The sequence below is a fragment of the Pelodiscus sinensis genome, chromosome 30, assembly GCF_052426305.1.
Source record: "Pelodiscus sinensis isolate ZL-2025 chromosome 30, ASM5242630v1, whole genome shotgun sequence".
NCBI classification, from domain to species: domain Eukaryota; kingdom Metazoa; phylum Chordata; order Testudines; family Trionychidae; genus Pelodiscus; species Pelodiscus sinensis.
The window spans coordinates 1,307,850-1,442,782 of record NC_143081.1 but is presented as its reverse complement, the minus strand read 5'-3'; the positions used below and the strand labels follow the sequence as shown (position 1 = coordinate 1,442,782).

The 134,933-nt window shown below is 63.7% G+C and overlaps 6 protein-coding genes across 10 annotated transcripts in view; 4 read left to right on the top strand and 2 right to left on the bottom strand.

Annotated features, from left to right (window-relative positions):
- The window catches only part of JPH4 (junctophilin 4), a 22,396-nt gene extending 13,181 nt beyond the window's left edge, over nucleotides 1–9,215 (top strand). The window contains exon 6 of one of the 4 annotated variants that reach the window (XM_075915980.2): nucleotides 7,808–9,215. In XM_075915980.2, the coding sequence (XP_075772095.2) occupies nucleotides 7,808–7,888 (81 nt within the window). In that variant the 3' untranslated portion in view covers nucleotides 7,889–9,215. The remainder of the gene's footprint in view (nucleotides 1–7,807) is intronic. The other 3 variants (XM_075915982.2, XM_075915979.2, XM_075915981.2) reach the window with 3 other exon arrangements.
- Nucleotides 9,216–27,993: 18,778 nt separating this feature from the next.
- On the bottom strand, nucleotides 27,994–48,613 carry ZFHX2 (zinc finger homeobox 2). The gene is given in 11 exon segments (XM_089774535.1): nucleotides 27,994–29,853; nucleotides 30,142–33,159; nucleotides 33,162–33,314; nucleotides 33,765–33,891; nucleotides 34,571–34,774; nucleotides 35,494–35,549; nucleotides 35,726–35,788; nucleotides 36,958–37,186; nucleotides 38,107–38,609; nucleotides 40,676–42,972; nucleotides 48,223–48,613. Coding segments are annotated over 10 exon segments (7,377 nt in total). The 5' UTR covers nucleotides 42,918–42,972; nucleotides 48,223–48,613; the 3' UTR covers nucleotides 27,994–29,071.
- Nucleotides 41,021–54,774, top strand: THTPA (thiamine triphosphatase). 2 transcript variants are annotated; one of them, XM_089774538.1, is made up of 4 exons: nucleotides 41,021–41,153; nucleotides 52,577–53,304; nucleotides 53,377–53,525; nucleotides 54,637–54,774. In XM_089774538.1, exons 2-4 carry the CDS (start codon nucleotides 52,584–52,586, stop codon nucleotides 54,673–54,675), a joined length of 909 nt encoding a protein of 302 aa, XP_089630664.1. In that variant the 5' UTR covers nucleotides 41,021–41,153; nucleotides 52,577–52,583; the 3' UTR covers nucleotides 54,676–54,774. The 2 variants fall into 2 exon arrangements, with proteins under 2 accessions (XP_089630664.1, XP_089630663.1); XM_089774537.1 differs by lacking the exon at nucleotides 41,021–41,153 and adding an exon at nucleotides 50,108–50,209.
- NGDN (neuroguidin) lies at nucleotides 53,530–61,017 on the bottom strand. Its single transcript, XM_089774536.1, has 11 exons — nucleotides 60,921–61,017; nucleotides 60,548–60,607; nucleotides 60,358–60,429; nucleotides 58,512–58,649; nucleotides 58,033–58,117; nucleotides 57,845–57,897; nucleotides 57,529–57,640; nucleotides 55,961–56,129; nucleotides 54,726–54,882; nucleotides 54,588–54,648; nucleotides 53,530–54,354 (listed from the first exon to the last, which is right to left on the bottom strand). The coding sequence occupies exons 1-11, from the start codon at nucleotides 60,933–60,935 to the stop codon at nucleotides 54,335–54,337; spliced, it is 942 nt and encodes a 313-aa protein (XP_089630662.1). The 5' UTR covers nucleotides 60,936–61,017; the 3' UTR covers nucleotides 53,530–54,334.
- Nucleotides 61,018–71,407: 10,390 nt separating this feature from the next.
- LOC149520962 (myosin-7) lies at nucleotides 71,408–98,046 on the top strand. The gene is made up of 39 exons (XM_089774491.1): nucleotides 71,408–71,570; nucleotides 72,987–73,195; nucleotides 73,658–73,801; nucleotides 74,239–74,395; nucleotides 74,860–74,887; nucleotides 75,277–75,388; nucleotides 76,186–76,278; nucleotides 76,738–76,801; nucleotides 76,919–77,017; nucleotides 80,845–80,948; nucleotides 81,087–81,225; nucleotides 81,324–81,442; nucleotides 81,731–81,880; nucleotides 82,185–82,355; nucleotides 83,085–83,394; nucleotides 83,514–83,587; nucleotides 84,652–84,739; nucleotides 85,896–86,013; nucleotides 86,102–86,225; nucleotides 87,091–87,227; nucleotides 87,319–87,574; nucleotides 87,754–87,996; nucleotides 88,594–88,770; nucleotides 88,879–89,024; nucleotides 89,145–89,235; nucleotides 90,038–90,427; nucleotides 90,828–90,954; nucleotides 91,311–91,429; nucleotides 91,602–91,798; nucleotides 92,588–92,771; nucleotides 93,670–93,835; nucleotides 93,921–94,045; nucleotides 94,195–94,503; nucleotides 94,595–94,798; nucleotides 95,688–95,813; nucleotides 95,918–96,193; nucleotides 97,198–97,293; nucleotides 97,654–97,788; nucleotides 97,904–98,046. Exons 2-39 carry the CDS (start codon nucleotides 72,995–72,997, stop codon nucleotides 97,922–97,924), a joined length of 5,820 nt encoding a protein of 1,939 aa, XP_089630617.1. The 5' UTR covers nucleotides 71,408–71,570; nucleotides 72,987–72,994; the 3' UTR covers nucleotides 97,925–98,046.
- An 11,933-nt stretch (nucleotides 98,047–109,979) lies between these two features.
- LOC149520961 (myosin-6) overlaps nucleotides 109,980–134,933 on the top strand; it is a 31,085-nt gene continuing 6,131 nt past the window's right edge. The window contains exons 1-34 of the mRNA XM_089774492.1: nucleotides 109,980–110,070; nucleotides 110,163–110,194; nucleotides 110,809–111,010; nucleotides 111,164–111,307; nucleotides 111,561–111,717; nucleotides 112,581–112,608; nucleotides 112,709–112,817; nucleotides 112,917–113,009; nucleotides 113,353–113,416; nucleotides 114,234–114,332; nucleotides 114,468–114,571; nucleotides 116,876–117,014; nucleotides 117,415–117,533; nucleotides 117,638–117,787; nucleotides 118,066–118,236; nucleotides 119,352–119,661; nucleotides 120,192–120,265; nucleotides 120,537–120,624; nucleotides 121,031–121,148; nucleotides 121,274–121,397; nucleotides 122,049–122,185; nucleotides 122,360–122,486; nucleotides 123,477–123,605; nucleotides 124,398–124,640; nucleotides 124,905–125,081; nucleotides 125,610–125,755; nucleotides 125,833–125,923; nucleotides 126,569–126,958; nucleotides 127,623–127,749; nucleotides 128,727–128,845; nucleotides 129,077–129,273; nucleotides 130,781–130,964; nucleotides 131,632–131,797; nucleotides 131,871–131,995. Of these exons, the coding sequence (XP_089630618.1) occupies nucleotides 110,810–111,010; nucleotides 111,164–111,307; nucleotides 111,561–111,717; nucleotides 112,581–112,608; nucleotides 112,709–112,817; nucleotides 112,917–113,009; nucleotides 113,353–113,416; nucleotides 114,234–114,332; nucleotides 114,468–114,571; nucleotides 116,876–117,014; nucleotides 117,415–117,533; nucleotides 117,638–117,787; nucleotides 118,066–118,236; nucleotides 119,352–119,661; nucleotides 120,192–120,265; nucleotides 120,537–120,624; nucleotides 121,031–121,148; nucleotides 121,274–121,397; nucleotides 122,049–122,185; nucleotides 122,360–122,486; nucleotides 123,477–123,605; nucleotides 124,398–124,640; nucleotides 124,905–125,081; nucleotides 125,610–125,755; nucleotides 125,833–125,923; nucleotides 126,569–126,958; nucleotides 127,623–127,749; nucleotides 128,727–128,845; nucleotides 129,077–129,273; nucleotides 130,781–130,964; nucleotides 131,632–131,797; nucleotides 131,871–131,995 (4,650 nt within the window). The 5' untranslated portion in view covers nucleotides 109,980–110,070; nucleotides 110,163–110,194; nucleotide 110,809. The remainder of the gene's footprint in view (nucleotides 110,071–110,162; nucleotides 110,195–110,808; nucleotides 111,011–111,163; nucleotides 111,308–111,560; nucleotides 111,718–112,580; nucleotides 112,609–112,708; nucleotides 112,818–112,916; nucleotides 113,010–113,352; nucleotides 113,417–114,233; nucleotides 114,333–114,467; nucleotides 114,572–116,875; nucleotides 117,015–117,414; nucleotides 117,534–117,637; nucleotides 117,788–118,065; nucleotides 118,237–119,351; nucleotides 119,662–120,191; nucleotides 120,266–120,536; nucleotides 120,625–121,030; nucleotides 121,149–121,273; nucleotides 121,398–122,048; nucleotides 122,186–122,359; nucleotides 122,487–123,476; nucleotides 123,606–124,397; nucleotides 124,641–124,904; nucleotides 125,082–125,609; nucleotides 125,756–125,832; nucleotides 125,924–126,568; nucleotides 126,959–127,622; nucleotides 127,750–128,726; nucleotides 128,846–129,076; nucleotides 129,274–130,780; nucleotides 130,965–131,631; nucleotides 131,798–131,870; nucleotides 131,996–134,933) is intronic.

The window sequence follows — 134,933 nt, the reverse complement described above, 5'->3', positions numbered from 1 at the left end:
CTCGCTCTGTGAGGGCAGCAGGGCTAGTGGTTAGAGCGGGGAGGGGGGGGCTAGGTTCTCTCACTCACTCTGTGAGGGCAGCAGGGCTAGTGGTTAGAGCGGGGAGGGGGGGGCTAGGTTCTCTCACTCGCTCTGTGAGGGCAGCGGGGCTAGTGGTTAGAGCGGGGAGGGAGGGGCTGGGTTCTCTCACTCGCTCTGTGAGGGCAGCAGGGCTAGTGGTTAGAGCGGGGAGGGAGGGGCTAGGTTCTCTCACTCGCTCTGTGAGGGCAGCAGGGCTAGTGGTTAGAGCGGGGAGGGGGGCTAGGTTCTCTCACTCGCTCTGTGAGGGCAGCAGGGCTAGTGGTTAGAGCGGGGAGGGGGGCTAGGTTCTCTCACTCGCTCTGTGAGGGCAGCGGGGCTAGTGGTTAGAGCGGGGAGGGGGGCTAGGTTCTCTCACTCGCTCTGTGAGGGCAGCAGGGCTAGTGGTTAGAGCGGGGAGGGGGGCTAGGTTCTCTCACTCGCTCTGTGAGGGCAGCAGGGCTAGTGGTTAGAGCGGGGAGGGGGGGCTAGGTTCTCTCACTCGCTCTGTGAGGGCAGCAGGGCTAGTGGTTAGAGCGGGGAGGGGGGCTAGGTTCTCTCACTCGCTCTGTGAGGGCAGCAGGGCTAGTGGTTAGAGCGGGGAGGGGGGCTAGGTTCTCTCACTCGCTCTGTGAGGGCAGCAGGGCTAGTGGTTAGAGCGGGGAGGGGGGGCTAGGTTCTCTCACTCGCTCTGTGAGGGCAGCAGGGCTAGTGGTTAGAGCGGGGAGGGGGGGCTAGGTTCTCTCACTCGCTCTGTGAGGGCAGCGGGGCTAGTGGTTAGAGCGGGGAGGGGGGCTAGGTTCTCTCACTCGCTCTGTGAGGGCAGCAGGGCTAGTGGTTAGAGCGGGGAGGGGGGCTAGGTTCTCTCACTCGCTCTGTGAGGGCAGCGGGGCTAGTGGTTAGAGCGGGGAGGGAGGGGCTAGGTTCTCTCACTCGCTCTGTGAGGGCAGCAGGGCTAGTGGTTAGAGCGGGGAGGGAGGGGCTAGGTTCTCTCACTCGCTCTGTGAGGGCAGCAGGGCTAGTGGTTAGAGCGGGGAGGGGGGGGCTAGGTTCTCTCACTCGCTCTGTGAGGGCAGCGGGGCTAGTGGTTAGAGCGGGGAGGGAGGGGCTGGGTTCTCTCACTCGCTCTGTGAGGGCAGCAGGGCTAGTGGTTAGAGCGGGGAGGGAGGGGCTAGGTTCTCTCACTCGCTCTGTGAGGGCAGCAGGGTTAGTGGTTAGAGCGGGGAGGGAGGGGCTAGGTTCTCTCACTCGCTCTGTGAGGGCAGCGGGGCTAGTGGTTAGAGCGGGGAGGGAGGGGCTAGGTTCTCTCACTCGCTCTGTGAGGGCAGCAGGGCTAGTGGTTAGAGCGGGGAGGGGGGGCTGGGTTCTCTCACTCACTCTGTGAGGGCAGCAGGGCTAGTGGTTAGAGCGGGGAGGGGGGGGCTAGGTTCTCTCACTCGCTCTGTGAGGGCAGCAGGGCTAGTGGTTAGAGCGGGGGGGGGCTAGGTTCTCTCACTCGCTCTGTGAGGGCAGCAGGGCTAGTGGTTAGAGCGGGGAGGGGGGGGCTAGGTTCTCTCACTCGCTCTGTGAGGGCAGCGGGGCTAGTGGTTAGAGCGGGGAGGGGGGGGCTAGGTTCTCTCACTCGCTCTGTGAGGGCAGCAGGGCTAGTGGTTAGAGCGGGGAGGGAGGGGCTAGGTTCTCTCACTCGCTCTGTGAGGGCAGCAGGGCTACTGGTTAGAGCGGGGAGGGGGGGCTAGGTTCTCTCACTCGCTCTGTGAGGGCAGCAGGGCTAGTGGTTAGAGCGGGGAGGGGGGGCTAGGTTCTCTCACTCGCTCTGTGAGGGCAGCAGGGCTAGTGGTTAGAGCGGGGAGGGGGGGGCTAGGTTCTCTCACTCGCTCTGTGAGGGCAGCGGGGCTAGTGGTTAGAGCGGGGAGGGAGGGGCTAGGTTCTCTCACTCGCTCTGTGAGGGCAGCAGGGCTAGTGGTTAGAGCGGGGAGGGAGGGGCTAGGTTCTCTCACTCGCTCTGTGAGGGCAGCAGGGCTAGTGGTTAGAGCGGGGGGGGGCTAGGTTCTCTCACTCGCTCTGTGAGGGCAGCAGGGCTAGTGGTTAGAGCGGGGAGGGGGGCTAGGTTCTCTCACTCGCTCTGTGAGGGCAGCAGGGCTAGTGGTTAGAGCGGGGAGGGGGGCTAGGTTCTCTCACTCGCTCTGTGAGGGCAGCAGGGCTAGTGGTTAGAGCGGGGAGGGGGGCTAGGTTCTCTCACTCGCTCTGTGAGGGCAGCAGGGCTAGTGGTTAGAGCGGGGAGGGGGGGCTAGGTTCTCTCACTCGCTCTGTGAGGGCAGCAGGGCTAGTGGTTAGAGCGGGGAGGGGGGCTAGGTTCTCTCACTCGCTCTGTGAGGGCAGCAGGGCTAGTGGTTAGAGCGGGGAGGGGGGCTAGGTTCTCTCACTCGCTCTGTGAGGGCAGCAGGGCTAGTGGTTAGAGCGGGGAGGGGGGGCTAGGTTCTCTCACTCGCTCTGTGAGGGCAGCAGGGCTAGTGGTTAGAGCGGGGAGGGGGGGCTAGGTTCTCTCACTCGCTCTGTGAGGGCAGCGGGGCTAGTGGTTAGAGCGGGGAGGGGGGCTAGGTTCTCTCACTCGCTCTGTGAGGGCAGCAGGGCTAGTGGTTAGAGCGGGGAGGGGGGCTAGGTTCTCTCACTCGCTCTGTGAGGGCAGCGGGGCTAGTGGTTAGAGCGGGGAGGAGGGCTAGGTTCTCTCACTCGCTCTGTGAGGGCAGCGGGGCTAGTGGTTAGAGCGGGGAGGGGGGCTAGGTTCTCTCACTCGCTCTGTGAGGGCAGCGGGGCTAGTGGTTAGAGCGGGGAGGGGGGCTAGGTTCTCTCACTCGCTCTGTGAGGGCAGCGGGGCTAGTGGTTAGAGCGGGGAGGGGGGCTAGGTTCTCTCACTCGCTCTGTGAGGGCAGCGGGGCTAGTGGTTAGAGCGGGGAGGGAGGGGCTGGGTTCTCTCACTCGCTCTGTGAGGGCAGCAGGGCTAGTGGTTAGAGCGGGGAGGGAGGGGCTAGGTTCTCTCACTCGCTCTGTGAGGGCAGCAGGGCTAGTGGTTAGAGCGGGGAGGGGGGGCTAGGTTCTCTCACTCGCTCTGTGAGGGCAGCAGGGCTAGTGGTTAGAGCGGGGAGGGGGGGCTAGGTTCTCTCACTCGCTCTGTGAGGGCAGCAGGGCTAGTGGTTAGAGCGGGGAGGGGGGGCTAGGTTCTCTCACTCGCTCTGTGAGGGCAGCAGGGCTAGTGGTTAGAGCGGGGGGGGGCTAGGTTCTCTCACTCGCTCTGTGAGGGCAGCTGGGCTAGTGGTTAGAGCGGGGAGGGGGGGCTAGGTTCTCTCACTCGCTCTGTGAGGGCAGCAGGGCTAGTGGTTAGAGCGGGGAGGGGGGCTAGGTTCTCTCACTCGCTCTGTGAGGGCAGCAGGGCTAGTGGTTAGAGCGGGGAGGGGGGGCTAGGTTCTCTCACTCGCTCTGTGAGGGCAGCGGGGCTAGTGGTTAGAGCGGGGAGGGGAGGGGCTGGGTTCTCTCACTCACTCTGTGAGGGCAGCTGGGCTAGTGGTTAGAGCGGGGAGGGGGGGCTAGGTTCTCTCACTCGCTCTGTGAGGGCAGCGGGGCTAGTGGTTAGAGCGGGGAGGGGGGCTAGGTTCTCTCACTCGCTCTGTGAGGGCAGCGGGGCTAGTGGTTAGAGCGGGGAGGGGGGGCTAGGTTCTCTCACTCGCTCTGTGAGGGCAGCGGGGCTAGTGGTTAGAGCGGGGAGGGGGGGCTAGGTTCTCTCACTCGCTCTGTGAGGGCAGCGGGGCTAGTGGTTAGAGCGGGGAGGGGGGCTAGGTTCTCTCACTCGCTCTGTGAGGGCAGCGGGGCTAGTGGTTAGAGCGGGGAGGGGGGCTAGGTTCTCTCACTCACTCTGTGAGGGCAGCGGGGCTAGTGGTTAGAGCGGGGAGGGGGGGGCTAGGTTCTCTCACTCGCTCTGTGAGGGCAGCAGGGCTAGTGGTTAGAGCGGGGAGGGGGGGCTAGGTTCTCTCACTCGCTCTGTGAGGGCAGCAGGGCTAGTGGTTAGAGCGGGGAGGGGGGGGCTAGGTTCTCTCACTCGCTCTGTGAGGGCAGCGGGGCTAGTGGTTAGAGCGGGGAGGAGGGCTAGGTTCTCTCACTCGCTCTGTGAGGGCAGCAGGGCTAGTGGTTAGAGCGGGGAGGGGGGGCTAGGTTCTCTCACTCGCTCTGTGAGGGCAGCAGGGCTAGTGGTTAGAGCGGGGAGGGGGGCTAGGTTCTCTCACTCGCTCTGTGAGGGCAGCAGGGCTAGTGGTTAGAGCGGGGAGGGAGGGGCTGGGTTCTCTCACTCGCTCTGTGAGGGCAGCAGGGCTAGTGGTTAGAGCGGGGAGGGGGGCTAGGTTCTCTCACTCACTCTGTGAGGGCAGCAGGGCTAGTGGTTAGAGCGGGGAGGGGGGCTAGGTTCTCTCACTCGCTCTGTGAGGGCAGCAGGGCTAGTGGTTAGAGCGGGGAGGGGGGGGCTAGGTTCTCTCACTCACTCTGTGAGGGCAGCAGGGCTAGTGGTTAGAGCGGGGAGGGGGGCTAGGTTCTCTCACTCGCTCTGTGAGGGCAGCAGGGCTAGTGGTTAGAGCGGGGAGGGAGGGGCTGGGTTCTCTCACTCACTCTGTGAGGGCAGCAGGGCTAGTGGTTAGAGCGGGGAGGGGGGGGCTAGGTTCTCTCACTCGCTCTGTGAGGGCAGCGGGGCTAGTGGTTAGAGCGGGGAGGGGGGCTAGGTTCTCTCACTCGCTCTGTGAGGGCAGCAGGGCTAGTGGTTAGAGCGGGGAGGGGGGGCTAGGTTCTCTCACTCGCTCTGTGAGGGCAGCAGGGCTAGTGGTTAGAGCGGGGAGGGGGGGGCTAGGTTCTCTCACTCGCTCTGTGAGGGCAGCAGGGCTAGTGGTTAGAGCGGGGAGGGGGGGGCTAGGTTCTCTCACTCGCTCTGTGAGGGCAGCAGGGCTAGTGGTTAGAGCGGGGAGGGGGGGGCTAGGTTCTCTCACTCACTCTGTGAGGGCAGCAGGGTTAGTGGTTAGAGCGGGGAGGGGGGGGCTGGGTTCTCTCACTCGCTCTGTGAGGGCAGCGGGGCTAGTGGTTAGAGCGGGGAGGGGGGCTAGGTTCTCTCACTCGCTCTGTGAGGGCAGCGGGGCTAGTGGTTAGAGCGGGGAGGGGGGGCTAGGTTCTCTCACTCGCTCTGTGAGGGCAGCGGGGCTAGTGGTTAGAGCGGGGAGGGAGGGGCTGGGTTCTCTCACTCGCTCTGTGAGGGCAGCAGGGCTAGTGGTTAGAGCGGGGAGGGAGGGGCTGGGTTCTCTCACTCGCTCTGTGAGGGCAGCAGGGCTAGTGGTTAGAGCGGGGAGGGGGGGCTAGGTTCTCTCACTCGCTCTGTGAGGGCAGCAGGGCTAGTGGTTAGAGCGGGGAGGGGGGGCTAGGTTCTCTCACTCGCTCTGTGAGGGCAGCAGGGCTAGTGGTTAGAGCGGGGAGGGGGGGCTAGGTTCTCTCACTCGCTCTGTGAGGGCAGCTGGGCTAGTGGTTAGAGCGGGGAGGGGGGGGGCTAGGTTCTCTCACTCGCTCTGTGAGGGCAGCTGGGCTAGTGGTTAGAGCGGGGAGGGGGGGCTAGGTTCTCTCACTCGCTCTGTGAGGGCAGCAGGGCTAGTGGTTAGAGCGGGGAGGGGGGCTAGGTTCTCTCACTCGCTCTGTGAGGGCAGCAGGGCTAGTGGTTAGAGCGGGGAGGGGGGCTAGGTTCTCTCACTCGCTCTGTGAGGGCAGCGGGGCTAGTGGTTAGAGCGGGGAGGGGAGGGGCTGGGTTCTCTCACTCACTCTGTGAGGGCAGCTGGGCTAGTGGTTAGAGCGGGGAGGGGGGGCTAGGTTCTCTCACTCGCTCTGTGAGGGCAGCGGGGCTAGTGGTTAGAGCGGGGAGGGGGGCTAGGTTCTCTCACTCGCTCTGTGAGGGCAGCGGGGCTAGTGGTTAGAGCGGGGAGGGGGGGCTAGGTTCTCTCACTCGCTCTGTGAGGGCAGCGGGGCTAGTGGTTAGAGCGGGGAGGGGGGGCTAGGTTCTCTCACTCGCTCTGTGAGGGCAGCGGGGCTAGTGGTTAGAGCGGGGAGGGGGGCTAGGTTCTCTCACTCGCTCTGTGAGGGCAGCGGGGCTAGTGGTTAGAGCGGGGAGGGGGGCTAGGTTCTCTCACTCACTCTGTGAGGGCAGCGGGGCTAGTGGTTAGAGCGGGGAGGGGGGCTAGGTTCTCTCACTCGCTCTGTGAGGGCAGCGGGGCTAGTGGTTAGAGCGGGGAGGGAGGGGCTGGGTTCTCTCACTCGCTCTGTGAGGGCAGCAGGGCTAGTGGTTAGAGCGGGGAGGGGGGGCTAGGTTCTCTCACTCGCTCTGTGAGGGCAGCGGGGCTAGTGGTTAGAGCGGGGAGGGGGGCTAGGTTCTCTCACTCGCTCTGTGAGGGCAGCAGGGCTAGTGGTTAGAGCGGGGAGGGGGGGCTAGGTTCTCTCACTCGCTCTGTGAGGGCAGCAGGGCTAGTGGTTAGAGCGGGGAGGGGGGGGCTAGGTTCTCTCACTCGCTCTGTGAGGGCAGCGGGGCTAGTGGTTAGAGCGGGGAGGAGGGCTAGGTTCTCTCACTCGCTCTGTGAGGGCAGCAGGGCTAGTGGTTAGAGCGGGGAGGGGGGGCTAGGTTCTCTCACTCGCTCTGTGAGGGCAGCAGGGCTAGTGGTTAGAGCGGGGAGGGGGGCTAGGTTCTCTCACTCGCTCTGTGAGGGCAGCAGGGCTAGTGGTTAGAGCGGGGAGGGAGGGGCTGGGTTCTCTCACTCGCTCTGTGAGGGCAGCAGGGCTAGTGGTTAGAGCGGGGAGGGGGGCTAGGTTCTCTCACTCACTCTGTGAGGGCAGCAGGGCTAGTGGTTAGAGCGGGGAGGGGGGCTAGGTTCTCTCACTCGCTCTGTGAGGGCAGCAGGGCTAGTGGTTAGAGCGGGGAGGGGGGGGCTAGGTTCTCTCACTCACTCTGTGAGGGCAGCAGGGCTAGTGGTTAGAGCGGGGAGGGGGGCTAGGTTCTCTCACTCGCTCTGTGAGGGCAGCAGGGCTAGTGGTTAGAGCGGGGAGGGAGGGGCTGGGTTCTCTCACTCACTCTGTGAGGGCAGCAGGGCTAGTGGTTAGAGCGGGGAGGGGGGGGCTAGGTTCTCTCACTCGCTCTGTGAGGGCAGCGGGGCTAGTGGTTAGAGCGGGGAGGGGGGCTAGGTTCTCTCACTCGCTCTGTGAGGGCAGCAGGGCTAGTGGTTAGAGCGGGGAGGGGGGGCTAGGTTCTCTCACTCGCTCTGTGAGGGCAGCAGGGCTAGTGGTTAGAGCGGGGAGGGGGGGGCTAGGTTCTCTCACTCGCTCTGTGAGGGCAGCAGGGCTAGTGGTTAGAGCGGGGAGGGGGGGGCTAGGTTCTCTCACTCGCTCTGTGAGGGCAGCAGGGCTAGTGGTTAGAGCGGGGAGGGGGGGCTAGGTTCTCTCACTCACTCTGTGAGGGCAGCAGGGTTAGTGGTTAGAGCGGGGAGGGGGGGGCTGGGTTCTCTCACTCGCTCTGTGAGGGCAGCGGGGCTAGTGGTTAGAGCCGGGGGCCTGGGAGTCAGGCAGAGGGTGGGGAGGTGGAGTGGGAATTTGTGCATTTGGGGCAGGGGGAGGAAATGGGTGGGGTGTGGGCTGGGCTATGGGGCAGGGAGGTGTGGCGAGGCATGTCTCACCCCCCCTTTTTGCCTTGCAGGGGGCTCACCCATTGGTGGTTCTGGCTGTCGTGTTGATTGACATCTGCCTGGCTCACCTGTTCTCTCTGCTTCTCACCTGAGGGGGGGGCGGGGGGCTGCCCTCTCCCCTCCCCCTGCCCCACCTGTCCCTGGTCTCCTCCCTCCTCTCTGGTTCGTGCCGGCCTGGCCTCCGGGCGGCTCTGCCGCCTCCCTCTCTCGATTGTTTACATACGAAGGGCTCTTTCTAGCTGATTTCTCTGTCTGAGACCACGACCCCCCCTTTGAAGTTTCTTTCCTCTGAATGCACTCCTCCTTTTGGGGCGGGGGCCCCCAGGGCTGGGAATGTGGGGGGAATCCCAGCAGGGGGCGCGCTCTCCCCGCCCCTCCCAAAAGAAACGGGGAACTTTTATTTCCGCTTTTTTTAACAATTTGTTTTCTTGCTGCGTCTGAATGAAATAACTAGTTAAAATTAACAAGGGGGCGAAGGGGATGATCCTGCCACGGGGGGGAGTTCGGTCTGGGTGCAGGGCTGTGAAGGGCAGCTGCTACCCCTAGTGGGGCAAAAGAGGAAGTCCCGCCTTTCGGAGAATGGTTCTAAAGAGGTCAGACAGGAAGTCCTGCCTTCTAGAGGGTTTAGCAGAGACCTGGTGGTGCAGAACACCATCTTCTAGAGGGTGGAGATATTCCTCCTTCGGGAGACCCACCCCGCAGGAAATCCCGCCTTCTGCAGGGATGTGAGAGTGCAATAAAGGAAGTGGGGGTAGGGACCCCTTCCCCAAGGGGTGAAACAGGAAGTCCTGCCTTTTGTGGGGACGTGATGTGCAATACAGGAAGTTCCGCCCTCTGCAGGGGAGAGGATGCTCAGCCAGAGGGGTAGGACAGGAAGTCCAACCTTTTTAAAGGGACGTGATGTGCAATACAGGAAGTCTTGCCTTACTGAGGGTGGAAAAAAGCAGGAAGTCCCGCCTTCTGGAAGGCGGGGCGATACAATTTAGGCCAATGAGTGGAGCTAGAGGGTCCTGCCTGACCGCAGGAGGGGAAAGCAATGATACCCCCAGATACGTATTGACTTAGAGGGGGGCTCTACAGTTGTGGGGGATACATTCCTTCCAACCAGCCCGGGCAGGGTCAGGAAGTTGGGGGGCACCCCCTGGCAGGAATTTCCCCCTCGGTCCCCCGGAAAATGCATGAGGATGCTCAGTGTATTGGGAATGTGTATACTCAAATCCAATCCCCACCGTTTTCTACCTCCCTCCCCGCTGGCTTTCTCCTCCCTCGCCCGGGCCTTGCTCCAGCGTCCCCCTCCCCGACTGCCTTTTCCACTGGATATTTCTATAGCGTGTCTTTGGGATTGCAGATTTCAAACGAGACATTTAATAAAAATATATTAATAAAAAAGGGGGAGACAGACAGGAGCGGTCTTCTCTCACGGCGCGAGCCCAGGCGGCCTGGCTCTGACCACTAGTCCCTACGGCTAGACCCCAGGCGGCCTGGCTCTGACCACTAGTCCCTACGGCTGGACCCCAGGCGGCCTGGCTCTGACCACTAGCCCTGACTCCTGGACCCCAGGCAGCCTGGCTCTGACCACTAGTCCCTACGGCTGGACCCCAGGCGGCCTGGCTCTGACCACTAGTCCCTACGGCTGGACCCCAGGCGGCCTGGCTCTGACCACTAGTCCCTACGGCTGGACCCCAGGCGGCCTGGCTCTGACCACTAGTCCCTACGGCTAGACCCCAGGCGGCCTGGCTCTGACCACTAGCCCTGACTCCTGGACCCCAGGCGGCCTGGCTCTGACCACTAGCCCTGACTCCTGGACCCCAGGCGGCCTGGCTCTGACCACTAGTCCCTACGGCTAGACCCCAGGCGACCTGGCTCTGACCACTAGTCCTGACTCCTGGACCCCAGGCGACCTGGCTCTGACCACTAGCCCTGACTCCTGGACCCCAGGCGGCCTGGCTCTGACCACTAGCCCTGACTCCTGGACCCCAGGCGACCTGGCTCTGACCACTAGTCCTGACTCCTGGACCCCAGGCGGCCTGGCTCTGACCACTAGCCCTGACTCCTGGACCCCAGGCGGCCTGGCTCTGACCACTAGTCCCTACGGCTGGACCCCAGGCGGCCTGGCTCTGACCACTAGCCCTGACTCCTGGACCCCAGGCAGCCTGGCTCTGACCACTAGTCCCTACGGCTAGACCCCAGGCGACCTGGCTCTGACCACTAGCCCTGACTCCTGGACCCCAGGCAACCTGGCTCTGACCACTAGTCCCTACGGCTGGACCCCAGGCGACCTGGCTCTGACCACTAGCCCTGACTCCTGGACCCCAGGCGGCCTGGCTCTGACCACTAGCCCTGACTCCTGGACCCCAGGCAGCCTGGCTCTGACCACTAGCCCTGACTCCTGGACCCCAGGCGGCCTGGCTCTGACCACTAGCCCTGACTCCTGGACCCCAGGCAGCCTGGCTCTGACCACTAGCCCTGACTCCTGGACCCCAGGCAGCCTGGCTCTGACCACTAGTCCCTACGGCTGGACCCCAGGCGACCTGGCTCTGACCACTAGTCCCTACGGCTGGACCCCAGGCGGCCTGGCTCTGACCACTAGTCCCTACGGCTGGACCCCAGGCGACCTGGCTCTGACCACTAGCCCTGACTCCTGGACCCCAGGCGACCTGGCTCTGACCACTAGCCCTGACTCCTGGACCCCAGGCGGCCTGGCTCTGACCACTAGTCCTGACTCCTGGACCCCAGGCGGCCTGGCTCTGACCACTAGTCCTGACTCCTGGACCCCAGGCGGCCTGGCTCTGACCACTAGTCCCTACGGCTGGACCCCAGGCGGCCTGGCTCTGACCACTAGCCCTGACTCCTGGACCCCAGGCGGCCTGGCTCTGACCACTAGCCCTGACTCCTGGACCCCAGGCGGCCTGGCTCTGACCACTAGCCCTGACTCCTGGACCCCAGGCGGCCTGACTCCCCCCAGCTGGATCCCCATTCCCATTTGGGGGCACGGTACGGCTGGGCGCAAGGGGGCTGTTTCGGGGCTGGACTTCCCAATGGAGGCTACATCCTGTGTCCGACCGGCTGCCCCACATGTCTGCGTCCCATCTCCAGCTCTTGGGGTGGGGGGACGACTAGCCCAGCCCCCTTTGATGGGGGGGGGCCTGTGCAGGGCATGGGGCACTAGCAGGCCCCCCTGGCCCGACACACAAACCCTGAAAATATCCCCCATGCAGTGAAGCCCTAGGCTGGGTCCCCGCCCAGCGTTGGCCCCCCCAGAGCAAGACCCTGCAAACGTCCCGGCCACACACACGAGGAGCCCGGCAGGCAAGGCCCCCCCGCCCCAACGGGCGTCCCAAGGGCAGGGCGGGCTGGAGGCAAGAAGCACCGGGGGGGGGGGACTTATGGGGGAGCAGTAGAGGAAGAACCACTGGGAATTCATGGGTTTCCTCCCTTCTCTGCCCCCAAGCCAGCCCCCCCATCTGCCCTCATGCCCCCTTCCCCTGCACCCCCCAGGCCGCCCCCTGCCCTCTCCCCCCAGCAACGCCCCTTCATCTTCCCTCCCCCACTGTCCCCACCTGCCCCGCCCTTCCCCCTCCCCAACCAGCCCCCCTCCTCTCCCTCCCCCGCTACCCCCACCTGCCCCTGCCCTTCCCCCCAACCAGCCCCCCTCCTCTCCCTCCCCCACTACCCCCACCTGCCCCTGCCCTTCCCCCCAACCAGCCCCCCTCCTCTCCCTCCCCCACTACCCCCACCTGCCCCGCCCTTCCCCCTCCCCAACCAGCCCCCCTGCTCTCCCTCCCCCGCTACCCACACCTGCCCCGCCCTTCCCCCTCCCCAACCAGCCCCCTCCTCTCCCTCCCCCGCTACCCCCACCTGCCCCTGCCCTTCCCCCTCCCCAACCAGCCCCCCTCCTCTCCCTCCCCCACTACCCCCACCTGCCCCGCCCTTCCCCCCTCCCCAACCAGCCCCCCCTCTGCCCCGCCCCTTCCCCAGCCTGTCCCCTCCAGCCAGCCCCTCCTCCTCCTCTGGTACCCCCAGACCATAGAGACCCAGCCTAGAGCGTCCTCCCCCATCGGCCCTGCCATGATGCTCTATGGCCCGCTCTAGCCCCGCCCCCAGCTCTATGGCCCCGGAGGACTCTTCTCCCCTCCCCTCCCCGCTCTCACCATAGAGACGGCGCTTCCCAGGCTGGAGCGCAGGGAAGTGAGAAGGACTCTCTAGGGGGAGCCACCTGCGTGACTCTATGGTCTTAAAGACACACAGACACACACACACACACACAGCCAGATACACACTCTCTCTCTCACACACACACACACACAGCCAGATACACACAGCCAGATACAGACACTCACACACACACACACACACACACACACAGCCAGATACACTCTCTCACACACACACACACACACACACACACACAGCCAGATACACTCTCTCACACACACACACACACACACACACACACACACACACACACAGATACAGACACACACACACACACACACAGCCAGATACACACAGCCAGAGACACAGACAAACACACACACACACACACACACACAGCCAGATACACACACACACACACACATACAGCCAGATACACTCTCACACACAGACACACACAGACACACACACACACACAGCCAGATACACACACACACAGCCAGATACACACAGCCAGACACAGACACACACACACACACAGCCAGATACACACACACACACACACATACAGCCAGATACACTCTCACACACAGACACACACAGACACACACACACACACAGCCAGATACACACACACACACACACAGCCAGATACACACAGCCAGACACAGACACACACACACACACACACATACAGCCAGATACACTCTCACACACAGACACACACAGACACACACACACACACAGCCAGATACACACACACACACACACAGCCAGATACACACAGCCAGACAGAGACACACACACACACACACACAGCCAGATACACTCTCTCTCACACACACACACACACACACACACACACACACACACACACACACAGATACAGACACACACACAGACAGATACACACACAGACAGATACTCACATACACACACACACACACACAGCCAGATACACACAGCCAGAGACACACACACACACACACAGACACACACACACACACACACACACACACACACAGCCAGATACACACACAGCCAGATACTCACATACACACACACACACACAGCCAGAGACACAGACAAACACACAGACACACACACACCCTCTCTAACCACCAGCCACCACTCCCCTCCCAGAGGTGGCAACCGAGCCCCCAACTGGCAGCCTGTGTTTCTCTGAGTGGTGCCCACGCACACAGGCCTCGGCGCACCAAACAAACTTTATTCCACACCCGGGTGGGAAGGAACCGGCGGGGGCCTTGGCAGGCTGCGGGGCTGCTAGCCAGGGGGCAGGGTCCGTCCAGCGGGCGTCTCCCCCAGCCCGTATCCGGTGAGCGAGCTGGAGAGGTGCCCAGAGCCACCCGGCCTCGGGCGCTGCCCTGCCTTGCCAGACAAAGCCGGGCCCGGCGCTCGCTCCTTCCCCGTTCTCAAGGGCTCGTATTCCCAGCGTGGCTCCAGGGCCCCGACTCGCCTCCAGCTGCCCGGGGGTGGGGGCAGCCCCCTCTTGGGGTCTCCAAGCTGCCCTGGCTGTCCCCATGCTGAGGATGCAGGGGGGCGGGTCTGGGGTCTCCAGGCCCACGGGAAGCTGGACAGGGTCCCCACGCCGTCTCCCTACGGGTACCCTGTTATGGTCTGCCGTCCCCAGCCCTGGAGGACTGTGGGGCAGGGTCCCTCGGTGCCCCCACCAGCACCCCCAGGTGCAGACAACCCCCCGCCCGGCCTGGGGCCCCCCCATCTCCAGGGGACACCCCTCTGGCTGATGCACTGGGGGTTCCCCCATCTCAGCTCCTCGTGGGGGCTCCCCTCTGTGGCACCCACTGACAGACAGCAGGGGGTGAGGAGGGAGACCCTGTGGGCGGGGGTGTTCAGGGCTCTGGCTTAGCCATTGTGGGGGGTCACCCCCAGGCCTGGGGGGCTAAGTAAGGACCGAGTTGGGGACTTGTGTCTGCAGTGGGGGTCTCAGCGGGTCAGATACTGGGGGGGGGGAGAGCGTAACGACCACATAGCCCAGGAACCTCGACGCTGCTCTAACCACTAGACGCCACTGCCCGCCCAGTAGATAGACCCCCCCAGCCCTCCTGGCTCCCCCCTCTAACCATTAGACCTCACTGCCCCTCCCAGTGGATAGCCTCCAGGCCCCCTGGCTCCCAAGCACCCCTGCTCTAACCACTAGACCTCACTGCCTCTCCCACTGGATAGCCCCCAGCCCCCCCTGCTCTAACCACTAGACCTCACTGCCTCTCCCACTGGATAGCCCCCAGCCCCTCCTGCTCTAACCACTAGACCTCACTGCCTCTCCCACTGGATAGCCCCCAGCTCCCCCTGCTCTAACCACTAGACCTCACTGCCTCTCCCACTGGATAGCCCCCAGCCCCCCCCTGCTCTAACCACTAGACCTCACTGCCTCTCCCGCTGGATAGCCCCCAGCCCCCCCTGCTCTAACCACTAGACCTCACTGCCTCTCCCACTGGATAGCCCCCAGCTCCCCCTGCTCTAACCACTAGACCTCACTGCCTCTCCCACTGGATAGCCTCCAGGCCCCTTGGCTCCCAGTCCCTGTGTCCCTAATTCTAGCGTCTGCGCTTCCCCTCCCCATGTCCCCTACAAACCCCCCAGCCCCGGCTTCCCCAGATCCCCGGTGCGGTTCCGGGCGCGCCCAGCAGGGGGCGCCCGGGCGCCAGGTGAGTCCCGCGCAGGTGAGGTTTGCAGCGGAAGTTGGGGGGGCGGGGTGGATTGAGGGAGGCAGCCAGGTGAGGGCCCAGGTGTGGGGGGGAGGGGCGGGTATGTGGGGACACAGAGGGAGGGGCCCAGGTGCATGTGGTGGGGGAGGGGGCCTGAGGCCCCGGGGGGGGCCTACGGGGCTGGCCCAGGCGTGTGGGGGTCAGGGAGGGGAATGGGGGGAAGGGCCGAGGCCTGGGGGAGGGGTTTGGGGACCAGGGTTTGTGGGGTTCACTTAGGGCCCCCCAGGGAGGGCCTTGCGGAGCGCCAGCATGCGGAGGGGACCCCCCAAACGCCCATCCCCCCAGTGACCCCACCAGGCCGCCATGAACCTCTGTGAAATGCCCCGGCTCCCCCGTCCTATGTGGCTTTCCTGCCTCGGTGCCAGCTGGGCTGGTCCACCCTGGCGGCTCCTGGATCGAGGGGGGCCCTCCGGGTGCGCTTGTCTGACCCCAGCCCCGATCCCCGACCCGCCATAGGCCTGGCCAGGCCCTGGGGCCTGCCTCCTGCGCTCCCTCCGAGAAAGTCACCCCTCAAATTCCCATCCCCCCCGCTCGGGGTTGGCACAGTGCCCAGGGAAACTGAGGCCCGCCCACAGGGTCACTGCAGGACAGCAGAACTCCCGTGCCGTGCCATGGAAGGAGGCAAGTAAAGCCCCCCCAATTTCTCACAGACTCAAACACCCGTCCTCACCCCCCACCAGAATCCCTGTGCACCTCCAGGATCCCTGTGCATGCTCCCTGCGCCCCTCGAATCCCTGTGTACCCCAGAATCCCTGTGCATGCTCCCTGCACCCCTCGAATCCCTCTGCGCCCCAGAAACCCTGTGCATGCTCCCTGCACCCCTCGAATCCCTCTGTGCCCCAGAAACCCTGTGCATGCTCCCTGCACCCCAGAATCCCTGTGTACCCCAGAATCCCTGTGCATGCTCCCTGCACCCCTCGAATCCCTCTGCGCCCCAGAATCCCTGTGCATGCTCCCTGCGCCCCTCGAATCCCTGTGTACCCCAGAATCCCTGTGCATGCTCCCTGCACCCCTCGAATCCCTCTGCGCCCCAGAATCCCTGTGCATGCTCCCTGCACCCCTCGAATCCCTCTGTGCCCCAGAAACCCTGTGCATGCTCCCTGCACCCCAGAATCCCTGTGCATGCTCCCTGCACCCCTCGAATCCCTCTGCACCCCAGAATCCCTGTGCATGCTCCCTGCACCCCAGAATCCCGGTGTACCCCAGAATCCCTGTGCATGCTCCCTGCACCCCAATCACCTCTGCACCCCTAGAATCGCTCTACACGCTCAACCCTGCCCCCAGAACCTCACATCACACACACATCATACCCGGTGGATGCTTTCTGCACCTCTAAATTCCCCCCCACCCCCAAATCACTGTGCACGCTCCCTGCACCTCGGTACCCCCCTGCGCACCCCTAAATCCCCTGTGCACTCCGCATCTCCCTGCCCCATGTCCCCCCGTGATTCCAACCCCCCCTGCTCCCCCGAATCCCGTGTGCACCCTGAACCCCCCCCAGCCTCCCTACGCCCCTGCCCCCCGCCACTCCGCACTGCTGGAAGGTGACCCCCATTTCTCTCCCCCGCGGAGATCCAGCAGAGGGAGGGAGAGGACGGCGCCGGAGGAGAGCGGGGGCTAGTGGTTAGAGCTGGGGGATTGCTCCGTGCTGGGGGCAGCAGAGGGAAGCTGGGGGCGTATTTGGGGGGGTTCCCCAGCCCTGCACCCCCGCCGACCTTCCCCCCCAGGCTCTGCAGGTGGGAGGCCCCCGCGGGACGTCGGGCGCCTGCAGGGGGCGCGATCCACCCGCCCAGAGATGAACCCCCCGCCCCAGCGTGTCCAGGGTGTGGGGCAGGGCGCATGGGGCAGAAGGGGGGGGAAGGGAAGCTGATGGGGGGGCTCAGCTTTGTCCTTTCTGTCCCCCCCACCCCCCAGCTGTCCGGGGGGGGCATGTGGAGGGCGGGGGAGCAGGAAGAAGTTGGGGGGCCGGCAGAGGGAGGGGCGGTCCCAGGGTGGGGGGGCTCCCGGCTCTGCGGGAGGGAAGGGGGGATCCCCCCGCGATCGATGACATCGATTCGGCCTCCCCGGCGCTCGGCTCTGATCGATCGGCAGCAGCTGGCGACCAGGGACATGGGGGCGGGGGTCTGCAGAGCGGGGTCCCCCCGCCAGGTGGCGCCGCCGCCCCTCCCCCATCCCGGCTTCATTCCTATTCCAGCCACGCGGCCCCCCCCCCGCCCCCAATTAATTTGCTGCCTCACTGCAGCCCCCCCCCCCCGCAGCCTCCATCGCGCTGGGCAGGGGGAGGGGAAGCGTCAGAGCAAAGAAAACGTAATTTATAGGGGCCTGTGAGCGCCCCCCAGCCCCGCCAGTGCCCCTCCCCCCCAGTCCTGCCCCTAGCCCCGCCAGTGCCCCTCGCCCCCCCAGTCCTGCCCCTGCCCCCAGCCCCCCCAGTGCCCCTCGCCCCCCCAGTCCTGCCCCCGCCCCCATCCCTCCCCCAGCCCCGCCAGTGCCCCTCCCCCCCATTCCTGCCCCCACCCCCATCCCTGCCCCCAGCCCCGCCAGTGCCCCTCGCCCCCCCAGTCCTGCCCCCACCCCCATCCCTGCCCCCAGCCCCGCCAGTGCCCCTCGCCCCCCCAGTCCTGCCCCCGCCCCCCCAGTCCTGCCCCCAGCCCCGCCAGTGCCCCTCGCCCCCCCAGTCCTGCCCCCGCCCCCCAGTCCTGCCCCCAGCCCCGCCAGTGCCCCTCGCCCCCCCAGTCCTGCCCCCACCCCCATCCCTGCCCCCAGCCCAGCTAGTGCCCCTCCCCCTGCCCTGCCCCCAGCTCCGCCAGTGCCCCTCGCCCCCCCAGTCCTGCCCCCGCCCCCATCCCTGCCCCCAGCCCAGCCAGTGCCCCTCCCCCTGCCCTGCCCCCAGCCCCACCAGTGCCCCTCACCCCCCCAGCCCTGCCCCCCCATCCCCAGCCCAGCCAGTGCCCCTCACCCCCCCATCCCTGCCCCCCCCGTCCCCAGCCCAGCCAGTGCCCCTCACCCCCCCATCCCTGGCCCCCCCGTCCCCAGCCCAGCCAGTGCCCCTCACCGCCCCACCCTGCCCCTGGCTGTTGGGATTTTCTGTGGCGTTTCCCTTTGGCTCTGCCGGCGGGGCCGGGGGCAGGCGGAGGGCCCAAGCCAGTCTGCTGTGGGCTGGCCAGAACTCGGCCTGGTGCCTGAGGGGAGGGCGGGGGTATCGGGGGCCCAGGCCCTGGGCAAGGGGGCTCCAGGTTGCACAAGGAGGCAGCCGAGAAGGGACAAGCGCTGGGGAAGCAAGAATGAAGATCTAGGGCTTTTACCCCCACAAGAGGGGGCTGGCGCCCAGCCCCCTGCTCTGACCACTAGTCCCCGCTGCCCTCCCCGAGCTGAGGAATGGAGCCCCGGTGTCTGGTGCCCGGTGCCTGCCCGGGCGATGTGTGTCGCCTCTTTCCTTCCTTCTCCTCTTTCTCTCTTCCTGCCGCGTCCCCTCCCTCGCCGCCACCCCTTGTTCCGGAAGAATTTTAATTAGTGTCTCGGGTTTTAATTAATTCAGATGCTAATTAACGAGGCGGAGGGGATGGGGGGCCTAGATTTGGAGTGGGGGGAGGCGAAGGGGCCCAGCTGGCTTGGCACGGTGCCACCTCTGTCTGGGGGAAAAGGACCGGGTCGTGGGGGAGGGGGTGGGCAGTGGGGGGAGGAGGGATGGGGTGGCATCTCCCCCCGGCCCCCCCCCCGTGCTCCAGAGATGGGCACCAGCCCCTCCCCCATCCGGCTGGGAAGGCGAGTGCGAGAGGGGGGTGAGAAGGGACGGAAGGTGGCACAGGGAGGGGAGGAGGGGAGGGAGAGCGCAGGCAGGGGGAGGACTGAGGCAGGCGGAGGAGGGGCTCCGACATCTGCCACCCCCGATGCCCAGAGCGAGACGCCGCGCGGGGGGGAGGGCCACCAGCTGCCAGGGAGATGCCCCCTCCCCCGCCCCCGCGCTGCGGCATGGTGCGGTGCCACCCGGTGCGCGGGGAGGGCGGCCGCCCCCGGCTGGCACCCCTGACGGGGAGGCGGTGCCAGCCTCATGCCCAGGGGAAGCCTCCCCCGCCCCCCCCCCCGCCTCCGCATGCCAGCCAGCTGGCACGGAGTCAAAGGTGCCGTCTGGTGGGTGCGTGCGGGGTGCCGGGCGGGGGGGAGCGGCTGGCACACAGCCCCCCCAGACACGCAGCGCGGCTGGCACGGCGCACTGGCATTGTCAGGACGAGAGAGAGAGATGGGCGTGTGCGGGATGGAGAATTCACAGCCACGGGCATGGATGGATCAATGGAGAGAGAGAGAGAGAGAGAGAAAGGGAGCGTACGGAGATAGCACAACGAGGGATAGACAGAACGGGCGGACGGACGGACGGGGCAAGAGCAGGGAGGGGACCGAGACGGGGCGAGACCGAGGGGCACGTGGGGGGGGAGCTTGCATGGGCAGATGGATGGACGGGGAAGGTGGGATGGGTGGGACCGCCGGGGCACGGACGAAGCCCTGGCGGAAGGTACGGTCACCCACCCTGCTCCAGGCCGGTCAGGAGGGGACAGTGCGGCACCGTCGCAGGGACTTTCAGCAACAGGGACATGTGCTCGTTCCTCAGTACGCACCCCTCTCCAGCGGGGGCCCGGCTCCCAACGCCGCCGCAGAGGTGGAGGAGAGAGGGAAGGGGCCAGCCGGCCCAGCCAGGCCCACCCAGCTGCAAGAGCACTGAGGGGAATGCCGTGGGGCGCCGTGCACCACAACCTGCATGGCTGAGGACCATGGCTGGAGTAGAGAGATGCGGACAACTCAGAGAGAAGAAAAAAATCTAATCCAATCGATCTAACCCCACCCACCCCATCATCTATCTATCGATCTAACCCCACCTACCCCATCATCTATCTATCGATCTAACCCCATCCACCCCATCATCTATCTATCTATCTATCTATCTATCTATCTATCTATCTATCTATCTATCTATCTATCTATCCCCACACACCCCCTCTATCTATCTATCTATCTATCTATCTATCTATCTATCTATCTATCCCCACACACCCCCTCTATCTATCTATCTATCTATCTATCTATCTATCTATCTATCTATCTATCTATCTATCTATCTATCTATCTATCTATCTATCTATCCCCACACACCCCCTCTATCTATCTATCTATCTATCTATCTATCTATCTATCTATCTATCTATCCCCACACACCCCCTCTATCTATCTATCTATCTATCCCCACACACCCCCTCTATCTATCTATCTATCTATCTATCTATCTATCTATCTATCTATCTATCTATCTATCTATCTATCTATCTATCCCCATACACCCCCTCTATCTATCTATCTATCTATCTATCTATCTATCTATCTATCTATCTATCTATCTATCTATCTATCTATCTCTTGCAGATCCTGGCTGAGGAAGAGGAGGAGGAGTCGCCCGAGGAAGAACTCAGCCATGCTAACCTGGACGCAAAAGGTCTCTTCATCTCGCAGGTTGGAGGACAGGCATTGTCAAGAGCAGAGGTGGGGACCGAATGGAGGTGTGGAAGCAGGGCTGTTCGACATGCGGCCCGCGGCCCGTTTGTTGGCAGCCCCCCCGGTGCGGTTCGGGATGAGACGTGTTTTAGTAGTTACATCCCTGGGCTGTCGTGAAGCCAAAACAAGAAGCTATAGTCAATAGAATGGTCTTCGGTCGATATGTGTTGTAGTTCAAGCCCCGGGTTGTCCTTGCTCGTTCAAAGTGCCGTCGTAGGGGTGGAAATCGGGACAATGTTGCGTTGTATTAATATCAGCAAAACTGACTTAAAGGGGGCCTGCGTGTTGTGTAGTCTTGCCTTCGTCTTTGTATTCATGCCTGTCAGTGTGAAAGAAGCCATTTGCATATATTTGCATATATATTTGCATGTAGATGCAACCACACTTAAGTTGCGGCCCTCGGCATGTGCTGGGAGTATCCTTGTGGCCTCCGGGGCTTCCAGAGTTGACTAGAAAAGGCAATGTGGGGTATTTTACCAGCTGTGCTCCCTGATTGGCCAAGGGAGCCATGGCCACACCTGTCAAAAGGCCGATCTGTGTCTGGATTGGCTGAGGGGTTGGGATGACAAAGGGCGTCTTCTCTGTACTACTCTGCTAGGCCCCTTCCTACCCTTTCATCCACGTGCGTCCAACAGAACGAGCCGAACGGGCTCAGAATCTCAATCTCAGCCCACCTCTGCCTCGCCCAGGAGCCAAGGCCCCGCCCACATTTCCCACCAACCACCAATTTCAGGCAGCTGCTCCTGGGGATTTCCACCCAGTGCGACAGGGTGGCCTACGACGGGGAGCGGAGCAATGGGGTTTCTCTCGGAGATAGAATTCTCAAAGGATTTCCTGACTGGGGGACCAAAGGGACTGGATGTAATTGTGTCACTTGGTGTAGGCCGGAATATTCCCTTTCAGTCTTGGTGAAACTTTTCCACTGGACATTATCCTCCGGAGTCTAGTCTGGTCTGTGGGTGCTTAGGGATGGATAGCTACATATGGATGGGGAAGGATGAATAGATTAGAATTAGATGGGTGGGGATGGTGATGGATGGTAGGATAAATAGACATGAATCTGGAAAATGGTTGGCTGGACTTGTAAATAGGAGTGGATGAGGATGGATGGACGGGTGGATGGATGGATAGGCAGGGGGTGGATGGATGGAGGGATAGACAGGTGGATGGATGGGTGGGTGGGTGCGTGGGTGGACGGATGGATGGACGCATAGACAGGTGGGTGGGTGGGTGGATGGATGGGTGGGTGGATATATGGATGGACACGTAGACGGGTGGATGGGTGGACAGGTGGATGGATGGATGCATGGAAAGGTGGATGGGTGAGTGGGTGAGTGAGTGGATGGGTGGGAGGATGGACAGACAGATGGATGGATGGGTGGGTGGATGGATTGGTGGGTGGGTGGACGTGTGGATGGTTGAGTGGACGGATGGATGAATGGATGCATGGACAGATGGGTGGGTGGACGGGTGGATGGACATGTGGACAGGTGGGTGGATGGATGGATGCATGGACAGGTGAACGGCTGGGTGGGTGGCTGGGTGAATGGATGGATGGACGCGTAGACAGGTAGCTGGATGGATGGGTGGGTGGGTGGACGTGTGGACAGGTGGGTGGGTGGACCGGTGGATAGATGGATGCATGGACAGATGGGTGGATGGATGGATGGACGCATGGACGGGTGGGTGGATGGATGGACGGACATGTAGACAGATGGGAGGATGGTTGGGTGGGTGGATGGATGGACGGACGTGTAGACAGATGGGTGGATGGTTGGGTGGATGGATGGGTGGATGGATGGATGGATGGACGGACGTGTAGACAGATGGGTGGATGGTTGGGTGGATGGATGGATGGACGGACGTGTAGACAGATGGGTGGGTGGATGGATGGACGGACGTTTAGACAGATGGGAGGATGGTTGGGTGGGTGGATGGATGGACGTGTGGATGGGTGGACGCATGGGCGGGTGGGTGGGTGGGTGGATGGACGGACGTGTAGACAGATGGGAGGAAGGTTGGGTGGGTGGATGGATGGACGGACGTGTAGACAGATGGGAGGAAGGTTGGGTGGGTGGATGGATGGACGGACGTGTAGACAGATGGGTGGATGGTTGGGTGGGTGGATGGATGGACGTGTGGATGGGTGGACGCATGGACGGACGTGTAGACAGATGGGAGGATGGTTGGGTGGGTGGATGGATGGACGGACGTGTAGACAGATGGGAGGATGGTTGGGTGGGTGGATGAATGGACGGACGTGTAGACAGATGGGAGGATGGTTGAGTGGGTGGGTGGATGGATGGACGGACGTGTAGACAGATGGGAGGATGGTTGGGTGGGTGGATGGACGGACGCATGGACAGGTAAGTGGGTGTATTACATAGACGGATCAGGCTGAGGATCAGTGGATATGCAGAAGTTGGCCGGCTAGGCAGATGGATTTGATTAGGGGGGTGTGAATGGGAGCGGAACCTCATCCCGTCTCATCTTGTCCCGTGATAGTTCAGACAAAGCCAGCTGATTGCAGGGGGCTGTTTCCAGGAAGCTCCTCCGATGGCTTGGCCACATCTCCGGACTTTTCTTCCAGGCCGACTCTGGACTTCATGGCCCGTTCTGGCTGGGGCGGGAGGCACTGGCGAGAAGCCGGGACCCCCTCGGAGGGGAAGATGCGGGACCCCCCCGCTCTGCGCAGTGGAAGACCCTGGAGCAGACCTCAGTGGTTTGCACGTGCCTGGGGAGGAAGGGGAGAGACCGGCAGCCCGTGGACGGGGGGAGCCCAAGAGCAAAGGCGCCCGAGGAGGTAAGTGGAAGTCGTCCCGTCGGACTCACCGGCCCAGAGACACGGGAAGAGGAGGAGACGGGGAAACGTTCTGCAGGGAGATGGGGCAGGGCAGGGCGGGCCCACTGAGAACTGGGGTTAGTGAAGGTGGGGGGGCGGCAGTGAGGCCGGGTGTCGGTGTTGGGGGCTCTCAAGGGTTGGGCTATAGTGGGGGAGGGGCTGTGTGTCATGTCGGGGTTCCCGGGGGCTGGGCTATAGCGGGGGAGGGGCCGTGTGTCATGTCGGGGTTCCCGGGGGCTGGGCTATAGTGGGGGAGGGGCTGTGTGTCATGTCGGGGTTCCCGGGGGCTGGGCTATAGCGGGGGAGGGGCCGTGTGTCATGTCGGGGTTCCCGGGGGCTGGGCTATAGCGGGGGAGGGGCCGTGTGTCATGTCGGGGTTCCCGGGGGCTGGGATATAGCGGGGGAGGGGCCGAGTGTCATGTCGGGGTTCCCGGGGGCTGGGCTATAGCGGGGGAGGGGCCGTGTGTCATGTCGGGGGTTCCCGGGGGCTGGGCTATAGCGGGGGAGGGGCCGTGTGTCATGTCGGGGTTCCCGGGGGCTGGGCTATAGCGGGGGAGGGGCTGTGTGTCATGTCGGGGGTTCCCGGGGGCTGGGCTATAGCGGGGGAGGGGCCGTGTGTCGTGTCGGGGTCTCCCAGGGGGCTGGGCTATAGCGGGGGAGGGGCCGTGTGTCGTGTTGGGGTTCCCGGGGGCTGGGCTATAGCGGGGGAGGGGCCGAGTGTCGTGTCGGGGTCTCCCAGGGGCTGGGCTATAGCGGGGGAGGGGACGCATCTCGGTGCTGGGACCGGCGGTGGGGGGGGCGGGCCGGGACCGTTTCTCCGGGGGGGTCGCTTTTGTGGCTAGAGCCGCGGCACGGCGCTCCTGTCCGTTCCTCGCAGTCCTTCCTCCCCGATTTCCCGATTTCTGGTTCCACCCCTGCCCCCAGAATCCCTCCTCCTGCCTCGTTCCCCCTCCCCTTGCAGCCTTAGAGCCGGGCGCCCCTGGTGCGATGAGGGCCCCGGCCCCGGCTGCGCATCCGTGGCCCTGTCTCCGGGTACGTCCCCTCCGCCTCCCCGGCAGACGCAGCCCGGCGCACCGCCACCGTGTCTGCCTGCGCTCTCCTGTGTCCTGACCGGCCGGCGGGCAACCCCCTGGGTCCGCCTGTCTGCCCGCGTTGTGTTTCCACCAGCCACGCGCCGGCCACCCCCGGCCATCGCTCCCCGCGGATGCCCAACTTTTCCCTTGGGTCCCAAAATCCCATCTTGCCCCAACTCACTTTTGACTTCTGGGACCCCGTTTGGGTTTGGGGCCACCCGACAGGGAACACGGTTTTGTTCCGTGGTGCCAGATTGGCCGTGCGTTTTCCACCCCAAATCCTGTCCCTGGATTAGCTGCTTGAATCTTCTCGGGGTTTTCCATCTTTTGTCCTTTCTACCTCTCCCATGTGTTCCCCTCCTCCCCAAAGACACGGCCTTCCTCCCCGCCTTCCTCCCTGCCTTCCTCCCTGCCTTCCTCCCCCCTTCGGCAGACCACCTTGTGCTTTGGGGAGTAAACCGTAGCATAGAGGATGTTAAAAGGAGGGCGTTATTTCTGGAGTACCGAGCTGTCGGCACACGGGACACGGGCTAGTTGGACCCTTGGTCTGGTCCAGTCGATGTTCTTCTGACAATAGGGTCATTCAGATGAGCCATTTCTGCCCATGGACAGCTCCAGTTTGAGTTCAAGCTATTTCACCTTTGGTCTGAGCCGTCAAGAGATTTGTGGATACTCAATTCCCTCAAACCTTGGAGGTCCGTGTCCACTAGTGACACGTAACACAACGGCCATTACCAAAGATCTGAGGACGTCAGGTTTTGGTGTATTTGCCTTCAGAGTACCCCCATCAGGTAGAGCAGCGTGATTATTACCAAGCAGGGAAACTGAGGCAGGGAGCTGGTCAGTGAAAGGGCCACGGTCCCACTGATCATATAAGGCGGGTCACGGGTGTGAACCCACGTTTCCTGAGTGCCCAACGCTGGTGCTAGATCCGGTAGCAAAAAAAAAAAAAAATGTGATGGAGCAATCATTGAAAATATTGTGATGATACATCAAATATTTAACATTCTACCCTGTATTTAATCGCGTAGTGAAATGAACAGGGATTTGATTTTCCGCCTGTCAAAAATTGCCGGGTGAAAAAAGCGAAGGGAAAAGCACAACGTTCCAAAGTTCCCATGGAGCAAAGTTGTGGAAAGGAAACCATTTGCCGTCCGTTGAAATATCGCGGCCCCCCCGCCCCGATCAAATCAAACCGTTTTGCTCTGCCTGCGCGTTCAGAGAACGTTTTCTTAATACGAACAGCACGCCGAGTAGATTTTGCCCCGCACGTTGTTCCATCCTACCAAAAGGGTTTCTTTTCGGGGAGGTTTCCCTAAACAAAATATTTGTTCACATCAGCTGCCAGATGTAATATTAGTCGGCACGATGGACAGGAACGGGCTGCTCTGTTTTATGATGAACTGCTTATTTAAAAAAAAAGTTGAATGGGAAGACCACATTTCCAAATTCGCCATGACATGAAATCCAGACCCTCTGTGGTCAACTCAGACCGGCCCCGACCCCAGATCCAACCCTTGGGCTCTCCTGTTCGACCAGTTGAACGTTTTTAAAGGCACCAGATGGGTTTTGCTGGGAACGGGCTTTCGCCTGCTCAGACACGGGATTCGATGACTCTCGAGGGCCCTTCCAGTCCTAGCTCTACCCACCGGGTCACGGGTCCTTTGCTCTCGAAATGGACAAGTGGGTGGAAAAATTAGAATTTCCACTCACCCGGCATTTTTTGTTGTTGAAAAATCATTTGAGGGGTGTGGGGGGGATTCTCCCTCTGATCTATCCACCACCTCTGGGCTGGGATGCATAATCCAGATGTGGACTCCTGGGTTCCGTTCAGTACTTGGCCCAGTGGTGGCCTCACTCCGTACCTCAGTTTCCCCAGCTGTAAAGCGGGAGGTGATGCCCTTGGGTAACGTGCTTTGAGATCTCCCCGAATCGAGCTGCTTCTGATGGGTGGGGCGGGTGGAAATGTGGGGCGGGGGAACCTCCTTCTCTTGCCCACAGGTTAGACAATGCCGGGGGCGCTGGGGGGAATATCTGGGGAAGGGGGATGGGGGGAGAAAGGCGGGGGGAGGAGCTGGACCAGAGAGAGTTGTGGGGAAAATGGAGGCAAAGGACATAGGGAGGTCGGGGCCATATGGGGGTGCACGATGGGACATTGGGGGGCACCTTATCTGCTGCTCCCCCCCACATCCCCAGGACTATTTCCTGGCCACCCGGATGGGACGCATGAGGCTGGAGGTGGGAGGGCGACAGGGCCAGGTTTTCATTCTGGTGGGTCGCACCACAATAGCTTCTGATTGGTTCCTTACATAGTCCGGTCCCCAGAGTCACCCCACTTTGGGTCTGCCTTTCAACCCATGGCCCCCAACTCCACTGGCTCCTCCCACCTCCTTAGCCCCGCCCCTCCCTCCACTGGCCCCTCCCACTTCCTTAGCCCCACCCCTCCCTCCACTGGCCCCTCCCACCTCCTTAGCCCCACCCCTCCCTCCACTGGCCCCTCCCACTTCCTTAGCCCCACCCCTCCCTCCACTGGCCCCTCCCACTTCCTTAGCCCCAACCCTTCCTCCACTGGCCCCTCCCACCTCCTTAGCCCCACCCCTCCCTCCACTGGCCCCTCCCACTTCCTTAGCCCCACCCCTCCCTCCACTGGCCCCTCCCACCTCCTTAGCCCCACCCCTCCCACCTCCTTAGCCCCACCCCTCCCTCCACTGGCCCCTCCCACCTCCTTAGCCCCACCTACCTCCTTAGCCCCACTGGCCCCTCCCTCTTCCTTAGCCCCAGCCCTTCCTCCACTGGCCCCACCTACCTCCTTAGCCCCACTGGCCCCGCCCACCTCCTTAGCCTCACCCCTCCCTCCATTGGCCCCTCCCACCTCGACCTTTGGAGGCAGGGGCATGGATCAATAAGTATGAAGGGGAGGTGGGGGAGGCTAAAGGGGAAGAGGTACGAGTGGAGGAAGAGCTGTGGCCAATGGGATTTCCATGGAGGAAGGGGTGGGGCCAAAGGCAGGAGGAGGAGCTCTAGGGAGGTGGGAGGGGCCGATACGGGCAGGGGAGGGGCGGAAGAGGAGAGGGAGGCAGAGGCGGGGATCAGATTGATGGGAGGGGTCAGGGGAGGGGCGGTTGATGGGGGAAAAGGCTGGGACAAGGGGTGTAATAAGCCAATGGCGGAAGGGGCGGGGCCTATGGCAAAAGAGGCGTGGTCAACAGGAGAGGTGGTCTGATGGAGGAGTTGGGCCAGCTGGGTAAGAGGTTGTGGGGGTGGGGCGGGGCTAGGAAAGAAGGGGGAGAAATAGATGGAGAGGGCAAGGAAGAGGGTGGAGTCAGCCCTGAGGGGGGAGGAGCATTGTTGGGGGCGGGGCTCCCTCCAGAGGAGGCGGAGCCAGGGACAAGAACACACAGACCAGGTGAGAATTCCTGCTGCCTTCCTCTACTTGGCTTCCCCCGCCCCACTCATCCGCTCCGTGACCCCACTGCCCCCCCCCCGTTGCTTTTGTAGCATTTCTTTTCAATTCCTTTTATTTCCTTCTGGGGGGGGAAGGATCTTGTCCCTCGTCCCCCCCTTTTCCTTAAATACACACAACAAACGCCGGGTTTTTTGGTGCTCCGGTGCGGAGGGCGGGCGCGAGGGGATCACGTTTCATCCTCGCCCCTCGCCGGCCCCTCCCACAGTCTGTAGTTCGTTTGGTTCGCGGCGACGGGCTGGGACAAAAAACGGCCCCTGCCCATCGTACAAATGACTCGATCCTGGGGCCTGGGGGACGGAGAAAAAAGCATAAAAAGACCCGCCCCCGGGAGAGAAAGCAAACTCCAGCTGGAGGCTGGGAAGGGGCGGGGGCGACAGAGGGAGCCGGGAGGCGTTGGTTAGCTCCTCACTCAGGTCCTCGCGTGGTGGGTTTTTTGGTTGTTGTGGTGGGAGATTTGGCTTCGCAGGGTGGCAGGTTCGGTCCCCAGATCAGTGGCTCCGTTGGATGGGTGGGGGGGGGACAAGGCGCGTGGGGATGTTTTAAAGCCATTGAAGTAGGTGAGGGGGGAGCGTCCTTTGATCCACCCCCCCTCTTCTGTCCCGGAGAAATTGGGGGCGAGGGCTGGGCCAGCGAAGCCCTCCGCCATGAGGAGGGAGACCAGCGGGAAGGAGGGTTGGTCCCCTGGTCTCCTGTTTGGTTGGTGCTTGAGCCAGCGTCTGTCCATCTGTCCATCCCCACAAGTTCTGTACACAGTGGGCGGAGCATGCGCGAGGGGAGGGGAAGAGGAGGGGGCTGAGGGTTGCCCCCCCCATTTTCGTTTCCTTGAGTTTGTCTCTTGGGCTGTCCGTTGAGTTGAGTTTTGGTTTTGGCCTGTCTGGGTTGGTAACAGGACGGGGCATGTGCTGGAGAGGGGCACCTGGGGGGGCAGGGGCTGGGGTGGAGGTCCCAAGGAAGCCCTTCTTAATCCCTGGGGGGGGCAGAGTCTTGGCCCCACATACCCCATGTGAGGTGCAGGGTATGCGTCTGACATGCAGACAGGCGTTGCTGTGTCTGTGCGCCAAAGGTGGGCTGGCGGTACCTGGCAGAAGCGCATGTGGTAGGAACATGCCTAACACACACGTGTGCGGAGAGCATGGGGTGTGTGGGGCCAGCTGTGTTGGGAACATGCCTAGCACGCCTAGGAGGGGGTGTGCTTTGAATCCCCCCTCCCCCCCACACACACACCCAGCAATGCTGACTCCCTACATCTGGGGGAGTATCCAGGTCGGGTGCACACAAGTTGGCGAGACAGCCAGGAGCAGAAGGGTTACGTGACTGTGCTGGGATTGACTAGGCTTTCCTTCGAGTGGGGTTAGCTGGGGTAAGGGATTCAGGGAGGGTGGAGGGTCCCAGGAGGGGGGTCCCCAGGGTTGGGGGTCCCAGGCACCCCTGTCTCCGGCTGCGCCCCGGGCTGTTCATAAAGCTAGAAGCGTGGTCGAGGTAGAGTTGCTTTTTGGGCTGGGGTCCGAGTGAGGTAACTTTGCTTCCTCTTTGGCAAAGGCCGGGGCGGGGCCGGCGGTGGGGGCGGGGCCGGCGCCGGGGGCGGGGCCGGCCTTGCGGCGGTGGGCGCTGGAGCGGAGATGGGCCCCCAGCGCCTCCCGCCCGCTCACCAGCACCTCGCACGCCAGGCAGTGGTAGGTGCAGACGGGCACCCGCAGCGGGGCTGGCGCCGGCTGGCCGTAGTAGCAGAAGCCAGCCTGGTGCGCAGCGGCCGCCTCCTCCCCCTCGAAGGCCGCCTTGCACTGGCGGCACAGGTAGCGGTGGGTCACGTCCACGGTGGAGATGCCGGCGGGTTCGGCGGCCTCGGGGGCGGGCAGCAGGCTGCTGGGCAGCAGGCTGATGAGGGTCTGAGGTATGACAGGGTTCATGGGGAACAGCCCCTTCTTCATGCCGTAGAGCTGCTGGAAGTACCCGCCGGACAGCGGGGCGCTGAACAGAGAGGCCGGGGTGCCCGCCGGCACGGGGAAGGGCAGGAACTGGGCGCCCAGGAGGGTGGGCACCGCTGGCTTCAAACCCTTCAGGGTCTTTAGAGTGGGCGAGGCGGGGCTGGCCGCGGCGCCGGGCGCTCTGGCAGCTGGGAGCTCCGGAGGGGTCTCGCTGACGGGCTCCGGCGCCGAGCCGGCCTGGGTCTGAGGTAAGGGACGTCCCGGCGGCGTGGAGCCCAGGGGTCCGGCGCTGGGGGCAGCAGAGGTGCCTGCTTGGAGGAGAGGAAGCGGAAACACGCTGTAGGGAGGTGGGGTGGAGAGTCCCTAACCCCCCTACCTCCGTGCTACCACAGGAACCCCCCCCCCCGATGTGGTCCGGGCACGGGCTGAAGGAGGGGAAATGGGGGGCAGCTAGCAAGAGAGGTGGGAAGACAGGAGGGCAGAGCGACAGGATGGGGGGCATGCAGACGGGAGGGGGAAAGTGGATTGACACAAAGGCCAGAGCGGGAAGAGCGATGGGGGCAGGGAGCCCCCCCACCTCTCCATGCCCCTCTGCTCACCTGTGGTGCCAGCTGCTGGAGGGACTCCAGGGAGGACGGGCAGGATCGGGGCCCCTGGCCCCCCGTCATGACCCTCGCTGCCCAGCTGGGCCTGCACCGCCTCCTTGAGCCGCGCCAGGTGGCCGCGGGAGAACAGGTGGCCGCGGCAGGAGATGTAGAAGTCGTATTTCACCTGGCAGACGGGGCACTCGGCCCGGGGCTCGGGGGGGGCCTCTGGGGGAGCCCCGGGGCCCCCCTCGCCCATGGCCGCCTTGGCCTTTTTCTCCTTGGCCCGGGCGTTCTGGAACCAGACCTGGATGACCCTCTTGGGCAGGCCAATCTCCTCCCCCAGCACCTCACACTCCTGCATGGTGGGTGTCCGGTAGGCCTCGTAACACGCCTTCATGATCTTCAGCTGCAGGCTGGACATCTGGGTCCGGTAGCGGCGCTGGCCCAGCGGGTCCAGCCCGGCCATGCCCTCCGACACCCGCCCGTGTCCCCCCGGCGACTCCGGGTCGGCCATGGAGGAGGAAGGGGAGGAAGAGGAGTCGCTCAGATCACCGCCGGAAGGGCTCTGGGCTTCCTGGATCTCCAGCATGTCTAGCTCAACCTGGTTGATGCTGGAGGGGACGTTGGCCGTCCCGCCACCGGAGACGTTGGCCGTCCCGCCACTGGAGACGTTGGCCGTCCCGCCACTGGAGGCCTCGTAGGCCCCACCCACGGGGATGTTGACCATCTCCCCTCCGGAGACCCCATCAGAGACGTTGGAGGGCCCGCCGAGGGAGATGTTGGGCGTCCCGCTGAAGGAAATGTTGGGCGTTCTGTCACCAGAGATGTGGGAGGTCCCGCCTGAGGGACTCAACTTGGCCAAGGAAGAGGCCGGGGAGGGCTTGAGGGGGGGCAGCCCGGGGCCGGCGGTGCCGCGGAACTGCCCTTTGCGTTCCCTGGCGCGGGTGTTCTGGAACCACACCTGCACCACCCGCTTCTTCAGCCCCACCTCCTCGGAGATGCAGTCCAGCATCTTGCGGGTGGGGTTGGAGTCCTGCACGTACCAGCGGTAGAGGACGTCCAGCTGCTCCGGGAGGATGGTCGTGCGCAGACGCTTGTCCCGCGGCGGCTCCCCTTCGCCGCCGCTCCCGCCGCCGGGCGACTGGCTGCCGTCTTCGTGCTTCCTCTTCAGGGGGGCCCCCTGGCCGGGGGGCAGCTCAAGCGGGGGCCCCCCAAGGGCCGGCGGGGTCTCAGGAAGGTCCAGGAGAATGGCGCTTTGGCCTCCCGTTGGGTTGGTGGAGAGGGTAGGGGCGCTGCTCTCCAAGGGGTCCATGGCTCCATCGCTCACCGGCTGATCTTCCTTGGGGTCTCCGTCGCCCGACGGGGCCTCGTCCTCCTCTTCCTCCCCCTCTCTCTCAGCCGGCAGCTCGGGCTCTTCTTCCGGCTCCTCTTCCTCTGGCTCCTCCTCCCCTTCCTCCTCCTCCTCCTCGTTGCCTTCCGCCGCGGGCCGGTCGTCGCAACACTTCTTGAGGTGCCGCACCAGGTCGAAGATGCACCGGAAGGCCACTTGGCATTTCTTGCAGCTGGGCTGGCTGGCGCTGGGGCCCCCCGTGGTGGCACCGCCCCCCGTCTCGGCGCCGCTCTTCCGGGCCTTTTGCCGGGCGTTTTGGAACCACACCACGATGACCCGGTTGGCCAAGCCCAAGAGGCCGGAGAGTCGCTCCACCTCGCCGTCCTTGGGGTAGGCGCTGGCCTCGAAGAAGGACTGGAGCGCCTGCGACTGGAACTCGGTGAATTTGGTGCGGGAGAAGCGCCGGCTCGCCTGGCTGCCCCGGGCCAGCTCCATCCCCGTCCCGGCCTCCTCCTCCTCCCCCCGGAGCCACCGCCCGTCGGCCTCGGGCGGCGCCGGGGCCATCGGCTGCATCAGGAAGGGTGGGCAGAGTGGGGGGCCGCTGGGAGGAGCCGGGGGGGTGTCGGCCGGGGCGGCGCCCTCGGCCGGGGGGTACATGCTGTCGTAGGTCTTCCGGAACTGGGCGGCGTAGCGGCTGAGGGCCTCGAACGGCAGGAAGCGCCGGTGCACGTGCTCCTCATGCGTCTTCAGGATGAGCATGTTGGAGAAGACCTTCCCGCAGGTCCCACACCGCAGCTTCTCAGCCGGCGGGCGGGGCAGGGGGGCAGCCGGCGGGGGGGCCGTGCCCCCCGCCCCCTGCTTGCCCTCGTTGTACTGGATCACCAGCTCGAAGCCGAAGTTCTCCAGCAGCGCCTTGGCCGCGGGGTGGGAGGCCACCGGGGCCTCCTCGCCGCCGGCGTCGTCCTCCGTCTCTGGCTTGGCCGGGGCAGGCGGCGGGGGCGGGTCTTTGGGCGGAGCCAGGAGCAGTGGGGCCGAGGGGGCGGGCAGGGCCAGGGCCAGCTTGGGCGCCCCCTTGAGGTCGTGCAGGTAGAAGGGCAGGAGCAGCTGCTGCTGCTGCAACTTCAGGAGGGATTCGGGCACCACCGGGAAGGGCGGCAGCAGCGGGGGGGTGAAGAGCGGGGCCGGGAAGGGCAGCGCCGCCGGCACCTCCAGGATCTTGGGGGGCTCGGCGTCGGGGGGGGGCCCCGGGGCCGCCTCCGGCGCCTCCCCCGCCTCCAGCGCCTCCCCTTTGCCGGCGGCCTCTGCCTTGGCCACCCGGGAGCGGGTCTGGTGCAGCACCGAGCGCATGTGGATCTCCAGGGTGGAGCTCTGGTTGTAGGACACCCGGCAGGTGGTGCATTTGTAGGGCTTGTCGGAGGAGGGCTGGGGGGCGCCGGGGGGCCCCGCCTCGCCCCGGGCCGGGGCGCTGGGGTCGGCCGAGGCCTTCTTCATCTTGTGCAGGTGGGACACGGAGTTGTAGTGCACCAGCAGGATGTTCTTCTGGGTGAAGGATTCCTTGCACACCGTGCACTTGTAGGGCCGCGAGGGGTCCAGGAACTTGTCCAGCGCGAAGTTGGTGGCCTTCCGGTAGGAGAGGGGGTGCCGGGGGTCCTGGGGGGGCAGCGAGGTCTCGGGGGGGCGCTGCTGCTCCTCGGGGGGGCTGGAAGCTGGGCGGGGGCTTCCTCCTCCGAGTCTTCGGCCCGCGGAGCTGGGGGGGAGGCCGGGCGGGGTTGGGGGGGCAGGTCGGCTGGGGGAGGAGGCGGGGAGGGGGCGGGCGGGACAGGGGCAGGCGCGGCAGTGTCTCCAGCAGGGGGCACTGCAGGGAGGGGGGGAGAGAGAAAGGTGGGGGGGGATTAGTAAAGGAGGCTGGGGGGATCCCCTCATAGGCCCCCAATCCAGTCCCCCCAGGGCGAACCATCCCCTCCCCCAGTCCCGACCCTTCCTCCATCTCCCCCCCCCCCGACACCAGGGGCGCAGTGCTGGGGGGTTCTGCCCCGTGACCCCCCCCCAACCCCAGGGGCGCAGTGCTGGGGGGGTTCTGCCCCGTGTCCTTCCCCGGTCCCAGGGGCGCAGTGCTGGGGGGTTCTGCCCCGTGACCCCCCCCGGCCCCAGGGGCGCAGTGCTGGGGGGTTCCCCCTGTATCCTCCCAGCCCCATGGGGTGCAGTGCTGGGGGGTTCTGCCCCATGTCCCCCCCCCGGCCCCAGGGGCACAGTGCTGGGGGGTCCTGCCCAGCCCCGTCTCCCCGCTTCGTGCCGGGGCCCTCACCAAGGGGCGCCAGGTCACTCTCGCCCCCGCTCTCAGTGTTGGGGGCCGCTCCTGGCTCGGGGGGCTCGGGGGCAGGGCTGGGGCTGGGCAGGACTTTGGTGGCGAAGTTGATCTCCACCGCGGCGGCCTGAGGAGAGACGGAAACGAGAGCGAGTGACGCAGGGCAGGGCCCGTCTCCCAGCCGGCGCTAGGGGGCGCGGTACCAGGGGGGTCCGGGCACTAGGGGGCGCGGTGCCGGGGGGGGGGTCTGGGTGCTAGGGGGTGCGTTGCTGCAGTGGGGGTCGCGCTAGGGACACGGTGCCGGAGAAGTTCTGGTTCTAGGGGGCACGGTGCCCGGGGGGGGGGGGGTCTGGGCGCTAGGGGGCGCGTTGCTGCAGTGGGGGTCGCACTAGGGACGCGGTGCCGGAGAAGTTCTGGTGCTAGGGGGCACGGTGCCATGGGGGGAGGGGCCGGCACTAGGGGGCGGGGTGCTGAGACTGGGGGGGTCCCGGTGCAAGGGGGCACGGTGCCGTAGGGGAGGGGGTTCTGGTGCTAGGGGGCGGGGTGCCGAGGCCGGGGGGTGGTGCCAGGGGGCGCAATGCCAGGGGGTGACACCAGGGAGTGCAATGCCAGGGGGTGGCGCCAGGGGGCGCAGTGCCGGGGGTGGCACCTGGGAGCGCGGCACCGGGGGGTCCCAGCGCCGGGGGGGGGTCCCAGCGCCGGGGGGGGGTCCCAGCGCCAGGGGGGTCCCAGCGCCGGGGGGGGTCCCGGCGCCGGGGGGGGGGTCCCAGCGCCGGGGGGGGGGTCCCAGCGCCGGGGGGGCTCACCACGAGCAGCAGCCTCTCCACGCATTCGGGCACCACGTTGTGGCCGTGGCTGAGGTGCGCCCGCAGACTGGCCTTCCCCACCAGCTGCTCCTCCTGGCACAGGGGGCACCGGTAGGTGGGCTGCAGGGCATGCTGGGAGGCCGCGTGGCTGCGCACCCCCGCCGGCGTGGCGCTCACATAGCTGCAGCAGGGGCAGCAGAACACCTGTGGGCGAAGGAGGGTTGGAACCGAGGGCACCCGGGTGTGCCGGGCGGGGGGGGATGGACAGGTCCCAGGCGCTGGGGGGGGAGAGGACGGGACCCAGGTGTGCGGGGCGGGGGGGGGATGGACAGGTCCCAGGCGCTGGGGGGGGGAGAGGACGGGACCCAGGTGTGCCGGGCGGGGGGGGATGGACAGGTCCCAGGCGCTGGGGGGGGGGAGAGGACGGGACCCAGGTGTGCCGGGCGGGGGGGGATGGACAGGTCCCAGGCGCTGGGGGGGGGGGAGAGGACGGGACCCAGGTGTGCGGGGCGGGGGGGGGGATAGACAGGTCCCAGTCACTGGGGTGGGGAGAGGACGGGACCCAGGTGTGCGGGGCTGGGGGGAGAGGATGGGACCTGAGCATCCAGGGCAGGGCTGGGGGGGGGGGGGGGACAGGACCCAGGTGTGCGGGGCGGGGGGGGATAGACAGGTCCCAGGCACTGGGGGGGAGAGGATGGGACCCAGGTGTGCCGGACGGGGGGGGGGGGGAGGGGATGGACAGGTCCCAGGCATTCAGGGCTGGGGGGGAGAGGAGAGGACCCGGGTGTGTGTGGGGGGGAGGGATGGGACCCAGGCATTCTGGGCCAGGGGGGAGGACGGGACCTGGGCATCGGGGGGGGGGGGACAGGACCCGGGCACCAGGGACGGTGAATCCTCACCCCCCCCCCCCCCCGGGTGCTCACCGTGGTCTGGGTTTCCCCCGATGCTCGGCTCTTGCTCTCTGTCTCGTCCAGTCCTGCGGTGGGGGGGGGGAGGGGGGGCGGGTTAGCAACTGGCTCGGGTTCCCCTCCCCCATCCAAACTCCCCACCCTGTCTGCCCCCCCGACGCTGGGCAGCCAAGCACGGGGGGGGGGACGGAGTCTCCCATGGGGACAGAAGAACCAGGGGTCCTGCGGGGGGAGGGGTCACTCACCTGGGGGGGGGCTTTGCTCAGAGTCTCTTTCTCGGGGGTCGAGGGCTCAGCCACCGGCTCCTTCCCTGGAGGGGCGGAGGGGCCGGTTACAGGCGTGGGGGGGGGCACGGCCACACGGCCCCCGCCCACTGCCCCACACCCCATCCCGGCACCCGCCTAGACTGGGCCCAGAAACAGATGGTGCCCCTCACTCCTGCCCCCCAGCGCCCCTCACTCCTGCCCCACAGCCTGAACCCCGACTGCCCTCCAACCCTCCTCATTCCTGCCCCACACCCCTGCCCCCCAGCGCCCCCACTCCTGCCCCACAGCCTCAACCCCGACTGCCCCCCAAACCTCCTCATTCCTGCCCCACACCCCTGCCCCCCAGCGCCCCCACTCCTGCCCCACAGCCCCTACCTCGACTGCCCCCAACCCTCCTCATTCCTGCCCCACACCCCTGCCCCCCAGCACCCGCACTCCTGCCCCCCAGCCCCTACCTCGACTGCCCCCCAACCCTCCTCATTCCTGCCCCACACTCCTGACCCCCAGCGCCCCCACTCCTGCCCCACAGCCCCTACCTCGACTGCCCCCCAACCCTCCTCATTCCTGCCCCACACCCCTGCCCCCCAGCACCCCCACTCCTGCCCCACAGCCCCTACCTCGACTGCCCCCAACCCTCCTCATTCCTGCCCCACACCCCTGCCCCCCAGCGCCCCCACTCCTGCCCCACAGCCCCTACCTCGACTGCCCCCAACCCTCCTCATTCCTGCCCCACACCCCTGCCCCCCAGCGCCCCCACTCCTGCCCCACAGCCCCTACCTCGACTGCCCCCAACCCTCCTCATTCCTGCCCCACACCCCCGCCCCACCAGTGCCCCTCATTCCTGCCCCACACCCCTGCCCCCCAGCGCCCCCACTCCTGCCCCACAGCCCATACCTCGACTGCCCCCTAACCCCTCTCACTCCTGCCCCACAGCCCCTACCTCGACTGCCCCCAACCCCCCTCCTGCCCCGCAGCCCCTGCCCCCCAGCCCTGCCGGGGCCCCTAGCTCCCGCCCCACAGCCCCCCCGGTTCAGGGTGGGGGGGCGGAGCCTGGGCCGCCCGTTGCGGAGCGAGTGATCGTTTCCGTCTCGTTTTCTTCGCTCCTTCGTTCTCCCGGCCGGTTGCTAGGCAACGTGCCCCAGTGCCTGTCACAATCCATTAGGGGAGCCCCCCCGCGCGGCGTGTCCCCGGGGGGGGGGCGGGGGGTAGGTACCGGCGCTCCGCGGCAGCGGCTCCGCCAGCCGGACGCAGGTCTCGGGGCCCACGGCGCCCCCCTCGCCGGGGGGCCGCTGCAGCCGGCGCTGGGCCTGGGCCTCGCGGTGCCGGGGGGTGCGCAGGTGGCGCAGCATGGCGAGGCAGGCGGGGGCCGTGGTGTCGCACAGCAGGCAGCGGAAGTGGGGGGGGGCGGGGCCCGGCGCCGACGCCTCCAACTCCAGCAGGAACTGGGGGGCGAGAAAGAGGGGGAGGGGTTGGGGGGCCGGCAGCCCCCGGCTGAGCCCATCCTCCCCCAGGGTCGCTCGGCCCCCTTCTGCTGCGGTGCCACCCGCCCCTCGCCCCGCCCCTCGCCCGTCCCCCCACTGCCCCTGCCCCTCCCCCCCCCCCCGGGTCTGTCCTCCTCTTGTACCCCCCATTGCCCCAGCCCCGCCCCTCCCCTCGCCCCGTCCCCCCACTGCCCCAGCCCCGCCCCTCCCCTCGCCCCATCCCCCCACTGCCCCGGCCCCTCCCCCCCCGGGTCTGTCCTCCTCTTGTACCCCCCACTGCCCCAGCCCCGCCCCTCCCCTCGCCCCGTCCCCCCACTGCCCCTGCCCCTCCCCCCCCGGGTCTGTCCTCCTCTTGTACCCCCCACTGCCCCTGCCCCTCCCCCCCCGGGTCTGTCCTCCTCTTGTACCCCCCACTGCCCCAGCCCCGCCCCTCCCCTCGCCCCGTCCCCCCCACTGCCCCAGCCCCGCCCCCTCTCCCGCAGCCCCGCCCCTCCCCTCGCCCCGTCCCCCCACTCCCACTGCCCCTCCCCCCCCGGGTCTGTCCTCCTCTTGTACCCCCCATTGCCCCAGCCCCGCCCCTCCCCTCGCCCCCGTCCCCCCACTGCCCCCGCCCCTGCCCCTCCCCCCCCCCCGGGTCTGTCCTCCTCTTGTACCCCCCATTGCCCCAGCCCCGCCCCTCCCCTCGCCCCGTCCCCCCACTGCCCCTGCCCCTCCCCCCCCCGGGTCTGTCCTCCTCTTGTACCCCCCATTGCCCCAGCCCCACCCCCTCTCCCGCAGCCCCGCCCCTCCCCTCGTCCCCCGGTGTGTCCCCCCATTGCCCCTAGCCCCGCCCCCTCTCCCGCAGCCCCGCCCCTCCCCTCCCCATAGCCCCGCCCCCTCACCTTGTAGCCGCGCTCGCCCTCCTCGTGCCCCGCCCCACGCACGTGCAGCCGCATCTTCTCCTTGCTGTTGGTCTCGTAGTCGCAGAGGTTGCAGCGCAGGTGCAAGGGGGGCGGGGCGGGGGCGGGGCCGGGCAGAAGCTCCGCCCCGCTGGGGCTGGCGGCCGGTAAGGCCCCGCCCCCCTCGCGCAGGTGGGCTGCCAGCTGGTACTTGTGGGCGTGCTTGTCCGTCTTGAGGTGCAGCTGGAAGTTGGCTTTGAGCTGGGTGCCGTAGGCGCAGAGCCGGCAGCGGTGGAGATCTCCGGCCACCTCCTTCCACTCGGCCTCGGGCAGCCGGCGCGGCGCCGTGGAGTGGCGCAGCAGCTCCTCCACGCTGTCCGTGCCGAAGCGCTGGCACACCAGGCAGCCGAAGAGCCGCCCCGACGCCACCGGCCCAGCCAGCGGGGGGGAGGCAGGGGCTGCGGGGGGCGCAGGGCATGGAGATGGGGGATGCGCCACTGGAGCCACTGTGGGGTGGGGTGGGGTGGGATGGGGGAGGGAAAGAAAGAAAGAAAGAAAGAAAGAAAGAAAGAAAGAAAGAAAGAAAGAAAGAAAGAAAGAAAGAAAGAAAGAAAGAAAGAAAGAAAGAAAGAAAGAAAGAAAGAAAGAAAGAAAGAGTGAATAAGAGAAGAAAGAGAAAGAATGAACATATGAGAAAAGAGACATGAATGTACAGGGGAGAGAAAAAAGAAAAGAACAAGGAAGGAAGGAAGGAAGGAAGGAAGGAAGGAAGGAGAGAGGGAGGAAGAAAAAAGAGGAAGGAGAGAGGGTGGGAAGGAGGAAGGAGGAAAGAGAGGGACAGAGGGAGGGAGGGAGGGAGGAAGGAAGGAAGGAGGAAAGAGAGGAAGGAGAGAGGGTGGGAAGGAGGAAGGAGGAGAGAGAGGGACAGAGGGAGGGAGGGAGAGGAAGAAGGAGGAGGAGGAGGAAGGAGAGAGGGAGGACGTGTCGGAAAGAAAAGGAAGTTGGGGTGGAAATGGCAGGGAGAGAAGCCGGACAGAGGGGAAGGGATGAAATGGGTTAGTATGAACCTGAAAAGACCTTTGTCCCCTGTCCCCACACCCGCCAGGGGATCAGGCAGGGCCTAGGGGGATGGCAGGATGGGGCAGGAGGGAGGTGGAAGGGCTTTTGGAGGTGGAGTAGGGTTTGGAAGGGGGCATGAAGTGCTTCCATGGGGTGGACGTGGGGAGGAAGGAGAGACCCGGGAGCAGGTGAACAGGGAACCCCTATTCATGACCATCCCCACGCCGGACCCCCGTCCCGTCCTCATTGGCCATTCCCAATGCCGGACTCCCCCCTGCCCCGTCGGCCATCCCCACGCCGGACCCCCGTCCCGTCCTCATTGGCCATTCCCAATGCTGGACTCCCCCCTGCCCCATCAGCCATCCCCACGCCGGACCCCCGTCCTGTCCTCGTTGGCCATTCCCAATGCTGGACTCCCCCCTGCCCCATCAGCCATCCCCACGCCGGACCCCCGTCCTGTCCTCGTTGGCCATTCCCAATGCTGGACTCCCCCCTGCCCCATCAGCCATCCCCACGCCGGACCCCCGTCCCGTCCTCATTGGCCATTCCCAATGCTGGACTCCCCCCTGCCCCATCAGCCATCCCCACGCCGGACCCCCGTCCCGTCCTCATTGGCCATTCCCAATGCTGGACTCCCCCCTGCCCCATCAGCCATCCCCACGCCGGACCCCCGTCCCGTCCTCATTGGCCATTCCCAATGCTGGACTCCCCCCTGCCCCATCAGCCATCCCCACGCCGGACCCCCGTCCCGTCCTCATTGGCCATTCCCAATGCTGGACTCCCCCCCACCCTGTCGCCCATCCCCACGCCGGACTCCCCCCCGCCCCATCGGCCATCCCCACGCCGGACCCCTGTCCCGTCCTCATTGGCCATTCCCAATGCTGGACTCCCCCCCGCCCCATCAGCCATCCCCACGCCGGACCCCCGTCCCATCCTCATTGGCCATTCCCAATGCTGGACTCCCCCCTGCCCCATCAGCCATCCCCACGCCGGACCCCCGTCCCATCCTCATTGGCCATTCCCAATGCTGGACTCCCCCCCCGCCCTGTCGCCCATCCCCACGCCGGACTCCCCCCCGCCCCATCGGCCATCCCCACGCCGGACCCCCGTCCCGTCCTCATTGGCCATTCCCAATGCTGGACTCCCCCCCGCCCCGTCGGCCATCCCCACGCCGGACCCCCGTCCCGTCCTCGTTGGCCATCCCCAATGCCGGACTCCCCCCTGCCCCATCAGCCATCCCCACGCCGGACCCCCGTCCCGTCCTCGTTGGCCATCCCCAATGCCGGACTCCCCCCCGCCTCATCAGCCATCCCCACGCCCGACCTCCCCCATTCCCAACACCGGACCCACCCCCCATTGGCTATCCCACTGGGACCCCCCCTCCAGTCGGCCATCCCAATGTCTGACTCTGCCGTCGGCCATCCCGACGCCGGACCCCGCTGTTGGCCAACCCACCCAAAGTGAACTACCATGGGGAACCGGTGGCTGTTGTGGGGAGAACGCCGCCCCTCACCTGGTGCTGAAACTGCCCCCTTTCTCCCAGCAGGACCCAGTGGATGGAAGCCGTTGAGGAGCAGCTGAGCTTCCAGCGGCTTCTCTGCCCGCAGTCCCGGGGCCGCGCCGGAGGCCCCGGCGTGGTGGTGGCTGTGGTGGGGGTGGTGACCCAGAGCCTGCACCCCATAGAACTGGAAGAGCTCACTCGGCGGCGGCGGCTGCTTCCCCCCACTGCTTCCCCCCGGCTGCCCCAGGAGCCCGGGCAAGGCCAACGGCAGCCCCTGGTGGAGGAGCAGCACGTTCTGCATGTGCTTTTCCGACGTCATGTGGATGCGCAGGTTGCGGGAGATGCCGGTTTCGTAGCTGCAGACTTTGCACTGCCAGGAGGTCTTGCTCTTGGCCTCCTTCTCCTCTGGGGCCGCTGGAGCCGGGGCCGTGGGGATGGCAGGAGGCACCGGCTGAGTCCCGCCACTTGTGCTGGCCTGGAAACCCTGCAGGTTGGCGAGATGCTTGTCCGACTGCATGTGGATGCTGAGGTTGCCCTTGGTGGTGGTGGAGTAGTTGCAGGCCTCGCAGCGGTACGGCTTGTAGCCACAGTTGTAGCTCTCGCCCCGGGCCAGGCGGGGGTGCGGGCCCCCGGCACTGCAGTAGCTGCAGTGGCTGTTGCTCTCCGGATGCTTCTCCTTCATGTGGACATCCAAGGTCTGCTGGTACTTGTAGTGCCAGTTGCATTTCGGGCACTTGAGGGTCTTGCAGGAATTGCGCGAGTGCAAGAGGGACATGTGGCCCGAGAGACTCAGCCCAGGATAGGCCATAGCCGTGTAATCATCCCCAAAGCCAATCGGGACCCCCCCCGTGTTGGCGTGGACCCCGCTGTTGGCCAACTCATTGTTGGCCAACTCAATGGTGGACTCGCTGTTGAGCGGGGTGTTGGCCAAACCAATGGAGGACTTGCTGTTGAGCTGGGTGTTGGCCAACCCAACGGTGGACTTGCTGTTGAGCGGGGCATTGGCCAACCCAACGTTGACCTCAACGTTCTCCACCCCTGGTGGTGGGTCATTGAGGACGTCAGCCCCTCTGGGTGCACTTTGGCCGTGCGAGCTTTGGTCCAGTAGAAGCCTCAATCGATCCTCTTCTTCCCTCCTGCCTTCAGCTTTCTCCTCTTCTTGCTCCTCCTCTTCTTGCTCCTCCTCCTCCTCCTCCTCCTCCTCTCCCCCGTTGGCCCAGTCCACATCGCCGGTCCTTGAATCTTTGGCATCAGGTGGCTTGCATCCACCTCTGGGGCTGCGCTCCTCCTCCTCCTCCTTCATTACATTCACCCATCCACTAGACATTCTGGTGCAGAGGTCCACCCCGCTGCTGGGGTTATTTGGTTCTAGGAAGCTGAGGGCAGTTCCCTGGAGTACAGCGGGGGCCCCTCGGGAGAGGGTCCGGCGCTCGCCAGGGCTGAGCCGTACCCCGTGGGCCGAGAGGGCGTGAGACCCCAAGGAGCGCCCGTGTCGGAAGGAGAGATGGCAGGCCAAGCACAGCCAGGGTGGCCTTGATGGGTCTTCCTCTTGGCCAACTTTGGCTTCCCCCTCCCCATCGGTGGCGGCATCTTTGGGTTCGGTGGGAGAGTTTTTGGCAGAGGTGGTGAGAGCAGAGGGCCCGGCGAGTCGATAGCTGCGGAAGGCGCCGGATGGGGGCCGCTCGCCCGGCGCTGAGGTATTCTGGGACATTTGGTCAGTAGACGTAAAGCCTTGGTTGGCGCCGCCATCTTGGACGTGGAGGGTGGACACCGGCAGGGTTGCCATGGCGCCGGGGTAGCCCTTTGGTAAGAGGGGGTGCTCGCCGCTGAGGAGATAGGCCGAGCCGTCGGGGAAGAAGAGCAGGTGGGCCCCACGGCCACCATCTTCCTCGTCCTCCTCTTCGTCATCCTCGTTACCTTCTTCGTCTTCCTCCTCCCCCTCGCTGGCGTTTTCCCTGGGGGTGGAGGGGCGGAGGAGGCCTGGGCAGGGCGCTAGGGGGCCACAGCCTGCCTGGGGTGGCGGGGCAGACAAGACGGCCGCAGGGAGACTGGCGGGGCCTGGGTCCGGCCGGGGGGCGGGACTGGGCCTCATGGTGTCAGCAGGGGGAGGGGAGGTGGAGGGGGGGTCCGGCAGGGAGGGTTCTTTGGTGGCTGGAGGGGTGGAGGGATCCTGAGGGGGCCAGGACGCGTCCCTGGCATCCTGCCCGTCGGCTGGGGGGGAGGAGGAGGAGGCGGAGTTAGAGGGCGCGTCCATGGCGGTGGAGGCAGGAGGAGCGTGGAGGGGTCATCTCAGCGCAGGAGGCAAGACCCTGGTGGAGAACGTGGCAGAGACTGAGTGTGTGCCCCCCCCCCGGCCCCACACACCTGCCCCATGGACTCCTGGGGGCTGGGTGTGCACGGGGGAGGGAGAGCAGCGCCTCCTAGGGGCCAGTAACGTGCTCCCACCACCCAGCCCCTCCAGGGGGCGCCGGCTCCCACCCAGAGCCAGGGGGACGGGGCAGCAGGCCTGGGGCAGGGCATGCTGGGAGCAACTCGGCCGTTTTCATTTGCATACAAGAGTCACCCGCTGGAGCAGGAATTTCCATTGCAAATGGGGCTGGGCGCTGGCCGGGAGTCGCAGGGGGGGGGTGCAGGAGGGAGACACAGACCTGCTGGGGCCCCTCCCCCTGCCCCACAGCCCCTGCCCCACCTCCTCCCTGCAACTCCCGCCCATCAGCCATGCCAGGGCCCCTCACCCCCACCCCACTGCCCCAGCCCCCCCAGGGCCCCTCACCCCCCTGCCCCCCCAGCCCTGTTGCAGACGAGGCTGTGGAGGGGCAGTAGCAGCTGTGGGGGAGGGGCAGGGTTTGACATCCCATAATGCACAAGGGCTCCCCAGCGCATGGCATTTGCATACAACAGGGAGCCCAGCCGGTCCCTGCTCTGCCCTTGCACCATGAGCTTGGGGGGGGGAGTGGAGGGTGTTGGTTGGAAGCTCCACCCACTCATCTTCATATGCAAATATCCCACCCAATCAGCTGCCCAGGGCAGAACTATGGTAAAAACCTCAACAGGGTCTGGCTGGTTTGGGTGAAGGGATGTTGTGTAGACTGAGTGTGTGTGTGTGTGTGTGTGTGTGTGTGTGTAGCTCCATCGGGGGTTGTTGTGTAGACTGAGTGTGTGTGTGTGTTGTGTAGCTCCATCGGGGGTTTTGTGTAGACTGATTGTGTGTCTTATATCTTCATCTGGAGGGGGGGTGTTGAGCATAACAATCAGAGGTGTCGAAGGTGCCCATTCACGGTGCCTATCTCATGGCTGTGTTGCCTGGGTGTGTGTTGTGAATACGGATCAAGTGTGTCATTTGGGCATGGGGTGTGTATTTCAGTCAAGTGTATCAGTTTTGTCTGTCTGCATCGTGTATAATGAATGCGTGTGTTGATTGTCTTGTGTAGACACGCCGATTGTGCATGTTGAGTGCATTGTGCATATCAGTTGTGTATATCGATTGTGTCAATTGTGTCATGATTGTGCATCGCTGCACATGCGGTGCTGGTTGGCTGCACAACTGTCATGTTTGTGTTGTGGGCGTGTCATTGAGCTGCTCTGGGGTCATGTGTGGTGTGTGACACAAAGGGGTTGTTCAGGGAGCACCGTCTCCATGTATGCCAGGGTTGTGTGGTTCAGAGTGTTGTGTTTGTGTAGCTGTTGTCCAGTGACTCTTCTTTTTGAGAGGGGGTGGATTGCATGTGTACAATTTGGGTGAGAAGCTGTGTGTGTTACTGTGCCTCTTCTGGTGTGTATCACTGTGAGATGCTTGTGTGGGATGTCGTTTGTACACACACGTATGAATGTGCAGGAGTGTGTATAGAGGAGTTGTGTATATCTGACTGTCGGCGACTGTGTGTACATTGTTCATATTGGGTGTGTGTTTGGTGTTGCTGCAGTGTGTGTGACTGAGCGGGTGTTGTGTTACTGGACATTGCGTAGTGGTAGCTGGCTGTTGCAGCGCGTTGCGTGTGTGCGAGAGAGACAGACAGACAGACAGACAGTAGTGGTTTTCTCTTGTGTTGGAGTGTGCAGTTTGGGGATTTGTGTTGGACTTAGACGACTGTTAGGTTGGATTATGTTTCTGCCGTCTCAGAACTGGTTTTCTGGGTGTCTGCTGTGTACTTTTTGAGGGGGTTGGGGCTAGCGTGTGTTGTTGGTTGTGGTCTGTTTCTCCTGAGCGGTTCTTATTGTGCAAATTGTTGGCTGGCTGGCTTTTGTGGTTGTGGGTCTTGTCGAATGAGTGAGATTGGGTGCAGTTTGTGTTGTTTGGTTGTGTTTTTTGGGGGGGCATGTTGTGGGGCTTGAATTTTGCGTCTTGGTGGTGGAGTTTGGGGGGTTGGTGTTTTGTGGGTTGGTGCTGTGCGTTTCGGGTCGTATTGGGAGTGCTCAGAGGTTGTGTGGCGGGGTGCCTTGTGGGGCCAGTTGTGTGTGTGTGGGCGGTGTCGCGCTGCCTGGCTGTGTTTTGCGACTGTGTCTGTGTGTAGTGTCACTTGGGGTCTCGTCTTTGCAGTGGGTAGCACTTCCTTTGCGGGTCTCCATTGTGCGGCTGTGCGCTGGGCACCCCGCCTTGTGTTGTGTGTCCCCCGGGGGGCGTCCGCCAGCGTGTGTTGGGGCGTGCTCAGCTCTGTCCCATTGCGGCCGACGCACAGCGCGCCGGCAAACAAGAGGGCGACAAACTTGTGGGGGCCGCCGTGGGAAAGCAGGAGAGTCACTGTGTGATTCAAACGCCCCACACTGCCCGGGGGAGGGGGAGTCGCACGAATGCAGGGAGACAACCCAGGCGGCCGGGCTCCCACCCGCCCCACCACCTTCCCAGAGGGGGGGAGAGAACCCAGGAGTCCGGGCTCCCAGACCCCCTCCGCTCCCACCCGGGGGGGGCGAGGGAGCGAGGCAGCAGGCGACACAGGGAGACGGATGGGAAAATCGATGGGCCGAGCCAGCCAGGGCAGGGAGCTGTCGCCCACTGGGAAATATGAGCTGCCTTGATACACTCCGGCTCTCCCCCCCGCCCGCCGGCTCCCTCCTCCCCTCCCTCCCGTCTCCTCCCCCCGCTTCATCCCAGCTCCCTCCTGTCTGCTCCCCCCCCCTTCAGCCCAGCTCCCTCCTGTCTGCTCCCCCCCCGGTCGGCCGGCTCCCTCCTCTCCCTCCCGTCTCCTTCCCCCCCTTCAGCCCTGCTCCCTCCTGTCTGCTCCCCCCCGGCCGGCCGGCTCCCTCCTCCCCTCCCTCCCGTCTCCTCCCCCCGCTTCATCCCAGCTCCCTCCTGTCTGCTCCCCCCCCCTTCAGCCCAGCTCCCTCCTGTCTGCTCCCCCCCCGGTCGGCCGGCTCCCTCCTCTCCCTCCCGTCTCCTTCCCCCCCTTCAGCCCTGCTCCCTCCTGTCTGCTCCCCCCCGGCCGGCCGGCTCCCTCCTCCCCTCCCTCCCGTCTCCTTCCCCCCCTTCAACCCAGCTTCCTCCTGTCTGCTTCCCCCCTCACCAGCCTGGCTCCCTCATCCTCGACTGCTCCCCCTTCACTGGCTGGTTCCCTCCTCCCCCCCGACTGCTCTTCCCCCCCCGCCGGCCAGCTCCTTCCTCCTCTCCTTCCGGTCAGCTGGCTCCCTCCTCCCCATCTGCTTCCCCCCCTTCAGCCAGGCTCCCTCCTCTCCTCCCTCCCTGTCTGCTTCCCCCACTTCATCCCGGCTCCCTTCCCTCGCAGCCTGCTCCCCCCCACCTCCTGGCTCCCTCCTTTCCTTCTGCTCCCCCCCACACCCTCCTCCCCTCCCTCCCGTCTCCTTCCCCCCTTCAACCCAGCTTCCTCCTGTCTGCTCCCCCCCCCACATCAGCCGGCTCCCTCATCCTCGACTGCTCCCCCTTCACTGGCTGATTCCCTCCTCCCCCCCGACTGCTCTTCCCCCCCCCCCCCCCCCGCCGGACAGCTTCTTCCTCCTCTCCTTCCGGTCAGCCAGCTCCCTCCTCTCCATCTGCTTCCCCCCCTTCAGCCAGGCTCCCTCCTCTCCTCCCTCCCTGTCTGCTTCCCCCACTTCATCCCGGCTCCCTTCCCTCGCAGCCTGCTCCCCCCCACCTCCTGGCTCCCTCCTTTCCATCTGCTCTCCCCCCCCACCGCCCGACTCCCTCCTCCTCTCCCTCCTGTCTGCTCCCCCTCCACCACCCAGCTCCCTCCTTTCTGTCTGCTTCCCTCCTCCTGCTGGTCTGACTCCCTCCTTCTCTTCCTCCCCTCTGCTCCCCCCCCCCCCGCAGGCCCAGCTCTTTCCTTCCCTCCTGTCTGCTCCCCCCGGCCCAGCTCCCTCCCATCTGCTCTCTGCCCCCCTGCCACCCGGCTCCCTCCTTCCCGTCTGCTCCCCCCACTTCCACAGGCCCTGCTCCCTCCTCTCTCCCTCTCTTCCCCCTCCGGCCCTGCTCCCTCCTCCCCTCCCTCCTGACTGCTGCCCCCCCAGCCCAGCTCCCTCCTTCCCTCCCCCTTCGGCCCTCCTCCCCTCCCTCCTGACTGCTACCCCCCCCAGACCAGCTCCCTCCTTCCCTCCCTCCGTCTGCTTCCCCCTCCTCTGCCGGCCCTGCCCCGCTTCTGCTCCTCTGGGTGCAATGGTGGGAAGGGGGGATTCTCTGTTGGGTTCCGTATTTGCTCATCTCTCCCCCCCCCCCCCATCCTCCCACTGCCCGTCTGAGGCCTGGTTGCTCGGGGGGGGGGCTGGATGGGCTTGTTGCAAACCCCACATTCCCCCCCCCAGCTCCTCTCTCTGCTGCCCCCACATGAATCCCGGGGGCAGCGTGAGGGGCAAAGGTGTCTGGGTTCAGCCAAGCACTCGAGGGGCCGGCACCCCGGGGAGGGGGGCGACCCCGTCCCTGACTGTGCGCTTCTGCCCATCTGCACCCCCTCCCCACCTCTGCACCCCCACACCCCTGCCTCTGGCCCCCTCCCTCGCTCCCACCCCCCCCACCCCTGCCTCCCTCCCCACGCCCCCATCGCTGCCCCTCCGCTTCCCTTCCCTGCACCCCCTCCCCACCTCTGCACCCCCACACTCCTGCCTCCGGCCCCCTCCCTCGCTCCCCCCCCCCCACCCCTGCCTCCGCTGCCTCCCTCCCCACGCCCCCATCGCTGCCCCTCTGCTTCCCTTCCCTGCACCCCCTTCCTCCCCTCACAGTCCCTCTCTCCAACCCCCCTTTCTCTGGTCCTCCTCCACCCCTCGCCTGTCTCCTGCCCTCTGCCCTGCTGGCTCGCCTCCCGATCCCCCCCCTTCACCTCCTTCCCCCTCCCTGTCCCCTTCCACCTCTCCCCCTCTCCTCCCTCCCGGCCCCTGCCCCCTCTCTGCCCCCCCCCCGTCTCCTGCCCCCTCTCCGCCCCCTTCCCTTTCTCCTCCCCCCTCCCTGCCCTGGCTCCTGCCCCTGCCCCTCCCTCTTCTCCTGTGTCCTTCTCTCGCTCCTTCCCCCTCCATCCCTCTCCCCTGCCCCCTCCCTCTCCTCCGTCTCCTTCCCTCTCCAGCCCCCCCCCGTTCACACGCTGCCAGCCGGCGCGAAGCGATGGGAAATCGATTTCACTTACTCGCTGCTGGCTGGAAGCGGGGGCTCCGCCGGGGCTGGGGGGGGGGGGCTCGGCTCCGGCCGCTCCCCGCCTCCTCCAGCGCCTCCCCCTGGCTCAGGCCCGGCCCGCGGATCGATGGAGGAGCCGCCGGGGCTTCCCCATTGATTTACACGCGCCCGCCCGGCTCCGCTCCCCGCTCCGGCGCCGCCGCCAGCCGCGCTACACAATGGAATAATCAATTTCCCTCCCCCCCCCCCGCCCTCCAGCGCCCCGCGGGGGGGCAGGGAGCAGGTGCAGCTGAGCATGATGGGAAGTGTAGTCCTCGCCCCCCCCCCGCAGGCTCGCCCCCCCCCGCTGCCTCTGCACCTTGGGAAGGACAAAAGGGGAGGGGGAGAGGAGAAGGGGGGAGAGGGGTTGTCTACCCCCCCCCGCCTCCAGAGCAAGTGCTCTGGCCCCCTCCTGCCCCACAGCGCCCCCTCCAGGGGAAAGGACCGGTGCCCCTCCCCGAGCCAGCTGGGAGCCGAAAGCCCCCCAACCCATTCCCACGAGCTGTGCCCCACGACTCCCTGGCGAGGGAGGACAGGGCTACTGTCTGCCCGTTACCCCAGGGGAAACTGAGGCACGGGGCCGGACCCAGGGCGGGCCCAAACTCCACTGTGCCTTGGGGTGAGGGGGAGTGCAGGGGGTGTCTGTGCCCCCCCCCAGCCTGTGGCGATAGTCAGCTAAGCCCCCACCCTGCTCTCACCGCCTGGCCCCACTGCCCTCCACAGCCTAGAGAGCACCCAGGCGTCCTGTCTCCCAGCCGCCCCCCCTCTAACCACTAGCCCCCCCACTGCACTCCCAGAGGGGAACCCAGCAGTTCTAGCTGCCGCCTCCTCCCTGCTGTAACCACTAGCCCCCACTGCTCTCCCAGAGCTAGGGGAGAACCCAGGAGCCGGGGCTCCCAGGCCCCCTGCTGTAACCACTAGCCCCCACTGCCCTCCCAGAGCTAGGGGAGAACCCAGGAGCCGGGGCTCCCAGCCCCCCTGCTGTAACCACTAGCCCCCACTGCCCTCCCAGAGCTACGGGAGAACCCAGGAGCCGGGGCTCCCAGCCCCCCTGCTGTAACCACTAGCCCCCACTGCCCTCCCAGAGCTAGGGGAGAACCCAGGAGCCGGGGCTCCCAGGCCCCCTGCTGTAACCACTAGCCCCCACTGCCCTCCCAGAGCTAGGGGAGAACCCAGGAGCCGTGGCTCCCAGCCCCCCTGCTGTAACCACTAGCCCCTGCTCCTGTCCCACAGGAGAACCCAGGTCTGGCTCCCAGCTCTCCTGCTCTAACCACTAGCCCCCACTGCCCTCGCAGAGCCCAAAACGTTGCAGTCCCTGCTTCGTGCCCCACAAGGGGTTAAGCAAACCTGCTCATTAAAGACCCCCCCATCCTGCAGCTCCTAATTGCAGCTTTCCTGTCACCATAGCAACTGGGAGCGAAGACGGGAGACAGACCCAGCCTGAGGGGCGGGGGAGCGAGACCGACACAGGCGACAACCCCAATCCCCTGCCGTCTGGAACTACAGCTCCCACAATGCCCCGCTCCCCTGGAACTACGGCTCCCACAATGCCCCGCTCACTTGGAACTACAGCTCCCACAATGCCCGGATCCCCTGGAACTACACCTCCCATGATGCCCTGCTCTCCTGGAGCTACGGCTCCCACAACGTCCCACTCCCCTGGAACTACAGCTCCCACAATGCCCCGCTCCCCTGGAACTACAGCTCCCACAATGCCCCGCTCACTTGGAACTACAGCTCCCACAATGCCCCGCTCACTTGGAACTCCAGAGTCCCCAAGGCCCCGCTCCCCAGGAACTACAGCTCCCACAATGCCCCGCTCCCCTGGGACTACAGCCCTCGCTCCCCCGCCCAGCGCTCTCGCGTGACTCAGGCCATTCAAAGCGCTGAGGCCCCGCCCCCTCAAGGCCCCGCCCCCCCCGGGTCCTGCAGCGGCTGGATCGAGCTGAGCGCGCCGCGAGGTCAGGGCGGGGCTGTGCGGGGGGGCGCTGTGGGGCAGGGGGCAGGGGGCGGGGCTGTGCGGGGGGGCGCTGTGGGGCAGGGCTATCAGTGGGGTGCTGTGGGGCAGGGGCGGGGCTATGCGGGGGGGCGCTGTGGGGCAGGGGGCGGGGCTATCAGTGGGGTGCTGTGGGGCAGGGGCGGGGCTATGCGGGGGGGCGCTGTGGGGCAGGGGGCGGGGCTATCAGTGGGGTGCTGTGGGGCAGGGGCGGGGCTGTGCGGGGGGCGCTGTGGGGCAGGGGGCGGGGCTATCAGTGGGGTGCTGTGGGGCAGGGGCGGGGCTGTGCGGGGGACACTGGGGCAGGGGGCGGGGCTATCAGTGGAGTGCTGTGGGGCAGGGGCAGGGCTATGAGTGGGGTGCTGTGGGGCAGGGGCGGGGCTATGAGTGGGGTGCTGTGGGGCGGGGGCGGGGCTATGAGTGGGGTGCTGTGGGGCAGGGGCGGGGCTATGAGTGGGGTGGGGCTATGAGTGGGGTGCTGTGGGGTGGGGGCGGGGCTATGAGTGGGGTGCTGTGGGGCAGGGCTATGAGTGGGGTGCTGTGGGGCGGGGGCGGGGCTATCAGTGGGGTGCTGTGGGGCGGGGTCGGGCCTATGAGTGGGGTGCTGTGGGGCAGGGGCGGGGGGCACTGGGGCAGCGATGGGGCTGGCTGGGAATGCTGTGGGTCCCTCTAAGATTTTCCCTCCATGAGTGGCGGGAGTTTGGCCCCATCCGCTCCCCTTGTGCCTGCTGCTGCCCCCCCCTCCACCCTACCCCCTCACTCCCCTCAGCTCTCCCGAGCCCCGCCCCTCCCCCTCCTCTCTGCCCCTCTCCTCTGGGGCCCTCCCCTCCAGTGTCTGCCCTTCTGCTTCACCCTCCAGTCCCCTGCCCCCTTCCTCCCCCTCTGCCAGTTCCCTTCCCCACCCCCCTGCCCCCTCCCACAAGGCTTGCTCCCCTCCCCTCCCGGGCTCCTCTTGGCCCCCTGGCACCTCTCTCCACCACCCTGCCCCTTGGTGCCTGCCCCCCCCCAGCACATACCCCTTCCTCCCCTCACCCCCCCAGCACATACCCCTTCCTCCCCTCACCCCCCCAGCACATGCCCCTTCCTCCCCTCACCCCCCCAGCACATACCCCTTCCTCCCCTCACCCCCCCAGCACATACCCCTTCCTCCTCTCACCCCCCCCCCAGCACATACCCCTTCCTCCCCTCACCCCCCCAGCACATACCCCTTCCTCCCCTCACCCCCCCCCTCCCCAACACCTGTGCCAGGCCTGGGCCGCGGGGCTAGTTTTAGTACCTTGGCCCCGGCCCAGAGCAGCAGCCACCTGCCCCATGGCCCAGCCCTGGGAGCAGCGGGAGCCCTGGCTGCCCGGCTCTGCTGACAGTTCTTGGCCGGCGCCCCCTCCAGGGAACTCTGGTCCCAGAGCACATGTGGCTGGCAGACCGCTGCGTGGGCTGGGGGATGCCGTGGGGCAGAGAGCAGGACTCACTGGGTGATGCTGTGGGGCAGGGGGCAGAAAGCAGGACTTGCTGGGTGATGCTATGGGGCAGGGGGCAGAGAGCAGGACTCACTGGGTGATGCTATGGGGCAGGGGGCAGACAGCAGGACTCGCTGGGTGATGCTGTGGGGCAGGAGGCAAAGAGCAGGACTCACTGGGTGATGCCGGGGGGCAGGAGGCAAAGAGCAGGACTCACTGGGTGACGCTATGGGGCAGGGGGCAGAGAGCAGGACTCACTGGGTGATGCTATGGGGCAGGGGGCAGACAGCAGGACTCGCTGGGTGATGCTGTGGGGCAGGAGGCAAAGAGCAGGACTCACTGGGTGATGCCGGGGGGCAGGAGGCAAAGAGCAGGACTCACTGGGTGACGCTATGGGGCAGGGGGCAGAGAGCAGGACTCACTGGGTGATGCTATGGGGCAGGGAGCAGACAGCAGGACTCACTGGGTGATGCTATGGGGCAGGGGGCAGACAGCAGGACTCGCTGGGTGATGCTGTGGGGCAGGAGGCAAAGAGCAGGACTCACTGGGTGATGCCGGGGGGCAGGAGGCAAAGAGCAGGACTCACTGGGTGACGCTATGGGGCAGGGGGCAGAGAGCAGGACTCACTGGGTGACGCTATGGGGCAGAGAGCAGGACTCACTGGGTGATGCTATGGGGCAGAGAGCAGGACTCACTGGGTGATGCTGGGGGGCAGAAGGCTGGGCTACGTGGGGGGCTAGACGGGGAAGTGCAGTGAGGCAAAGGGGGGTTGGGCGGAGCAGGCCATGCTGCGGGGCAGGGGAGATGGGGGACGAGGGGTGGAGGAAGGCAGGACCCAGGCGTCGCTGTGGGGCTCACCCCCCCTTCCCCCACAGGGCCGCCATGCCGGGGGGCGGCATTGAAGTGGAGTCGAAGTTCGTGGCCGGGCCGGACACGGAGGCCGAGCTGGCGGCGCTGGGGGCAGCCCTGGCTGGGAGCGCGTCCTTCCGGGACCGCTACTACGACACGCCGGCGCTGCAGCTCACGCTGGCCGACCACTGGCTGCGGCTCCGCCAGGGGGCCGGCTGGGAGCTCAAGTGCCCCCCAGTGCCTCCTGCAGGGGGCGCCGGAGCCTCCGGCCCTGTCCCGGAGCCACCCGCAGGGGGCGCCGGAGCCTCCGGCCCCGTCCCGGAGCCACCCGCAGGGGGCGCCGGAGCCTCTGGCCCCGTCCCGGAGCCACCCACAGGGGGCGCCGGAGCCTCCGGCCCCGTCCCGGAGCCACCCGCAGGGGGCGCCGGAGCCTCCAGCTCTGTCCCGGCTGCTGCGGCCACCACGTATGAGGAGGTGACGAGTCCTGGCGCCATCGTGGGCCGGCTGTGCGGGGTGCTGGGCGTGGCTCTGGCGCCCGGCTGGGACCAGGTTCCTGCCGCCGTGGCCGGGCTGGGCCTGCAGGAGTTTGCCAGCTTCGTAACCGAGCGCCGGAGCTACCAGCTGGGGGCGCTGCGCGTGGACCTGGACGTGGCGGATTTCGGCTACGCCGTGGCGGAGGTGGAGGCCGTGGTGACGGCCCAGGAGGCCGTGCCGGCGGCGCTGGAGGCCGTGATGAGGCTGCGACAGGAGCTGGGTGAGTCTGGCTGGGGGGCAGACACCGCTGCCCAGCCGCAGCCCTACTAATGCTGCCTTCTCCCCCTCCCAGGGCGGGGCAGCGCCCCCCGTGTGCCCGGCAAGATGAGCGTCTACCTCCAGCGCCGGCGCCCCGCCCACTACCAGGCGCTGCTCCAGGCCGGGGTGCTGGCGGCAGCCCCCCCCAGCTCCGCCCCTGCCACGGCGCCGGAGACAACACAGGTGGGGCCACGGCCGCTGGAGAAACAATGGGGCACGGCCCCCCAGCGCCCAGGGGAGATGGAGCGCACACAGTGCCCTGCCCCACAGCCCCTGGGGGAGATGGAACCACCACAGGGCCCTACCCCACAGCCCCTGGGGGGGATGGAACCACCACAGGGCCCTGCCCCACAGCCCCTGGGGGAGATGGAACCACCACAGGGCCCTACCCCACAGCCCCTGGGGGGGATGGAACCACCACAGGGCCCTGCCCCATAGGGCTCCAGGGAGCACTGACAGGACCCCACACCACAGTGCCCCCTAGTGCTTGGGATGGGAGGAGACGACCACCTGCATCCCCTAACCCCAAGGGGGGCTAATGGGCACAGTGACCCCTGCTGGTGAGGGGAGACGGGACACAGAGCAGACCCCTTGGGGTGACGTGCCCGCGACTGAGAAACTGAGGCAGGCTCGCTACATGCGCAGTGTCACCTTGGGCCCATTTGCTCCCCAGGGCTGGGGGGGATGGAGAGTTGACAACCCCCCTCCCCAGCTAATAATTCCAGCTGTTACACAAGCCGGGGAGGGAAGCTGCGATGGGGCACAGGGAGACCCCCCCCCCCCCGGACCGAGTCTGGGATGGGACAGGGGCCTGGCTGCTGGGGGGTGCGGTGGGATCAGCCGAAAGGACACCACAGCGCCCCCTGGTGGCCATTTGGAGCCTGGGCTGGCCAGGGGCTTCAATTTTATTCTCTGTAAAGGTGCTGGCCATGTGACAGTCGGGGGGGGGGGGGGGCGGCGCTGACGTGTTGCTGTGGGGGGGGCACCGGGTGTTATCGTCTCTTGCGGAAGCCTGGAAAAGAGCAAACGAGCCCGTGTGAGAGAGCAGTGAGTGGGCGAGCGACAGATCAAGGATTAAACAGCCCCCCAGCGGGGCAGGGAACCCAGGTATCCTGCCCTGAGCTCTACCCACTACAGCCCACTCCCATGCTGGGGCCCAGGGCCAGGGCTAACATGGCAGGATGTTCACCAGTGGAACCCCCTGCTGCTGGATGGGGAGAGGAGGCAGCTGCTGCTCGCACTCACCCTTCTTCCTCCCCTTCTTGGCACTCATCTTCTTCCTCTTCTTCTTTAGGGGGCTCAGATCCTGGCCGGCGGAGGGAAAGGCAGTTAGCTCCGCCCTGGTTAGCTGGCTCAGCCACCCCCCGCCTTGCACTGCCTCACCTCTCCAGTGGGGGGCGCCGCCCCGGTCAGGGCGCTGATGTCGCCGAAGTGGGTCAGGGAGTGGAGCTGGGCCCCCAGCGTGGCCGCCCGGCGCCGCCGCGCCTTGTCCTGCCGGCTCACGTTGAGCCGCACCAGCATGGCCTCCTCGTACGTCTGCCTGCAGCGAGAGGGCGCCGGCTCTCACCACTAGTCCTGCTCCCCGGGGCTAGGGCAGAATCCATGCTCCCAGGCCCCCCACCACTAGCCCGTACTTCCCTTTCAGCCTCCACCCTGCTCTGACCACTAGTCCTCACTGCCCTCCCCGAGCCAGGGAGAGAACCCAGGAGTCCCGGCTCCCACGCTCTAACCACTAGTCCCCACTGTCCTCCCAGAGCCAGGGAGAGAACCCAGGAGTCCTGGCTCCCACGCTCTAACCACTAGTCCCCACTGCCCTCCCCAAGCCAGGGAGAGAACCCAGGAGTCCCGGCTCCCACGCTCTAACCACTAGTCCCCACTGTCCTCCCAGAGCCAGGGAGAGAACCCAGGAGTCCCGGCTCCCATGGTCTAACCACTAGTCCCCACTGCCCTCCCAGAGCCAGGCAGAGAACCCAGGAGTCCCGGCTCCCACGCTCTAACCACTAGTCCCCACTGCCCTCCCCAAGCCAGGGAGAGAACCCAGGAGTCCCAGCTCCCACGCTCTAACCACTAGTCCCCACTCCCCTCCCAGAGCCAGGGAGAGAACCCAGGAGTCCTGGCTCCCACGCTCTAACCACTAGTCCCCACTGCCCTCCCCAAGCCAGGGAGAGAACCCAGGAGTCCTGGCTCCCACGCTCTAACCACTAGTCCCCACTGCCCTCCCCGAGCCAGGAGAGAACCCAGGAGTCCCAGCTCCCACGCTCTAACCACTAGTCCCCACTCCCCTCCCAGAGCCAGGGAGAGAACCCAGGAGTCCCAGCTCCCATGCTCTAACCACTAGTCCCCACGGCCCTCCCAGAGCCAGGACCCCCAGCCCCCTTGCTCTAACCACTAGCCCCTGCTCCCTTTTCAGCCCCCCCCCCCACTCTGACTAGTCCCCCTGTTCCTCCCAGAGCCAGGGAGAGAACCTAGACATCTTGGCTCCCAGTCCCCCCCTGCTCTAACCACTACACCCTACTTCCCTTTCAGCCACGCCCCGCTCAGCACCAGGGAGAGAACCCAAACTTCTCCCCTCCCGGCCCTGCCCCCCCCACCCGCTCTACCCACTAGCCCCCACTCACCTGTGCTCGTCCTCCTGGCTTTGCCTGGTTGCATGGAGGTAGCGCCCCTCGCGGATTTCCTCCGGGGCGTCTGAGAACTGTTCTTTCAGCTCCCGGATGACAGAGCTGCTGAGCGCCCGCTTCTTCGCATGCTCCAGCAGCTTCCTCTCCCGCTCGGCCTCTGTCTCGTCTGCAGGAGGGGAGGGACGGATGGAGAGGCGGCCGCCTCTGGGGAGGGGCGCGGGAGCGGAGTAGCACAGCCCCTCCCACCCGGCCCTGAGATGCGGCTGCCTCTGGGGAGGGGCGCGGGAGCAGAGTAGCACAGCCCCTCCCACCCGGCCTGAGATGCGGCTGCCTCTGGGGAGGGGCGCGGGAGCAGAGTAGCACAGCCCCTCCCACCCGGCCCTGAGATGTGGCTGCCTCTGGGGAGGGGCGCGGGAGCGGAGTAGCACAGCCCCTCCCACCCAGCCTGAGATGCGGCTGCCTCTGGGGAGGGGCGCGGGAGCGGAGTAGCACAGCCCCTTCCACCCGGCCCTGAGATGCGGCTGCCTCTGGGGAGGGGCGCGGGAGCGGAGTAGCACAGCCCCTCCCACCCGGCCTGAGATGTGGCTGCCTCTGGGGAGGGGCGCGGGAGCAGAGTAGCACAGCCCCTTCCACCCGGCCTGAGATGCGGCTGCCTCTGGGGAGGGGCGCGGGAGCGGAGTAGCACAGCCCCTTCCACCCGGCCTGAGATGCGGCTGCCTCTGGGGAGGGGCGCGGGAGCGGAGTAGCACAGCCCCTCCCACCCGGCCTGAGATGTGGCTGCCTCTGGGGAGGGGCGCAGGAGCAGAGTAGCACAGCCCCTCACACCCGGCCTGAGATGCGGCTGCCTCTGGGGAGGGGCGCGGGAGCGGAGTAGCACAGCCCCTCCCACCCGGCCTGAGATGCGGCTGCCTCTGGGGAGGGGCGCGGGAGCGGAGTAGCACAGCCCCTCCCACCCGGCCTGAGATGTGGCTGCCTCTGGGGAGGGGCGCAGGAGCAGAGTAGCACAGCCCCTCCCACCCGGCCTGAGATGCGGCTGCCTCTGGGGAGGGGCGCGGGAGCGGAGTAGCACAGCCCCTCCCACCCGGCCTGAGATGCGGCTGCCTCTGGGGAGGGGCGCGGGAGCGGAGTAGCACAGCCCCTCCCACCCGGCCTGAGATGCGGCTGCCTCTGGGGAGGGGCGCGGGAGCGGAGTAGCACAGCCCCTTCCACCCGGCCTGAGATGCGGCTGCCTCTGGGGAGGGGCGCAGGAGCAGAGTAGCACAGCCCCTTCCACCCGGCCTGAGATGTGGCTGCCTCTGGGGAGGGGCGCGGGAGCGGGAGCGGAGTAGCACAGCCCCTCCCACCCGGCCCTGAGACACGGCTGCCTCTGGGGAGGGGCGCGGGAGCGGGAGCGGAGTAGCACAGCCCCTCCCACCCGGCCTGAGATGCGGCTGCCTCTGGGGAGGGGCGCGGGAGCGGAGTAGCACAGCCCCTCCCACCCGGCCCTGAGATGCGGCTGCCTCTGGGGAGGGGCGCCCGCTCTCAAGCTGTGACCAGGAGCCCGGCGGCCCGTCCCCGGCACGTACCATAATGCACGGGCACCAGACGAGGGGGGACGTATTTCCGGACCCCTCCTTTGGCCAGGGGCTTCTTCCCAGCGCTGCCTTCGGCCCCGTCCTCCTCCTCCTCCTCACTCAGCTAGCCGAGAGAAAGCAACCTGTCAATCAAGGGCTGGCCCCACCCCCACACAGGCCCATTCCAGGGAACCCCGCCCCCTTCCCTCGAAGTACCAGAGTATGGGAAAGACCCCAGGAGTCCTGGCTCCCCCCGCTCTAACCACTCACCCCCACTGCCCTCCCAGAGCCAAGGAGGAACCCAGGACTCCTGCCCCTCCCCCCTCACCTTGCTCATCATGTTCCCGGGGGCCGGTTTGAATCTCAGCGGGTTGTCGTCTCCTGCAACGAGAGCGCCACCAGGGGGTGGGGTCAGCGGGGGGCCTGGTCACCCCGTCCCCCCCCCCGGGGCCCCGGTCACCCCGTCCCCCCCCCTGGGGCCCCGGTCACCCCCCTCCCCCGGAGCCCCCGACTCACCCACGGCCCCAGTCACGGCCGCCTTCACCAGCTTGTCCACCTGGTACCGCAGCTTCTGCTCAATGGGGCGCATCTTCTCCAGCACCTGGGGGGGGTATCGGGGAGGGTCACAGGGGGGGTCCCCGCCCCTGTGTACCGCTCCCCTGCCCGGAATCCAGCTCCTGGCCCCCCGCTCCAACCACTAGCCCCTACTCCCCTCCCAGAGCCGGGGAGAGACCCAGGAGTCCTGCCCGTCCCCCGCTCCGACCACTAGCCCTTACTCCCCTCCCAGAGCCGGGGAGAGACCCAGGAGTCCTGCCCGTCCCCCGCTCCGACCACTAGCCCCTACTCCCCTCCCAGAGCCAAGAGACCCAGGAGTCCTGCCCGTTCCCCCCCAGGATACCCCACAATCTCACCATCAGTTACCTCCCCCAAGACCCGCCCCCTATAGGCCCTGCCCCTTTCTCCAGGCCCCGCCCCCAGCAAGGCCGGGCCCGCACCGTGCGCAGCTCCACCAGGCGCAGCAAGGGCGGCTGGTTGGCCAGGGAGCGGCCCGAACTCTTGCAGAGCAGCAGCTGGGCCAGGTCCTGGAGATACAGCAGCAGCAGCTGGTTCTTCAGCTCCAGGAAACTCAGCCCCTGGGGAGACAGACAGGCATCCAGGCGTACGGCGGGACAGGCCATCCAGGGAGGGACAGGCGGGGAGACAGGCCGTCCAGGGAGGGACAGGCCGTCCAGGGAGGGACAGGCGGGGAGACAGGCCGTCCAGGGAGGGACAGGCGGGAAGACAGGCGGTCCAGGGAGGGACAGGCGGGAAGACAGGCGGTCCAGGGAGGGACAGGCGGGAAGACAGGCCGTCCAGGGAGGGACAGGCGGGGATACAGGCCGTCCAGGGAGGGACAGGCGGGGAGACAGGCCGTCCAGGGAGGGACAGGCGGGGAGACAGGCCGTCCAGGGAGGGACAGGCGGGGAGACAGGCCGTCCAGGGAGGGACAGGCGGGGAGACAGGCCGTCCAGGGAGGGACAGGTGGGGAGACAGGCCGTCCAGGGAGGGACAGGCGGGAAGACAGGCCGTCCAGGGAGGGACAGGCCGTCCAGGGAGGGACAGGCGGGGAGACAGGCGGTCCAGGGAGGGACAGGCGGTCCAGGGAGGGACAGGCGGGGAGACAGGCGGTCCAGGGAGGGGCAGGCGGGGAGACAGGCGGTCCAGGGAGGGGCAGGCGGGGAGACAGGCGGTCCAGGGAGGGGCAGGCGGGGAGACAGGCGGTCCAGGGAGGGGCAGGCGGGGAGACAGGCGGTCCAGGGAGGGACAGGCCGTCCAGGGAGGGACAGGCGGGAAGACAGGCGGTCCAGGGAGGGACAGGCGGGAAGACAGGCCGTCCAGGGAGGGACAGGCGGGGAGACAGGCGGTCCAGGGAGGGACAGGCGGGGAGACAGGCGGTCCAGGGAGGGACAGGCTGTGATGGACTGGGCAGGCATTCACTGGTTGCTTGTTTGGGCTGCGGGTGACCCCTATGGGCCTGTGTCTGTAAGCACTGTGCAGCCGGGGGGGGGGGGGTGAGCTGACGCGTCTGAGGACATGTCTTCACTTGCATCCTCTGACAAGAGAGGGATGCAAATGAAGCCGGGATTTCAATATCCTGCGCTTCATTTGCATAATCGCGCTCTTTGGAAATAACCGACGCTGTTCAGAGCCGGTTATTTCGAGAGGAAGCCCTTCTCCCGAAATAACCCCAATTCCTCATCCAATGAGGTTTACCTGTTATTTTGAGTGCAGGGTTTCCTCTCGAAATAACAGCGTCGGTTATTTCGAAATAGCGCCAGCAGGCGATTATGCAAATGAAGCGCGGGATATTGAAATCCCGGCTTCATCTGCAATTTTGAATCTTCATTCGCAGCCCTCTCTGGAAAGCAGGGGCCAGTGTAAAGACACAAAGGCAGGGAGTGTTGGGGGGCGGAGGGTCAATTTCGGCTGGGGGGGGGGGAGATCCATGAAGGGGACAGTCTAAGCAGGGGGCTGGGAGTCTAGGGGCCCAGGCACCCCAACCCCAGGGGTCGGAGGCATCCTGGCCCTGACTCCTGTGGCCACGTCCCGTCTGTGCTGGGCTGTATCCCGGAGAAGCAATAAACCCCCCTGTTCTACTGGCTGGTGGACTCTGTTCTTGCTGCCAGGGAGGTGCAAGATCGGGGGGGTCCCCGTCACACAGGCGTCGAGGGGTGAACAGGGAGGGAGACAGGCATTGAGGGGAAGCAGGAGGGGAGTGGGGGCCAGAGAGGAGGGTGGAGACACCCCAAGGGGAGGGGGGCAGAGCCCAGGGGGCGAAGGACCCTGCACCCGCCAACTCACTTTCTCCGAGGCGAAGGCGCCGGCCCGAACCTTCCGCAGCAGCCCCCGGACGTGGGACGTGACCCCGACCACCTGAGAGGCAAGAAGTGGGGGGGGGAGAGGTGAGTTGGGGTCTTTCCCCCGGGGGGGGGGCCCTGATCCGGGATCTGCCGCAGTGGGAGGGGAGGGGAGGGGACTTGGGGTCTCTCACCTGCTCCTGGAGCGCCCCCAGCAGGGCCAGCGCGGGGGGCAGGTTGGACACCAGCTGCTCCTGCAGGGGGAAGAGACTCAAAACGCAGCCAGCCCCTGCCCCTCCCCCCAGCCAGAGATCGCAGGAGTCCTGACTCCCAGCCCCTCCCCCACCCCGGCCCCCCAGCTCCTCCGGCCCCCCAGCTCTGACCCCCAACTCCGGCCCCCCAGCTCTGACCCCCAGCTCCTCCGGCCCCCCAGCTCTGACCCCCAACTCCGGCCCCCCAGCTCTGACCCCCAACTCCGGCCCCCCAGCTCCTCCGGCCCCCCAGCTCTGACCCCCAACTCCGGCCCCCCAGCTCCTCCCGCCCCCCAGCTTTCCCCCCGGCTCTGACCCCCGGCGCCTCCATCCCTCTGGCTGCAGGGACACGCGGCGCCCGGGCGCTGCCGCCACTTCCGCCTCGGTGTCCCGCCTCAGCCAATCAGGGCCGCGCTTCTGCCTCGGTGGAACCCAGGCGGCCAATGGCAGTGCAGCCGCGGCGGAGTCAGGGGCGGGGGAGATGCGGCCAATCAGCGGCGGCGTTTGGACCCCTCCCACCCCCGCTCGCCCATGCCTGGGCCAATCAGAGCTCCGAGCCTGCCTCCGCGCTCCGGATTGGACCTAAAAAGCTTCGGGGCTCCGGCTGCACAGTCCAATGAGAGACGGGGAGAGGGCGGGCTGAGGGTGACTGACAGGAATAGAGACCAATGGGAAGGAGTGATGCCGAGGGCGGGAGTCTTGAAAACTTCAGGGGAACTTCTTTCCCAGCCCCCCCCCCCCGAGAACCCAGGAGTCCTGGCTCCCAGCCCCCCCCCCCCCCGAGAACCCAGGAGTCCTGGCTCCCAGCCCCCCCCCCACCCCAGAACCCAGGAGTCCTGGCTCCCAGCCCCCCCCCCCAGAACCCAGGAGTCCTGGCTCCCAGCCCCCCCCCCCGAGAACCCAGGAGTCCTGGCTCCCAGCCCCCCCAGAACCCAGGAGTCCTGGCTCCCAGCCCCCCCCCCCGAGAACCCAGGAGTCCTGGCTCCCAGCCCCCCCACTCCCCAGAACCCAGGAGTCCTGGCTCCCAGCCCCCCCACCCCCCAGAACCCAGGAGTCCTGGCTCCCAGCCCCCCCCCCCGAGAACCCAGGAGTCCTGGCTCCCAGCCCCCCCCCCCCCCGAGAACCCAGGAGTCCTGGCTCCCAGCCCCCCCCCCACCCCAGAACCCAGGAGTCCTGGCTCCCAGCCCCCCCACCCCCCAGAACCCAGGAGTCCTGGCTCCCAGCCCCCCCCCGAGAACCCAGGAGTCCTGGCTCCCAGCCCCCCCACCCCCCAGAACCCAGGAGTCCTGGCTCCCAGCCCCCCCCATGCCTCCCACCCAGCTGCGCCACGTGTAATCCATGCGGCCGGACCTGGCATGGCGGCACTGCCGGCATTTGTGGGATTGGCTCCCCTGCTGCCGGCTCAGGCGGGCTTGCCGGGTCTTCGGCCCGTGAACGAGCCTTGCCTGGTGAGATCCGACCGAATCTCCGTTTCTTCGTGATCGGACGCAGCAGACGCCCAGGGCTCCCTGCTCCCAGCGAGGCAGGTGAACTCGGCTTGCTGCCCAGGCAGGGTCTGGCCCGTCGGGGGACTCCGGTTCCAGCCTCGTCCGGCACAGGGTTGATCTTCGAGCCGGGTCCTGGAGTCGGTTCCAAACCTCCTGCTTTGCGGCCCCGTGTGAGGGGTGAAATCCGAGTCCTGCTCAGCTCCACCGGCGCCACTTCTTTTACTAAAGCTTAACCAGCCAACCGTGTCCTCCGGCCATATCATCGACCCTAGAGCTGGAGGAGACCTCAGGAGGCACCGAGTCCAGCCCCCTGCTCTGGGCACGACCAACCCAACTCAATCAACCCGGCCAGGGCTTGGTCAAGGTGGGACTGAAACACCTTGAGGGATGGAGACTCCACCCCTCCCTGGGGAACCCAGCCCAGCGCTTCCCACCCGCCTAGGGACAGAGTTTTCCTAATATCCAACCTGGACCCCCCCGCTGCAACTTGAGCCCATTGCTCCTCGTTCTGCCATTTGTCACCACTGAGAACAGCCTCCCTCCAGCCTCTCTGGAACCCCCCTGCAGGGAGGTGCAGGCTGCTCTCAAATCCCCCCTCACTCTTCTCTTCTGCAGACTGAACAGACCCAACTCCCTCGGCCTCTCCTCATAGGTCATGTCTCCAGCCCCCAAATCATTTTGGTCGCCCTCCGCTGGCCCCTCTCCAATGCGCCCACGTCCTTCCTGTAGTCGGGGGGCCCAGAACTGGACACAATACTCCAGATGTGGCCTCCCCAGAGCCGACTAAAGGGGAATAATGACATCTCTGGATCTGCTGGCCATGCCCCTCCTAATGCCCCCCCCCCCCGATATCCCATTTGCCTTCTCGGCTACAAGGGCCCCTGCTGACTCATCTCCAGTTTCATCCACTGTAACCCCCAGGGCCTTTCTGCAGAACGGCTGCTTAGCCCGTCGGTCCCCAGCCTGGACCAATACTTGGGATTCTTCTGTCCCAAGTTCAGGACTCTGCACTTGCCCTTGTGAACCTCACGGAATCACCTAACCGAGCAGCCCCCACGGAGTTACACTAGCCAAAGGAATGACACGGCCCAGAGAAGCAATGAAAAGCCAGACAGACCACGCCGACAGCCTAAAGGAGAATGAGGCCCGTAGAAGGCGGATTCCACATCCTCAGCTATGGGCAGCCAGACGAGATGCGTCAAACTTCGTTTTCTTTGCAAACTTAAAAACCAAGAATAGTCCTGCAGCGCTTTAGACACTCACCAGACACGTAGGCTGGGTCATGAGCACTTCCTCAGATGAGCGGCGCTATGAAAGGTCCCGTTCCGAAAGATTTAGGGGATCGTTTTCTTTGCCTGTCGTGAGCTCAGTTTCTTTACCTGGTGATATTCCGTTAGGACCGGGTCTCCTTCGCACCAGCCTCGTGCGACACTAGTGCGACGCACCTTCCGTGGAACGTGAGGATGGGACTCCCGGCTTTCCAGCTCCCGGCTGCTGCTCTTCCGTCTGGCTGCAGAGGGATGTGTTCAGGGACCTTCCAATCTGGCAAGAGATAAACCGTATTGTTACTCTTCCTCCAAAGGCAGAGCTGTCCATGGCTCGTCCTACGGCGTTGTCCTACCCTTCCACAATCCACAATCCACGGAAGGATCGACCGTGTTGTTGCGCTCGTAACTTTCCCCTCTGCCGAAGGAGACTGTGACCAGCCAGCCCTCCCCACCTGCCCCTCGTCCAGCGGGGAGGGCACCAAACGCTGCGCTTTCCACTTCTTGTCTTGGCGACACAGTGACAATCCCGCGTGCGACGTAAGCGCCCAGACGCCTGCGGCGGCGACCAGGATCCAACACGGAGCCCGGCTAGGGACAGAAACGCCACGTTGGCCACGCCAGCGGCATCTCGACCTTGCTCTCCGGCCGTGGAACGTGGGGCCGTTGTGGCCCGTGGAGGCGGCGGTCGGTTTCCGTCTGGCTCCGATGACGGCAGGGCAGGCCCCAGGGGCCCGACGCAGACTCTTGGCAAAAGCTCACGTGGTTGGGGTCCGGGCTCGCTTGGTTGGTGTGACGGCGCGTTGGGGTTCCCCCGACCCTGCCCCCCGTAGCAGCAAGAACAGGCTCCGCCAGCCGGTAGAATTGAGGGTTTGTTGTTTCTCCAGGATACAGCCCAGCACAGACGTGACGTGTCTACGGGAGTCAGGGCCAGGCTGCCTCAGCCCCCTTGAGATGGGTCCCTGGGCCCCTAGACTCCCAGCCCCCTGCTTAGACTGGATCCTTCATGGTTCCGCCCCGGATGAAGATCCCTGTGTCGATGCGCACGGCCAGCCCCCCGGGACTCCCGCTGCCGCGGCGGCTGGGCCCACAGCTCCTCTCCCCACATTGCTCCGCGGCGACCCCCTAGTGCACACGGGGATTTGCCACGTGGGCCTCCAAACCTGCCGGGCCGGGGGCGCCAGGGACGGAGGAGAGTGTGCCCGGCCGAAGGGAGGGAAGGCTTGGCCCTCTGTGCCGGGCTGGGTCTGGGCACCGCTCAGGGCGAATCGCTCAAACTCGGAGCTCCTTGCCAGCCCAGACCGGAGACCTCAAACAGGCCACACACCAGTCCCACCGAGCGCCGGCCAGCCTGAAGCCTCACAAGCAAAACCCCTCGGACACCCAGCTCTCCCTGTGCCCCAACAGCCCCAGGCCTAACACAGGGGAGGGGTTATAGGATCCGATCTCACCTTCCCCGAACGGGTCCTCCCGGTCCCAAGAAACCAGCCACAGATCCCTGGTCAATTTATACTTACAGGGGTTTGGAACGGGTCCCATATGAGGCTAAAGCGACTGGGACTTCTCAGTTTGGAAAAGAGGAGACTGAGGGGGGATAGGATAGAGATCTATAAACTCATGAGTGGTGTGGAGAGGGCTGATAAAGAAAAGTTGTTTCTAAGTTCTCATAATATCAGCACTAGAGGACACCAAATGAAATTAATAGGTAGCAGGTTTAAAACTAATAAAAGGAAGTTCTTCTTCACACAGCATGTAGTCAACCTGTGGAACTCCTTGCCAGAGGAGGCTGTGAAGGCTAGGACTATAACAGAGTTTAAAGAGAAGCTAGATAATTTCATGTAGATTAGGTCCATAAAAGGCTATTAGCCAGGGGATAAAATGGTGTCCTTGGCCTCTGTCTGTCAGAGGCTGGAGAGGGATGGCAGGAGACAAATCGCTTGATCATTGTCTTCTGTCCACCCTCTCTGGGGCACCTGGTGCTGGCCACTGTCGGCAGACAGGATACTGGGCTAGAAGGACCTTTGGTCTGACCCCGTACGGCCGTTCTTATGTTCTTGTGTTCTCTGGATCTTACCCACACGATCACGCTGATTCCTTTAGAATCTCAAATCTAAAGGTTTGTTGCTAAAGGAAGGAAAAGCCTGAGAGTGAGGATGTTAAGGAGGATGCGTTACAAGCATCGAATCTCCCAGTTCTCGAGGCAGGCTCTAGCAGAGATCTTACAAAGGCTTTCTTAAAAGTCTCTGGTTACATCCCATGTCAGGATGGGTCCACGGTTCTTTCCGCCTCGGCTGCCTCTGGGATCAGGAGCTGAGCTGAAGACAAGACGGAGGGCGCCACATGGCGCTTATATCCCTCCCCGGCATCCCCCTGGCCACAGCAGGTCACTGCAGGTCGCGTGGTCCAGTGTCCCAAGTCAGCGACCGTTCTCCTGGCCGGCTCGCAGGTCTCCAGCCATTCCCCGGTGTGTGTCTATTGTCTCTGGAGCCCCGCTAACCGAGCAGTCCTTGCCTTTGCTCTGCCTCGGGAAGAACATTTTCCAGGATCACCACAGAGGCCATGTCTGTAACGCCACGCACACGCCACACACGCCATGCACACGCCACACATGCCACGCACACGCCACACACGAGCATGAGTGGCGCACCCAGAATCCGTAGAACACGACGCCTCGCATGGCCCCTTTGGACAGACTTTTGGGGCCCTCCCCCGATGGGTGGATCCTTAGACTCCAATAGCGTGACACCCGGGCACCCGCCGCCCTGTGACAACAGCCAGGTGAGGGATGCGCTGGACGGGACCCAGAGACACATTCCTGCCCGTTGTTCCGGACGTGCCGGAATTCTGCAGTCGCCGGCCTGGCCGCCCGCCCAGGAGAGTGGGGGCAAACGAGGCCAGGGCTGCGGCAGCGTGGGTCAGCATTCGGGGACACCTGCCCTAGCCCTGCCGGTGCCCCTCACTCCAGCCCCCCAGCCCTGCCCCTCAGCCCTGCCGGTGCCCCTCACTCCAGCCCCCCAGCCCTGCCCCCCAGCCCTGCCGGTGCCCCTCACCCCAGCCTCTGCCCCCCAGCCCTGCCGGTGCCCCTCACTCCAGCCCCCCAGCCCTGCCCCCCAGCCCTGCCAGTGCTCCTCACTCCAGCCCCCCAGCCCTGCCCCTCAGCCCTGCCGGTGCCCCTCACCCCAGCCCCTGCCCCCCAGCCCTGCCGGTGCCCCTCACTCCAGCCCCCCAGCCCTGCCCCTCAGCCCTGCCGGTGCCCCTCACTCCAGCCCCCCAGCCCTGCCCCCCAGCCCTGCCGGTGCCCCTCACTCCAGCCCCCCAGCCCTGCCCCTCAGCCCTGCCGGTGCCCCTCACCCCAGCCCCTGCCCCCCAGCCCTGCCGGTGCCCCTCACTCCAGCCCCCAGCCCTGCCAGTGCCCCTGGCTCCTGCCCCGCAGCCCTGCCCCGACTCTGCTGGGCCGGTGGCCAGGCTGTAACAATGGGCTGGCACATTCCTGTGGGCGGGCGTGTCCCTTTGTCTGGGTCCCGTCCAGGGGATCCCTCACCTGGCTGTTGTCACAGGGCAGCGGGTGCCAGGGCGGCCGGCTGCCCGGGTCAGGCCTCCCCTCCCCTGTGGCCTGGATTCCCCGCCGATGGCCTCACCCCGGAGCCGGCCTCCCTGCTCCCTGCCCGTTGTCCGGAGAGGCAGCCACTCTGGGGGGCAGGGGCCTGGTCTAGCCCAGAGGGTCTCCGCCGGGGGACTGCACCCCAGGGGCACGCGGGAGAGTCGGGGGCCTCAGCACCACGGACACGGAGAAAACGGCGTCTGGGGGTAAGTGTTACAGCCCGCGACGGGAGCTGCGCTTTACACCCGACGTTACAGCCCCGCCGGCCGCGAGGGAGTGGCTCAAACAAACGTGCTGCAAGGGCAGAAGGCAATCGAGTGTCTGAAACGCCAGGGCCTGGGGGACTCCCAACGCCTTTAAGGGCTTAGTTTGTAAAAAAAGGTTGAGAAACACCGAGCTACTGGGGAGAGCTGGGAACCCCGACTCCTGGGAGCCCTGACTCCTGGGAACCCCGACTCCTGGGAACCCCGACTCCTGGGAGCCCCGACTCTGGGAGCCCCGACTCCTGGGAACCCCGACTCTGGGAGCCCCGACTCCTGGGAACCCCGACTCTGGGAGCCCCGACTCCTGGGAGCCCCGACTCTGGGAGCCCCGACTCCTGGGAACCCCGACTCCTGGGAGCCCCGACTCCTGGGAACCCCGACTCTGGGAGCCCCGACTCCTGGGAACCCTGACTCCTGGGAGCCCCGACTCCTGGGAACCCCGACTCTGGGAGCCCCGACTCTGGGAGCCCCGACTCCTGGGAGCCCCGACTCTGGGAGCCCCGACTCCTGGGAACCCTGACTCCTGGGAGCCCCGACTCCTGGGAACCCCGACTCTGGGAGCCCCGACTCCTGGGAACCCTGACTCCTGGGAGCCCCGACTCCTGGCTCTGCGAGGGCAATGGGGGCTAGTGGGTAGCGCAGGGGGGTCTAGGAGCCAGGACTCCGGGGTTCTCCCTGGCTCTGGAGGGCAGTGGGGGCTAGTGGGTAGCGCAGGGGGGCTGGGAGCCAGGACTCCTGGGTTCTATTTTCGGTGCTGGTGACTATTAATACGGCCCAGGCCTTTTGGGGCCGGGCGCTGGGCAGGCCTATATAAGGCCTGGGCCGGCAAGGTGACCCTCCATCCTCCTTGCTATTGTGTGTCCTGCCCCTTTGTTCCCCAGGGATCGAGTGACGGGGGGGGGGGGGGGGGGCGGTGACGTCTGTTGGGTCCAGGAGGCTAAAATTAACCGGGGGGGGGGGGGGGCAGTGAGAAGGGCAAAGGAGAGAGAATTGGAAACGAGCGGGGGGGGGGGGGCAGGGGAAGGGGAGGGGCCGCACCGTGTGAACGGAGGCGGGGGGGGGAGTCCAGGCCGCCTTTGGAGTTTCCCAGGCCGGAGCACGTGGGGCTGAAGGCCGGGGGGGGGGGGGGGGGGGGGGGGGGCTCTGGCGAGCACAATGCCCACGGCTGCCCAGCGCCCAGCCGCCCCCCCCTCGCCCGGAGCACCTGCTCCCGGCTTTGTCTCCCGGCCCAGCGCCCACCTGTCTGTCTCCGTCTCAGCCGGCGCAGGGGGAGGGAGCGGCTCAGACAGCCGGGGGGGGGGGGACTGAGGCGGGCGGCTCCCCGTCGCCTGCTCTACCCACTGGCCCCCACTGCCCTCCCAGAGCCGGGCAGAGACCCCAGGAGTCCGGCTCCCCGTCGCCTGCTCTACCCACTAGCCCCCGCTGTCCTCCCAGAGCCGGGCAGAGACCCCAGGAGTCCGGCAACCCGTCGCCTGCTCTACCCACTAGCCCCCGCTGTCCTCCCAGAGCCGGGCAGAGACCCCAGGAGTCCGGCTCCCCGTCGCCTGCTCTACCCACTAGCCCCCGCTGTCCTCCCAGAGCCGGGCAGAGACCCCAGGAGTCCAGCTCCCCGTCGCCTGCTCTACCCACTAGCCCCCGCTGCCCTCCCAGAGCCGGGCAGAGACCCCAGGAGTCCGGCTCCCCGTCGCCTGCTCTACCCACTAGCCCCCGCTGCCCTCCCAGAGCCGGGCAGAGACCCCAGGAGTCCCGCTCCCCGTCGCCTGCTCTACCCACTCGCCCCCGCTGCCCTCCCAGAGCCGGGCAGAGGCCCCAGGAGTCCGGCTCCCCGTCGCCTGCTCTACCCACTAGCCCCCACTGCCCTCCCAGAGCCGGGCAGAGACCCCAGGAGTCCAGCTCCCCGTCGCCTGCTCTACCCACTAGCCCCCGCTGCCCTCCCAGAGCCGGGCAGAGACCCCAGGAGTCCAGCTCCCCGTCGCCTGCTCTACCCACTAGCCCCCGCTGCCCTCCCAGAGCCGGGCAGAGACCCCAGGAGTCCGGCTCCCCGTCGCCTGCTCTACCCACTAGCCCCCGCTGCCCTCCCAGAGCCGGGCAGAGACCCCAGGAGTCCGGCTCCCCGTCGCCTGCTCTACCCACTAGCCCCCGCTGCCCTCCCAGAGCCGGGCAGAGACCCCAGGAGTCCGGCTCCCCGTCGCCTGCTCTACCCACTAGCCCCCGCTGCCCTCCCAGAGCCGGGCAGAGACCCCAGGAGTCCGGCTCCCCGTCGCCTGCTCTACCCACTAGCCCCCGCTGCCCTCCCAGAGCCGGGCAGAGACCCCAGGAGTCCAGCTCCCCGTCGCCTGCTCTACCCACTAGCCCCCGCTGCCCTCCCAGAGCCGGGCAGAGACCCCAGGAGTCCGGCTCCCCGTCGCCTGCTCTACCCACTAGCCCCCGCTGCCCTCCCAGAGCCGGGCAGAGACCCCAGGAGTCCGGCTCCCCGTCGCCTGCTCTACCCACTAGCCCCCGCTGTCCTCCCAGAGCCGGGCAGAGACCCCAGGAGTCCGGCTCCCCGTCGCCTGCTCTACCCACTAGCCCCCGCTGCCCTCCCAGAGCCGGGCAGAGACCCCAGGAGTCCGGCTCCCCGTCGCCTGCTCTACCCACTAGCCCCCGCTGCCCTCCCAGAGCCGGGCAGAGACCCCAGGAGTCCGGCTCCCCGTCGCCTGCTCTAACCACTAGGCCCCGCTGCCCTGGGATTTGTGGGGACAGCACAGCAGAGAGACTATCTGTATGCTGATCTGTTTCCATGGAAACTGGAGCCCCCAGGTGCCATCCCATAATATCCCCAGAGGCTGGTGTAGGACCAACCAAAATCCTTCACTGTCCCCCGTCCCCCCCAGAACAGCCACATGGGATAGTAGATGCACTTTGGACACCCCTGGCGGATGGGGGGCCAGGGGCTGCGGGGCGGGAGTGGGGGGCACTGGCAGGGCTGGGGGGCAGGGATGCGGGGTGAGGGGGGGTACCGGTAGCACCGGGAGGCAGGAGCTGTGGGGCGGGAGTGGGGGGCAGGGATGCGGGGTGAGGGGGGGTACCGGTAGCACCGTGGGGCAGGAGCTGTGGGGCGGGAGTGGGGGGCAGGGCTGGGGGGGCAGGGCCGGGCCACGGGGCGGGGGTCCGTCGAGGGGGCAGGGATGCGGGGTGAGGGGGGGTACCGGTAGCACCGGGGGGCAGGAGCTGTGGGGCGGGAGTGGGGGGCAGGGGCAGGGCTGGGGGGCAGGGATGCGGGGTGAGGGGGGGTACCGGTAGCACCGGGGGGGGCAGGAGCTGTGGGGCGGGAGTGGGGGGGGGCAGGGGCGGGGGCTGGGGGGGCAGGGATGCGGGGTGAGGGGGGGTACCGGTAGCACCGGGGGGGCAGGAGCTGTGGGGCGGGAGTGGGGGGTCGGGCCACGGGGCGGGGGTCCGTCGAGGGGGCAGGGATGCGGGGTGAGGGGGGGTACCGGTAGCACCGGGGGGGCAGGAGCTGTGGGGCGGGAGTGGGGGGCAGGGCCACGGGGCGGGGGTCCGTCGAGGGGGCAGGGATGCGGGGTGAGGGGGGGTACCGGTAGCACCGGGGGGGCAGGGGCTGTGGGGCGGGAGTGGGGGGCAGGGGCAGGGCCGGGCCACGGGGCGGGGGTCCGTTGAGGGGGCAGGGATGCGGGGTGAGGGGGGGTACCGGTAGCACCGGGGGGGCAGGGGCTGTGGGGCGGGAGTGGGGGGCAGGGGCAGGGCCGGGCCACGGGGCGGGGGTCCGTCGAGGGGCCCGGGTGCTGGGGTGTCCGTGTGTCCGTCCCTCCCCCGGGCCGCTGGGCCCTTCCGGCTCTGGAATCCCAACCCTCCGGCCGGGATGTTTCGGATGCTCCCCCCCCCCCCCCCCCCCCGCCCCGAACCTGTTCCCATTCTTCATCGTTCCAGGACAATGACGAGATCCTGCAATTGTTCGGGGGGGGGGGGCCGGGCCTATATAGCGGGACCCCCTCCACAGCCCCCATCCCTGTCGGTGTGAGGCACGCGGCCCTGGGCCGGGGCGCAGGGGAGGGGGAAGGCCCGCAGGGGCTCCCCGTGGGGTGGGGGCGGAGGGGCTGCATGTGGGGTGTGGGGTCCGGTGGGGGGGGTTGTGTCGAGTGCGTTTGCTGGCAGAGCGGGGGGGAGTCTCCGCCCCACGCCCCCTGCTGATGCTTGGGGATCCCCCGTGTGGGGTGGGCAGTGGGGCTCGGAGCCCCTCTGGAGGATCGCTGGGACCCCGGCTCCCCTCTGACTCTTCTCGCTCTGCCCCACAGGACTCCAGCCCCACCCACCTCGCTCTTCCCCCGCAGGCTCCTTAGAGGCAAAGAAAAGGTACCGAGCAATGCGGCTGGCTCTGGGGTGGGGGGTTATAGGGGGGTCGAATGCGGCTGGCTCTGGGGTGGGGGGTTATACAGGGAGGGGGTTGAATGCGGCTGGCTCTGGGTGGGGGGTTATACGGGGAGGGGGGTTGAATGCAGCTGGCTCTGCGGTGGGCGGTTATAGGGGGGTCGAATGCGGCTGGCTCTGCGGTGGGGGGTTCTACGGGGGGTCGAATGCGGCTGGCTCTGGGGTGGGGGGTTATAGGGGGGTCGAATGCGGCTGGCTCTGGGGTGGGGGGTTCTATGGGGGGGGTCGAATGCGACTGGCTCTGGGGTAGGGGGTTCTATGGGGGGGTCGAATGCGGCTGGCTCTGGGGTGGGGGGGGGGTTATACGGGTGGTAGAATGCGGCTGGCTCTGGGGTGGGGGGTTATACGGGTGGTAGAATGCGGCTGGCTCTGGGGTGGGGGGTGGGGGGGGGTTATATGGGGGTGGGGGGTTATAGGGGGGTCGAATGCGGCTGGCTCTGGGGTGGGGGTGGGGTGGGGGGGGGTCTACGGGGGTCGAATGCGGCTGGCTCTGGGGTGGGGGAGGGGGGGGGGCTGGCTCTGGGGTGGGGGGTTATAGGGGGGTTGAATGCGGCTGGCTCTGCGGTGGGCGGTTATAGGGGGGTTGAATGCGGCTGGCTCTGGGGTGGGGGGTTATAGGGGGGTCGAATGTGGCTGGCTCTGCGGTGGGGGGTTCTACGGGGGGTCGAATGCGGCTGGCTCTGGGGTGGGGGGTTATAGGGGGGTCGAATGCGGCTGGCTCTGGGGTGGGGGGTTCTATGGGGGGGTCGAATGCGGCTGGCTCTGGGGTGGGGGTTATACGGGTGGTAGAATGCGGCTGGCTCTGGGGTGGGGGGTTATATGGGGAGGGGGGTTGAATGCGGCTGGCTCTGCGGTGGAGGGTTATAGGGGGGTCGAATGCGGCTGGCTCTGGGGTGGGGGTTCTACGGGGGGTCGAATGCGGCTGGCTCTGGGGTGGGGGGTTCTACGGGGGGTCGAATGCGGCTGGCTCTGGGGTGGAGGGTTATAGGGGGGTCGAATGCGGCTGGCTCTGGGGTGGGGGGTTCTACGGGGGGTCGAATGCGGCTGGCTCTGGGGTGGGGGGTTATAGGGGGGTCGAATGCGGCTGGCTCTGGGGTGGGGGTTATACGGGGGGTCGTATGCGGCTGGCTCTGGGGTGGTGGGTTATAGGGGGGTCGAATGCGGCTGGCTCTGGGGTGGGGGGTTATACGGGGGGTCGTATGCGGCTGGCTGTGGGGTGGTAGGTTATAGGGGGGTCAAATGCGGCTGGCTCTGGGCGGAGCCCGGGGCCCGGCTCTCTGGGGACCCCTCGGCCAGCCCCCCGGAGGAGCCAGGGCCGCTCACCCCCCACCCCGCCGGCAGCGCCCGCCATGTCGCACATGGAGATGTCCGAGTTCGGGGACGCCGCCCCCTTCCTGCGGCAGTCGGAGAAGCAGCGCATCGAGGCGCAGACGCGCCCCTTCGACCTGAAGAAGGACGTCTTCGTGCCCGACCCCAAGGAGGAATTCGTCAAGGCCAAGATCATCTCCCGCGAGGGGGGCAAGATCACGGCCGAGACCGAGGCCGGCCAGGTGAGGGGGGCCGGCCAGGTGAGGGGGGGGTGGCCAGGTGCGGGGGCAGGGGGTGCTCGAGCGTATGACCCCCCCGCTAATCCCCCATCCACCACGGTCCCCCATTGGCGCCTGGCCCAGCCCTGCTGCTCCCCTGGAGGCGGCTCCCGGTCCCTCTGGCCCCGCGGCGCCCCCTGGAGGCGGCTCCCGGTCCCTCCGGCCTCGGCGGCGCCCCCTGGAGGCGGCTCCTGGTCCCTCCGGCCCCGCGGCGCCCCCTGGAGGCAGCTCCTGGTCCCTCCGGCCCCGCAGCGCCCCCTGGAGGTGGTTCCCGGTCCCTCCAGCCCCTGCGGCGCCCCCTGGAGGCAGCTCCCGGTCCCTCTGGCCTCGGCGGCGCCCCCTGGAGGCTGCACCCTGTGCCTCCAGCGGCTGCCCGCCCGGACTTGCCCGCAGCTCTGAGTGTCTGTGTTTGGGGGGGCCCTGCAGACGGTGACGGTGAAGGAGGATCAGATGATGCAGCAGAACCCGCCCAAGTTCGACAAGATCGAGGACATGGCCATGCTGACGTTCCTGCACGAGCCGGCCGTGCTCTACAACCTCAAGGAGCGCTACGCCGCCTGGATGATCTACGTGAGTGGGGAGGGCCCTGCTGGACTCTGCCCCCTATGCACACAGGAGCTTGGGGGGCCTCTAGGACGGGGCAGTGTCCCTGCTCTCGCTCGGGGAGGAGGGGTGTACTCTTGCATTGTGGGGGGCTTGTCTCCAGCTCCAGACCGGGGTGTGTCCCTGGCTCTAGGTCAGGGAGGGGCGCTTGAGCCCATTCTAGACGGGGGAGCCTGGCGTCGCCCTGCTTGGCAGGGTGGAAGTGTCATTCCCGGTCTGCGCGGGGGAGGGGGCGGCGTTTTCCGTTTTCGATCGAGGAGGGAAGAGCAGAGGGGGGCCCCCTCCGCCCTCCCTCCCTGCTCAGTCATTCCAGGCTCGGTTTCCGATCCCTTCTCCCTCCACGGCTCCGGCCCCTCCCTCCCTCGCGCTCTCATCGTCCCTCCTTCCGGCCCGTCCCTCTCCAGACCTACTCGGGGCTCTTCTGTGTGACCGTCAATCCCTACAAGTGGTTGCCTGTCTATAACGCCGAGGTGGTGGGCGCCTACCGGGGCAAGAAGAGAAGCGAAGCCCCGCCCCACATCTTCTCCATCTCCGACAATGCCTACCAGAACATGCTGACAGGTGGGAACCTAACCCTAACCTTAACTCTGCCCCTAGCCATAATCATGTCCTTAACTATACCCTTATCCCTAACCTTAACGATACCCCTAACTATACCCCCAGCCATAACCATAACCTTAGCACTAGCCATAAATATAACGCTAGCCCCTACTATATTGCTAGCATAACCATAACTTTATCCCAACCATAACCTTAACTATAATCCCTAACCATAACCTTAACTGTGCCCTTAACTATACTCCTGGCCTTAACCTTAACCTTAACTATACCCCTAACTACAACCATAACGTCTATCCTTGATTATACTCCTAAGCATACACCCTTACCTGTGCACCTATCCTTCGATATGCTGATGGGTAAAGGACGTCCACTCTGGTCTGGGTGGGGGGACCCTGGCTGGGCAGGATGGAGTCATGTGACTTCTGTCCACCCCATGTGCTTTCTCCTTCCTTTCCCTTTTCCAGATCGGGAGAACCAATCCATCCTCATCACGTGAGTGTCACCACCCACCACTTCCTGTCTTGCCCTGCCCCCACCACGGCCCTCACGAACTCACTGCACCCCAAAGCCATTCACAACCCCCCTGAAGGTTGATCCTGCCCCCCTTGAATTGCAGCCCCACCCTTCAAGTCTTAGCCACCCCACCTGAAATCGTCATTCTCGTCACGTCTTGGCCCCACCTACTAAAGTGTAACCTCCCCACCCCCCTCTCTGAATGCACAGGCCACGCCCCCTCTCAGAACTTGGAAGCCACACCCCTCTCTGGATTCTGAAGCCCCGCCCCCTCTCTGAAAATGAGTCCTCCTGCTTGTTCAGCTCTGGGGCTGGGCGGATGGCAGGCAGAGGGCGGCACGTTTCACTCTCCCCTCCTGTCCCCCCAGCGGAGAATCCGGGGCGGGGAAGACGGTGAACACCAAGCGGGTCATCCAGTACTTCGCCGTCATCGCGGCCATCGGCGACCGCAGCAAGAAGGAACAGGTGGACAAAAGCAAGGTGAGGCCTCCGCACGGCAAGCTGAACCGTCCGTCTCTGCCAGTGTCCATCTAGCCATCCCCCTGTCTGTCCGTCCATCCCAGGACCAGTCCGTCCATCTGTCCGTCCGTCCGTCTCCCCATCAGTCCTTGTACCGGTCCATCCATCCCCATTCTTGTACCTATCTCTGTCCATCCATCCGTCCATCCACCCACCCACCCATCCCCATTCTTGTACCTATCTCTGTCCATCCGTCCGTCCATCCACCCACCCACCCGTCCCCATTCTTGTACCTATCTCTGTCCATCCGTCCGTCCATCCACCCACCCACCCATCCCCATTCTTGTACCTATCTTTGTCCATCTGTCCATCCATCTGTCCATCCATCCATCCACCCACCCATCCATCTGTCCATCCATCCATCTATCCCCATGCATACCCCTTAATGCAACCATCCATCCATCCATCTATCCCCATACATACCCCTTAATGCAACCATCCATCCACCCACCCATCCATCCGTCTGTCCATCCATCCATCCATCTATCCCCATGCATACCCCTTACTGCAACCATCCATCCACCCACCCATCCATCCATCCATCCACCCACCTACCAACCCATCCGTCCATACCCTGCCCATCCATCCATCCATCCTTCTCTGTGCTCATCTATCTGTCTCTACTCTGTTTGTCCATCCTCACGTATGTCCATCCATCTAACTCTCATGCTTCCTGTCACCCGTTCTCTGTCTCACTCCTCCTTTCTGCTTCCTCCTTATTTCTTCTTCCCTTCATTTGCATGTCATTCCCCCTTCAGGGGACCTTGGAGGATCAAATCATCCAGGCCAACCCTGCCCTGGAGGCCTTTGGCAATGCAAAGACCGTGAGGAACGACAACTCCTCCCGATTCGTGAGTACCCTGCAGCTGGAGTGCAGGTGGAGCCTGGGGCTGTGTCTAGGGAGGCAGCTCTGGAGAAGGGAGCCCTGGGACTGTGTTTCGGGTGTGCGGGTCTGGGGAAGAGGTTATGGGGTGGGGCTGTGGGTAAGAGGTTGTGCTGTTCTGTGTCTGCGGGGGAGAGGTCTGTGTGTGGGGTGGAGGTGTCTATGGGGCTATGTAGGGAGTTTGGGGGTCTCAAGGACAGTGTCTGGTGATGGGGGACTCTCAAGGGAAGAAGTCTGTGGGGCTGTGTGTCAGGTGGGAGACCCGGGGGCTGTCTGAGGGGTTTGAAGTCTGGAGGATTTGGTATGGGGTGGGTGGTTATGGGGGGCAGGGCGGGGAAGAGGTCGTGTTTGGAGTCAGTGGGGCTATCCCTGTCACATTAGCCCCTAACTCTGGGAATCCTTCCTCCATCCCTCTCTCTCTCACTAGGGTAAATTCATCCGGATCCATTTTGGGGCGACGGGGAAGTTGGCGTCAGCTGATATAGAGACCTGTGAGTGCAACGAATGTCCCTGTTCTCTGCTTCCGTCCCATGCGTCACATGTTTGTTCATTCTCTGCCTCTCCTCAGACCTTCCCTTTCTCACCCACTCTGTTTCTCTCTCCCTCAGATCTCCTGGAGAAATCCCGGGTCATCTGCCAGCTCAAATCTGAGAGGAGCTACCACATCTACTACCAGATCCTGTCCAACAAGAAGCCAGAACTGCTGGGTGAGAATCCGCAGCCTCTAAGGCAGATTGCGCTTAGGTGGTGTCATCGTTCTGTGTTGAGTTGAGAGGTCTCCAGCTGAGTTGGGTTGAGTGACCTCAGCTCCCGCTGTACGGACTGGCCTCATGTCTACATGAGTTGGGCTAGTTGAGTGGCTTCATGTCTACATGACTTGGGCTAGTTGAGTGGCCTCATGTCTACATGAGTTGGTCTAGTTGAGTGGCCTCATGTCTACATGAGTTGGTCTAGCTGAGTGGCCTCATGTCTACATGAGTTGGGGTAGTTGAGTGGCCTCATGTCTACATGAGTTGGTCTAGTTGAGTGGCTTCACGTCTTCAGGAGTTGAGCAGGTTGTCCATAAATCTCGTTATGGTGACAAGTAAACGGGAGTTCCCTTGGGTCTGAATCAAGTGGCATGGCCTCCAGGATCTGTGCGTTGAGTCCCTTCCAGTCTTAGCGAGATGATGAACTCTGCAATCCTTAAACTGAGTTTCCTTGAGTCTTGCAAGGAAAGAGGAGTCACCTTATGTCACGTTGATTCGAAATGAGCCAAGAGCGCTCACCTCTTAATATACTTAGAAGAGGCATCTACTCTCCTTGAGTTTCATGGCTTCAAGTCTAGCTAAGACCCCTCAAGCCCAACAGAGCTGAATTCAGCATCCTCAAGTCCTGATGATTCTGGGGGTATGTCCACACGATAGCACTAATTCGAACTAACTTAATTCGAATTAGTTAATTCGAACTAAGCTAATTCGAATTAGTGCATTTAGACCTAAAAACTAATTTGAATTAGCGTTTTGCTCATTCGAACTAGCATGTCCACACAGAGTGGACCCTGAACCGAGGTTAAGGATGGCCGGAAGCAGTGCCGGCAGGGCATCAGGTTAGGACTTAGAGCGTGGAGCTGCTGTCTCAGGCTAGCCGAGGGCTGTGCTTAAAGGGACCCGACCCGCACCCCGGACAGACAGTTCTCAGGGGTTCCCCGCTTGCTTCTCTACCTCGATGAGGGACAGCAAAGCAGTCCTGGCTTGGAGTGCCCTGAGTGCCCACACTCGGCACATCACAGCACTCGGCCATCAGCCCAGCTGCACTTGCCGCAGGCTGCCATCCGGGGGGGTGAATCGGGGGGCTGTCAGGATCCACAGGGCCCTGCAGGAGAGCTTCCACCCCGAGGAGCCCGCAGAACCACCCCAGTCCTCCCCATCGGGGGCTCGTGCCCCATTCCTCCCTCACCTCCTTCCACTTACCCCTCCCTAACCCCCCTTCCTGTAAAAAATGTAAAAAATAAAGGACACGTGTTCAAAAATAGAAACTCTTTCTTTAACAAAACTGGGGGGGGGATTAACCTCTGGGGAGACTGGGAAAAGGAGGTGGGAGAGGGGAAGAGAGAGGGTGGGAGAGGGGGAGGGGGAAACCTGGGAGGAGGGAGCTGGAAGGGGAAGCCAGGGGAAGAAGGAGGCGGGGAAGTGTAAAACTATGATATGCCATATCTTCAGGACTGTGTACAGATGTGGTCTCCTCACCTCAAAAAAGATATTTTGGCCTTGGAAAGGGTTCAGAAAAGGGCAAGTACAATGATTAGGGGTTTGGAACGGGTCCCATATGAAGAGAGGCTAAAGAGACTGGGACTTTTCAGCTTAGAAACGAGGAGACCGAGGGGGGATATGAGAGAGGTCTATAAAAGCACGAGTGGTGTGGAGAGGGTGAATAAAGAAAAGTTCTTCATTAGTTCCCATAATAGAAGGACTAGAGGACACCAAATGAAATGAATGGGCAGGAGGTTAAAAACTAATAAGCAAAAGTTCTTCTTCACACAGCGCATAGTCATCCTGTGGAACTCCTTGCCACAGGAGACTGTGAAGGGTAGAACTAGAACAGAGTTTAAAGAGAAGATAGATAAATTAATGGAGGTTGGGTCCATGGAGTGCTATTAGCCAGGGGATAAAATGGTGTCCCTGGCCTCTGTTTGTGGAAGGCTGGAGAGGGATGGCAGGAGACAAATGGCTTGGTCATTGTCTTTGGTCCATTCCCTCTGGGGTACCTGGTGCTGGCCGCTGTCAGCAGACAGGCTACTGGGCTAGATGGACCTTTGGTCTGACCCAGTACGGCCGTTCTTATGTTCTAAGCTCAGGGCTCAGGGTTGGGGGTCTCACTGGACCATCTTGATTTTCATGCAGACATGCTCCTGGGTTCGCATGTGGCCTTTGGTAGCCAGGCTGGCAGCTCTCCTGCCCTAGAAGGCCACTTTCCTGTGCCTAGTGCGGAGATTGTGGACGTTGGAGGCCTCCCCCCAAACCTGAATGAGGTCCACGATCTCCGCACTAGACCAGGTGGGCGCCCGCCTCTTGCAGCCCCGGGCAGGCTCCTGGGAGCCACCAGCCTGGTCCCGGGAAGAGGCGGAGGGCTGGGTGGCAGCGGGTGGGTGGCTCTGTGCCATGCCAGGTGCAGGGTCTGCTGGCTGGCTGCTGGCAGGCTTGCAACTGGCACAAGCACCGTAGCCAGACCGTGCCCCTTTAAGGGCTCCGGGGCCGGGAGGGGGGCAGAAGAGTTTCCCTGGTGGTGGCCAGAGTGGCCACCAGGGCAAGCTGGGGAGGGCTAGCCTCCCACTAGTTCGAATTAAGTGGCTACACAGCCCTTAATTCAAGCTACTTAATTCGAACTAGGCTTAGTCCTCGTAGAATGAGGTTTACCTAGTTCGAATTAAGCGCTCCACTAGTTTGATTTAAATTCGAACAAGCGGTTTGCATGTGTAGCCCCTATTAAAGTTAATTCAAACTAACGGCTGTTAGTTCGAATTAACTTTGTATTGTAGACATACCCGAGGTGAGTTAGACCCATGTTGGGTTGAGAGGGTTCAGCTTTTGAAGACCTTTCCTTACTGACTGGGTTTTGGTGAAGTGGCTTCCTCCCTCTTTCATTGAGTTGAGTTGCTGTGGATAGACTCCTCCCTCTTTCATTGAGTTGAGTCGTGGTGGATAGACTCCTCCCTCTTTCATTGAGTTGAGTTGCTGTGGATAGACTCCTCCCTCTTTCATTGAGTTGAGTTGCAGTGGATAGACTCCTCCCTCTTTCATTGAGTTGAGTTGCTGTGGATAGACTCCTCCCTCTTTCATTGAGTTGAGTTGCTGTGGATAGACTCCTCCCTCTTTCATTGAGTTGAGTTGAGTTGCGGTGGATAGACTCCTCCCTCTTTCATTGAGTTGAGTTGCAGTGGATAGACTCCTCCCTCTTTCATTGAGTTGAGTTGTGGTGGATAGACTCCTCCCTCTTTCATTGAGTTGAGTTGCTGTGGATAGACTCCTCCCTCTTTCATTGAGTTGAGTTGCTGTGGATAGACTCCTCCCTCTTTCATTGAGTTGAGTTGCAGTGGATAGACTCCTCCCTCTTTCATTGAGTTGAGTTGTGGTGGATAGACTCCTCCCTCTTTCATTGAGTTGAGTTGTGGTGGATAGACTCCTCCCTCTTTCATTGAGTTGAGTTGCTGTGGATAGACTCCTCCCTCTTTCATTGAGTTGAGTTGTGGTGGATAGACTCCTCCCTCTTTCGTTGAGTTGAGTTGTGGTGGATCGACTCCTCCCTCTTTCATTGAGTTGAGTTGTGGTGGATAGACTCCTCCCTCTTTCGTTGAGTTGAGTTGCTGTGGATAGACTCCTCCCTCTTTCGTTGAGTTGAGTTGTGGTGGATCGACTCCTCCCTCTTTCATTGAGTTGAGTTGTGGTGGATAGACTCCTCCCTCTTTCATTGAGTTGTGGTGAGTAGATTCCCTTCTAGAAGCATCATAGAGAAAAGGCTTTTTATCCATCAGTAACCCATCGGCTTCCCTTTGCAGACATGATGCTGGTGACCAACAACCCCTACGACTATGCCTTCATCTCCCAAGGAGAGACTACAGTGGCATCTATTGATGACGCAGACGAGTTGATAGCCACCGATGTGAGTGTATCTTGGGAACTGTGGTGACTCCAAGGGCAACAGGAGACAAGAAGACTCTTGAGGAACTAGCCGCAGGGAAGCCATTGTTGCATCTTCTTCAGTTGGCAGCACTGACGTTTTCTTCCTTTCCCGGCACAGAGCGCCTTTGATATCTTGGGCTTCACGCAGGAGGAGAAGAACTCCCTCTACAAGCTGACGGGCGCCATCATGCACTTTGGGAACATGAAGTTCAAGCTGAAGCAGCGCGAGGAGCAGGCCGAACCCGACGGCACTGAAGGTGGGCACCAGTGGAGACGGGTCCATGCCGAGCAGGAGTGGGTCATGCCCAGGACTGGGGGGAATGGAAGACAAACATTGTCTCCTTTGCTTTTCTAGAGGCGGATAAATCTGCTTATCTGATGGGTCTGAACTCGGCCGACCTGCTGAAGGGGCTGTGTCACCCACGGGTCAAGGTGGGGAACGAGTATGTCACCAAGGGGCAAAATGTCCAGCAGGTAAGAACCCGTTTCCTTCTCGCTTTTCACTCCTCTGTTCCTCCCCTCTTCCTGCGTCCTCCTTTTCCTTTCACTCTTGGTGGGTCCTTCTTTCTTTTATTTCCTTCCTTCCTTCCTTCCTTCCTTCCTTCCCTTCCTTCCTTCCTTCCTTCCTTCCTTCCTTCCTTCCTTCCTTCCTTCCTTCCTTCATGAAGTTGGGCCATTGGAAATGAGGTCATGAATCCAGCCCAAATTGGGAGTGGGAAGGATACAGAGTTGTAGGTAACCCGGTCGTCTATCATCCCCTAGGTGTCTTACTCTGTAGGAGCCCTGGCCAAGTCCGTGTATGAGAAGATGTTCAACTGGATGGTAACCAGGATCAACAACACGCTGGAGACGAAGCAGCCGCGTCAGTATTTCATCGGGGTGCTGGACATTGCTGGCTTTGAGATCTTCGATGTAAGTCATCCCCCAGTAGGGGGCGCTGTAGGGAGCAGGGTGGGAGCATTGGTAGGGAAAGGTAGCTCCTGGCTACTCCCAGCAGAGGGCCTCCCAGCCTTTCCCAGCAGACAGCAGAGGGTGCTGGCTGTGGTGCACTTCCTCCCTTCCTCCATTAGGTGGCTCCATAGACAAACACCAGCCTGTAGGCATGGCTACACTCTGCTCTGTCTTCCCTCAATGCCTCTATGGTCTCGCCAAAGCAGAGGGGGCCCTTTTGTTCTCATGTGCCTCTTGTCTCTTCCCTTCCCCACCTCCTCCCCAGTTCAACAGCTTCGAGCAGCTCTGCATCAACTTCACCAACGAGAAGCTGCAGCAGTTCTTCAACCACCACATGTTCGTGCTGGAGCAGGAGGAGTACAAGAAGGAGGGGATCGAGTGGGAGTTCATCGACTTCGGCATGGACCTGCAGGCCTGCATCGACCTCATCGAGAAGGTACCTCCCTCCGTTGTGGCCGTTGGCGTGGGAGCCACCATTGGGTCCATCTTGTGCTGACGTCCTCCTGGGGCTCCGTCAGTTCTTCTGCCTCTCTGGTGTCTCCTGACAGGATCAGAGAGCCCTCAGATCCCTGCTCAGCCCATGTTTGAGGCTCAGTGGGCCCAGCTCCTCCCACACAACTGGGTTTCCGGTCCCCTGATTTTTCCAGCTGCCCTTCGTGCCCCACCTGTCCCAGGGGGAAGCCCCCTTTCTGGAACAGGTGACCGGAATTCCATGCCGGATCCCAAATGAGGCCATGTCCAGTGGCGCTAAAACCTCCTCTCCCTATCTCTGCTAGAAACGCCTCCCATGACAAGCTGGGGCATGGGGGTGGCCTTTTCCACAGCCACGCCGCGTACGTGGCAGTGAGTGTCCAGGTCCAAGCGCGGGGCATATCAGGACCTGCCGGAACATGGCCGTTAGAGAAACCAATTCTCCAGGACAGTATTCAGATGCATAGCCCCAAGAATGGCCTTTTTGTTTTGGAGTACGCAAGACAGGGTCCGGCCAACACAGCCCTGGTTCCAGCAATAGCACTGGGGCCAGGCTGGGGGCTGACTCAGGAACAGAATTGAAGTCTTTCTCTCCTGAGGGGCAGAGTTAAGGGTAAAGAGGCAACCTTAATCCCTGTTTCGGAGCTTTGCTGTTTGCTGGCTGGGGTGACTCCCAGTTGTCTGTGTCCTACAGCCCATGGGCATCATGTCCATCCTGGAGGAGGAGTGCATGTTCCCCAAGGCGTCGGACATAACCTTCAAGGCCAAGCTGTATGACAACCACCTGGGCAAGTCGGCCAACTTCGGGAAGCCGCGGAACGTCAAGGGGAAGCAGGAGGCGCACTTCGCTCTCATCCACTACGCCGGCACGGTGGACTACAACATCAACGGCTGGCTGCAGAAGAACAAGGACCCGCTCAACGAGACGGTGGTGGGGCTCTACCAGAAATCGGCCCTCAAGCTCCTCGCCCTCCTCTTCGCCAACTACACCGGGGCCGACACACGTAAGACCCTTCCCCCCAGCCCGCACCTAGCCCCCTGCTCTAACCCCTAGACCAGGGAGAGAACCCAGCCCCTCCCCCGATCTAACCACTGCACCCCACTCCCTTTCTCTCCCTCACAGCCCATGAATCCGGGAAGGGGAAAGGAGCGAAGAAGAAGGGCTCCTCTTTCCAGACGGTGTCGGCTCTGCACAGGGTAAGGGGGCCCGGAGGGGAGCTGGGGGCGCCGGTGGCTTTCGTCTCTTCCTCCGTTACTTGTTCTTTCTTCTTTGCATCCCCCGGCTGGCGCTCTCCTTCTGTCTCGGTAGCGCCTTCCGCCCGCTGGGCGGCCTCGTGTCCTGGCCGTGACCGTCGCACGATTTCCCTCCCTCCCTTCCTCCTCCCTCCCTCCCTCTCTCCATCCTTCCTTCCTCCCTCCCTCCCTCCCTCCTGCCTCCCTCTCTCTCCCCTCCCCCCTCCCTCCCTCCCTCCTCCATCCTCCCTCCCTCCTCCCTCTGCCTCCCTCCCTCCCTCCCTCTCTCCATCCTTCCTTCCTCCCTCCCTTCCTCCCTCTCCTTCCCTCCTTCCTCCCCTCCCTCCCTCCCTCCTTCCTTCCTCCCTCCCTCCCTCCTTCCTTCCTTCCTTCCTCCCTCCCTCCCTCCCTCTCCCTCCCCTTCCTCCCTCCCTCCCTCTCTTCCCTCCCCTCCCTCCCTCCCTCTCTTCCATCCTTCCTTCCTTCCTTCCTCTCCTCCCCTCCCTCCTCCCTCTCCCTCCTCCCCTCCTTCCTCCCTCTCTCCCTCCCTCCCTCCCTCCCTCTCTTCCATCCTTCCTTCCTCCCTCCCTCCCTCCCTCCCTCTCTCCATCCTTCCTTCCTTCCTCCCTCCCTCCCTCCCTCTCTTCCATCCTCCCTCCCTCCCTCCCTCTCCTCCCCTCTTCCTCCCTCCCCCTCTCCCCCCTTCCTTCCTCCCTCCCTCCCTCCCTCTCTTCCATCCTTCCTCCCTCCCTCCCTCTCTCCATCCTTCCTTCCTTCCTCCCTCCTCCCTCCCCCTCCCTCCTCCCTTCCTTCCTCCCTCTCTCCCCTCCCTCCCTCCCTCCCTCTCCTCCCTCCTCCCTCTCTTCCCTTCCTTCCCTCTCCCTCCTCCCTCCCTCCCTCTCTTCCATCCTTCCTTCCTTCCTTCCTCCCTCTCTCCCTCCCTCCCTCCCTCTCTTCCTTCCTCCCTCCCTCCCTTCCACACACCCACGTCCATCCCTCCCTTTCTCTTTCTCTCTCTCCCACCCCAGGAGAACCTGAACAAGCTGATGACAAACCTGCGCTCTACCCACCCCCACTTCGTTCGCTGCATCATCCCCAACGAGACCAAGTCTCCGGGTGAGCCGAAGGGCCTTGTGATCCCCCTTCCCCCACCTGTCCCTCCCCCCTGAGTGCTGCTAACCCCCCAGAGGAGGGGACGTCAGGGGACGTGGTTGCTCAGGGCTGTTCAGACAGAGGAGGCATGGGTCCAGGTCAAGGAATAGGCCTAAAAGGGTAGGAGCGTGGCTAAGGGGAAGGGGCGTGGCTGAGGGGAGATGGGCGTGACTAACAATATATGGGTGTGGCTATGGGGAGAGGGGTGTGGCTGAAGGGAGATGGGCATGGCTAAGGGGGCAGGGTCATGGCTGAGGGGAGATGGGTGTGGCTAAGGGGCCTAGGGTGTGGCTTAGGGGAGATGGGCGTGGCTAACAATATATGGGTGTGGCTATGGGGAGAGGGGCGTGGTTGAAGGGAGATGGGTGTGGCTAAGGGGTCTAGGGCGTGGCTTAGGGGAGATGGGCGTGGCTAACAATATATGGGTGTGGCTATGGGGAGAGGGGCGTGGCTGAGGGGAGATGGGTGTGGCTAAGGGGTCTAGGGCATGGCTTAGGGGAGATGGGTGTGGCTAACAATATATGGGTGTGGCTATGGGGAGAGGGGCGTGGTTGAAGGGAGATGGGTATGGCTAACAATGTATGGGTGTGGCTATGGGGAGAGGGGCGTGGCTGAGGGGAGATGGGTGTGGCTAAGGGGCCTAGGGCGTGGCTTAGGGGAGATGGGTGTGGCTAAAAAATGGAGGCCACATGACGGGGGTGGGGAGTAAGTTTGTTCCAATTTCTCTGTCTCTGTTGCCCTCCATCCCTCCTCAGAGGCAAGGGGACATGGGTAAAGGGAGAGGGGCGGGGCTAAGGGGCGGAAGGGCGGGGTCCTTTTTTGCATACATTATCCGCTCTCCTTCATTTCTCCCAAGAGCTGAGAGGAGTGGTTAGTGGAAGACAGGGCGTGGCCTGATGTGCATGCTCCAGTCCTCCCTAAGGGGGCGGGGCTAAGGACCCAGGGGGAGTGGCTTGGTGGGAAGGGACCAGCTGTTCTTGGTGGGAAGGGACCAGGGACCTGTCTACCTCCTCTGCTCCTCCCCAGAGGAAGGGGCGTGGCCCAGAGGTAAAGGGGCGGGGCCTCTGGCTTCCAGGTTCCACCCCTTTCCCTCACTAACGACCCCTGTCCCCCCGCCCAGGGGTGATGGACAACCCGCTGGTGATGCACCAGCTGCGCTGTAACGGGGTGCTGGAGGGCATCCGCATCTGCAGGAAGGGCTTCCCCAACCGCATCCTCTACGGGGACTTCAAGCAGAGGTGGGTCTGACCCCCCTCCCCGGGGCACTGCTGCAGGGGAAGCTCGCAGCCTCATGGGCCAGGGTGATTGAGGACGCCCTCCCCCCAGGTACCGCATCCTGAACCCCGCGGCCATCCCCGAGGGCCAGTTCATCGACAGCCGCAAGGGGGCGGAGAAGCTGCTGGGCTCCCTCGACATCGACGTCAGCCAGTACAAATTTGGGCACACCAAGGTGAGGGGGTGGAGCCAGCGTGGGGGGGGAGGAGCCTGCGGGGGCGGGGTGCCAGCCAGCCAGCCACACCCCCAGGGAACAGGGACCGCAAGGCTGTGCTGGGGGGTCCCAGCCTGGTGCTGGGGGGGTCATGGTGTCATGGGGGGTCCCAGCCTGGTGCTGGGGGGTCACGGGGTCATGGGGGGTCACGGGGTCATGGGGGGTCCCAGCCTGGTGCTGGGGGGTCACGGGGTCATGGGGGGGGGGGGGATCCCAGCCTGGTGCTGGGGGGCCTGCTGCTGGGGGGTCACGGGGTCATGGGGGGTCCCAGCCTGGTGCTGGGGGGTCACGGGGTCATGGGGGGTCCCAGCCTGGTGCTGGGGGGTCACGGGGCCATGGGGGTTCCCAGCCTGCTGCTGGGGGGTCACGGGGCAATGGGGGGTCCCAGCCTGGTGCTGGGGGGTCACGGGGCAATGGGGGATCCCAGCCTGGTGCTGGGAGGTCATGGGGCCATGGGGGGTCCCAGCCTGGTGCTGGGGGGTCATGGGGCCATGGGGGTTCCCAGCCTGGTGCTGGGGGGTCACGGGGCCATGGGGGTTCCCAGCCTGCTGCTGGGGGGTCACGGGGCAATGGGGGGTCCCAGCCTGGTTCTGGGGGGTCACGGGGCCATGGGGGTTCCCAGCCTGGTGCTGGGGGGTCACGGGGCCATGGGGGTTCCCAGCCTGCTGCTGGGGGGTCACGGGGTCATGGGGGGTCCCAGCCTGGTGCTGGGGGGTCATGGGGCCATGGGGGGTCCCAGCCTGGTGCTGGGGGGTCATGGGGCCATGGGGGTTCCCAGCCTGGTACTGGGGGGCTCTGTGCTGATGGATTTCACCGGATGTCCCAGGTGTTCTTCAAGGCCGGGCTGCTGGGGCTCCTGGAGGAGATGCGGGACGAGCGGCTTGCCCGGATCATCACCCGCCTCCAGGCCCAGTCCCGGGGCCTCCTCTCCCGGATGGAGTTCAAGAAGATCTTGGAACGCAGGTAGGGAGCTGGCGCCATGGGGAAGCTCCGCAGGGGGCACTGCTGTGGGGAAGCTCACCGCTCCTGCTCACGCCGCCTCCCTCCCTGCCAGGGACTCCTTGCTGGTGATCCAGTACAACATCCGGGCCTTCATGGGGGTGAAGAACTGGCCCTGGATGAAGCTCTACTTCAAGATCAAGCCGCTGCTGAAGAGCGCGGAGACGGAGAAGGAGATGCTGGCCATGAAGGAGGAGTTCGGGCGCCTGAAGGAGGCGCTGGAAAAGTCGGAGGCCCGGCGGAAGGAGCTGGAGGAGAAGATGGTCTCCCTGCTGCAGGAGAAGAACGACCTTCAGCTGCAAGTGCAGGCCGTGAGTGGTGGGGCTCCCTGGATCCCTCACTGAGGTGCTAGGTTGGGTGGATGAACGACCTCAAGGCTAGCTGGGCCATGAATGATGGAGATCCCCGCCTCTGAATCCACTGTGATGCCCCTGGGAGACCACCCGCCTGCCTTTCTTCCCTTCATTCTCTTCATCCCCTCTTCTTCCAGGAGCAAGACAATCTTGCGGACTCCGAGGAGCGCTGTGACCAGCTGATCAAGAACAAGATCCAGCTGGAGGCCAAGGTGAAGGAGCAGACAGAGCGGCTGGAGGATGAGGAGGAGATGAACGCTGAGCTGACGGCCAAGAAGAGGAAGCTGGAGGACGAGTGCTCGGAGCTCAAGAAGGACATTGATGACCTGGAGTTGACCTTGGCCAAGGTGGAGAAGGAGAAACATGCAACGGAGAACAAGGTGAGGGAAGAGACGGGAATCTGACTTCAAATGAATGGTTTCAAGGCTACTGCACTTGAATTGTACGAAAGCTAGTTGGATTGAGGCAAGTGGGCTGGTTCGGTTGGCCATTGTCATTGGAGTGGGATGGGCTGTGTTGAGTGGCCTCACTGTTGGATTGGGCTGGGTTGCATGTCCTCAAGATTGATTGAGTTGAGTTGGGTTGGGTTGGGTTGGGTTGAGTGTCGTCAAGGATGGATGGGTTGGTTGAGGGTCCTGACGGGTGATTGTTTGGCTTGATTGAGTGGATTCAAGAAGGGTTGGATTGAGTGTCATCAAGGATGTTTGGGTTGGTTTAGGGGCTTTGAGGGGTGATTGGTTGGCTTGATTGAGTGGATTCAAGAAGGGTTGGGTTGAGTGTTGTCAAGGACGGTTGGGTTGTTTGAGTGGCCTGAGGGGTGATGGGTTGAGTTGGGTTGGTCGAGTTGATTCAAGGTTGCTGTTTTGAGTAGAGTAATCTCAATCCTATGCCCCTCCATGAAGCCACCAATTTCCGGCATTGAGGTTCACCCATTAGCCCACCCGATACCTAAAGCCATGTGATGTACCTTCCCACAGGTGAAGAACCTGACGGAGGAGATGGCGGGGCTGGATGAAATAATCGCCAAACTGACCAAGGAGAAGAAGGCCCTGCAGGAAGCCCACCAGCAAGCACTGGATGACCTACAGGCCGAGGAGGACAAGGTCAACACCTTGAGCAAAGCCAAGGTCAAGCTGGAGCAACAGGTGGACGATGTACGTACCAGCAGCCTTGGGATGGGGCCATGAGGATCTCCTTGCGGTGGAGTTTTCCACACGGAGTACATCCTCTTGAGTGGACCCTCGCTTCATTCTCTCTCTCAGCTGGAAGGCTCCCTGGAACAAGAGAAGAAAATCCGCATGGACCTGGAACGGGCCAAGAGGAAGTTGGAAGGGGATTTGAAACTGGCTCAGGAGAGCATCATGGACCTGGAGAATGACAAGCAACAGATGGACGAGAAGTTGAAAAAGTAGGGGCCTCGTGATGTCTCCACTCAAGGAGTCCTGCCTCCGCAGCACCTCCTGCTCTAACCGCTAGACCCTGCTCTCCTCCCGGAGCAGGGACAGAACTTGTTTTCTGTCTCCCTCAGGAAAGACTTTGAGCTCAATGCCCTGAATTCCCGGATTGAGGACGAGCAATTGATCGCTGCCCAGCTCCAGAAAAAGCTCAAAGAGCTTCAGGTGAGGCAGGGTGGCTCGTACGCCACCGGGGCTGGGGTACAGAAAAGATTCCCACCCGGCAGGACTGGTAGCAGGCTGATCTCTGTGCTCCTCTCCTCTCCAGACTTTACTCTGTGTTTCCTGTGGTTGTCTTCACAGTCCCTCCCCCGCTTTCTCTCTGGTCTAGAATCACGAAGAAGGAGCTATCAAAAGTCTAGAACCAAAAGGAGGCATTGAGGGTCCCTTCTTTTGTCTCACCAGAAATCTCTGTTACTCGCTGCTGTAGAACCCACCCCAAAAGGGAGACTCCTTCAGACTGGTCTCATCCTGTCTTCTTTGGTTCTAGTACTGAGACTATGTGTAAAACCACCTGGACCATCTGCAGGTTCTAGAACGGGATGAAGAAATCCATTCTCTGCTTGAACGGGGCCCGTGTTCTTCCTTCCCTGCTCTAGAATGTCCACAAGGCATTTCTAAGCGGACCGTTCTAGATCCTGCCGTGGCCCTTTGCTGCAGAGCCCCACCAAAACCCTTGTTCTTGACTCTAGAACATCCGCATCCCACCCTTTTGGCAGCTGCTTGTTCTAGACCCCAAAAGGGTCCTTTACTTCTGGAACCCAAGGCATTCTTTCCCACGCTCTAGACTAGCTACATGCCGGGTGTGATGCTGGGTGCGCTAGAGCTGGTTCGTGACCTAGAAAGTTTCCATCATGCCTAGCCGGTGTGATGTTCTAGATCCAGCCCTGCCCCCGTGTTCCAGCCAGCTCTTGCACGGGAGATGTTCTAGGTCTCTCTAAGCCCGCGGGGCTCTCTCCGGCTGCAGGCCCGCATCGAGGAGCTGGAGGAGGAGCTGGAGGCGGAGCGCACGGCCCGGGCCAAGGTGGAGAAGCTGCGCTCGGACCTGGCGCGGGAGCTGGAGGAGATCAGCGAGCGGCTGGAGGAGGCGGGCGGCGCCACCTCGGTGCAGATCGAGCTGAACAAGAAGCGGGAGGCGGAGTTCCAGAAGATGCGGCGGGACCTGGAGGAGGCCACGCTGCAGCACGAGGCCACGGCCGCCACCCTGCGCAAGAAGCACGCCGACTCGGTGGCCGAGCTGGGCGAGCAGAACGACAACCTGCAGCGGGTCAAGCAGAAGCTGGAGAAGGAGAAGAGCGAGCTCAAACTGGAGCTGGACGACGTCAGCTCCAACATGGAGCAGCTGCTCAAAGCCAAGGTGCCCGGAGGGAGGGGCCTGGAGTAATGGGAGGAGCTATGGAAGGAGGGGTGGGGCCACAACTGTGTGAGCAGCCTCAGTGTGGGTGGGGCTACTTACTCCATCTTTAGCCCCAGGGTTCACGGCCAACCCGATGGGGCCTTAACTGGTGGGTGGAGCCAGTGCTGAAGGGACGGGGCTTTAATTAGTGGGTGGAGCCAGACCTTGGGGGGCAGGGCTTTAACTGGTGGGCAGAGCCAGAGCTGGGGGGGTGGGGCTTTAACTAGTGGGTGGGGCCAGTGTGTGAGGGGGCGGAGCTTCTTGTTCTGCTGGCCTCCTGGTGTTTACAGGGTTTCTTTTCTTGCTGCTCCTTCACCGCCCGTTCATCTCTTCTCTCTTCCCTCCCCGCCCCCAACCCCAGGCCAACCTGGAGAAGATGTGCCGGACGGTGGAGGACCAGATGAACGAACACAGGTCCAAGTCCGAGGAGGCCCAGCGCATGGTGAACGACCTCACCACCCAGCGCGCCAAGCTCCAGGCTGAGAATGGTGAGGGGGACCCTCACCCCTGCCCCCTTGGAACCTCCTTCCCTGCCCCTTATGCCCTAGGGACATCCCACCTGCCCCTTAGACCCCTGTGCTGTGCCCCTAACAACCACCTCGTGACCATCCGTACCACCTCCCTTCCTCCTACACCCCGCACATCTGCCCCTGCCCCCCGTAACCCTTCTCCCCGCCCTCTGCCCCTCTCTGGGGGACCCCCCAAGAGCTCCCCCCAAGTCCCTGCACCCTGTATGTGAGATCTACCACCCCCGTCCTCCGGGAGTCCCCCTCGTGGCCCCTGTGCACTTGGGGGTCTCCGTTGTGGACGGTTCCCCACTCGCTCCCTTCCGCCCCGTGCCCAGGTGAGTTCGCCCGGCAGCTGGACGAGAAGGACGCGCTGATCAACCAGCTGACGCGCGGCAAGCTCACGTACACCCAGCAGCTGGAAGACCTCAAGAGGCAACTGGAGGAGGAAGCCAAGGCACGGATGGGGCAGGCAGGGGCTGGCAGGGATGGTGGGTCAGGAGCGAGGGGCACCGGCAGGGTTGGGGGCAGGGCTGGGAGTCGGGTGTGAGGGGTACTGGCAGGGCTGGGGGGCAGGGCTCGGGGGTGGGCGTGAGGGGCACCAGCAGAGCTCTCCTTCCCCCCCCCAGGCGAAGAACGCCCTGGCCCACGCGCTGCAGTCGGCCCGGCACGACTGCGACCTGCTGCGGGAGCAGTACGAGGAGGAGACGGAGGCCAAGGCTGAGCTGCAGCGCTCGCTCTCCAAGGCCAACTCCGAGGTGGCGCAGTGGAGGACCAAGTACGAGACGGACGCCATCCAGAGGACGGAGGAGCTGGAGGAGGCCAAGTGAGTGTCGCTTCTCCTCCCACCGTCTCCCTCCCTGCCTCACCCCCATCCTCGGAGCTGGTCTAGAGGGGGCCAGAACCATCTAGAACAGCAGGATCCGTTGGGTTGGGCCAAGCGTTTGGACATTTTCTGCTGGGGACTTGTCTGGAGTGATCTAGAACCGTTGTATTGCTCCCATCGAGTCCTTCCTTCCTTCCTTCCTTCCTTCCTCTCTCATGCTTGGTTCCATGTTCCTGCCACCTCTCCTGTTTCCTTCCTTCTTTCCCTGACAAGCAGGTTCTGTGTCTCTCTCTATTTCCCACCATGGACCTGAAATTCCTTTTGTCTAGAGTAGTCGAGAACATAAGCTTCCCAGACACCAGCCCCATCTCTTGGCCATGGATAGCTGGGAGATGGTCTACAATGGTCTAGAGCAGTCTAGAACACAAGGTTCACCGACACCAACCCAATCTCTTGACCATGGATAGCTGGGAGATGGTCTGCACTGGTCTAGAGCAGTCTAGAACACAAGGTTCACCGACACCAACCCAATCTCTTGGCCATGGACAGCTGGGAGATGGTCTGCACTCGTCTAGAGCAGTCTAGAACATATGAATCCTGGGTGTCTTGCTAATTTTCTGCTGGGAACCTGTCTAGAATGGTCTAGAGCACGAGGATCCCATTCATGAGACCAGCATCACCAGCATTTTTCTGCTAGCAACCTCCTGCCGTGCCATGGCCGAGAGAGCAGGGAAGGGGGCCAGGTTGCTCTTTGCTGACCGGGTGTTGTCTGTCGCCCCCCGGTGGCAGGAAGAAGCTGGCGCAGCGGCTGCAGGAGGCGGAGGAGGCGGTGGAGGCCGTGAACGCCAAGTGCTCCTCGCTGGAGAAGACGAAGCACCGGCTGCAGAACGAGATCGAGGACCTGATGGTGGACGTGGAGCGGTCGAACGCTGCCGCCGCCGCCCTCGACAAGAAGCAGAGAAACTTCGACAAGGTGGGGCAGTGGGGGAGGGGACAGAGGGGGAGGGAGTGGATGGGTGGAGCAGAGCAAAGAAAGAACCGAGCAGGGCCACAGGAGGACAGAGTAAAGCAGGGAGGGAGGGAGGAAGGAAGGAACAAGGGAAGGGAGGGACGGAGGGAGGGTGGGAGGGAGCAAAAATGAACTAGCAAGAAGGAGCCAAAAAAAGAATGAACTAGAGCCAACGGAGAAAAGAACGATCAGGAGAGAGCCACAGAAAAAGTGAAGAACAAGGCAACAAAGGAAGGAATGAGACGGATCCAAAGGGGGCTGGAGAGGAAGCAAACAAACGGACAAGAGTGAAAATGGAAGAGCGACAAAGCCAACGAACGAAAGAAATTGCGACTAGGAAGGCAAAACATCGTTGCCGGTAGCCGCGCATGGGGCGTTAATGGGCAGAACACGTTCTGGTTTGGGTTGCTGAGCGGTGAGCGGTGCTTGTTCCCCCCAAAAAGTCACCCTCCCCACCCTCCTCCCATCTCGCCCTCCTTCTGGAGATGGGGGAACCAGAGCGTCCGGAAAGTCTCAGGGCTTCGGGGGTGACGTTGGCCAGGGTCTACAAGAAGCCACCTCGGCGCACGGTTCTCTGGCGGACTCCTCTGAAATCTGAAACATTCAGACCGGAATGAGGGTGGGAATGTTTAACGGAAACAGGGGTTTCTGGGACCTGTGGTGCTTCCCCCAGCCCCTGGCATGTCTAGATCAGGAACAGGCATCTCTTGACACGTTCTAGCTCAACTCTCAGATTGGGGGCTGAGGGCCTGGCCTTAGTGAAAGGGAGAGACGGGGCAACAGAAGAAAGGAGTCAGAGCAGGAGGAAGCAGGGAGACGGGGCAGAGGGCTCCTCTGGGGTGACCCTCCGGCCGCCCCCCAGGTCCTGTCCGAGTGGAAGCAGAAGTTCGAGGAGTCGCAGACGGAGCTGGAGTCCTCGCAGAAGGAGGCCCGGTCGCTCAGCACCGAGCTCTTCAAGCTGAAGAACGCCTACGAGGAGTCGCTGGAGCACCTGGAGACCTTCAAGCGGGAGAACAAGAACCTGCAGGGTGAGAGCCCCCCCGCCCCTCCGCCCCCCGGCTGCCCCCCGGGTAGGACGCTGGCCCCCTGACCCACACCCCTCTCCCCCCGCAGAGGAGATCTCCGACCTCACGGAGCAGCTGGGGACCAGCGGCAAAACCATCCATGAGCTGGAGAAGGTGCGGAAGCAGCTGGAGGCCGAGAAGATGGAGCTGCAGGCGGCGCTGGAGGAGGCCGAGGTGAGGGGCACGGCTGGGAGGAACTGAATGGGGGGGGGCTCGGTCTGGTCTCGTTCTTTGTAACTCTTCCTCTTTCCAACTTTTTTCCCTCCCTCCCTCCCTGCCTCCTTTCCTTGTTCCTCGCTCTCTCTGGTTCCCCGCCGCCCCAGGCCTCTCTGGAGCACGAGGAAGGGAAGATCCTGCGGGCCCAGCTGGAGTTCAACCAGCTCAAGGCGGATTTCGAGCGGAAGCTGGCGGAGAAGGACGAGGAGATGGAGCAGGTGAAGCGCAACCACCTGCGGGTGGTGGATTCGCTGCAGACCTCGCTGGACGCCGAGACCCGCAGCCGCAACGAGGCGCTGCGGGTGAAGAAGAAGATGGAGGGCGACCTCAACGAGATGGAGATCCAGCTGAGCCACGCCAACCGCATGGCTGCCGAGGCCCAGAAGCAAGTCAAGCTGCTCCAGGGGCTGCTCAAGGTATCTGCAGGGGGCGCTGGGCCCGGGAGGAGGAGCGGTCCCGGCCCTTCCCCATCTCCCTTCTCATGGCCACGTTCTCCCTGCGCCCCAGGACACCCAGATCCAGCTGGACGACGTGGTGCGGGCCAACGAGGACCTGAAGGAGAACATCGCCATCGTGGAGCGGCGCAACAACCTACTGACGGCCGAGCTGGAGGAGCTGCGGGCCGTGGTGGAGCAGACGGAGCGCGCCCGGAAACTGGCCGAGCAGGAGCTGATAGAGGCCAGCGAGAGAGTCCAGCTGCTCCACACGCAGGTGAGAGACCTCGGAGAACCTGGCCCCAGTCACTGACCCATGTGGGCTTCCCTGTTCATTTACAAGGGGAACCTAGAACATCAGTGCTGCCCTGTTGGCTCTGGAGAGGTGACAGCCATGACCTAGAACTCGGATGCCTCCGTGGTGGGGCTGGCCTGTAATCTAGAACCTGTGCTCCACTGTTGTGGTCTAGAGTGTCAATGCTGCCATTTTAGAATGTATCCGCCAAATGATTTATTCCGGATAATAGTCTAGAATAGCCACTGTGGCCTGTGTGGTCTCAGTCATTCAGAGTCCAATGCATTCTGTTAGCCAGTTAATCTGCATAATTTTCTTTGTTCTGGATAATACTCTGGAATATGGACATCACTTTATAGATTCTGAATAATCCTCTACAAGATGGTTCCAAGCCAGTCTGGTTAAGAGTCTAGAACAAGACAAAAACCGGAGGTGATAGTTTTACGTTGTGTGTGTAATATGGTCACTGCATAGAGACATTGGTCTAGAGCTTTTTCAGTCCAGAAGAATAACAGAAGTGTTGAGTTATTGGGTAGGATGAATGTCTTGAAGAGGGACCCATTTGGTGCAGGCTACTTGTCTAGAACATGCCCAGTTTGTGTAATTCTAGAAAGCAGTCACTGATGCGTGTGTGAGGCAAGAGCCTTTGTCAGATGCTTGGACGGCCTCACTAAGGCACTCTAGAACCGCGGTACTGACAACCTCCCCCGGTCCCATTAATTCAAGATCAAGGAGCTAGAACACTTTAGGAAGGGTTGTTTCTCTAGATAGGTGAATCTAGAACAGACGTGGCAGGGCTTGGTTCCTCTGGCCCCGATCCTGAGTTGTCAAAGGACCATGTCTAAAGCTTCTCCTCCCCACACTGATCTAGAACACCAGCCTGATCAACCAGAAGAAGAAGATGGAGGCAGACCTGGCCCAGCTGCAGACAGAGGTGGAGGAGGCGATACAGGAGTGCAGGAACGCCGAGGAGAAGGCCAAGAAAGCCATCACCGACGTGAGCACTGGGCAGTGGGGCAGGGGCCTTTCCCCTCCGGGGGGCGCCAGGGCAGGGAGGGGCTGGCTCCGGGGCCGGGAATGACCCCTCCTTCCGGCCGGCAGGCGGCCATGATGGCGGAGGAGCTGAAGAAGGAGCAGGACACCAGCGCCCACCTGGAGCGGATGAAGAAGAACATGGAGCAGACCATCAAGGACCTGCAGCTGCGGCTGGACGAGGCGGAGCAGCTGGCCCTCAAGGGCGGGAAGAAGCAGCTGCAGAAGCTGGAGGCCCGGGTGCGGGAGCTGGAGAACGAGCTGGAGTCGGAGCAGAAGCGCAACGTGGAGAGCATCAAGGGGCTGCGCAAGTCGGAGCGGCGCATCAAGGAGCTCACCTACCAGGTGCCCGGGGTCAGGGGGTTGGGTCAGAGCAAGGTGGACTGCAAACCTTGCCATCCACAAGGTTGTACGCTCTAGAACAGGAGTTGCGTCTCTGAGAACCTCCCTCCCTCCATGTCCTGCACTCTAGAACCCAGGTTGTCTCTATAACACAAGTCACAAGATAGGTATGATCTAGATTCCAAGACAGTGCCCAGAACATCCTCCCTCCTGTTCTGAACCGCTGATGCCTGGCTCCTGGAAATCACGAAAAAGACGTGACTTCTGGCCACCCTACCCTAGGACTTGGGCATCACACTCAAGACCCTGGTACGCCATGTGGTCGGGAGTATCTTGATGACCATGGTAGACCTCGGTCAGCATGTTCCTGTCCGCATGGGGCCTGTGGCACAGAACATAACCTGATCTAGAACATTCTGTAGGTTATGCTAGAACATGGGACTCCTAGAGTCAAGGACCGTCTAGCTGGATCTTCTGCATATTACACGTTATCAGTATCCCGGGTTTGCTCTAGAATAATTATCCGGTGTTCTAGAGCGTGGTATGCCGAGCTCTCTGTTCCATCAGCAAACTCAAGAACACTATTCACCCTCCCCATAGTCTAGAACCCTGAATGAAATTCACATGATCCAGAATAAGAAGAAGAGCAAATCCAGCATTCCTGGACATTGTGGCTTTCTAGAGCCAAGGTCTTACCAATTCCTCTCCAGAACCGCACCCTACAGGGGAATGGGTTGGTTTTTCAGTCTAGAACATGGTGGCTCTATCAACCCTCCCCCTCCCGCGGCCTTTCTGATGGTGGAACAAGGGTACCCCGGTAGCTCTGGTGTTTTGGACGGTGTAGGATCATCGTGGGGCTTTCATTAGCACCCACACGCTAGAGGAGGTAGCTGGAGACGCAAAGTCATGCAGGGAGGATGGGTTACGAATGGAGACCTCCCGGGGGTTCTCGAACAACTCAGAGCCCCTGGCCTGGATCCAGAATTTCTCCCCCCTTGTCTCTCCAGACTGAGGAAGACAGGAAGAACCTGATCCGGCTCCAGGACCTGGTAGACAAGCTGCAGCTGAAGGTCAAAGCCTACAAGCGGCAGGCAGAGGAGGCGGTGAGTGCCCAGAAGTTCCAGATCCTCCCCGCCAGGCGCTCTGGGGCCCCGCTCCCCACCTGGCCCCCCTGCCCGGGTGGACAGGCTGGGGGACCGAAGTGTGGGCGGGCACACGGAGAGTCGATGGAAAGCTTGGATGGGTGAATCAGTGCAGGGCCTGGCCTTCTGATGGAAATCCAGTGGCGGGTAGTTCCACCGGCTCAGTATCCCATGTTGTTCTCTGTCCCCCATGGGGTGGCTCCCCACTACCTCGGGGCAGTAGGCAGGTAGCTGCAGGCGCCGGGCTGGGGGTGGCCTGCACGGCAGCCCCAGCAGCAGGCAGTTCCGCAGGGCAACGCCCCGGTGTCTCTCCCCCGGCAGGAGGAACAAGCCAACACCAACCTGGCCAAGTTCCGGAAGGTGCAGCACGAGCTGGACGAGGCGGAGGAGCGAGCCGACATCGCCGAGTCCCAGGTCAACAAGCTGCGGGCCAAGAGCCGCGACATCGGCGCCAAGGTGAGCACCGGGGGGCCAGCCCCTCCCCCCCGATCCCCCTTCCTCTCCCCTCCCCTCCCCTTTTCCGGCCCCCCCACGACTGACGCCCGCGTTCTCTCTCTCTCTCTCTCCGCAGAAGGGGCTGAACGAGGAGTAACTCCCGGCCCCCCAGGCCCCGCCCCCGGCGACGAACGGACCCGCCCCCTGGCCCTCCCCCGCTCTCTGGATATCGGCGTCGGCCCCCGGCCCGCATTGTAGAATAAAACGCATTGTACAGCACCGTGCGCTCTGGTGTGACGTTACCTACACGTGTCGGTGGTTCTGGGACCCCGCCCGACCCCGCCCCGCTCCCCACGGCTCCGGGTCCCCCGCCCAGCCCCCGCCCCGCTCCCCACGGCTCCGGGTCCCCCGCCCAGCCCTCGCCCCGCTCCCCACGGCTCCGGGTCCCCCGCCCAGCTTCTTCCCCGCTCCCCACGGCTCCGAGCCCCCCGGCCGCCCCCGCCCCGCTCCCCACGGCTCCGGGTCTCCCGCCCAGCCCCCGCCCCACTCCCCACGGCTTCGAGCCCCCCACTCAACCCCGCCCCGCTCGCCACGGCTCCGGGTCCCCCGCCCAGCCCCCGCCCCGCTCGCCACGGCTCCGGGTCCCCCGCCCAGCCCCCGCCCCGCTCCCCACGGCTTCGAGCCCCCCGCCCAGCCCCCGCCCGACCCCACCCTGCTCCCCACGGCTCCGGGTCCCCCGCCCGACCCCACCCCACTCCCCACGGCTCCGGGTCCCCCGCCCAGCCCCCGCCCGACCCCACCCCGCTCCCCACGGCTCCGGGTCCCCCGCCCGACCCCACCCTGCTCCCCACGGCTCCGAGCCCCCCGCCCAGCCCCCGCCCGACCCCACCCCGCTCCCCACGGCTCCGGGTCCCCCGCCCGACCCCACCCCACTCCCCACGGCTCCGGGTCCCCCGCCCGGCCCCCACCCTGCTCCCCACGGCTCCAGGCCCCCTCCCCAGCCCCCGCCCGACCCCGCCCCGCTCCCCACGGCTCCAGGCCCCCTCCCCAGCCCCCGCCCCGCTCCCCACGGCTCCACGCCCCCTAGGGCTATGCCCGGGCATCACGTCTACCAGGAGATGCTTTGCCCCCCACCGCACTGGGGCTGGCGCTGGCCGTGCCTGGTGGGCAGGCTGGGGATCGCAGTGAGCGGGGACCCAGCGTCCGGGGGCGCCCGCCGCTGCCCTTCCCTGCTGGGTGCCAGAGGCACAGGCCCTGCCGGAGGCGGGGAGCAAACCCGGGGGGACTGGAGAGAACCAGGGTGAGGCCCAGGCTCCGGAGGGTCGGGGGAAAGGGGCTGCATGGGGCAGGACGGAGCCGGCAGGGGAGGGAGCTTTGTGGAAGGAGAGACGAGATGTGGCGCAGGGGTGGGGTGTCTGCTCCGTACCCCGGGGTCCCCCCTGTGGCGCAGGGGTGGGGTGTCTGCTCCGTACCCCGGGGTCCCCCCCTGTGGCGCAGTGGGGGGGTGTCTGCTCCGTACCCCGGGGTCCCCCTGTGGCGCAGGGGGGGTGTCTGCTCTGTACCCCGGGGTCCCCCTGTGGCGCAGGGGGGGGTTGTCTGCTCCGTAACCCGGGGTCCCCCCTGTGGCGCAGGGGGGGGTGTCTGCTCTGTACCCCGGGGCCCCCCTGTGGTACAGTGGGGGGTGTCTGCTCCGTACCCCGGGGTCCCCCCTGTGGCGCAGTGGGGGGTGTCTGCTCTGTACCCCGGGGCCCCCCTGTGGCGCAGGGGGGGTGTCTGCTCTGTACCCCGGGGCCCCCCCGTGGCGCGGGGGGGGTGTCTGCTCTGTACCCCGGGGCCCCCCTGTGGTACAGTGGGGGGTGTCTGCTCCGTACCCCGGGGTCCCCCCTGTGGCGCAGGGGGGGTGTCTGCTCTGTACCCCGGGGCCCCCCTGTGGTACAGTGGGGGGTGTCTGCTCCGTACCCCAGGGTCCCCCCTGTGGCGCAGTGGGGGGTGTCTGCTCCGTACCCCGGGGTCCCCCTGTGGCGCAGGGGGGGTGTCTGCTCTGTACCCCGGGGCCCCCCGTGGCGCAGGGGGGTGTCTGCTCTGTACCCTGGGGTCCCCCCGTGGTGCAGGGGGGGTGTCCGCTCCGTACCCCGGGATCCCCCTGTGGCGCAGTGGGGGGTGTCCGCTCCATACCCCGGGATCCCCCTGTGGTGCAGGGGGGGTGTCTGCTCCGTACCCCGGGCCCCCCTGTGGTGCAGGGGGGGTGTCTGCTCCGTACCCCGGGGTCCCCCTGTGGCGCAGGGGGGGGGTCCGCTCCGTACCCCGGGGTCCCCCCGTGGCGCAGTGGGGGGTGTCCGCTCCGTACCCTGGGGTCCCCCTGTGGTGCAGTGGGGGATGTCTGCTCTGTACCCCGGGGCCCCTCCTGCGCTGTGTGAGCCCCACTGACCCACCTGTGTGTGGATTGGTCCAGACACCGCCCTGGTGATACCTCCAAAGTGACACCTCCATGCTGATGCCTCTGAGGTGACACCTCGAAGGTGATACTTCCGTGGCGATACCTCCGTGACGATACCTCCCTGGTGATACTTCCGTGGCGATACCTCCGTGACGATACCTCCGTGGCGATACCTCCGTGGTGATACTTCCGTGGCGATACCTCCGTGGCGATACCTCCGTGGCGATACTGAGCAACATATGGTGACTACACAGAGTACAAGATAGAACCTTCTACAGACCCATCCGACTAATTTCTCCACACCCCTTCCCCCGCAATGTTGGGGAAAGTCCATCTTTCCCGGGCGGGAAGAAAACCTGTCATCCAGTGAAAGATGTTTCCCGACCCACCTTGTTTGTCTAATTATAGCGTATCGCTATGGAGACATTTCACAAATTATAGTCGATTGCCCGGATTACAAGCCATTCCCACAACATGTTGAGCGTGACAAAGTGATTCTAACTGACCGGACTAGAGGGGCAGATGAGATACCGGGGGGATTTGTGGGGCACAGAGAAGTGATGCCACCTTAATCTAGACCAACTGGCGGGTTGGGTGGACTAGGGCGACGGGCACCACGGGATTGGCGAGCTGGAAAGAAAACGAAGGGGGAGATTAAAGAAGGGATTAGAGGGATGTCGGTAAAAATAGAGTTTGGGGTTAGCGGGGATTAGGGGTGATGGATTGGCTCAAAGGGATTAGCCAGGTGGGATAAACCCAAAGAGGGAGATTAGTCGGCAGGATTAGACCAAATTTGATTTGATTAGGTGTAAACCTATTTCAAAGGCAACAAGAATCCGATGGCGGGAGGGGGGTGGTATTGGACTGGGGACAATTAGTTACACAGAGGGCCAAGAATGGATAGAGGACTTGAGGGACAAACCAGTGTGTGAGGGGTGGGTCAGGTCGGGTGTGGGGGGGAGGCTTTTGGCTGGCTGGAGATAGGGGTGAGCAGGTGGATGGCTGGATGGGTGGGTGGTGGTTGGGAGAGGGAGAAAGAGATAGAGAGGGATGGATGGATGGACGGACGGACGGATCTGGGGATGAGTGGGTGGACGGACAGACGGGTGGATGGACAGACGGATCTGGGGATGGGTGGGTGGATGGACGGGTGGGTGGATGGACGGACGGATCTGGGGATGGGTGGGTGGATGGACGGATGGGTGGATGGATCTGGAGACGGGTGGGTGGATGGACGGATTGATCTGGGGATGGGTGGGTGGATGGATGGACGGGTGGACAGACGAACAGATCTGGGGATGGGTGGGTGGATGGACGGACGGGTGGATGGACGGACGGATCTGGGGATGGGTGGGTGGATGGACGGATGGGTGGATGGATCTGGAGACGGGTGGGTGGATGGACGGATTGATCTGGGGATGGGTGGGTGGATGGATGGACAGGTGGATGGACGGACGGATCTGGGGATGGGTGGGTAGATGGATGGACAGGTGGACCAATGGACGGATCTGGGGATGGGTGGGCAGATGGACGGACATATCTGGGGATGGGTGGGTGGACGGACGGACGGACGGATGGATGGATGGATCTGGGGATGGGTGGGTGGATAGACGGACGGGTGGATGGACGGACAGATCTGGGGATGGGTGGGTGGATGGACGGACAGGGGGACCGATTTGGGGATGGGTGGGTGGGTGGACGGACGGACGGGTGGACAAATGGACAGATCTGGGGATGGGTGTGTGGATGGACGGACAGATCTAGGGATGGGTGGGTGGATGGATGGACAGGTGGATGGATGGACGGATCTGGGGATGGGTGGGTAGATGGATGGACAGGTGGACCAATGGACGGATCTGGGGATGGGTGGGCGGATGGATGGACAGCTCTGGGGATGGGTGGGTGGATGGACGGACAGGTGGACATATCTGGGGATAGGTGGGTGGACGGACGGATGGGTGGACGGACGGACGGATCTGGGGATGGGTGGGTGGATGGACAGACGGGTGGATGGACAGACGGATCTGGGGATGGGTGGGTGGATGGACGGACGGGTGGATGGACGGACGGATCTGGGGATGGGTGGGTGGATGGACGGACGGGTGGATGGACGGACGGATCTGGGGATGGGTGGGTGGATGGACGGACAGGTGGACCGATCTGGGGATGGGTGGGTGGACGGACGGACGGGTGGTCAAATGGACGGATCTGGGGATGGGTGGGTGGATGGATGGACAGGTGGATGGACGGACGGATCTGGGGATGGGTCGGTGGATGGACGGACGGGTGGTCAAATGGACGGATCTGGGGATGGGTGGGTGTGTGGATGGACGGACGGATCTGGGGATGGGTGGGTGGACGGACGGATGGGTGGACAAATGGACAAACGCGTGGACAAGTGGACAGATCTGGGGATGGGTGGGTGGACGGACAGACAGATGGACAAATGGACGGGCGGGTGGACGGACGGACGGATCTGGGGTGGGTGGGTGGATGGACGGATGGGTGGACGGAGGTGTATGGGGATGGAGGCAGGATGGAGGCAGGATGGAGGGGTGGATGGGGGATGAACGCAGGGATCACTGCAAACCAGAAGGTACCCATGGGGAGCCAGCCAGCCAGCCCCACGGCAGCCAGGGGGCAGTGCTGGGCAGGAGACACGGCTCACAGGAGCTGGGCGCAGGGTGGCATCGGGGCTGGCCCCTCCTGTCAGCTGCTGCCCCTCGAACCCACCTCCGAACCGCCACCTGAAATGTAGAGGGACGAGAATCCCCCTGCCTGGCCCATTGACTGGCCCCAAGCACCCAGCAACCCCCCCGACCCCCAGGTACCTACCCCCACCTGCAGCAACCTACCCCCAGCACCCAGCAACCCACCTCTACCTCCCCCAAGTGTCTACCTCCACCAGCAACCTACCCCTGCCCCCAGAAATCCACCCCCTCCCCCAGCTATGTACCCCCTCCCCCAGCTATGTACCCCCTGCCCCCAGAAATCCAGCCCCTCCCCCAGCTATGTACCCCCTGCCCCCAGCAATCCACCCCTCCCCCAGCTATCTACCCCCTGCCCCCAGAAATCCACCCCCTCCCCCAGCTATCTACCCCCTGCCCCCAGCAATCCACCCCCTCCCCCAGCTATGTACCCCCTGCCCCCAGCAATCCACCCCTCCCCCAGCTATGTACCCCCTGCCCCCAGCAATCCACCCCTCCCCCAGCTATCTACCCCCGCCCCCCAGCTACCTACCAGCTCTCCAACCCCATCCCTCCCCATGGCAGGCCCACACCCCAAAACTTTCCTCTGTTCTGCTGGCTTCTCCTGGGCACAAGGGGGAGCTGGGACCCAGGAGTTGGGGGTCGGGGCTCAGCTCTGTGGCTCGCAGTGGAGGCTCCGTCCGTCCGTCTGTCCCCCGACCTGCGGACCCGCCGTCCCCGTCCCCGCTGCAGCCCGGCCCAGAGGGAGCTGGGGGGAGGAGGAAAAGGGGAGGGGGGGTTCCGGCAGCTGTCCCGCCTGGCATGGCAACGTGCCTGTCCCCCCCCCAGGATGCAGGGCTCCCCCCATCACCTTCAGTCTCCCCCCGGGCTCCCCACCTGCTCTGTGCTCTACGGCCCCGTCGCCCCCCGGCGCAGCCCCCCGGCGCAGCCGCCTTATCTCAGGGCCCCTCGCGTGTCCCGCACCTCCGCCCCCCCGTCACCTGTCACCCCTCACGCCGCACCACGCCAAGTGTGCGCTGACGTCAAACAGGCACCAAGGCCAGCAGGTGAAACTGGTGTGACACCCCCCATCCCTCTGCCCCACGGTGCCCCACACCCACCCCTCAGCCCCTGCCCCCCAGTGCGGCTGAGCCCCCACTCCCGTCCCACAGCCCCTGCCCCCCAGCGCGGCTGAGCCCCCACTCCCGTCCCACAGCCCCTGCTCCCCAGACCTGCCAGGCCCCCCACGCCCGCCCCACAGCCCCTGTCCGCCAGCCCTGCTGGGCCCCCCACACCCGCCCCACAACCCCTGTCTGCCAGCCCTGCCGGGCCCCCACTCCCACCCCTCATCCCCCCAGCCCTGCCGTGCCCCCCACACCCGCCCCACAGCCCCTGTCCGTCAGACCTGCCAGGCCCCCCACGCCTGCCCCACAGCCCCTGTCTGCGAGCCCTGCCGGGCCCCCACTCCCACCCCTCAGCCCCCCAGCTCTGCCATGCCCCCCACGCCCGCCCCACAGCCCCTGCCCCCCAGCCCTGCCGAGCCCCCACTCCCGCCCCACAGCCCCTGCTCCCCAGCCCTGCCGGGCCCCCACTCCCACCCCTCAGTCCCCCAGCACTGCCGGGCCCCCCACGCCCACCCCGCAGCCCCTGCTCCCCCGGCCCTCCCACTCCCACCCCACAGCTGCTGCTCCCCAGCCCTGCCAGGCCCCCCACACCCGCCCCACAGCCCCTGTCTGCCAGCCCTGCCGGGCCCCCACTCCTACCCCTCAGCCCCCCAGCTCTGCCATGCCCCCCACGCCCGCCCCACAGCCCCTGCCCCCCAGCCCTGCCGAGCCCCCACTCCTGCCCCACAACCCCTGCCCCCCAGCCCTGCTGGGCCCCCCACTCCCGCCCCACAGCCCCTGCTCCCCAGCCCTGCCGGGCCCCCACTCCCACCCCTCAGTCCCCCAGCCCTGCCAGTGCCCCCCACACCCGCCCTGCAGCCCGCTGCTATTCTCCCCGGGGGGGCTGAGCGGGTGGGGGGGGAGCGAGGACCCAGCCCCGCCCTGCGGAATCTCTCGCCTGCCGGGCCCAGTTGTTGGGGGGGGGGGGGCCACACGCACTTTATTCTGACTAAGTGACATTATGTCCAGGGAACAAAGCCAGGCCCCCCCCCCGCCCCCCCCCCGCCAGAGCCGGCCCCCTGGGCTCTGCGATAATGAATCCCCCCCCCCCCCGCTTCCTTTGTCTCCCTCTCGACAGAGCGGCAGGGCCCCCCCCCGGCCTGTCAGCGCCCGCACGCGCCAAGGGAGACTAGCCATGCGCTGCCCCCCGGCGCCGCCGACCCACGGCCCTGCCCCCCGGCGCCGCCGACCCACGGCCCTGCCCCCCGCCCCCCGGCGCCGCCGACCCATGGCCCTGCCCCCCGCCAAGCCCCTGTCAACCCACGGCCCTGCCCCCCACCCCCCAGTGCCACCGACCCATGGCCCTGCCCCTGCACCAAGCTCCCCGCTGACCCATGGCCCTGCCCCCTCACCCTCCTGCACCACTGACCCACGGCCCTGCCCCCCGGTGCTGTGCCCTGTGCCGACCCACGGCCCTGCCCCCCAAGCACTGCTGAGTCCCCTGCGCTGATCCACAGTCCAGCCCTCCCACGCCGACCAACACAGCTGCCCCCCAGCACCACCAAGCCCCCACCGCTGACCCACGGCCCTGCCTCCTAGTGATGACCCACAGCCCAGCCCCCCGGTACCACCAATTCCCTGCACCAAGCAACAGCCTGGCCCCTCCAGACCGACCCACACCACTGCCCCCTGGCACCACCAACCCGCCGTGCCGACCCACAGCCCAGCCCCCCGGTGCCGCCGAACCCCCACACCGACCCACGGCTCGGCCCCCCCAGCCCTGCCAGTGCCCCTCACTTCTACCCCACAGCACCTATCTGCTCAGCCCTGCCGGGGCCCCTCACACCCGCCCCCCAGCTCCTGCCCCCCAGCCCTGGGTTCCGCATTGTAGCGAGACAAACAGAGGAGCTGCTAATCCCCAGGCCCGACAAAACCGCCCCCCTCCTGCCTCTGGGCCTGGCCCAGCCGTAGGCACCTGCCGCCCACCCCCCTCCCCGCACCCCCCAGAGCCTCCGTCAACAACAGCCGCTGGGGGGCAGCAGGTGACACCCCCCCCAGGTCCTCTGGGTCGGGCGTCCTTAGATAGCCCAGCCCTGCCACGGGCTGCCGGGGGCGCTGAGCCGGGCCCGGGTAGGGGCTGGGTGCAAACCTCAGCGGGAATAACCCCCCCCCACAGCTACACCACAACCCCCCCCCCACAGCTACACCACAACCCCCCCACAGCTACACCACACAACCCCCTCACAGCTACACCACAACCCCCTCACAGCTACACCACAACCCCCCCACACACAGCTACACCACACAACCCCCCCACACACAGCTACACCACACAACCCCCCCACACACAGCTACACCACACAACCCCCCCACAGCTACACCACAACCCCCCCACACAGCTACACCACACAACCCCCCCACAGCTACACCACACAACCCCCCCACAGCTACACCACAACCCCCCCACAGCTACACCACACAACCCCCCCACAGCTACACCACACAACCCCCCCCAGAGCTACACCACACAACCCTCCATCAGCTACACCACACAACCCCCCCACAGCTACACCACAACCCCCCCACACACACCCCCCACAGCTACACCACACAACCCTCCATCAGCTACACCACACAACCCCCCCACAGCTACACCACACAACCCCCCCACAGCTACACCACACAACCCCCCCACACCAGAGCTACACCACACAACCCTCCATCAGCTACACCACAACCCCCCCACACACAGCTACACCACACAACCCCCCCAGAGCTACACCACACAACCCTCCATCAGCTACACCACACAACCCCCCCACAGCTACACCACAACCCCCCCAGAGCTACACCACACAACCCTCCATCAGCTACACCACACAACCCTCCATCAGCTACACCACACAACCCCCCCACAGCTACCCCACAACCCCCCACAGCTACACCACACAACCCTCCATCAGCTACACCACACAACCCCCCCACAGCTACACCACAACCCCCCACAGCTACACCACACAACCCTCCATCAGCTACACCACACAACCCCCCCACAGCTACACCACACAACCCCCCCACACACAGCTACACCACAACCCCCCCACAGCTACACCACACAACCCCCCTCACAGCTACACCACACAACCCCCCTCACAGCTACACCACACACCCCCCACAGCTACACCACAACCCCCCCACAGCTACACCACACAACCCCCCTCACAGCAACACCATACAGCCCTCCATCAGCTACACCACAACCCCCAACTACACCACAACCCCCTCACAGCTACACCACACAACCCTCCAGCAGCTACACTACACAACCCCCCAACAGCTACATCACACAACCCTCCAGCATCTACACTACACAACCCCCCCACAGCTACACCACACAACCCTCCAGCAGCTACACCACACAAACCCCCCACAGATATAGAACACAACCCTCCAGCAGCTACACCACACAACCCCCTCTCACAGCTACACCACACAACCCCCCCGCACAGCTACACCACACAACCCCCTCCACAGCTACACCACACAACCCTCCAGCAGCTACACTACACAACCCCCCGAGCTGCACCACAGAACCCCTAGCAGATAGACAACACAACCTTCCATCAGTTACACAACACAACCCCCCTCTCACAGCTGCACCGCACAACCCCCCAGCAGCTACACCACACAACCCCCCCACAGCTACACCACACAACCCTCCATCAGCTACACAACACAACCCACGTCTCACAACTGCACTACACAACCCTCCACCAGCTATACAACACAACCCCCAGCAGCTACACAACACAACCTTCCATCAGTTACACAACACAACCCCCCTCTCACAGCTGCACCGCACAACCCTCCAGCATCTACACAACACAGCACCCCGTCAGCTGCACAACACAACCCCCCAGCAGCTACACAACACAACCCCCAGCAGCTACACAATTCAATAACCCAACAGCCACACCGCTCAGCCCCCTGCCGACAAAATGACTCCACCCAGGAGCAGTGGGCAGAGCAAGGGACTAACGCCCCAGTGCAGCAACACAACCACCAGCGCTGACGCCCGAGGCCTCCCCACAGCCACAGAACCGAGCTGCAGGCCCCACACAACCCGCCACCAGCCCCAGCGGAGGGAGGAGGAACAACTGAACAAAGCAACAACCCACTGAACCACCAGTGAGCACGGAAACCCATGAACCAAACCACCGCCAAGGACACAACGTACCCAGCAAACAGCCCTCACACCGACGTCCCACGCCAACAGCCCTCACACCGACGTCCCACGCCAACAGCCCTCACACCGACGTCCCACGCCAACAGCCCTCACACCGACGTCCCACGCCAACAGCCGTCACACCGAGCAGCAGCCCAGCCAACAACAGCCCAGCACACAGCCAAAACATAAGACAACAGTCACGCACTGCGCAGCGAAACCAATGCCACAACACGCTAAACAACCGAGGGAACAACTGATACAACAAACCCACCAAGCACACAATGCAACATTTAGCAGACCACACCACTAAAGAAACAACGAAGCCAACAAACAACCAAACGCCTGCCTTGCCAAGTGGGCCTGATCAACACACAAAAAACCAACACAACAACCAACCAAACCGCTGACCCCCTACACACACAACTAACACACCGAACCAGCTAACCCAACAATCGAAAACTAGCCCAGCGCCGACCCAAACCAAGCAACTAACACACCGAACAACGGCACAATGAACACGCCACTCACTGAACACACGACTGACAATGACCCAATTCTGACAGCAACACGCACACGCACACGCACACACGCACACGCACACGCGCACACGCACACGCACACGCACACGCACACACACACAAACCCCACAGCACCCCCCCCACACACACACACGCACACACACACAGCTCTGCAGAAAAGCCAGAAACCCCAAACCTGCCCCCAAGTAGCAGCCAAACAAGTCACTACAGGGCCCCAAGGACCTAGCCAGAAAACAACCCCCCACAGCACCCATCCAACCGCTTTGGCTGGCTAGATGGGGCGGGGGGATGTGCAGAGGGGGTACGGGGGGGCGCGTGGCTGGGAGAGGGTGGAAAGGGAGGGATGGGGGTGTGGGGAGACGGGGGGGCGCAGGCAGGGGCTGGGGACTAGTGGTTAGAGCCGGGAGCCGGGACTCCCGGGTTCTCTCCCGGCTCGGGGAGGGCAGTGGGGACTAGTGGTTAGAGCCGGGAGCCGGGACTCCCGGGTTCTCTCCCGGCTCGGGGAGGGCAGTGGGGACTAGTGGTTACAGCCGGGAGCCGGGACTCCCGGCTCGGGGAGGGCAGTGGGGACTAGTGGTTAGAGCCGGGAGCCGGGACTCCTGGGTTCTCTCCCTGGCTCGGGGAGGGCAGTGGGGACTAGTGGTTAGAGCCGGGAGCCGGGACTCCTGGGTTCTCTCCCGGCTCGGGGAGGGCAGTGGGCACTAGTGGTTAGAGCCGGGAGCCGCACTCCCGGGTTCTCTCCCGGCTCGGGGAGGGCCGTGGGGACTAGTGGTTAGAGCCGGGAGCCGGGACTCCTGGGTTCTCTCCCGGCTCGGGGAGGGCAGTGGGGACTAGTGGTTAGAGCCGGGAGCCGCACTCCCGGGTTCTCTCCCGGCTCGGGGAGGGCCGTGGGGACTAGTGGTTAGAGCCGGGAGCCGCACTCCTGGGTTCTCTCCCGGCTCGGGGAGGGCAGTGGGGACTAGTGGTTAGAGCCGGGAGCCGGGACTCCTGGGTTCTCTCCCGGCTCTGAGCTGGGCGGCAGGGCAGGGGAGGGGCTGAAAGTCCCTTCTCAGCATCCCCCCCTCCCCGCCCCATGACACGGGGGGGGGCGAGGAAGGACAATGGGGCGGAGCGGCCGCTTCTGTCTTATCAGCCCCTCGGGGGCCTCCGGAATGCGCGGGGGGGGGGGCGGGGGGGCTGCGGCCTCCGCTCCATTCATGGGCAGGTTCCCGCGGGCTCCCGCCCCGTCACTCCCCGGGGGGGGGGCGCTGGGGGTATAAAGGGGGGCGGAGACCCCGGCCGGCACAGCGAGTCCCAGGCAGCTGCTCCGGTGAGAGGTGGAGGGGGCGGGGGGATGGGATCCGGGGGGGGGCTCGGGATGTGTGGGGTGACTCTCAGCTGCCCCCCCTCTGCCCCCTCCAGGTTTCTGATCGCTCCAGTGAGACTCCAACCAGGTGAGCCCCTGGTGGACACCAAGGGGGGGCCCTGGCAAAGGTGGGGGACCCCAGAGCAGGGAGGGGCAGCAGGGGGCGCTCTCCCCAGGGTGGGGGGACTGACAAATCGAGGGGGACCCCAGAGCAGGGAGGGGCAGCAGGGGGCGCTCTCCCCAGGGTGGGGGGACTGACAAATCGAGGGGGACCCCAGAGCAGGGAGGGGCAGCAGGGGGGCGCTCTCCCCAGGGTGGGGGGACTGACAAATCGAGGGGGACCCCAGAGCAGGGAGGGGCAGCAGGGGGCGCTCTCCCCAGGGTGGGGGGACTGACAAATCGAGGGGGACCCCAGAGCAGGGAGGGGCAGCAGGGGGCGTTCTCCCCAGGGTGGGGGGACTGACAAATCGAGGGGGACCCCAGAGCTGGGACTCGGGGGGACCCCGAAGGGGGTTCTCCCCGGGGTGGGGGGGCTCTGGCAGGGCAGGGGGACCCCAGAGTTGGGATTTGAGGGGGGACTCAGAAGGGGGGCTCTCCCTAAGGTGGGGGCCCTGGCAAAGTTGGGGGGACCCCAGAGCAGGGAGGGGGGCTGTCCCCGGGGGGGCTCCAGCAGGGGTTGCTCTCACGGCCTGGCCCCCCCAGCATGGGTGACGCCCACATGGCCCAGTTCGGGGCGGCCGCCCCCTACCTGCGCAAGTCGGACAAGGAGCGCCTGGAGGCGCAGACCCGGGTCTTCGACATCCGCACCGAGTGCTTCGTGCCCGACGAGAAGGAGGAATTCGTCAAGGGCAAGATCGTCAGCCGGGAGGGGGGCAAGGCGACCGTGGAGACGGAGAGCGGCAAGGTGAGGGTCAGAGGTCAAGGGGCAGGAGGGGGTGAGTGCGGCGGGGGGGGCCCTGGCGTGGTGGCCGCCCGGTGCGGGATGCATTTTATTGCGCGCACCGAGGCGCGTGCGGCGGCGCCCCGCTAACCGGGGGGGGGGGTCTCCCCTGCCCAGACGGTGACGGTGAAGGACTCGGACGTGCACCAGCAGAACCCGCCCAAGTTCGACAAGATCGAGGACATGGCCATGCTGACGTTCCTGCACGAGCCGGCCGTGCTCTACAACCTCAAGGAGCGCTACGCCGCCTGGATGATCTACGTGAGTGGGGGGGGGCCCTGCTGGACTCTGCCCCCCCATGCACACAGGAGCGTCATTCCCGGTCTGCGCGGGGGAGGGGGCGGCGTTTTCCGTTTTCCATCGAGGAGGGAAGAGCAGAGGAGGGGCCCCCCTCCGCCCTCCCTCCCTGCTCAGTCATTCCAGGCTCGGTTTCCGATCCCTTCTCCCTCCGCGGCTCCGGCCCCTCCCTCCCTCGCGCTCTCATCGTCCCTCCTTCCGGCCCGTCCCTCTCCAGACCTACTCGGGGCTCTTCTGTGTGACCGTCAATCCCTACAAGTGGTTGCCCGTCTATAACGCCGAGGTGGTGGGCGCCTACCGGGGCAAGAAGAGAAGCGAAGCCCCGCCCCACATCTTCTCCATCTCCGACAATGCCTACCAGAACATGCTGACAGGTGGGAACCTAACCCAACCTTAACTCTGCCCCCGCCATCACGCTAACCGTAACCATACCCCACCTATAACCCTAACCTTAACTCTGCCCCCGCCATCACGCTAACCTTTACCATACCCCACCTATAACCCTAACCTTAACTGTGCCCCCACCATCACCCTAACCTTAACTCTGCCCCAGCCATCACCCTAACCTTAACTCTGCCCCAGCCATCACCCTAACCTTAACTCTATCCCACCTATAACCCTAACCTTAACTCTGCCCCAGCCATCACCCTAACCTTAACTCTGCCCCAGCCATCACCCTAACCTTAACTCTATCCCACCTATAACCCTAACCTTAACTCTGCCCCAGCCATCACCCTAACCTTAACTATACCCCACCCATAACCTTAACCTTAATTACACTCCAGCCATAACATTAACCTTAACTACACCGCAGCCACAACCATAACCCTACCGTAGTCATAATCCTAACCTTAACTACACCCAGCCATAACCCTAACCCCCAGCCCAACACACACACGCACACACTGCATCTCCAACACCCACCAGTAAATGCTGAGAGGTGCATCTCTGGGACACCCCCACCCTCGCCCTGACTTCACTTCCCTGCCCCACACTCTCTGGCCCTGCCCTCCCCTCATATCCCCTCGCACCCTCCCCACTGCCTGACTGAGCCCCCCCCGATTCCACCTGCCTCCCTCCCACTCCAGTGGCTCCCCCACCCCCTCCTTGCCCCTTGCCCCTTCCTCACCCACCCTCCCAGGACCTTCTGATGTACCCCCTTCGCCCCCCACCCTATCTCCCCAGCCCCCCACCCTCCTCTCCGTGGTTGCCGGCTAACCCCTCTTCTCTCTTCCAGACCGAGAAAACCAGTCCATCCTCATCACGTGAGTACCTGCCCTGCCCCCGCCGCCCTTGGGGGGCTCCAGCTGCCCCCCCGCACATGCCCCCCCCGCCCTGTCTCACCTGCCCTCCGCCCGTTGGCAGCGGAGAATCCGGGGCGGGGAAGACGGTGAACACCAAGCGGGTCATCCAGTACTTCGCCAGCATCGCGGCCATCGGCGACCGCAAGAAAGACGGGGCCAGCGCCAACAAGGTACGGCCCTGCCCCCCACTGTGCTCCGCCACTGCGAGCTTCCCCAGGACAGTGCCCTAACCCCCCCTCCTGCCTTCTCTTTGCCCCCTCCCCCCACAGGGGACCCTGGAGGATCAAATCATCCAGGCCAACCCCGCCCTGGAGGCCTTCGGCAACGCCAAGACCTTGCGGAACGACAACTCCTCCCGATTCGTGAGTCTCCGGGGAGGGGGGGGGGCTGAGATGTCTGGGGTCTTTCTGTGGGTCTGAGGGGGGCTGTATCTGGGGCAGGGGAGCTACGGGGCTGGGGGCTGAGGGGGCCTGTGAGCAAACAGGGGATTCTGGGGGGGATGACACCAGGGAGGGAGGATTTAGGGAGCTGCGTCTGGTACTGGGGCGGGCAGTGGGGGGGTCTGCAGGGCTCTGCCTGGGTTCGGAGGCATCTGTCAGGCTGTGTCTGATGCCTCGGCCCCTCCCCCCAAAACAAACCCCACCTACCCCCACAGGAAACACCCCACATACACCCCCTCCCTCCACAAACACTCTCCTTCTCCAGGGGAAATTCATCCGGATCCACTTCGGGGCAACAGGAAAGTTGGCTTCGGCTGACATCGAGACCTGTGAGTGAGACGAGCGTCAACGTTCTCAGCTCCGCCTGTCTGTCCATTCCCGTCTGTCCATCAAACCCCGCACACCCCTCGGTCTGTCTACTTGTCTGTCTGTCTACCCCTCACACCCTTCTGTCCCCACACCCCCTCTATCTATCTATCTATCTATCTATCTATCTATCTATCTATCTATCTATCTATCTATCCCCACACACCCCCTCTATCTATCTATCTATCTATCCCCACACACCCCCTCTATCTATCTATCTATCTATCTATCTATCTATCTATCTATCTATCTATCTATCTATCTGTCCCTCCCCCAGGGTATGTCTACACTACCCTCCTAGTTCGAACTAGCGGGATAATGTAGGCATACCGCACTTGCAAATGAAGCCCAGGATTTGAATTTCCCGGGCTTCATTTGCATAAGCGGGGAGCCGCCATTTTTAAAACCCCGCTGGTTCGAACCCCGTGCAGCGCAGCTACTCGGGGCTCGAACTAGGTAGTTCGAACTAGGCTTCCTATTCCGAACTACTGGTACACCTCTGAGGACAGGACAAGAAGCAAGGGACTTAAACTGCAGCAGGGGAGGTTGAGGTTGGACGTTAGGAAAAAGTTCCCACCTGTCCGGGTGGTGAAACACTGGAATAAATTGCCCAGGGAGGTTGTGGAATCCCCATCTCTGGAGATATTGAAGAGCAGGTTGGCCAGACACCGGTCAGGGATGGTCTAGACCGTGCTGGGTCCTGCCATGAGGGCAGGGGGCTGCCCTGGATGCCCCGTGAGGTCCCTGCCAGTTCTAGGGGTCTGTGGTTCTCTCTACCAGATCTCCTGGAGAAATCCCGGGTCATCTTCCAGCTGAAAGCGGAGAGGAACTATCACATTTTCTACCAGATCCTGTCCAACAAGAAGCCAGAATTGCTGGGTGAGTCGGTGGGGAGAGGGCAGGGGTGGGGGGCAGCCCCATAGTGAGTCCAGGGTGAGCACCCAGCACGAGCTCAGGGGAGTATGAACTCAACAGACATTCACTTTCCTCTCCCCCCCTTCCCCGCTGGAGCAGACATGATGCTGGTGACAAACAACCCGTACGACTACAGCTTCATCTCCCAAGGGGAAGTCACTGTGGCCTCCATCGATGACGCCGAGGAGCTGATGGCAACTGACGTGAGAGACAAGGGTGGGGGGGAGGGGCAGGGAGACACCTGGCCTTGGGGTCCCGGGGGGGGAGGAGGGTTACCAGGAGGAAGGATGGGGGTGTGGGCAGAACTGCCAGGGTGTCACAGTGAGTCCCAGGCAGCTGAGCTCCCTGTCCACCCACCTGTCTGCCCGTCCACCCACGGGGGGTGTGAGCAGTTCTGCCAGGGTGGATGGATGGAGGGATGGATGGGTGGGTGGGTGGGAGGAGGGATGGATGGGTGGACGGGTGGGAGGAGGGATGGATGGGTGGACGGGCGGACAGGTGGGTGGAGGGATGGATGGGTGGACGGGTGGGAGGAGGGATGGATGGGTGGACGGGCAGACAGGTGGGTGGAGGGATGGACGGGTGGATGGATGGGAGGAGGGATGGATGGGTGGACGGGCGGACAGGTGCGTGGAGGGATGGATGGGTGGACGGGTGGGAGGAGGGATGGATGGGTGGACGGGCAGACAGGTGGGTGGAGGGATGGATGGGTGGACGGGTGGGTGGAGGGATGGATGGGTGGACGGGTGGGAGGAGGGATGGATGGGTGGACGGGCGGACAGGTGCGTGGAGGGATGGATGGGTGGACGGGTGGGAGGAGGGATGGATGGGTGGACGGGCAGACAGGTGGGTGGAGGGATGGATGGGTGGACGGACGGGCGGAGGGATGGATGGGTGGACAGGCGGACAGGTGCGTGGAGGGATGGATGGGTGGACGGGTGGGAGGAGGGATGGACGGGTGGACGGACGGGCGGAGGGATGGACGGGTGGACAGGCGGACAGGTGCGTGGAGGGATGGACGGGTGGATGGGTGGGAGGAGGGATGAATGGGTGGACAGGCAGACAGGTGGGTGGAGGGATGGACGGGTGGACGGACGGGTGGAGGGATGGATGGGTGGACAGGCGGACAGGTGGGTGGAGGGATGGACGAGTGGATGGATGGGAGGAGGGATGGATGGGTGGACAGGCGGACAGGTGGGTGGAGGGATGGACGGGTGGATGGATGGGAGGAGGGATGGATGGGTGGACAGGCGGACAGGTGGGTGGAGGGATGGACGAGTGGATGGATGGGAGGAGGGATGGATGGGTGGACAGGCGGACAGGTGGGTGGAGGGATGGACGAGTGGATGGATGGGAGGAGGGATGGATGGGTGGATGGATGGGAGGAGGGATGGATGGGTGGACAGGCGGACAGGTGGGTGGAGGGATGGACGGGTGGATGGATGGGAGGAGGGATGGATGGGTGGACAGGCGGACAGGTGGGTGGAGGGATGGATGGGTGGACAGGCGGACAGGTGGGTGGAGGGATGGACGAGTGGATGGATGGGAGGAGGGATGGATGGGTGGACAGGCGGACAGGTGGGTGGAGGGATGGACGGGTGGACAGGCGGACAGGTGGGTGGAGGGATGGACGAGTGGATGGATGGGAGGAGGGATGGATGGGTGGACAGGCGGACAGGTGGGTGGAGGGATGGACGGGTGGACAGGCGGACAGGTGGGTGGAGGGATGGACGAGTGGATGGATGGGAGGAGGGATGGATGGGTGGACAGGCGGACAGGTGGGTGGAGGGATGGACGGGTGGATGGGCGGGTGGAGGGATGGATGGGTGGACAGGCGGACAGGTGGGTGGAGGGATGGACGAGTGGATGGATGGGAGGAGGGATGGATGGGTGGACAGGCGGACAGGTGGGTGGAGGGATGGACGGGTGGATGGGCGGGTGGAGAGATGGCTGGATGGCTGGACAGGCTGACGGATGGGAAGGTGGATGGAAGGTTGGACGGACAGATGGGAGGCAGCAGGATGGAGGATGCCTGTGAGGCAGGAGGGACGGGCAGAGAGGGCGTGTGGGAATAATGGATGGATGGTAGGTAGAGGGATGCTTGTGAGGCGGGAGGGTGGGTGGGAGGGATGGACGGACAGGCTGGCGGGTGGGCAGGCGGAGGGATGGTTGGATGGGCAGACGGGTGGAGGGACAGAGGGGCCAGTGGGCAGACAGGCAGACGGACAGGCTGGCGGGTGGGCAGGCGGGGGGATGGTTGGATGGGCAGACGGGAGGAGGGACAGAGGGGCCAGTGGGCAGACAGGCAGACGGACAGGCTGGCGGGTGGGCGGATGGGCAGGGGGACCCATGTGCTGACACGCCATGGGCGGACGGTGGACTGAAGACTCCGTGCCCTCGCCCACACGGAAGCGTCCCCAAGCCCCTGGCCACATGGCGCGTGTTGGGGTCGGGGCCGGGGGTGAGAACGCCCCTGACTCCATCCCTCCTGCCCGCCGGGTCCCCAGAGCGCCTTCGACATCCTGGGCTTCACCCCCGAGGAGAAGGTGGGCGTGTACAAGCTGACGGGCGCCATCATGCACTACGGGAACATGAAGTTCAAGCAGAAGCAGCGCGAGGAGCAGGCCGAGCCAGAGGGCACCGAGGGTGAAGGCGGGGGAGGGGCCGGGGGGACACCGACGGAGAAAGGGAGACGTGTGGGGAGGGGGCCATCGGGGGGCATCCGGGGAGGCAGAGGGAGGAGGGACCAGGAAGATCCAGGGTATGTGGGGCGCATCTGGTGGGAGGACAGGTGGAGGGACCTCAAGGGGGTTGAGAGGATGGAGCTGTGGGGAATGTTCCCTCTGCAGAATTAATTTTGTTCAGTGCACCGAGGCATGCGCAGATGTGCACCACCAATAGAAGCACGGCTGCCCACGCGCTCAGCTCGCAGGGAAGCCTGGTTTGGGGTGGATCCTGGGGGGACTGCCCCCAGGGGGATGGCGGAGGGGCTGGGGGAGACACGGAAAGACGCCTGGGGTCCCTGACTGGGGCTCTCCACCCGCAGACGCTGATAAATCCGCCTACCTGATGGGTCTGAACTCAGCCGACCTGCTGAAGGGGCTGTGTCACCCACGGGTCAAGGTGGGGAACGAGTATGTCACCAAGGGGCAAAATGTCCAGCAGGTGAGAGTCCTCCCGCCCTTCCTTCCACACCTCACCCCTTTCTCCTCTCAAACTCTCTCCCCTCTTCTCCATCTCTGACATGCCCAGTACCCCCTCTCCCCCAGGTGTACTACTCTATCGGAGCCCTGGCCAAGTCCGTGTATGAGAAGATGTTCAGCTGGATGGTGACCAGGATCAACAACACGCTGGAGACGAAGCAGCCGCGTCAGTATTTCATCGGGGTGCTGGACATTGCTGGCTTTGAGATCTTCGATGTAAGTCATCCCCCAGCAGGGGGCGCTGTAGGGAGCAGGGTGGGAGCATTGGCTGGAGGCGGGGTAGCTCCTGGCTACTCCCAGCAGAGGGCTTCCCACCCTCTCCCAGCAGAGGGCGCTGGTGATGGTGCAGTTCCTTCCTTCCTCCATTAGGTGGCTCCATAGAGACAAACCAGCCTGTAGGCATGGCTACACTCTGCTCTATCTTCCCTCAATGCCTCTATGGTCTTGCCAAAGCAGAGGGGGCCCTTTTGTTCTCACTTGCCTCTTGTCCCCAGTTCAACAGCTTCGAGCAGCTCTGCATCAACTTCACCAACGAGAAGCTGCAGCAGTTCTTCAACCACCACATGTTCGTGCTGGAGCAGGAGGAGTACAAGAAGGAGGGGATCGAGTGGGAGTTCATCGACTTCGGCATGGACCTTCAGGCCTGCATCGACCTCATCGAGAAGGTACCTCCCTTTGGGACAGCCCTTTCCTGGGGTCGAATAGGAGCTGGCACCCTTGTGACGTAGTGGGGGGCTGTCTGCTCTGAACCCAGGGTTCCCCCACGCTGTGATGGTTCCCACTGACTCACCCACATGTGTATCGGCCCAGACACCTAGTCCCGGCCTGAGCAGATAACACTGCTCTTCCCAGGGGGAGAGACAAAGGAGGGGAGGCAGAGACGGCCACCTGGCTGGGGGCAGGGCCTGGGAGCTGGGCAGTTTTTGGCTGGAAAACCATGGAGAGACCAGACTACGCTGAGTGTTGGGAGTTGAGGGTCCCCAAGGGGTCTAGGGCTGCCAGCCCCTGACTCCTTATGTCCACATCACGTCTATACTGGGCTATACCCCGGAAAAGCAATGAACCCCTCTGTTCTACTGGCTGGCGGAGTCTCATTTGGCTGGAGACGCGGTGCAGGATCGGGGGGATCCCTGACATGTCCCTACAGCCCCCATAGGGAAAAGATCCCAAAGCGTAGAGACCTGCAGCTGAAATTGGGCCTGATGAGACCCCACTACAGAAGCTGGGTTCGCATTGGGTCACCTCTCCTCTTGCCCAGGCGGTAGGCACCGCAGCACTCCCAGTGCGGTACGGAGTGGCAGATGGCAGGTGAGGGAATCAAGGTTGGGTCAGAAAACAACTTGACCCTCTCGGGCTTGGCTTGGGTGAGCCTACGCCCCAGGCCTCTGCCATGTCCCGTTCCCCGTCTTCTGGAGGCAGCCAAGCTCCTAACCCGAAAACTGAACTAGTCTCTTTTACTGTCCTGTTCTCTCTTTTCTTCCCATCCTTTCCATTCCTTCCGCTTTATTTTTCTTCTCTCTTATTCTAGCCATTTCCTCTTTCCCTTCCTGAGTGTATTCATCTCTTCTCTTCTCTTTTTCTTTTAACTCCTTTTCTCCTTCTCTTCTCTTCCTTTCTCATTCTATCCATCTCTTCTCTTCCCTTCTAAGCCCATGGGCATCCTGTCTCACATGAGGGGCAGAGTTAAGGGTAAGAGGGCAGCCTTAATCCTTGCAGTAGCTGGCTTTGGAACTTCCCTGTTTGCTGGCTGGGGTGACTCCCAGTTGTCTGTGTCCTACAGCCCATGGGCATCATGTCCATCCTGGAGGAGGAGTGCATGTTCCCCAAGGCGTCGGACGTGACCTTCAAGGCCAAGCTGTATGACAACCACCTGGGCAAGTCGGCCAACTTCGGGAAGCCGCGGAACGTCAAGGGCAAGCAGGAGGCGCACTTCGCTCTCATCCACTACGCCGGCACGGTGGACTACAACATCAACGGCTGGCTGCAGAAGAACAAGGACCCGCTCAACGAGACGGTGGTGGGGCTCTACCAGAAATCGGCCCTCAAGCTCCTCGCCCTCCTCTTCGCCAACTACACCGGGGCCGAGGCAGGTGAGAAAACAAGGCAGAGTCAGAGGGACAGAGCAAGATGGAGGGATAGAAATTGGTGTGGCATGTGGAAGGACGTAGGGAAGGTGGAGCAAATGAATGAAGGAGAGGAAGGAGAGGGGGATGGAGAGACAGGGAGCACATGGATGGATGGGTACATGGAAAGAGGGGGAAATGGGATGGATGGATGGATGGATGGATGGATGGACAGACAGGTGAGTGGGTAGATGGTTGGGTGGGTGGAGGAAAGGAGGGAGGGATGGGTGGGTAGGTGGATGGATGGACAGATGGATGGACAGACGGGTGAGTGGGTAGGTGGTTGCGTGTAGGGGTGGGTGGAGGAAAGGAGGGAGGGATGGGTGGATGGAGGGATGGGGATGATGTACAGATGGGCGATAGATGAAATGAAATAAAGGGAGGAGGGAAGGTAAGAGGGAGGGACAGACAGACGGATGTGAGGATAGGACAAGGACACCAGCCAGGTACGGAACAGCCCAACCTCCCTCCCTCGTCGTGCGCTTTCTCCCCTGCAGGTGGTGACGGGGGGAAGGGCAAGGGAGCCAAGAAGAAAGGCTCCTCTTTCCAGACGGTCTCAGCGCTGCATCGGGTATGAACCCCCGACTCCCCTTGACCTTTGGGAGGGGCTCTGCGGCGAGGAGGAACCCCATGAAGGGGAAGGATTTGGGGAGAGAGGTGCCCATGGAGGGGGCCAGGGAGGGAGGGGACGAGTGAGGAAGGCAAATACTTGAAAGGGGGTGGGAGGTAGCTCTCCGTGAGGGCTTCCCCAGGGTCACCAGCCTGCCCCACAGACACTGACCCCACCCACCTGGGTGCTGCCCCCACCCCCAAGCACTGACCCCGCCTTCCCTCTCCCCCAGGAGAATCTGAACAAACTCATGGCGAATCTCAAAACCACCCACCCCCACTTCGTACGCTGCATCATCCCCAATGAGCGGAAGGCGCCAGGTGAGGGGCTGTCTGGGATAGGGGCGGGGCTAATGACATAGGAGGAGGGGCTAAGAGAAAAGGGCGGGGCTTGCAGGAAGGGGAGTGGCTTGGGGGACAAAAGGCCGGGGTGGAGCTAAGGAAAGGAGGCGTGGCTAAGGAGCATGGGGAGGGACTAAAGCTTTAGGGGGAGTGGTTAAAGATATTGGAGTGTGGCTCATGACCGCAGTAAAGTGGGCAGGGCTATGGGACGGGCCTGTGGGGTTGAATGACAGATGCGTGGGGCTTCTTTCGGATCGCTAAGCTAGGGCTGAGGGAGGGAGGGGCTTAGCGGACGGGGTGGAGCTAAGGGATTCAGAGGAGGGGTTGTGCGGAAGGGGGCGGGGTTGCCATGAAGTGGGGGTAACCTCCCTCTCCCCCCGCCTAGGGGTGATGGACAACCCGCTGGTGATGCACCAGCTGCGCTGTAACGGGGTGCTGGAGGGCATCCGCATCTGCAGGAAGGGATTCCCCAACCGCATCCTCTACGGGGACTTCAGGCAGAGGTGGGTCTGACCCCCCTCCCCGGGGCACTGCTGCAGGGGAAGCTCGCAGCCTGTTGGGGGGGCACCGCTGTGTGGGAAGCTCGCAGCCTCATGGGTCAGGGTGACTGAGGACGCCCTCCCCCCAGGTACCGCATCCTGAACCCCACGGCCATCCCTGAGGGCCAGTTCATCGACAGCCGCAAGGGGGCGGAGAAACTGCTGGGCTCCCTCGACATCGACCACAATCAGTACAAATTCGGGCACACCAAGGTGAGGGGGCGGAGCCAGCGTGGGGGGAGAAGCCTCCATCTGCCTATCTGTCCCATAGACCCCTTGTGTCCATCTATCCCTACACCCCCTCTATCTATCTATCTATCTATCTATCTATCTATCTATCTATCTATCTATCTATCTATCTATCCCCATACACCCCCTCTATCTATCTATCTATCTATCTATCTATCTATCTATCTATCTATCTATCTATCTATCCCCACACACCCCATCTATCTATCTATCTATCTATCTATCTATCTATCTATCTATCTATCTATCTATCTATCTATCTATCTATCTATCTATCTATCTATCCCCACACCCCCTCTATCTATCTATCTATCTATCTATCCCCACACACCCTCTATCTATCTATCTATCTATCTATCTATCTATCTATCTATCTATCTATCTATCTATCTATCTATCTATCTATCTATCTATCTATCTATCCCCACACCCCCTCTATCTATCTATCTATCTATCTATCTATCTATCTATCTATCTATCTATCTATCTATCTATCTATCTATCTATCTATCTATCCCCACACACCCCCTCTATCTATCTATCTATCTATCTATCTATCTATCTATCTATCTATCTATCTATCTATCTATCTATCTACCTGCCCTCCTCCCCCAGGTGTTCTTCAAGGCCGGGCTGCTGGGTCTGCTGGAAGAGATGCGAGACGAGCGCCTCTCCCGGATCATCACTCGCATCCAGGCCCAGGCACGGGGGCAGCTGATGCGCATTGAGTTCAAGAAGATCTTGGAGCGCAGGTGAGAGGGGGCTCGGCCCGTCCTGCACTGGTTTGGGAGGAGCCTGGCAGGGGGCATCCCTGGGAGGCAGCCAAATCGGCATGGCCATTGGGTGGACTGAGCTGGTTGGGTGCCAGGGGAGGGCCCAACTGGCCACAGAGGTCACCTTTAGTGGTTCTGTCTGCCGCCACACAGGGATGCCCTTCTGGTGATCCAGTGGAACATCCGGGCCTTCATGTGTGTAAAGAACTGGCCCTGGATGAAGCTGTACTTCAAGATCAAGCCGCTGCTGAAGAGCGCGGAGACAGAGAAGGAGATGCAGGTGAGGTCAAAGGATGGGAACGGGTGCTCTCATGGGTCTGGAGAACTGCATTTTTCTGGAGCCACTCAGGAAACAGAGATGGGATCTAGACCCCATGGTGACAGGAGTTGGGTTCTAGCTCAGCTGTGACTGCTCAGAGACAGAGATGGGTTCTAGGTCAAGCACAAGTCAACCAAGGAAAGGGGATGAGTTCTAGCTTACACATTTGCATATCTGAGTTCTAGGTCAACATCCCAAGCAATTATTATTGTTTTGATGGACTCTCAAATGGATTCTAGATAGACCGAAATGTCTTGGTGATGATTAGGTGCTCTGGGTCAAATCCAAAATGGAGTTGGGTTCTATGTCAGCTTGAGTTCTAGGGCCGCTAGTTGTGGTCTACGTCATCTGGCATTGTTTGGTTTGATATGCTGGATTGTGGGTCACATGCAGCAACAAATGAGTTCTAGTTCAACTGGATCTATTCAGATTAAGGAGCTGGGTTCTGGGTTACCTGAAACCAGCTTGAAGGACCGAGCAGTTCTAGGTCATGCAACCAGCAGCTGGGTTCTAGACCCCCTGGAACTGTCCAGGAAAAGGAGCTGATCACAGCATTGTGCTCAGGTGCTAAACCCCCCACTGGGGTCTAGCTTAACTGGATGCATTTGGGGAAATCACTTGGGTTCTAGGTCACTTGTATCTCCTGCGCAGCAAGGGCTGAAGGGAAATGACTACCCACCTGGGTTGGTGGGCTCAGTTCTGGTTTGAGCACAGGCAATGGCAATTATTTTGCTCGAGGGGAGATGGAAAACACTGGTGGATGGATTAATGTACAGAGGTAGGGATAGAGGTGTGGGTGAGTGGTCAGATGGATACTACAGAGGAAAGGAGGATACATGTGTGGATGATTGGATGGGTTCTAGATAAGACACTAGATGGTTTCACTGGGGGGAGGGGGCGATATTGGCCTATACAGTCCCTTTGGTCTAATCCTTCCCCTGCCTTGTGCAGACCATGAAGGAGGAGTTCGGGCGCCTGAAGGAGGCACTGGAAAAGTCGGAGACCCGGCGGAAGGAGCTGGAGGAGAAGATGGTCTCCCTGCTGCAGGAGAAGAATGATCTCCAGCTGCAAGTGCAGGCTGTGAGTGATGGGGTTCCCTCTGTCTCAGATCCCCAAAAGCCCCACGGCCCATGGCTTTGGGTTGGATTGAGTTAGACTGGGTTCTGTTGAGTTGGGTCAGGCTGGTTGAGTTAGATTGGGTTGTGTTGGGTTTAATTGGGTTAGATTGGATTGGGTTGGGTGGGTTGGGCTGGTTGAGTTAGACTGGGTTGTGTTGGGTTGTGTTGGGCTGGTTGAGTTAGATTGCATTGTGTTGGGTTGGGTTGAGCTGGTTGAGTTAGACTGGGTTGTGTTGGGTTAGGTTGGGCTGGTTGAGTTAGATTGGGTTGTGTTGGGTTGGGTCGGGCTGTTTGAGTTAGATTGGGTTGTGTTGGGTTTAGTTGGGTTAGATTGGATTGGGTTGGGTTGAATTGGGTTGGGTTGATTGATCTCATGACAGGTTGGACTGCAAGAGATGGGGGTGCCCACCCTGAATCCCCTTTGAGCCCCCCAGTCCATGTGTGAGCCCTCAGGCCTTCCTTTTCCCCATCTGTGAGTGACAGGTTACCTCCAACCTCAGTTGAACCCCATACCTCCCAATGGGAACCCATGAGCCCCATCCCCCAGCTTTGCATAATAGGAGCCGTCCAAATCTTGGACCCATTAGAAAGCTCTCAGATTTGCCCTCCATGCCATGAGCTATGGGACACCCCCCCACACACAGACCAACCCCCCCCCCACACACACTCCTTTGTCCCTTACATTCTTTCTTTCTTTCTTTCTTTCTTTCTTTCTTTCTTTCTTTCTTTCTTTCTTTCTTTCTTTCTCCCACAGGAGCAGGACAACCTGAACGATGCCGAGGAGCGCTGTGATCAGCTGATCAAGAACAAGATCCAGCTGGAGGCCAAGGTGAAGGAGCTTTCGGAGCGAATGGAAGATGAGGAGGAGATGAACGCTGAGCTGACGGCCAAGAAGAGGAAGCTGGAGGATGAGTGCTCGGAGCTCAAGAAGGACATTGATGACCTGGAGTTGACCCTGGCCAAGGTGGAGAAGGAGAAACACGCAACGGAGAACAAGGTGAAGACACAGAAGGGATGAGTGACTTCAAGGCTATTTTGTTTGGGTTGGGTTGAGTCTCTTCAAGACTAATTGGGCAAGGCTGAGGTACATGCGTTCAAGATTGGTTAGGTTGAGTTTCATGTCCTCGAGGTTGGTTGGATTGAGTTTCATGGCCTCAAGGTTGGTTGGGTTGAGGACAACATGAGGACCCGACCAGGGATATTTCATTTGGGTTTGGGTCCAATGCCAGAACTCTCACATCCCAGATTCCTTCCCTACCAGGTGAAGAACCTGACAGAGGAGATGGCCGGCCTGGATGAGATCATAGCTAAACTGACCAAGGAGAAGAAGTCTCTGCAGGAAGCTCATCAACAAGCACTGGACGACCTACAGGTGGAGGAGGACAAGGTCAACACTCTGACCAAAGCTAAACTCAAGCTGGAGCAGCAGGCAGATGATGTGAGTCTATTCTGGAAACCCTAGGAGGCCCTTAGCTGTAGGGAGCAGAGTCAGGGACTCAGTAGGCATCACTCTCTGTGCACATGGTTGGATTGGGTTGGTGTCCTCAAGCTTGGTTGGGTTGAGTTGTGTTGTGTTGGGTGTCCTCAAACTGGGTTGTGTTGGGTAGAGTTAGATGTCCTCAGACATGGTTGGATTGGGTTTCCTCAAACTGGGTTGTGTTGTGTTGGGTTAGATGCCCTCAAACTTGGTTGGGTTGGGTCAGGTCAGATTGGGTTGGGTTGGGTTAGGTGTCCTCAAGCTTGGTTGGGTTGGGTTGGGTTTCCTCAAACTGGGTTGGCTTGGGTTAGATGTCCTCAAACTCAGTTGGTTTGGGTCAGGTTGGGTTGGATTGAGTTTCCTCAAACTGGGTTGGGTTGGATTGGGATAGATGTCCTCAAGTTGGGTTGAGTTCAATGTCTTCCAGGCTGAGTGTGGGAATGCCTGGGACATGAAAGTTTTACCATTAACAAATCCTTTCTCTCTCAGTTGGAGGGCTCCCTGGAGCAGGAAAAAAAGATCCGGATGGATCTGGAACGAGCCAAAAGGAAGCTGGAAGGGGACTTGAAGCTGACGCAGGAGAACATCATGGATTTGGAGAATGACAAGCAGCAGTTGGAGGAGAAGCTGAAAAAGTAAGAGGTTTGTTCTTTGCGTAACCAATGTTCTGTGGAGCACAGCAGGGGATTCATCTCTCTAAATCCCTTGGCAGGAAGGAGTTTGAAATCAACCAGCAGAACAGCAAGATAGAGGATGAACAAGCCCTGGGCCTGCAGCTCCAGAAGAAGATGAAGGAGCTGCAGGTGGGTATCTTTGTCTTGCTCTAGAACACGCCTCACTCCCCTTCCGGAACTAGAGACTAGGTTCTAGGAAACCCTGGGACAAGAGAGTGTCCCTTTTGGTGCTGTTCTAGCATAAGTGAGCGCTTGGATTCTAGAGGGCCATCTCAGCACCAGTCTAGAGCCAAAAAAGAAATACACCTTCTGGAATATCATGTTTGTGCAGATCTAGAATGAAAGATTGTGCCTTCCTTCTATCACATCCCTGCATTCTTCTCTAGAACCAGAGGATTACTCAGCTTGCATGGGGTATTCTTGTCTCTCTCCAGAACTAGCTCTAGAAGTCCACGTCTAGATCCATGCTCCCTAGAACCCAGATTTCCCCTTCTCTGATCTACAACACTTCAAAATGGATCTGAGAAAACTGATCCATTTCTCAAACTGAACAGGATCCCTGTGCCATTTGGTTCTAAACCCAGGTTTTAATCTAATCTAGATCATGGTGTTCTAGATGGGTCTTAGGGCATTGCATTCCTTTACATCCAGATGTTCCTGCTGTATCTAGCATGTGTGATGTTCTAGATCCAGTCCCCCCCAGTGTTCCAGCCGGCTCTAGCCCGGGAGACGTTCTAGGTCTCTCTAAGCCCACGGGGCTCTCTCCGGCTGCAGGCCCGCATCGAGGAGCTGGAGGAGGAGCTGGAGGCGGAGCGCACGGCCCGGGCCAAGGTGGAGAAGCTGCGCTCGGACCTGGCGCGGGAGCTGGAGGAGATCAGCGAGCGGCTGGAGGAGGCGGGCGGCGCCACCTCAGTGCAGATCGAGATGAACAAGAAGCGGGAGGCGGAGTTCCAGAAGATGCGGCGGGACCTGGAGGAGGCCACGCTGCAGCACGAGGCCACGGCCGCCACCCTGCGCAAGAAGCACGCTGACTCGGTGGCCGAGCTGGGCGAGCAGATCGACAACCTGCAGCGCGTCAAGCAGAAGCTGGAGAAGGAGAAGAGCGAGCTCAAACTCCAACTGGACGACGTCGGCTCCAACGTGGAGCAGCTGCTCAAAGCCAAGGTGACCAGGAGCAAGCCCATGAAGGGGGCGGAGCCAGAGGTAGTGGGAGGATCCAGTGCTGGAGGGGAGGAGTCAGAGCGGGAATGGGAGAAGCCAGGGCTGTTGAGAGAGGCCAGGTTTGGAACATTTTTATTCCTTGATTTTCTTCTTTTCTTTCATGTTTTTAATTTAGGGGGGGTTGGGTTGTACTTTTAATTTCATTTCCATCTTCACTTTGTTTTTCTTTCATTTTCTTTTGTTCTTTTTCTTCCATTCTTGTCTCCTCCACTTTTCATTCTTTTGGTGTCTCGTTCCTTTCTTCCCTTTTATTTCTCTCCGCCACCGCTTTGGTTTTTTTCCTTTCAGCTGTTTTTTCCTCATTCTTGCATTTTTCACCTTCCTTTCTTCTACTCCTCTGCTCTCTTTCCCGCACTTAGGTCTTGAATTCCATTGAGATGATTCCTGTCATTTCTCCTCATTTAATTTCTTTCTTTAAGCTTTTTCTCTCTTTTTTTCATTCGTCTTCTTTCATTCCTTCTTGTTTACTTTCCTTCATTCTCTGCCCCCTCGCTCCAGTTGTTAGGGGTAATCTTTACGCATTCCTGACTCTATTTCTTTTCTCTTTGGAGTCCTCTTTGGAGGGTTTTCCATTCATTTTTTTATTGTCTCCCCGTCCCCCTGCCAGGTCGGCCTGGAGAAACTCGCCCGGACGCTAGAGGACCAAACAGCCGAGCACCGGGCCAAACTGGATGACACGCAGCGTGTGCTGAATGACACCAGCACCCAGCGAGCCAAGCTGCAGACGGAGAATGGTCAGGCCCCTCCCTCGGGGTTCATCCCCCCATTACGACTGATCGTACCCCTGCCCCAAATGGTACCTGAGGCTGGCGCCAGCCTTAACCATCTGTCCTCAGCTCAGCCACCATGGCAGCCTATTGACTCCAATTATACCCCAAATCCACCGGCCCTAGTGATACCCCTCACCTGACCCCCTGGCCCTAGTGATACCCCTCACCTGACCCCCTGGCGCTAGTGATACCCCTCACCTGACCCCCTGGCCCTAATGATGCCCCTAACCTGACCCCTGGCCCTAGTGATACCCCTCACCTGACCCCCTGGCCCTAATGATGCCCCTCACCTGACCCCCTGGCCCTAGTGATACCCCTCACCTGACCCCCTGGCCCTAGTGATACCCCTCACCTGACCCCCTGGCCCTAATGATGCCCCTCACCTGACCCCTGGCCCTAGTGATACCCCTCACCTGACCCCCTGGCCCTAATGATACCCCTCACCTGACCCCCTGACCCTAATGATACCCCTCACCTGACCCCCTGGCCCTAGTGATACCCCTCACCTGACCCCCTGGCCCTAATGATACCCCTCACCTGACCCCCTGGCCCTAATGATACCCCTCACCTGACCCCCTGGCCCTAATGATACCCCTCACCTGACCCCCTGGCCCTAATGATGCCCCTCACCTGACCCCCTGGCCCTAATGATACCCCTCACCTGACCCCCTGGCCCTAGTGATACCCCTCACCTGACCCCCTGGCCCTAGTGATACCCCTCACCTGACCCCCTGGCCCTAATGATACCCCTCACCTGACCCCCTGGCCCTAATGATACCCCTCACCTGACCCCCTGGCCCTAATGATACCCCTCACCTGACCCCCTGGCCCTAATGATACCCCTCACCTGACCCCCTGGCCCTAGTGATACCCCTCACCTGACCCCCTGGCCCTAATGATGCCTTCGCCTTCTCCCCAGCTTTGCTCTCTGATCCTTGCAGGGGAACTGTCCCGCCAGCTGGAGGAAAAGGACGCCCTGATCTCTCAGCTCACCCGGGGCAAACAATCTTACACCCAGCAGATGGAGGACTTAAAGAGGCAGCTGGAAGAGGAATCCAAGGTGACATGAGAGCTGGGAGCTGCTGGTTGGGAGTGAGGGGCAGCGGCAGGGCTGGGGGGCAGGGGCTGCAGGAGTGAGGGGCAGGGCTGGGGGGCAGGGGCTGCAGGAGTGGGGGGCAGCGGCAGGGCTGGGGGGCAGGGGCTGCAGGAGTGAGGGGTACCAGCAGGGCTGGGGGGCAGGGCTGGGGGTCTGGCGTGAGGGGCACCGGCAGAGCTCTCCCTCCCCCCCCAGGCGAAGAACGCCCTGGCCCACGCGCTGCAGTCGGCCCGGCACGACTGCGACCTGCTGCGGGAGCAGTACGAGGAGGAGACGGAGGCCAAGGCTGAGCTGCAGCGCTCGCTCTCCAAGGCCAACTCCGAGGTGGCGCAGTGGAGGACCAAGTACGAGACGGACGCCATCCAGAGGACGGAGGAGCTGGAGGAGGCCAAGTGAGGCCCGGGCCGGGGGCCGCGCTGGGCTCCGTCGTGCGTCCGCTCCCCCTGCCTTTCCCGCCGCCTCGCCTTCCGCAGCCCTTCCCCTTTTCCTGCCCCCTCCCTTCGTTCCCCCCTGCTCCCCTTTTCCCCTGGACGTCGGGGTCCCCTGCTGCGTCCTCCAACGGGGAAGCTTTTGGCTCGGGTTATATTTCCACTCACAGCGTATAAGACGAGCGAAAAGCTTGTCGGTTGGCGGAGAGAGCTCACCGCCCCTTATCCCTCGCCAGGCACGGAGCCGGCCCCAAGGTAGGCGGGTTGGCGCCAGCAGGGCTGGGGGGACGGCCCGCCTGGCCAGAACATCCGAGGCACCAGCCTCCCCCCGCCCTGTCGGGGAGACACGTGGCCGCCGCGCTAGGACGCTGGTGCCCGGTGGGCTCCGTACTGGAGGCGTCGCTCTGGATTGAGCTAGAGCGAGAAGGGAACCGCGGAGCGACGTGCTGCATTTCTTCCTGGGACGCTCTCCGATGGGGCCCCAGCAGGCCCCATGACAAGAATCGAAGGGTCCCTGTCTGGACAAGCGGGCTCTAGACTCGTTCCACGGCAAAGTAGCTTCAGGTCGCCCGGTTCTGAGATGTGTCCCTGGGACGCTGGATTTGAACCTCAGGCCCCTCTAGAAAAGGTAGCCAGACTGCCCAGTGGGACTTAGAGTTTGATCTAGATCAGTCCAGACCAATCCTCTGGACGGTCTGAGAATACCAGAGAAGCCTCGTGGCTTCTGTCCCCCGCCCAGGACGCTTTTAAGTCGAGTGATTGGCTCTAGAAGAACAGGTCGACTCGGTGCAGCCCTTCTGGAAAGTGGTTCTAGTACAGTCTAGAACCTCACAGACGAGGTCCAGGCCTGACCTCGGTAGACTCCCTGCATGTAACAAGGGGGTCTTTGGATCTTTGTTCCACAAGCACCGTCCTGATCTGGAGCTGTGATCTAGAGCAATCTACGCAGCCATCTACAGAACCTGCGTTGCTCTCCAAGTCAAACCTCATGGGCTCGTTCATCTTCGCCCTGCAGGCTCTCGAGTCTCCTAGAATGTCAGAGAGGAGGCTCGGGAGATCCACCATCTAGAACGGGCCACTCTAGATCTTCCTTTAAAACCTCAGGGAGGAAGGGACCGGCCGATCATGCACACTCAGGCTGAGCCTACACAGGGCGGCCTGACCTCTGATCTAGAACCTCAGGGCACATTTTAGCTGCCCTGCCGCAACGTGGGTCTAGAAAGGTGTGAAGAGATGAGGGATGGGGGTCCACTCCAGAGCAGTGGGGAGCTCCGTGCTGGGGTGCTCTAGACTGGAGACCAGACTCACTTCTTGTCTAGACTAGTCTAGAGCGTTAGGCTCCCATTCATCAGGCCAGTGTCTCCAGCATTCGCGGCTGGGAACCCCTCATGACTCCGAGGCCCAGAGGGGAGAGAAAGGGGCCAGGCCCCCCCACTGGCGAGCGATGGTGTCTGTCGCCCCCCGGTGGCAGGAAGAAGCTGGCGCAGCGGCTGCAGGAGGCGGAGGAGGCGGTGGAGGCCGTGAACGCCAAGTGCTCCTCGCTGGAGAAGACGAAGCACCGGCTGCAGAACGAGATCGAGGACCTGATGGTGGACGTGGAGCGGTCGAACGCCGCCGCCGCCGCCCTCGACAAGAAGCAGAGAAACTTCGACAAGGTGGGGCAGTGGGGGAGGGGACAGAGGGGGAGGGAGTGGATGGGTGGAGTAGAGCAAAGAAAGAACCGAGCAGGGCCACAGGAGGACAGAGTAAAGCAGGGAGGGAGGGAGGGAGGAAGGACGGATGGACGGGAGGGAGGGAGGAAGGACGGATGGACGGGAGGGAGGGAGGAAGGACGGATGGACGGGAGGGAGGGAGGAAGGACGGATGGGAGGGAGGAAGGAAGGACAGACGAAGGGAGGAAGGACGGATGGGAGGGAGGGAGGAAGGACGGACGGGAGGGAGGGAGGAAGGACAGACAAAGGGAGGAAGGACGGATGGACGGGAGGGAGGGAGGAAGGACGGACGGGAGGGAGGAAGGACGGATGGACGGGAGGGACGGAGGAAGGAAGGACAGACAAAGGGAGGAAGGACGGATGGACGGGAGGGAGGGAGGGAGGGAGGGAGGAAGGACGGACGGGAGGGAGGGAGGGAGGGAGGAAGGACGTCAGTGGCCTGCGATGTCTCCGGCGTCCTCGCCCGGCGCCCGTCTTGCCGGTGGGAATACCTCCCGGCAGGTCGGCGAAATCGACGTGCCCGCCGGGCCCACGCCCACGCCCGGCACGGCCCCCGCGAGGGAGACGGGGCAGAGGGCTCCTCTGGGGTGACCCTCCGGCCGCCCCCCAGGTCCTGTCCGAGTGGAAGCAGAAGTTCGAGGAGTCGCAGACGGAGCTGGAGTCCTCGCAGAAGGAGGCCCGGTCGCTCAGCACCGAGCTCTTCAAGCTGAAGAACGCCTACGAGGAGTCGCTGGAGCACCTGGAGACCTTCAAGCGGGAGAACAAGAACCTGCAGGGTGAGAGCCCCCCCGCCCCTCCGCCCCCCGGGTAGGACGCTGCCCCCTGACCCACACCCCTCTCCCCACGCAGAGGAGATCTCCGACCTCACGGAGCAGCTGGGGGAGGGAGGCAAAACCCTGCACGAGCTGGAGAAGGTGCGGAAGCAGCTGGAGGCCGAGAAGATGGAGCTGCAGGCGGCGCTGGAGGAGGCCGAGGTGAGGGGCCACCGGGGGCCCCGACCGGTCTGAGGCCCTGCCCCCTCTCGGGGGATGTGTCCAGAACGGAGAGGGGGACGGAGGGGTAACGGGCAGCATGGCTGTGCGGCCTAGTGGTCAGCCCAGGCTGGGTCAGCGGGGAATCCCCGGCTCCCCCTTCCGCGCTCCCCCGCCTGGCCCTGCCTTTTATACCCGGCCCCAGCCGGAGCATGCCCAGACGGGGCGAGGGGCGGGGCCTCCCCGCCCACAGGCTGAGGTTAACCCTTGCGGGGCCACACGCGCCCCCCTCGCGCCTCCCTGCGCCCTCTGCTGGGGCCACCTCTCACTTCCTCGCCGACTCTCCCCCCGCCTCCTTCTTCCCTCCCCCCTCCCCTACTCCCTCCCTCTGTCGTCTCCTGCCCCCCACCTCCTTCTTCCCTCCCCCCTCCCCTACTCCCTCCCTCTGTCGTCTCCTGCCCCCGCCTCCTTCTTCCCTCCCCCCCTCCCCTACTCCCTCCCCCTGTCGTCTCCTGCCCCCCGCCTCCTTCTTCCCTCCCCCCTCCCCTACTCCCTCCCTCTGTCGTCTCCTGCCCCCGCCTCCTTCTTCCCTCCCCCCCTCCCCTACTCCCTCCCCCTGTCGTCTCCTGCCCCCGCCTCCTTCTTCCCTCCCCCCCTCCCCTACTCCCTCCCTCTGTCGTCTCCTGCCCCCGCCTCCTTCTTCCCTCCCCCCTCCCCTACTCCCTCCCTCTGTCGTCTCCTTCCCCCCACTTCCTTCTTCCCTCCCCCCCTCCCCTACTCCCTCCCTCTGTCGTCTCCTGCCCCCCACCTCCTTCTTCCCTCCCCCCTCCCCTACTCCCTCCCTCTGTCGTCTCCTGCCCCCACCTCCTTCTTCCCTCCCCCCTCCCCTACTCCCTCCCTCTGTCGTCTCCTGCCCCCCGCCTCCTTCTTCCCTCCCCCCTCCCCTACTCCCTCCCTCTGTCGTCTCCTGCCCCCCGCCTCCTTCTTCCCTCCCCCCTCCCCTACTCCCTCCCTCTGTCGTCTCCTGCCCCCGCCTCCTTCTTCCCTCCCCCCCTCCCCTACTCCCTCCCTCTGTCGTCTCCTGCCCCCGCCTCCTTCTTCCCTCCCCCCTCCCCTACTCCCTCCCTCTGTCGTCTCCTGCCCCCGCCTCCTTCTTCCCTCCCCCCTCCCCTACTCCCTCCCTCTGTCGTCTCCTGCCCCCCGCCTCCTTCTTCCCTCCCCCCCTCCCCTACTCCCTCCCTCTGTCGTCTCCTGCCCCCGCCTCCTTCTTCCCTCCCCCCTCCCCTACTCCCTCCCCCTGTCGTCTCCTGCCCCCGCCTCCTTCTTCCCTCCCCCCCTCCCCTACTCCCTCCCTCTGTCGTCTCCTGCCCCCGCCTCCTTCTTCCCTCCCCCCTCCCCTACTCCCTCCCTCTGTCGTCTCCTGCCCCCCGCCTCCTTCTTCCCTCCCCCCTCCCCTACTCCCTCCCTCTGTCGTCTCCTGCCCCCACCTCCTTCTTCCCTCCCCCCTCCCCTACTCCCTCCCTCTGTCGTTTCCTGCCCCCCGCCTCCTTCTTCCCTCCCCCCCCTACTCCCTCCCTCTGTCGTCTCCTGCCCCCCGCCTCCATCTTCCCTCCCCTCTCCCCTACTCCCTCCCTCTGTCGTCTCCTGCCCCCGCCTCCTTCTTCCCTCCCCCCCTCCCCTACTCCCTCCCTCTGTCGTCTCCTGCCCCCCGCCTCCTTCTTCCCTCCCCCCCTCCCCTACTCCCTCCCCCTGTCGTCTCCTGCCCCCCGCCTCCTTCTTCCCTCCCCCCCTCCCCTACTCCCTCCCTCTGTCGTCGCCTTCCCCCCACCTCCTTCTTCCCTCCCCCCTCCCCCTCCCCTACTCCCTCCCCCTGTCGTCTCCTGCCCCCCGCCTCCTTCTTCCCTCCCCCCCTCCCCTACTCCCTCCCTCTGTCGTCGCCTTCCCCCCACCTCCTTCTTCCCTCCCCCCTCCCCCTCCCCTACTCCCTCCCTCTGTCGTCTCCTGCCCCCCCGCCTCCTTCTTCCCTCCCCCCTCCCCTACTCCCTCCCTCTGTCGTCGCCTTCCCCCCACCTCCTTCTTCCCTCCCCCTCCCCCTCCCCTACTCCCTCCCCCTGTCGTCTCCTGCCCACCGCCTCCTTCCCTCCCCCTCCCCTACTCCCTCCCTCTGTCGTCTCCTGCCCCCGCCTCCTTCCCTCCCCCCTCCCCTACTCCCTCCCTCTGTCGTCTCCTGCCCCCCGCCTCCTTCTTCCCTCCCCCTGCCCTACTCCCTCCCCCTGTCGTCTCCTGCCCCCGCCTCCTTCTTCCCTCCCCCCTCCCCTACTCCCTCCCTCTGTCGTCTCCTGCCCACCGCCTCCTTCTTCCCTCCCCCCCTCCCCTACTCCCTCCCTCTGTCGTCTCCTGCCCCCGCCTCCTTCTTCCCTCCCTCCCCCCCTACTCCCTCCCCCTGTCGTCTCCTGCCCCCGCCTCCTTCTTCCCTCCCCCCCTACTCCCTCCCTCTGTCGTCTCCTGCCCCCACCTCCTTCTTCCCTCCCCCCTCCCCTACTCCCTCCCTCTGTCGTTTCCTGCCCCCCGCCTCCTTCTTCCCTCCCCCCCCTACTCCCTCCCTCTGTCGTCTCCTGCCCCCCGCCTCCATCTTCCCTCCCCTCTCCCCTACTCCCTCCCTCTGTCGTCTCCTGCCCCCGCCTCCTTCTTCCCTCCCCCCCTCCCCTACTCCCTCCCTCTGTCGTCTCCTGCCCCCCGCCTCCTTCTTCCCTCCCCCCTCCCCTACTCCCTCCCCCTGTCGTCTCCTGCCCCCCGCCTCCTTCTTCCCTCCCCCCCTCCCCTACTCCCTCCCTCTGTCGTCGCCTTCCCCCCACCTCCTTCTTCCCTCCCCCCTCCCCCTCCCCTACTCCCTCCCCCTGTCGTCTCCTGCCCCCCGCCTCCTTCTTCCCTCCCCCCCTCC

What these genes read in the sequence shown, in the direction of transcription:
- THTPA (XM_089774538.1), top strand. Translation starts at nt 52,584, where the DNA reads ATGCCGGGGGGCGGCATTGAAGTGGAGTCGAAGTTCGTGGCCGGGCCG. An exon ending in GAGGCTGCGACAGGAGCTGG is followed by an intron (nt 53,305 to 53,376) that starts GTGAGTCTGGCT and finishes TCCCCCTCCCAG; the next exon opens with GGCGGGGCAGCGCCCCCCGT. An exon ending in CGGCGCCGGAGACAACACAG is followed by an intron (nt 53,526 to 54,636) that starts GTGGGGCCACGG and finishes CTTCTTCTTTAG; the next exon opens with GGGGCTCAGATCCTGGCCGG.
- LOC149520962 (XM_089774491.1), top strand. Translation starts at nt 72,995, where the DNA reads ATGTCGCACATGGAGATGTCCGAGTTCGGGGACGCCGCCCCCTTCCTG. An exon ending in CAAGAAGCCAGAACTGCTGG is followed by an intron (nt 77,018 to 80,844) that starts GTGAGAATCCGC and finishes TTCCCTTTGCAG; the next exon opens with ACATGATGCTGGTGACCAAC. An exon ending in CGGTGTCGGCTCTGCACAGG is followed by an intron (nt 83,588 to 84,651) that starts GTAAGGGGGCCC and finishes CTCCCACCCCAG; the next exon opens with GAGAACCTGAACAAGCTGAT.
- NGDN (XM_089774536.1), bottom strand. An exon ending in GCCTGGTGGAGCTGCGCACG is followed by an intron (nt 58,118 to 58,511) that starts GTGCGGGCCCGG and finishes TACCCCCCCCAG; the next exon opens with GTGCTGGAGAAGATGCGCCC. An exon ending in AGCCAGGAGGACGAGCACAG is followed by an intron (nt 54,883 to 55,960) that starts GTGAGTGGGGGC and finishes CTCTCGCTGCAG; the next exon opens with GCAGACGTACGAGGAGGCCA.